Source organism: Onychostruthus taczanowskii, unplaced genomic scaffold (assembly GCF_017590055.1).
Source record: "Onychostruthus taczanowskii isolate IOZ18803 unplaced genomic scaffold, ASM1759005v1 scaffold3, whole genome shotgun sequence".
Classification (NCBI taxonomy): Eukaryota; Metazoa; Chordata; class Aves; order Passeriformes; family Passeridae; genus Onychostruthus; species Onychostruthus taczanowskii.
The window spans coordinates 22343286-22487464 of NW_024500349.1; the positions used below are offsets into that span (position 1 = coordinate 22343286).

Consider the following 144179-nt stretch of genomic DNA (forward strand, 5'->3'; position numbering starts at 1 on the left):
AGCATGGCCTGTGAATTGAGGAGAAATGCTGAGGGAAATTATTCACCCCCTTGGCTCTGTGGGGTTTAGATCTCACAGGGTCACATCCCCATGATCTGTGCAGGGGAAATGTCACACACATTTCTGGTACCCTGATACAAGGCAAATAGAAAGTTCAGGAGTTAGAAGGAGCTGGCTGTGAGCAGCCAGGGCTGTTTGTCTTTGTGCCCCAGGTCAGTGCAGTCTGTCCTGTGTGCTCATGAAACTTTATTTCCAACTACTCTCCCAGGTAAGTTACCCTCTATTCTATGGCCCTGTGTATATTCAGAGGTCTGACTCATCTGCTTCTTTCTTCTGCTTTTAACTCATTTCCCCCCCAGCTCCTCTGAACGAGCTAAGGGGTGAAAAAAAAGAGACAGGCAATAGGTCAGTGCCTGGCAGCACAGAAAGTCTGGAATTCTCAGCAGCCAGGGTTCCAACACAAGGTGATCAGTCAATTTTCTTGTTCATCACCACAAATACCAGCCAATTCCTTTCCTGTACAAGTCAGCCACTCTCCAACCCCACTATTTATAAAAATGCCTTTTGTTCACAACAAGTTGACGGATTTGACATTTAAATTTCTTTTAATGCATTTCACTTTCTGCTGTTACATACAATGAAATGTTCTGCATTTCCACAAAAACCCACAGGAACATTAACAAGACATTAAATAGAGTAGGAACATTAACCAACCTTAAACAGAGCACAAAACATCAAGCTTAAGTGCAATTATGTCCTCCAAAGCACAGAGCAGAGAACAAAGGAGCCGACAAACTGCAGCACGCACCTAGCTGTGTACACTTACACAAGCTATACATAATTACTTTTGTTCTAATTGCTTTGCATTAGTAACAGGCTTTATTGTATTCTAAATTCTCTACCAAAAAGTTGTCAGCCAGCTACAGGTGTCTCTTAAAAGCCAGAGCTGTTATACTCATTGAGTGTTACCCACTTTGGAAAATAATGGTATTTACAGATACCACAATGCTCAGAGAAAACTTTATTAAGAGTCTTTCCAGACCTCCCATTTGCTGGATTGCTGGAACTCTTAAATCACTGGAAGTACCTCCCTTAGCCCCTAACCAGAAGAATGTTTTTAGACTGCATATGATCAGCAGCTGATGATGTTGAACCAGCCAAATTGTCCTGCAGCTGCAGCTGCTGAGTGGCAGGAGGTGACCCCACGTGCCTGCCATGACTGCCACCCACCCTGGAGCAGGGACAGGGACACTTGTGAGCTCCAGGACTGATTAAATCCAGAAACCCACAAGGCAGCCCCAGTTCCTGTTGATTAACAGACCTGCACAGACAGCAGTGCCACGTCCCCAGAGTGTGGCTGCTGTGCCCTTTGCTCAGAACAGAGATTAGGGAAATGTGGGAAATGTGCCTCAGGAATCCCTCTGCAGCAGCTGGGAAACTGGAGCAGGTGGGATGCAGCTGGTGGGTTAAGAAAAAAGTGATTTTCTTCTCAGTGAAACCATTGCAAGCTGGTTTCTTGTCTGTGGATTACAGAGCATCGTGCTGCCAAACTGGGCTTGCTGTCGCTGACATGAAGGAGAATAATCAAATTTTAGCACCACGGTGATGAGGTGGGCAGGCACCTCTGTGCCTCAAGAGCATCACACCTCAGCAGACGCTGCTACCCAATGCAACCAAAAATCATTCCGAAGGCCTTGGAGAAAGGGAATCTCAGAGAATGGGAATCTCATCTCCAAAAAGTCATGCAGGTGGTTAACACCAAGCCTGGAGTTCACCACAGCAGCTCTGCAGAAAACTGAACGCCTCAGACTCAGCTTAACTTGGCAGAAGACTCAGATTTGATGACAGTCTGCACAACCTGGCCTCCAGGAGGTCTTTCCCAGGGCAGGGATGCAGCTTGCAGGGTTGGAGGCTGGAAGAAGCAGAGTGCCACAGCCCTGAGAGAAATGAAACAACACTGGGAACACCCACTGTATTCCAAAATTTAAGTCAGAGATATAACTGAGCTTAACAACACACCTGGAATGATTTGGGGAGCTCTGAAGGGACACAGCAAGCCAGGTCAGGTACACTGCAGTGAGAGCCTGCGCCTGACATGATGTTGGAGCAGCAACAAGTTCAATACCTAAAACTCAGCCTGATCCTCTGTTCATCAGAGGGGTTTGGATGGAGTCTCTGCATAATTCATTGAAAAAAGTGGAATAAAAGATTTGGGAAGGCTTTATAGGCTGTGTGCAACTATTGATTGTGGGGGAAGAGTAAAACACAGAGTAAAACACTCAGATGGGAGGGCTCAGTTCAAGGGGTGAGACAGAACAGCCAGGAGCACAGCAGGAGAAATTTGAAACAGACAGGGAAAATTACCCACACAAGAAGGGCCAGATTTTGGAAGAAGTTGGCCAGGCTGTGGAATCTCAACATCCAGGGCCACAGGGTACTTTAATCAGCTCCCCTGGCCCAAAAGTGGCACCACAATCTCAGCCTTGATCACATTACATCACTGCCTGATGCAGGTATAACCTGCAAAGAAAGGCTCAGCTGATCAGTCTCCCACGCCAGACACTGCCAGTGTGAGAAATTCAGCTTTACTTAGCAGCTGCAATATTTTTTTTCCTTCTTTTTTCTTCTTTTTTTTTTTCTCCTTTTTTCTACTTTTTTTGGTGTTTTTTTTTCTGGTTTTTTAAATTTTTTTTTTGTTTTGTTTTTTTTTCTCCCTTTTTTTTTTTTTTTTTGGGTTTTTTTTTTTTGGTTTTTTTAATTTTTTTTTTTTTTTTTTTTTTTTTTTTTTTTTTTTTTTTTTTTTTGTTTTATACAGCTTTACTCAGAGTACTAAAGGCACACACACAGTTAAAAAGAGTATTTGACTACAGATAACTATGTATAGTTCATAAAAATAAAGAATGAAATCATCATAAATCCGCTCCCTATCTCAGAGTTGAACATTCCTTAATTAAATATTATTTTTATTATTATTATATTTTTCATTAATATAATGTAATATGATATGAAATAATATAATTTGTAAGAAATGCAAATTTACTATTTAAAATTTTTACAAATGTTTTTTAAGGGATAAAAGGAATAAAATCCAGTGTTGGGGTGCTTGGCTATTGGCCAAAAGCACAGGGTTAACTTAGACCATCTCCACATACTGTTACATTATATGTACATGCATATTCATAAGAGTTTATACATATTCAAACATTCTTTTGAGTTTAGATCTTCTGCTTGGTTTTCTATTTTATATTTTTAATGTTTTCATAAAATATGTATTTTATATTTTTATATTTTATGATATACTTTCATATTTTATTTCTTTTTGTGGTTCCATGCTGTTGTATTCTCACTCCCTGATAACAAGGGTCTATAAAACATGGGTTTTTTTGGTACTCTGGTTTCTGGTTTAATCAGTTTTTAATCAGTTTTTAATCAGTTTCTGTTATCTTGTCTTTTAGATAAGATAGTCCCCAAATGTGGGAAATCACCTAATTATTTTACACCATTTTCTGAGTTAGTTACATGAAAAAACATTTTAATGTTTTACACTCTTTATTATGTTACGGTCTAAAATATTACAGATTACACTACTATTTATAAAAGCTATATGGTGCATACATAAACAGATTATATTATATCGAAATGTGAAAAGCACGTTCACTCTCCTGTGAAAATGTAAAAAGTTTAACAAAGGACAATAGGAAACAAGGACCATGGAGTAAAGTTATTATGGCTGGGTGCATCTTGGCACTGAGCCAAGAGCACACTGGTATCTTTGGGGATATCTTTAATAAACAACAGAAATAAAAACTCCATAACAAAGTTACTTTAACACTACACATATAAAATCTGTTCTAATATTCACAAAAAAGCCAATATTATATGTATCTATAACAAAAAGCAATAATTACAAATTATTATTTGTAAGAATTATTTTCTATATAAATTAATAATATATATAATAACTATTTCCTATATAAATATACGAATAATTTATATTTTATTATTTGTTATAATACAAATAAAATAAAATAAAATGAAATGAAATAAAAATAAAATAAAATTCCTAACTATATTAGGATTTTGGTCATCAATAATGTGAAAATTGACCAGATAATATTGACTTTTGCATTTATGCATTAGCCTATGCATGTTGTTAGTGATTATAACTATTTAGAAGTAGTACCAATTATAACCCCTTTTAGCTGCATTTAGTATAATGGAATCTATCAGCTTAAGTCTGCACTGTATTGCTCATAGAAATAGGAGTGTAATGAGTATAATATCTATGTATCACTTATGGAAATGATGAATGTATTGTGTTACAGACCTGTGCAAAACACAAAGAAAAACAAAAAGGCTTTTGTGTAACTAAAACCTTTTGTGTAAGGCCATGCACTGACCAACCTGTCCAAGGGATGAGATAACCCTGACACAAACCAGAGAACAATTAGAGAATACCATGTTAAAATTCAGGAGGACACACCAAAATCCTGTCAGAGGATGGGAAACAGCAGGATGGAGGCACAAGAAGAAATAAAATATATTGACCTGACACACAGCATGTCATGCAGATGAACTGGAGTGTGAAGAAGTTGGACAAAGGGGCTCCAAAAACACCAGAAAGTTCCAAAGAATGTTTGAATAATGCATGAAACACATGAATATGCATGTATGTCAGAAATGTAAGAGTATAAAAATAACATTGTATATACCAGTGTGTTCTCTGGCTGTAGGCCAGGAGCACCCCAGCTGGAAATATTGTCCCTTTTTTATCCCATTGGAAACACATGAATATGCATGTATTAATTATTAAATATGTTACATGTCAGCAATGTAAGAGTATAAAAATAACATTATATACACCAGTGTGTTCTCTGGCTGTTGGCCAGGAGCACCCCAGCTGGAAATATTGTCCCTTTTTTATCCCATTACAATAATAGTAACAACAACAATAATAATCATCATCATAATAATCTATAATTATTATTTATTTGTCTATACAATGACTATAGTTAATATAGAATTATATAATAATTAATTATAATATAATTATAGAATAAGGAAATAAATAATATATAGAATTATTATAATAATTATAATCGTTCCCGATGCCGCGGTCCCCCCGGCATCGCCGCCCCGGCCAGCGCAGCATCCCCGCACCCCAAATCCCCTTCTTTGGCCTTAAAACATGGACAGCGCCTTCGTGGAAGCCGTGGCCGCATCACTGGTGAGAGAGTTTCTCAGTAGAAAGGTAAACTTGTGCGGATTCCCTGCGGGCTGAGCCCCGCCGGGCACGGCAGCGGGGAAAAGGGGGATTTTGGGATGCTCGGGGGTTTATCCCGACCCAAACCGGGAACGGGGGAGGCTTGGGGTGAGCAGCTGGACTACATCTCCCACAGTGCCCTTTTATTGCCGGCCGTGGAGCTGCTTCCTGCTGCTCGGGGGAAGCCCATCCTGACCCACGCCCGCCTGCGAGACTGGAAATTAAAACAAGAAACTTGATTTTTTGTTCGGCTTTTCTTGTTTTCTATTTTTTTTTAATTAAAATTTTCTTTCTTTTTTTTTTTTCCTTCGTTGATTTCTTGTTTTGCTGTGGCCCTTCTGTTTGCAAGAGGCATACAAAGCCTATTTTGAAAAATATTTATTTTTTTAATTAAGGCAGAAGGTAACAGTTTTAGAGAAACTGGTAACATGCATTTCCCCCCCACCCAGTTTTCAGTAACACCTCAGCAGAAACCCCATTTTTTGGCAAGGGGGAAAGGAATTGAGGTAAAGGGAGGAAAGAGGCCATTGTACCTGTCACAACTTTTAATACTATAAAGCGAATTTTGGACTACACAGGCATGTGGGGAGTGTGGGATTGAGCAGACTGGAAACCACCTTCACATTTCCGTGTAGCAGCACCTATTACTTTGTATTTATGTTCACTCCTTAGGAAGTATTGCTGATGTTGGACCCCCTGTGTCAGGAGCAAGTTATGTCAGAAATTAAGCAGCCACTGTCCCATTAAGTGTTACACAAACCTCAGTCTCGTGTTTTGCACCCTGTATCCAAATTCACATTTTCAAAACAAGGGGCGCTGATAATCCTTTGTGCTTCTGCTCCCCCCAGATCTTTCATACACATCAGAGCCTACAGGGATAATGAGTTTTCAAAACAAGGGTGTTGATTATTTCAAAAATAATCCTTTGTGCTTCTGTTCCCCCCAGATCTTTCATACACATCAGAGCCTACAGGGATAATGATCCTTTATTTACCACAACTTGCCCTGAATTTCATAAATCCTAGCCAGACACTCTGTCAGCAGGAAAAGAAATCCTTTGTTGTGACAGTAACCCTCCACAGAAGGAATCAGGGCTTTCTCTCTCAAAATAGTAGTCTGGTGCCATACCACTTAAATGATTTTGGGATCCAGCTCACAATAAATCTGTGTCTCCCCCCAGAGAGTGAGATGCCCGTGGGTTTTGTCTCTGAGGTGCTCATAGGTGCTGACTGAAAGTTGAAGTCTGAAGACCCCCAAACCAGCTGATCCTGCTGCCATGCCACTTAAATGATTTTGGGATCCAACTCACAAAATCCGTGTCTCCCCCCAGAGGGTTTTGTCTCTGAGGTGCTCATAGATGCTGACTGAAAGTTGAAGTCTGAAGACCCCAAACCAGCTGATGCCGTGGAGATCTGACTGATTTCCAGCCTGAGGCTGCCTGGAATAACTTCAGCTCAGGGCCTTTCATACAGACCATCAGCCCTAGGAGGCTGTTCAGCCGCTGAAGTCACCTGCACATAGAGGTTTTTGGCTTTTCTGTTCACCAATTTCCATCTCACGTGGCCACCTCAATTATTCTCACATCTGTGGGCTGCTTTAATTCAATTTTGTACCATTACAGCACAGGTTGTGAGGGTTACCTGCTTACAAACTGCTGCCACCCACAAGTTTCATGTCACGCCCAACAAAACCCAGAGTAAAACCTTTGGGGTCTGACACTTTTCCTTCTCAGGGTTTGAAGAAAACCATCAGCACCATGGACCGGGAGCTTCCCCGCTCTGCGCTCAGCATCAACAACAGGAATGAGCTCAGGAATGTCCTGCACCTGCACTCCCTGTACAAGCAGAACAAGGTGAGGGAATACCTGGCACCTGACATGTGGAAGTGTCCTTGCATGCCCATTTCTATTTGCAGCTTTATATGTGGCACAGCAGATGGAAATTACACTTCTAGTATTTATTATCCTTGGAAATGCAATGTAAACAGTTCACTCATAACTTGAGGCATCACAATGCTTCTGGTATCTTCATATAAAGTCTATAAATGCCACTTCAAAAAACCCTCTCCCAGTGTAGAAAAGGTGCATTCTAGCACAGTTTCCACACTTTGGAATGTTTAGCTAAAATGAGAGTCAGAAATCGCCGTGACAGTTTGCTTTTTTGTGTCCTGCTTCTTTCACTTAACACAGCAGCACCCTTGAGCTCTTGACCTTCTCTAGCTGCTGTCTTCCATTTCCCTGGATTGTTTTACAGTCACTCCTGGGATACACCCTCAGGTAACTCTAGAAACCAGTTAAAATGTTCAGTAGCTGTACACTGTAAAAATCATGTCCTGCAGCCAGACTAGCACAGTGTTTCAATAGTCACCATAACTTTATTGTTGAATTATTCCCTTTTCTGACCCAGAGCTGGGGCAACTAAGAGGTGTTTTAAACACTTTTACTCCATTTTCAGTTTCATGAGAAGGGTGAGACAATAGAGATGTTATCATTCACACCATCACAATCAGAAGCCAACTATTTCCTAATTACAATACATTATAACTGTTTCTTGGCTTATCAGCTTTAGCCACACCATGTTGTAAGTGCCTCAAAGCTAATTATCTAAAATTATCCCTCATGGGTCTAATTACAATGTATTTTTCATAGTTCTGATTCTCCAAAGTACCCAGTCTTATTTGCAAGGCCATCCTTTGAAGCTTGTTCCTGGTTCCATTCCTCTCTCAGCAATGTCTGTCCATTCCATGGCATTTCTAAGTCAGCATTTCTCATCTCAAGGTTTGCACACAGATGCACACACTGTGTGAGCCTTCTGTCAGGCTTTGAGAATTCTCTGCAAATCCATTTCCCCCACTTTCTCTTTTTGGCCAGGCAAAGGAGAACCCACTGAAAACACTGCTGGAAATTATTACTAATTACTTTCTGGAGCACCGTGGCACTTCCAGGAGCTCTGGTTCCAGCTGTGCTCTGGCAGCTCCTCAGAGCAAGAGCTCAGCATCCCACCCACCCGACCTCCTGGATGAGGAGCATGGCAATGCCAGTGCTCTGGATGAGAGCAAAACTCAGGCCTCCAGGTACAGTCTCATTTATTTCTCTTTGCCCTGTGTATTCACTTATTTTTTCTTGATGAAGGGAAAGTGTGTTAAATGTTTTATCATTTATATTTTGAGCTCAACTTTGTTTTGTTAGTTATCCTCGTAACACCAAGCTTAACTTTGCAGATTGTTAAAATTTCCTGTGCAAGCCACCCTTCAAAAATGGTCTTTTATCTTCCCTGCCAATTATGAAGACTGATAACCTCAATTGCATCTTTCAGTCACTGAAGCATGTTGAAGTAGGAGATTTCATGCCTTTTACATTGGAAGTACTCAAACTGAAACAGGTTTGGAGGTAAAACAAACCACCTGTGTTCAAACTATGAATATATTCATGCCTTACATAGGCAAAAGCAAGTTTTGCTGTCTTAAATTCAGTGTTGTTACAAATAGTGTAGGTTCAGACCTTGCAGAGTACCTGACAATAGCATGTAACCAAGTTTTTCATTTATTGGTGCCTCAAAGAGGATTAACAGTCCTGCACTTCCATAGAAAGCTTTTAAAATGGGCACAGAAGTGTAATTCAGCTTCCCAGCCTCCACCCTCAAGGAATTAATCAGGTTTTGTTCTTCCTCCTAAATGCAACATGCTCAAAGCAGCCAAGTCTGAGCATCAATGCATGAAAAAAACCTATGAAGTCATTTCTTATAGGGGAAGAAAGCCAAGATGTTTTAAGTTTAGCTCAGAAGCAACACTTGAAAAGGAGGCAGTGCAAAGACTTTTTTCCCCTTTTTTTCCTTCCTGTTTTTGTTTTTTTAATCCCTTTCTCTTTCCCTTTCATGGATCTCTCCCACAGGGGAGTCCCTGACACTGGGAGGGCACAGCAGTGCCCAGTGGTGTTAATGTTGGAAGGACCTTAAAGATCATCTCATACATCCCAGTCCTCCATCCCAGGGTGCTCCAAGCCCCATCCAGCCTGGCCTTGGGCACTTCCAGGGATCCAGGGGCAGCCACAGCTTCTCTGGGCACCTGTGCCAGGGCCTGCCCACCCTCACAGGGAAGAATTTCTTCCCAATGACCCATCTACCTCTGCCCTGAGGCTCATCCTCGCCACTGCCACCCTCTTTGGGCGAGGGAAAACCAGGGATTGCCAAGGTCAGCCAGCCAGTGCCTGAAATCAGTTTTAATTTCAAACACCTGTGTAACTTTTAACAGTGCTGTCAGGGGTGGAGATTTAACCAGACAGGACTCTGCTCTGCTTCCTGATTAATGAGTCTGCTTTGCTTTTCACTTTGCTCCTGGAGGTTGCTGTCAGTGTCTGTAACTTAAAGCAGCCTCTGAGCCAGCAGCCCTTGGCAGTGAGGGGTTGGGAGTAGCAGTCCTTACTTTTCCTGATGATTCCAGAGGCAGGTCAGGCTCCCTTCAGTTTACATACATGATGCCTCAGGTTTTAGCTTTTATATTTTTCACATTCTGTGCTGCTTTAGTGTGTGGGTCTGAGCTTCACATCAGGGCATGGTGAGCTCACGAGACACACTCTTAAAAAAAAATGGGTAAATTAAAGGAAGTTTTTGTAGTACAAGTTTCAACTTATGGAGTTGTTTTACAATGAATTAGGATAGAGGAAAACATCCCAGAGGGAAGAACAAGTTCAGGGATTTGTTTCCTTGTATTAAGGAAGGCGAGTGTTTTTGAGTTACACAGAATTTATAAATTTATAAACAGACACGGAACTGGGAACTACTCAGTAAAATAATTTCCATCACAAAACTGCTTTTTTTTGGACTAAAATAAGTATTCTACAGCTGAACAAAGAGTGAAAGGGGTCAGTGGAGTCAAAGTTACAGGAGAACAGAGGATGTGAGCAAAAGTGTTGAGAAATTTTCATACAGATGGAGACGGAACGAGAACTGCTGGGTGTAGCTTAGGACCTGTCTGATACAACAAATAAATTGTACTTTCTCTATGGTGCACAGTCATACAATGGACTGGGCTGGAAGGAAGCTAAAAACTGATCTCATTCCATCCCCTGCCATAAGCAGGGACACCTTGCACTGTCCCAGGATGCTCCAAACCAAATCCAGCCTGGCCTTGGACACTTCCAGGGATCCAGGGGCAGCCACAGCTGCTCTGGGCACCCTGTGCCAGGCCTCACCACCCTCACAGGGAACAATTTCTTCCCAGTATTGAATGTAAATTTCTCCTCTCTCAGTTTGAACCCTTTTTACATCAAATAAGTAAGCATGGGATGGTGTTACCCACATTATAACCAATTGTGACTCATAATAATGATGACATAATGTCCTGAAGTCCTACATCCAGATGTTTAGGTGAAAAGTGACTGCATTTGTTTACCATTTTGAGATAAAAATGTAACTTAACTTGACAGCAGTGCTCTAATTAGCTGGTTTTATTAATTTACTTGTGCACAACTTTGCAGTTTTAAGCTTTTCCTCTTTCTTCCCTCTAGGTATGATGCTGAGAATCCCCTGGATAAAATCCCTCCACCCAGAAAACATCAGCACAGAAGTGAAAAATGCCACACAGGGACAACCCACAGCAGTAACCTACCCTGTGCTTGGGACAAGAAGTTACAAGACAGTCGAGAGGATTTAAAAGCAGCTGTGATTTCTGAGGAGCTGAAATCCACAGGGAAGGAGAAGTCCAGGCCCAGGGCTGGTCTCATTGCCAGAGGAATGATGGCTGGACCAGTGGCAAGTCCACCAGAGGTGATTCCCAACACTTTACAAAATGTTTGACTTGCCCATGGATTTTATGTCCACCCTGCTGGGATAAAAAGTCACTTGCAAATAATGTTCAAATGGCTTCTGCATGTTAATGCATTAAATCTGCAGGCTGAAAAGAAGGGGTAAGTTAGGGAAATCCTTCTGCTTCATTCAGAATTTCAGATCTGGCCACTGCAGGCAACCACCCCCTGCACGTCTGTGATCCCAGGTCACTGAATTCCTTCATAAATCTTTCCCATTCTTGAAACCTCTTGACAGATTTGGGTTTCCATTTTCCTATGAAAATTGCTTTGTTACATTCACAGTGTCTGTTCTACTCTGGTTTTTCCAAGACCCCACATTTAATCAGTAGCAGTTTGGAACTGAAAATTGCTTTCAGTTGAAAATATGTTTGTGAATTGATCAAATCAGACAATATTCCACCAAGAAGTGCTTTCAAAGCACAGTTAAAATTTTCTTGCCTATTTTTTTTTTCCTTTATGCTTCTTTTATATAATGACAGGGACTTTTCCAGTGTAAAATTAAGCTTGTGATAATGAGAAATAAAAATATTTAACTATGACATTTAGGTAGTACTGTAGAGCATATGGAAATTCAGTGAATTAGTTGTATATTTGTAAATATCTCTGATTTAGAAGTAAAGACCAGATACCTATAGTGGTAGATACCAGTAAAATATCTTATATAGCTTGATTTTCTGAGCTGGATACAACCCCAGAATTAAGCTGTTAGGAGGTAATTTGTTGTTGTTCCTGGTAAAATAATGGAAAACATATTTTAATGGTAGGTAGCATCTTTAATACTGGTCAAATTTTAAGTGCAAGTGTTTGTCTTATTTTATTACTGATATTTTAAAAAATCTGATTTACCCTCTAAGGTGATTCCTAAAAATGAATGAATAGGTCAGCTCAGAAATCAGTGCTTGAGCTTTCCTTTGGTTTTTGTGTTTATTTAAAGATAAAGGTGAAATTTTAATCTGTGGTTTTCCTGGCTCTTTCTTCCAGGATCCCCAAAAAAGGAGGCTTTCCAAAAGATCCACGAGCATCAGCAGCCCAGCCCAGCCCAGGGGTGAGGAGCACGAAGAGCATGACTTGAGTGTGCCAAGCCCTGATTTGCAGGAAAGCAGAGCATCTCCAACAAAATCCCCCCTGGAATTTGCATCAAGGACTGTGCTAAGCTCACACAGCAGTTCTCCCTCTGAAAAACCAAGGAACAGCCCCAAAGATCCAGAGGACTTTTTTTCCAAGCTGCTGTCTGAGAGGGCCAAGACAGAAGAAAGGAAACCTCTTCCAAGCTCTGGTGCAGACAGCAGTGAAAAAAGCCTTAAAGTGAGTGCCCCTCACAGACATTCAGGGGCTGGGAGAGAAAAGAAGGAAAGATCCCTCAGGAAAACTGAGAGTCGGTTGTCAGGCCACAGGTGAGAGTATTTCTGGGGGTATTATGCTAAAACAGAGTTTTTATTATTTATCTGCACTATTTCATACTATAAAAGTTTTCAAAGTGTCTCCCTCAGAGAACTCCAAATACATATTTTTGGCTTTTCTCTCTCTTATGTTCTTAATTGATGTTTTTTTAATTTTGTTTCTTTTTCTGGATAAAATATAAGAGTGGGAGGCATAGCATTTTTTAAATTTATGCACTAACACTGATGTTTTAAAATTATTATTGCTATTTTGTTTTCCAGTTTAATTTTTTATTGAGATACCATATATTGAGACCCTATTGAGAAGGAAGCAATTATACATTAGGTATAAGTACACTTATGAGTTAGGGGCTGTGGGAATTATCAAACTGGGGATCTGCTGGAGCTGCAGATGGGCCAGGAGTGGCACTTGATTCCTATCTGGAACCAAAAATTTGCTGAAAAGAGCATTCCACAGTGGCAGCATTCCACATTAATTTAATTTGTAAAAGATTAATGTGTAATAGGCCAAAGTACCACAGTCTAAAGTCTTAAAACTCTGGTTTTATACAGCTTGACTGATCCTGTAAGGTAGTGCTGCCCCATCCTTCCCACTCTCAGGATGATTTTTTCCTCACACTCAGCTTTAATTGAGGTAGAGAAGAAGGCTTCAGTGGCCTTTGGCAGCTCCCCAGCAAAGCTGAGACTATTGAGTGTATTCCTGATAATCAATGAATGAACAGTTCATTATGGATGAGCCTCAGAGGTGAGGTGGAATTCCCTGGATGGAGTTCCCTGGGAGGACTCTTGCTAAAAACCAATGAAAAGTCTGATAGAAACCTCACTTGTCAGCAGCTGGGTCCTGCGTGGGGGTCACAACAATCCCAGCCAGCAGCACAGCTTTGGGAAGAGTGGCTGGAAAAGCTGCCCGGTGGGAAAGGGACCTGGGGGTGCTCCTGGTGAACTCAGCCAGGAGTGTCCAGGTGGGCAAGAAAGCCAATGGCACCTGGCCTGGGTCAGCAGTAGTGTGGCAGCAGGGCCAGGGCAGGGACTGTCCCCTGTACTCAGCACTGGTGAGGCCACCTCAGATTCTGGAGCCACTTTTGGGCCCCACATGACAAGAAAGACTTTGAGGTGCTGGAGCGAGTCCAGAGAAGGGAGCAGAGCTGGGGAAGGGTCTGGAGCACCAGGAGTGGCTGAGGGAGCTGGGAAAGGGGCTCAGCCTGGAGAAAATGAAGGTCTGGGGGAACTCCCTGACAGGAGGGGACAGCCGGGGGTGTCGGGCTCTGCTCCCAGAAACAGGGACAGGAGGAGAAGAAATGGGCTCAAGCTGTGTCAGGGGAGATTTAGTTTGGTTATTAGGGAAGATTTCTTCACTGAAATAGTGGTCAGGCATTGGAACAGGCTGCCCAGGGCAGTGATGGAGTCACCAGCCCTGGAAGCGCTCAGGAGCAGTGTGGATGTGGCACTTGGGGACAGGGTTTGGTGGTGGACAGGGCAGTGCTGGTTGAACTTGATGATCTGAGAGATCTTTTCCAACCTAAACAACTCTGTAACTCTGTGGTTCACTCTGATGTGTTTGGACACACTGACACTTCCCAACCTTTGGAGGGCTGGGCTGGAAGGGGGTGACCCTCAGGATGTGCTGCCATCCTGTCTGTGCTCCATCCCTGCAGGCAGGGAGGGATTGGGAGCATTTCCCTTCCCTCCCAGAGCTGCTTTGGTCTCGGCAGGAGCAGGAGAGGGAGCCCTTTCCTAAGCAGAGCCCTCTCCAGAGTTCATTCCTTCCGGGCAGTGGGAGCTGATCCAGCAGAGCATTGGGATCCCTGCTGAGCTCCGAGCTCCTGGAAGCACCCACAGCACCCAGCAGGGCTGCTGGGGCTCCTGGAGGTCAGAGGGAGGAATAGAGGCTCCAAATAAACACCCACAATATTAGACCTGGCTCTTGCAAGACTTTTATTTCTCTTCAGCCAAATCCTGCATGTTTTGGTCAAAGTGATTGAACATTTTAAAGAATGAAAAATCACAGTGGTAATACAGTGTATTACAGTGGTAATTACCAATGGATTGCAGTGGTAATACAGTGAAAAACTGCAGTGTAAATACAGCAGGTATTTGTCTGGATCCTCTTCCATTCTCTGTTACTAAATGCTAATCTCAGTATTTAAGTGAGCAGCAGAAAACCTCTATAGGATTAACCACAGCTGGCTCATTCACAGCATCTGCAATTCTGGTTTTGTTCCCCATAGAAAACTAAAGATAAATCTTACTCTTCCTTCCATTTACTTTACTTTTTGATTCTCTTTTCTCCCATGCTAATAGTGCTATAACAGCATGCAAGCTGAAGGCACCCTGTGTAAACATGAGAAAAAATTGGAAGTAAAACCACTTCCAAGCTTTAAAAGAATTCCTGGCCATAAAATATTCTAGGGAAAGGCAGATGCACGGCATTTTGACTCACACCTTTTAATGAAAGAAATTATAGGGGTCAATGGTGGTTCTTTATTGCCATGATTGTATTTTTTACCAAGCCATGAAGGGTTATTAAATAGAAAAATATCACATGCTGTAGAGGTTTTATACCTACCCAGATTCTGCAGGTGGGTTTTATATTAGAATTGTTGTTTTTAATTAATCCATGAGAAAAGCAACATATAGGTGGCAGCAAATCTTCATTTATCCTCAGCTGTAAGCAGCCAGCAGCCAGTTGAATTTCTCAGTTCACAGAGTCCCACATCACCAGGTTGGAAGGGACCTCAAGGATCACCTGGTCCAACCTTCCTTGGCAAAGGCACAGTCTAGACAAGGTGACCCAGCACCCTTTGTGCCAAATCTTAAAGGTGCCCAGGGTTTGGGAATTCAAAACTTTTCCCTGGGGGATGGTTCCAATGGCTGATTGTCCTTTTGAAAAATTTTCCTCTTGTGTCCAATTGGAATGTCCCCAGGAGTAATTTGTACCCATGGCCTCTTGTCTTTTCCATGTGATTCCTTGGAAGAAGGGAGTTTCCATCTTATTTGGAGCCAGGCTTTAAATGCTGGGATGTGGTGATGTTGTGCAAGCAGTGCACACCCATTTATACAGAAATATATCAGTAATTCCTCCTTCTCAGCAATTTTATTTAACTTAAGAAATTAAAAGTGACATTTATGTCTCAGCGCCACTTCAGTGGAGAATTTGAAACCCCTTTCTGGTCATTTTGATGCTCTTGCTTATTGTTCATTTTCAAAGGAGTATTCCCCTTTTTTTGTTGAGTCTCTGTTCCTCTCATTTGTGTGCAAGGCCAAATACAATGTGGATTTTTCACTACTTTATTTATTTTTTAAGAGATTTTTGAAGGAAATAAAAACCTAAATTTAAAAGTACCCAGTCCAAGTGACTGATCCAAGATTCCACCTAAAAATTGCTGTGTCTGTGGTTTCTTGAGATTTGTAGGAACTTGGGAGAGATGGTGTTGAGAGAACATCACTCAGGTCACAGGCAGCAAATTAATAAAGACTTTCCTGAGTCTTTTATCCTAGAGAGAGCCTGGAATGGCAGCAAGGAAAGGTTCTCTGCTTGCTTTAATATCTTGAGGTAGGGTTGGGCCAGGTGACCTCTAAATCATGCTGTGATTCTCCTTGGTGCTGAATCCCCTGCTGCAGGGGAATATTTATCATCAACCTCAGCACACAGAATAAAGAGTGAGTGGAATGGAATTCATGTTCTTTAGAAATTGTAAAGAAATAAATGGGTGTTGAAGTTGATGACTATCCTTGCATTAAAAACTTTCTGTTGCTTTTCTGGAAAAAGCCCACGATGAATAAGGACTTTTTGGGAAGGTTACATGGGGTTAGAAGGTCAAAATTTCCCCATTTCACAGCTTGAGCAAACAAAATTGGAGAAAGGAAAGAAAAACCCACTTCAGAACAGTTGAGAAACAGTTCTTTTGTCTTGACTACAGAGGCGTGCTGCAGTTGTTGCTCCTGCAGCCCCTGAAGTGTTTTCCTAATTTTCCCTTAAGTCTATCAGTGCAAAGTGGGGTGGTGCTGTGGAAACCCTCCAGTTGTCAGCTGAATAATTTTTGGATGAGTAAATCTGAGCTGGCAGTTCTGCAGTGGGGTGCAACCACCTTTGCCTGAGTTAGAGGGGCAGATTGCTCTGTGCAACTCCATTTCTCTTCTGGTAATTACAAAGAAGAGTGTGTGATGCTTGAAATTCTGGTTTTCACATAGAAAGCCAACCAACTTCCCTCCCCCATTTCCAGGAAAAACAGCATAAAATTAAAATCAGAGCACTGAAATCAGCAAAAAAGGGTAAAACTTGACCAAGGGAACAAAAGGACTTTTCAGTCGGGACCTGAAGTTAAGGATATTTCCTAGGAACTCCAAGGGAAGGGCTCAGAATCAGAAAGGCACAAAGAACTGGGAGTATCGTGACGTCAAAACAAAAATTTCCTGCTGCCATTAGTGAGCAGAGGGATGCAGCAGTGAATCCCATTGCCCAGAGGCAGAGATGTGTGCAGCTCCAGGAGCAGGGAGGATAATTGATTCTGCACTCATCCTTCCATTGTGAGCAGTCCCCTGGATTACAGTTTCCTGATTGTGCCTGGCCACCCGTGCTGGCTGCAGCCTGGCTGTGCTGCTGCTCTCCTGCCTGCATTCTGCCAGGGCAGAGGGGTATTCCAGGCACCAGGGACTGGGTTATGGCTGTGGAAGTTGGATTCAGGTGTCTTTTCTGATGCCTCAGGTTTTAGCTTTTATATTTTTGCATTCTGTGCTGTTTTAGTGTGTGGGTCTGAGTTCACATCAGGGGGGATGGTGAGCTCTCTGCACAGAGCAGGGAGACAAAATTCCTACTCCAGCTGGGCACCAAGGACAAATGATCCAAATCTCAGCCCAAGAGCACAAACCCCGTGGGCTGCAGAGAGAAAAACAAGCAGGATGGGAGTGCAGGGGCTGAGCTGGAATTGGACACTGAACTGCAATGTGCACATGGAGCAGAGCTGATCCCAGGGAGAGACCCCAGGAGCGCTCGTGCATTTTGGGACCATTTGGGTTCATCTTGGGTGCAGCCCTGGCTGGGCTCTTGTGCTGCCCAAGGTGGATCCATGGAGGCCTTTTAATAAATCCCTGCTTTATTCTTTACCCCTTTCAAGCCTCTGTTCTAGGTCAGCCTTCTCAAGGCATCATTTCCAGCCCAAAGCTGAGTCCCTCCCATGCTTTGTGGCTCCACCACCAGGAAAGTGCCAGTGAGCTCAGAGCCAAGGTTTCTCCTCCTGCCACAGTCTCTCTGCTGAGTTCACCACAGCTGGGCACTGTTCAGTGCTTCCCATTCCCAAAATATTCCTCCATGTTTGGTAAGAAGCCTTTCCCTAGCAGTGCCCTGTGTTCTAACATGGATAGGGTTGGGTCAGGGAATTGCCAGAGACACCAAGTGGAACATTGCTCATATTTCATAGTGTCTTAGAAATTATGGATGGAAAAGAACTTTTAGAGTCATTTCTTTCTATGGCAGATTAATCACTGCTATGTATATTTATATTTGCTGAAATACTTTTTCCAGGTTTTGTATGCTCCAGTCTTAAATGACTCAGGTGACACCTCTCTCCTGATAATATATTCACTTTCTAGCAGTTCCTATTATAAGGAACTTTTTTTGTTGTAGTCACCTTCCATTTGCTGTGTTTTGCCCTGTTATCCATAGCTGAAGTTGATTTTATGACTGGTGTTTCTGTTCCTTGCTACATAATCACCTCTGTTAAAATACTTTAAATATTTTTCATGTTCCTTTAGGCATTTTTTGTCTGAAGCTTGTACTGTCTGCTAAATATTTTTATATTCGCTGCTCTGAACTTTTGCTGTTGTTTTTCTCTTAGGTTTTAGTGATTTGTTTTATATTTCCCCCATGTATTTAGGGCGTCTCTAGCATTGTCACACTGTGACTCTCAGGGCAAGAACTGCCACCTTCTGCTCCTGGCCTGGTCCTCAGCATTATAGAATCACAGTACAGGTGAACCCATTGTGTTAGTGAGAATTCTGCTTTTTCTCTTTCATATATTCCAAAAAAAAAAAAAAAAAAAAAAAAAAAGGCCCTGAAAGCTTCTTTATACAAATAGGAAATCCCTAGAGGAAAAAATACAGATCTTTAAACAAATTCCTTAAATCCTTAAAAATATATTCAGGGTTGTTTAGCTGTTTTGGTTTTTTATTCTTTTAGATATCTGACACTTTCAAAATATTATTGTATAAACATTATAAGTACCATAATGCTTTCAAAATATTATTTGAAAGTGTTGTGGTCCTTAAAGGATTGATATTCATGCTCTCTGTTATTAACAGGAATAAAAAAGCTTATTTTCCATGGGAAGACTGAGCCAATACTTGTCAATTACAGATGGTTGAGTGCCTAAAACTGTAAATATCCTCTCCTATCTTTTTATCCTGCATCATCCCCAGCCACAATCTGGGCTGATCTGCATTAGGAGATTGGCAGAGAACATTGGCCATGAGTTTCTGAGCAAGTCCTGAGCAGGATTTGGTGTTCCCTCAGTCAGTGTAAGCAGCAAAGCAGAGCACAAGCAACCCAGAAGGTTTCTGGACTGCACTGATAATTTCTTGACAGTTGAATTCAATGCCTGTTGAAGGTTATTATTTCATAAGAAATACTAATTAATGTTCCAGCTTTAATGCTATTTTTAAAAAATAAAATTGAATTTCCAACTGAAAGGAAAAATAGTTCCAGCAAAGTTATGTAATGTACATTATTTACCCAGCAGATTTGCTTGGCTTCAGTCATTCCTACTGTGCATTTTGGTGTAAAAGTAGATTTTCTAGGAATATTCTGTATTGTTTGCCTGGTGGGCTGCAATATTTCAGTGTTACTCACAAAATCGGTGTGTGGGATGGGCTAGCTCTGTCTAAAATAATGCTTGGCAATTTGGTGAGTAATGAAATTTTGATCCTGGGAGGTGTTGAGCAGTTCCTAAAGATCCTCACCACCTGGCTAGCCAGTTCTGTGGAATGAGGGTGAGCTCCCACAGCCGGGTCATTTTGGGCTTGATCTCATTTAAAACCAGCCAGAAAGGCCCAGATTATTCCAGGATTCTCAGTGTGTGTGTGTGAGCAATGCCTGAGGAATCAAATCAGTTTTTCCCACTGTGAGAGGAAGAGGATGCCTTGGGCTGGGGTGGCGTTTCTAGAAAGTAGGAGCTGAGTCAGAGTTCCAGACGAAAGAGCGGAAAGGAGTGCGGGGCTGGAGCAGCCCAGGAGTAAATTACATCGGTGCTTTTCCTTCCACCTTCGTCTGGGATCTCTGCATTTTCCTTCAGCCACACTCTGCATCATCTCCAGTGCTTGGAGTGGGTTTGGAGGCAGGAAACATGGTGAGAACGGTGCTGGAGCAGCCCAGGAGTAAACTAGGGTGGCATATTTCTCTTCCACTTTTGTCTGGGGTCTCTCTGTTGTCCTTCAGTCACGCTCTGCCTCATCCCCAATGCCCTGGAATGGATTTGGAGGCAGGAGCACAGTGAGAGCAGTGCTGGAGCAGCCCAGGAGTAAATTAGGGTGGCACATTTTTCTGGAGTGGATTTGGAGGCAGGAAACACAGTGAGAGCAGTGCTGGAGCAGCCCAGGAGTAAATTAGGGTGTCACGTTTCCTTCCACCTTTGTCTGGGACCTCTGCATTGTCCTTCAGCCACACTCTGCATCATCTCCAGTGCTTGGAGTGGGTTTGGAGGCAGGAAACATGGTGAGAACAGTGCTGAAGTAGCCCAGGAGTAAACTAGGATGGCACATTTCCCTTCTGCTTTTGTCTGGGGTCTCTCTGTTGTCCTTCAGTCACACTTTGCAGCACATCCTGCAGGTCACCCCCCTTCCAGCCCAGCCCTCCAAAGGTTGGGAAGTGTCAGTGTGTCCAAACACATCAGAGTGAACCACAGAGTTACAGAGTTGTTTAGGTTGGAAAAGATCTGTCAGATCAGCAAGTTCAACCAGCACTGCCCTGTCCACCACCAAACCCTGTCCCCAAGTCACACATCATCTCCAGTGCTCTGGAATGGTCTTGGAGGCAGGAGCACAGTGAGAGCAGTGCTGGAGCAGCCCAGGAGTAAATTAGGGTGGCACATTTCTTTCTGCCTTTGTCTGGGGTCTTTGTGTTGTTCTTCAGCCATGCTTTGCATCATCTCTAGTGCTTTGGAGTGGGTTTGTAGGCAGCAAACGTTGTGAGAACAGTCCTGGAGCAGCCCAGGGGTAAATTACGTTGGCACATTTCCTTCTGCCTTTGTCTGGGGTCTCTGCATTGTCCTTCAGTCACACTCTGCATCATCTCCAGTGCTTGGAGTGGGTTTGGAGGCAGGAAACACGGTGAGAACATTGCAGCCACACCTTCCTGGAGAGAGGCACCAAACTCTCCTGGAGGGGTTCTGCTCCCTTGCTCCATGGGGTCAGCCTGGCTTTGACTCATCCAACTGGCAGCAGAGGAATGTCTGTCACACAAAACGGGCTCATCCCTGGGGAATATGGATTTAACTCACCCATGGATGAAAAGAGAGGTTGTGGTTGCCAAATCAGGAGTGAAAACCTTCAAGTGCCCGGAGTTGTGTAACACCTTTTGTAACATAATGCTTGGACCGGAAAAAAGGGCCTAAAATAAAAGTTACAAACTATTGTGACTTTTGTGTGGTGCCAATGGATTTATGGCAGCAGAGCCCATGGTGTAACATCTGTGGGGCTGCCATTTGCCCTTTTAGTATTTTTCCAGCACTCCATAGGAAGAGGCACTTTGCAATTACTGGAAATGACAAATGGCTTCTGTATAATTTCTTTATTTTTGGAAAGGAGGTAAATCTGGAGAAGTCCAGCCTATTGCCTGAAATGCAGTCATTCAGCTGAGAATTTGCATTAGAGGATCATGGAGGTGTGTTCCAACTCAAACTATTCCATGACTCTGTGGAATTACTTGCTCCTTAAAAAAAATTATTTGTGTGCAGGTAGCACAAGGAAGTTTTTTACCACTATTTACCCCTAAGATTACTTTACAAGGAGATAAAATCTCTGTGGGCTCACCAGTAACCTGTTTTTTGAATTCACCTTTTTTTATAATAAGATATAAGAGAATACCCCATCCTCAGTGTAAGCTTTTATCTCCCAGTTTAACAGCTGATATTAGTTTTCAGGAAGATCATTTATATTGTTACAATGGTTTGGACTGTTAAAAATCTGAGGTTTCTGGCAGGAAGTGGAAGACCACAAATATTCCACATCCTTAAAAATTAAATGGCCTAAGAGTTGAAGGCCCAGATGAGACAGAGTGGGTACTTTATGGATGGTGAACAGAGCAGGGGGTTGGATTCATCTCCAGTGATGTGAATTGGTTGAGTGCCAAAATCTGGGAACCTTTTCCTGTGCTTTATGTAGTGTCTTGTGGGTGCTGTGCATTTTTATTTTGTGGAATTTTATGTCCTTTTTTAAAAAAAAAAAATACTGATTCTTGTTTATTTTGCTGCCAGCAGTTTTGAGCTGCTGAACATAATGGTGAGCTCACCCTGAGCTCCTTGGAAATTCCAGTGGGAATTTCACACTCCAGAATCTCTGGTGGAGAACAGTAGGAACAAAGCAGCTCCATTTTTATTATAATTCTGATTTTGTAGCTGGAGATAAATATTTATTCACAGCCAATGGATGACATTTGTGTTCAGGTGAGCCTAACTTATCAGGCACTTCAAACCACCTTGTAGCTCAACCTGTGATTATAGTAATTCTTTTTTTATATACAAACCTTCCCAACAAAGATTTCACATTGTCACAGCTAGTAAAATTCAGCAGGACAAATGCAGACTCATGTGTGAAGGAATCTATTTCTATCAGAAGTGACCACTTCTATTAGAAATTACCCTTTCAATGTCAAGTTTCTCATTAACCTGTTTTATATCTGTCAGTGTTCACAAATCTATCTGTCATCTCTTCACCAGCTAATTTTTCATATTGTAAATGTTCAAATCAAATCCGATGCAGGTCTTCACTAAAAACGAAATTAGGGGAAATTAAGTGCATGAGTCTCTGTTACCTTTGTCAACCAGCCTTGCCAGCATGATAGAAGTTATATTAAACCCTCATGACAAGAACTTTTTCCTGTAGAAAAATATTGATTGTGATCATGTCCTTTGTATCTTTACAATTTCTTTTAATAAATCTGATGTTTTAATTGTGCCCCAAAGCAGTGACAAGCTGCACCATACAGAATGGCCTTTTTTACCCTTTTGCAAACAGCAATAGAGGCTATTTTTTGATTACCTACTCTGCAGATTTTATTCACTATTCCAAGAATATCAGATATGTCTGCCTATTCTACGTCCAGTAGAAAAGCTGTTGTGATCTGGCAGTGAAAATGGGTTTTACCACCACAGTCACCTTAAAGCCACCAATGTTTAATTTTTAGGCCCCTTTGTTTATTTGACCTCTTGTGAGTGTTGGTGTAAATAGGAAATGGTGGAATGCACATCCATTATTGTGCCAATGAGCTCCCTCCCAGTGAGTTCAGCTCTTCTCTGTAAATCCATTTTCCTGCACTGCTTGGAGGCCAGAGAGGAATGTTCAAATATTTAGAGAAAGTACTGTATAGTATGTTTAGAATGAAGCATATTTTCTTCCTGTCCCATTTTCCTGCCATGATTGATGACTTCCCCCATCCCTAAGTGTTCCAACCAATTGGTTTTACACCTACAATAAATTTTCCTGGAACAGCAGCCCTCTGCTGAAATGGAAATTGCAATAAAAGTCCTGGCTGTTTTGAGAAACACAAGCTTCCCTCAAGGAGGGGAACCTCCACCTGCAAAAATACCCCACTTAGGCAGAAAACACCCAACATTAATCTTGGATGTCAGTGCTTTCCTCAGCTTGATGGGAATTCTCAGCCTTGACAATTCCGAGCACTTTGCATCCCGGGCTTGGTTCTTCCTGGAATGGGTGTAGAACCAGCATCTCTTAGACGTTCCAGAGAGAATTAACGCTACAAAAACTGGTGCCAGGAGAGCCACGTGTGAATTGCACCATGGGTGGCCATTTTCATTTAGAAATAGAAACTGTAGTGCTGCATTAAGTGTCAGGATCGCAGAATCACAGAATGACAGAATTACAAAGTCACAGAATTCACGGAATCACAGAATGGTTTTGTTGGAAAGGACCTTAAAGATCATCCTGCCATGGGCAGGGACACCTCCCACTAGACCAGCTTGATCCAAGCCCTGTCCAACCTGGCCTTGGAAGGTGTTAAAAAGCTTTTGCAAAATTAGATAGAAATGGGTTGACTGGGAAGAAGCACTAGAAAAGTAGAGAAAATAGTTTGCAATCTCAGGCAAAACAAAAATGTGGCTTTTGGTTATGCCTGAGTGACATCACTTGGCTGAAAAATATTTTATGGTGAATTTATTGTCATTAAGACCCTTTCCGTGACCAGGAGAGAGGAAAATAGTAGCAAGCAGCTATGGGAAGGGAATCTCAGCTGAAATTCATGTCAGGAAACACCAAGGGGAGATCTGACTGTGTTGTAAAATACACCACAATCAACTCTATTCAATTCTGTATCACATAAAAATACAGTAATATTCAGTGGGAGTTCAGGGCTGCTTGTGCCACTACACAAATTTGCTCCCAGTCCTCTTGTTTTTATTGACCTGCTGGGCCTCCCATTTATTTTTACCTGAAGTTCCTAGAATGTGGGTGATTCATTTCCATTCTGCCTGGCCTGAATCAGGGCCACCCACATTTCATTGCCTCCGTCCTTTAACTTATTTATAGCTAAAAAGAGAAGTGTTTCTGTTCTTATAGTATCAAATACTATCTGTGAGAAAGCTGCCAAAATGCCTTTAAACTGGGCAAATCCTGAGTGTGATATGTCTGAGTTCTGGTTTTATTATTTCATACTCTGAAAAGGAAATTAAGCTCATGGAAAGTATGTGACATGACAGCAGTTGTTGCTGTAATATCGTGCATACAAAGAATGTTGCTGAGGAAACTATTCCATTCTATTTTTGAAAGGATTGTCAGTGCAATTCCTTTTTTTCCAAAGCAAAAGTCTATGATACAGTATTGCTTTTCTGGGAAAAAAAGAAAAAAAAAAGGTCAATTTTTGCCATTTTTAGAAGCGGTTATTCAAAAGTGTTCCTTGATTCTGAGTACGTTTTGGTGTGATTTCAACAGGAGGAATAAACCCCATTTCATTTCCAAAAATCAAATGTTTTATTTCAGCTCTGACTTCACAGCCAAGTTTAAACGCTTAGTCCTTTTAGCAGTTATTCATAAGAATGTTAAGCTATTAATTGTATAATATACAATTAAATCACAAGAGGAATTGAACAACTGATCCCTCTTAATGGATTAAAAATACACCCTGGTAAAGGAACCAGTCTAAGACCTATTACCACTTGTATTATTTGGATATTTCAAGTAGTTTAATGACTAATTTGAATCTTATCCTGATCCCTGTCAGGGATTTAAATTTTATTTTATGATCTGATCTCTCATATCACACAGATGAAATGAGATTGATGCTGGAACAGGACTGAAATCCCAGATCAAACACAGGGTATTGCTCTGTGCTGGCTCTTTTCCTGATAAACTCCTGGAGTGCAGCTTTCTTCCCCTGAAAATGACTTTTCTCCAACACCATTTCTTTCTTACTCCATATATTTATTTTATATATAAAAGCACACACACATTTAAAATTTCTATCCTTGTGTGGGAATGCACCCTATTTCTTATTTATTCAAAGACCTTTTCTCATTTAAAATGAACATTTTGTCATTAATTTCTTGATTAATTTTCATGTAGGAAGTCTCCAACATCCACTGGCTGTAAAGAAGACCAGATGAAAGAAGTCCTAGATTTGGGTAAGTTCTGTCAAGTTTCAGTTTGGCTTTTGCCAACTTTTGTATTGTTCAGAGCAGCTGTGGCCAAATAAATAAAAAGGAGTGGCTTTTTTTGTAACTCTTAGTTGATTTAAAGCAATTTAATTTGCTATAAACTTCTAAATAGACAAAGAAGTCAGTAAGAAATGATCAGACAAAGGCTGGGTCATGTATTTTTATCTGCCCTTTCTGGCTAAAACTATTTTCTTTTTTATAAAGACAATAAATGTTAATTTTCATGCTGATGAGCCCCTAGCACTGAGTGTGCTGGAGAAAACAATTCTTTCCATCCAACACTTGATTCTTTTTTTCTTTCAGTTGATGTTGAGGATGAAGAGACAGCTGGAGAAGTCAATAAAACCCCAGATCTTTCAACACTCTATATGCTTCAAATAATATCAAAGGCAATTGATATTTCTCTTGCAAAAGTAAGAGTAATTATGGTAAAAGTAAATAGATTTGTGAGGTTGTTATTTGAATTTCTTTAGCCAAAGCTGCAGTGGGTTGCTCTGTGTTGTGTTTTTGAACATGTGCTGTGTTCCTGAGTCTGTTCCTTGTCCAGGTGACAGAGTAATTTAGGGATGCCTAAATTCAGAAAAATACCCTCATGCATCAGCCCACTTGAAGCACAGATAATAGCTTTAGTTAGTTAAGCTTGTATTATTTCTTTAATGCCCCTAGTCAGTTATTCATGTGCTTATTCTCCAGTCCTTTCAACTGACCGTGGTTTCTTATTCCCCTCTCACTGTTTTTGCCTTTTTTATCTCCCCTATTTTGAGCAGAGATGAAATTATTAAATACTTTTCCTTCCCATTCAGACAGAGGAGAAAAAAACCCAGACCAAATAACGAGGGTGTCTTCCAATTTAATTTCTAGATCAATGAGCTTAGAGTAACTCTAAGTTACTGAGTAGTTTTATTTTTATTTCCTGAGCTCTGCTTTAGCTTGAATGCAATTTATTCAGTGTGGCTATTGCTGCTTGTGGTCTGCAGTTGTTCAGGGCCAAGGTCTGGATTTGCACCACCTGAAATACAGAAATCAGACATTTAATTAACATTTATCTTGTACAGGGTCCTTTTCTCCCTCAGGTCACCACTGGTTGCTCTTCCAGCTGTTAAATTTCAGGCAGTGCACTGGGATGCTTTCATGGGAAACTCTGCCCCAGACATTAGACATAAATATTTTCCAGTGCTGAGCAGCTCCCAGCATTATGAGTGGAAGGAATATGGCAGGAAAAGGAAAATATTGCTCCTTTTCATTGGGGTGTTGCTATTTACAGTATGGATAAAACAGAAGAGGATGGTTGTACAGTTAGTCATTACCCTTCCACACTCCTGCCTTCTTTTCTACAAATTATTGTGTTTTGGATTTATTTTTAAATCAAGAAATTTGTTTTCTTTCTTTGATAGGAATTAAAAAATCTTCTGTTTGGCTCCAGTCTTTGTTGCTTCAGTGAAGAATGGAAAATCCAGAGTTTTACATTTAACAATATCCCACAGCTAAAATATGGCATTGTACAGAAAAAGGTATTGTAAATTCCTTCCTGACAGTGATCTTTGCTTTTTACACTGACTTTACAAAGGCTGTGTGTTTCAGCAGTGAAAAAAAATTGCTTTTCTAAAGACTTTTGTCTTTCTTTAAACTGTGGTTACCAGTGGATGTTATCAACTTGTCAAGTCATGATGGGAGACTTGAGATGGATGGAGGAAAATGTGAAAAAACTGCAGAAAGTGTGCAAATGTGTGTGTGTGTGTGTGATAGGGAATTATTCACAGGGAGGAGGAGGAGGAGCCACTGGAGCTGAAACGCAGTGGTGGTTAAAGAATAAAAGAGCATAAACCAGGGGTGGAGTGTAAGAGAAAAATGACATGTGGGGCCAAACAAATTAAAGATGCAGCTTGATCTGACTCAAAATGAGATGTAGCAAGAGTTGCCTGGAAAATGACATGGAGATTTTTACTTGCTGAAGATACTGGGGTCAGGTGATGAGGTTCATTCCTGAAATAAAAGGAACAAACACCTTGCAGGCTCCCTGGGACACTGGCACTGCTGGTGGGCTCACCTCTCCTGCAGCCACAAGATCCCAGCTCCTCCCTACAGCGAGGTTTTAATCAATTCCCTGGCAACATCCAGCAGGTGGACACATCTGGAATGTCCAGCAGGTCCCTGTGGTGACCACAGCTGTGCCATGACTTGAGCCAGCCTGGCCAGCACGTGCCCAGTTGTGCAAGTTTGGCATCACAGAACATTAAGAAGAAAGACTTCTCTCCCTAAGTGAACTAAAGAAAGACTATTCTAGAGGTGGCAAACTGACTGAAAATTTGAAGTTTTGTCTCTTTATATTGTCAGTAAGAAAGAAGAAGTTGTAGGGGGAGGGGAAGTGTCCTGAAAGTTTTATTCTGATTCTTATTACTCTTTCTTTTAGTCACTATTTATAAATTTTTCTTTATACCCTTTCATAGTTTTGAGCCTGCTTTGCCTTTCTCCTAATCCTACCTCACAGCAGGAAATAAGTCCATTCTAGCACATTCTAGTGAGTGCACTGGTTCTTAGCCAGCACTAAACCCACCACACTCATTGGTACATTGGCCAGGAAATCTAAAATTGGCAAACCAAAACCACTGCACCAGCCCAGAGAGATTTTTTGGTGCTCTCTGATCCAGTGACTCCTCTGAGCTCTCCCTTTCAGCCCTGCCTGAGCACCTGGCTCCCAGACAGAGCTTCACCCCTCTCTGCTCTGTGTTGCTCACCTTGGTTTCACAGGCTCAGCCCAGGGATCACCCTCGTGCCACAGGGTGGTGGAGCTGCCTCCAAAATCCACCAGATCCCTTGGAAGAACAGATCCTCCCCTGCTGCTTGATGCTTTTGTGCCAGCCATGGGGCAACATCCAGCAACATCCAGCTGGGGGACACATCTGGAATGTCCATCAGGGGGACACATTTGGAATGTCCAGCAGGTTCCCGTGGTGACCACAGCTGGTAAAACCACCATGCCATGACTTGGGCCAGCCTGGCCAGCACGTGCCCGATCCAGAGAGATTTTTTGGTGCTCTCTGATCCAGTGACTCCTCTCAGCTCTCCCTTTCAGCCCTGTCTGAGTACCTGACTCCCAGACAGAGCTTCACCCCTCTCTGCTCTGTGTTGCTCACCTTGGTTTCACAGGCTCAGCCCAGGGATCACCCTCGTGCCACAGGGTTGCGGAGCTGTCCCCTCAAAATCTGTCCAAGTTGAGATGGTCATGGTTGAGATGGAGACAATACAAAACAACACTCCATTTTCAGAAGGCTTCAAACCCTTTTTATTATTGCACGCAAGCTTTTTATACATTCTTAAAAAACTCCTAAGTTTACACTTTACTCATTGGTCGGAAGAGACAAACAAAGTGTTCATTGCAGGTTTCTCTTATTTATCCTTCCCTCTTTCCTGGTTTCCATGGCAATGACCTTGGCAGGAAACTCTTTCAGGGGCAAACATGGATCCTCCCATCAAACTTCCCTCTGGCTCACAGAAGCTGCTGCAAAACCTCCTCCACAAAAATCCACCAGATCCCTTGGAAGAGTGGATCCTCCCCAGCTTCGTGATGCTTTTATGCCAGCCCTGGGGCTGTGCACCTGCTCTTGGGGTGTCCACACAAGGTCTCTCCCCTCAGGAGCAGGGATCTGAGGAATTCAGTAAACACTTGTAGGCTCCTTTTTCCAAAACACTCGTTAAAGCCTCTGTGCTGATGCAGAAAATCTTTATCTGGCCTGGGAGAAGTAGACCCTTACACAGAAATGAGAGGAAGAGAGGCTTTGAGGCAAGGACAATGGCTAATAAACATGTCATTAAGATGTTTAATTAACTTACCTCATCTAGTTAAACATTTCATTAGGTTGGTGATCTCAGAAGAAAGCTGCTTATCTCAGAAAGCCCAGTGGAAAAAGAAGATATTAAATCTTCATTTGAACTCCAAAAGGAGCCATGGCTCTGGTGGTCACTGGCCCACAGTAAATGTTATTTTGGTGTTTCCAGCCTGCAGAAGGGATATCTCATCACTTCCAGACATTAAATTCCCCACCAAGAATTCCAGTGCAGGAATGGTGTTTTGCTTAGATTGTGCCTGTTTCAGCTCATTCATATATTTCCTCCTCACTTCCAAAATTCAATTCAGCTGAACAACTGTTCATTTCTTTCTTATGTTAAGCTTTTGTGGTGCTATAAGAAGACAATCAGAATAAATCCTGTAATTTCTTTTTTGACTGGGAGGCTATCCCTGATAGACTGACACAAACCTTGCTTTTTTCCTTACTGTATTTCAGATTATTCACTCATCAGTTATTTAAATAAATCTAGAGAGGCAGAGTATGTATAATACAAATGAGAAATGAGAAGGTGTCAGTATGTAGCTATTCTAATTTCCATATTGCATTTACCTGCTGGTCCTCTTCCCTTGGTGCTGCACTTAGGACAGTCAGAGAATTAAACTGATCCTTTAATCCCATTGTGTGAAAACATCAGGGCTGGCTGCCCTTCCCCTTCTTCTGCAGGGTTTGAGAGGAGTTTGGTGGGTGGTATTGTGGTGTCTGTGATGCCTTGTGTACTGCATGTAGCCCAAAACCAGCTATGAATCCATAAAATTTAAAGTTAATATGGCATTTCTTGGTATTGCAATTTATTACCTCTGAGATTGATAATTGGAAGGATTCAGACTTTCTTGGTTTTCTTTCTCTTCCCCAGTGAGAGGGAGAGAGGGAGGATCTGAGGTGCTGTACTGAAACCTGAAACCTTTGTTTAGTGCTGCAGGTGGAACTCCAGGTTGCTGAGGGGAGGTACAAGAGCAAGGCTTGTTTTCAGTCCTTGGCAAACTCTCAGATTTGATTTCTCTCTGAAAATTAAACTGCAGCTCAGTAGGGATCAGGAGGTTTTTAGTTCATCTAGCTCAGATTTTAATAAAACCCCACATTTCTTTTGACATTATAGATGTCTTGCTCTTTTCAGGAAAAATAGGCAGGGACCACAAAAACACTTAAAAACCCTGATTTTCATTGGGTTGTACAAAACCCCAGAGCCACAGAGAACACTGTGAAGTCCTGGCTGGAGAGAGAGGGATGAAAGGATGGCTTTGGGCTGGGTGGGAGCTCCCAGGGTTTTCCCCAGCATCCAGCAGTTTTTTGCTGATGGAGTGTCCTGTTTTCCCCCAGGGTGGCCCATGTGGGGTTCTGGCTGCTGTCCAAGCCTGTGTCCTGCAGCAGCTGATCTTTGCAGACACCAACAGGAACAAAGACACCCGGTAAGGCCGTGAAACTTCAGGGATTTTGCCTACAGAAGTAAAAAAAAATATATATATAATTTAATTAGAAATAACAATTTTATTATTATTAATTTTATTTCTCTGCTGCAGCCACTCAGGAGCCTTTTGAGTTTGAACTTAGTGAACTTCTTTTTGTTTCAGAGAGACAGAGAGAAAGAAAGCAGCTTCTGATTTACTTGTGTTTGCTTCCCATGGAACTGTAGGAATGTACAAGTTGGTGTCTTATTTGTGTAATTGCTTGTGATTAACCCAAGAACCCCTAGAAAAACCAAACAGCTTGAATTGAGGCCAATGAAAATTATTTAGCCTCGAGGTCCTCATGGAAATTGGATTTCAAACAAAAAAGTAATCAAGGTTTGAAAGACCATCAAGTTCATCCAGTGTTCGGCACTAAGAATCTCAACGGGGTTGAAAAATTAAAGTTGTAGTGATTTTTTTTTTCTTGTAACGGCTTTTGATCATTCCTGTTTAGACTCCTTAATGGAATTTGAATTTATATTCTGTGTATTTTCCACTTGCTTTAAAGGAATTTTGTTAGGTGTTGCTGCTGACAAGGAAATTGCCTGGGCTGCTGTAATAATGATGTGCTTGTCATGTTGCTAAAGGAACATGGGTTACTGAATTAAATTATGGAAAATAATGCCTCAAAAATTACTTTGTTACCAGTTTTCATGTATTTTCCTCTTGTTTTCAATAAGACTTTAAGTCCTTTACAAAAGACAAATTCCACAAAGCCTGCCTGTGCCTTAAAGGAACAAAATGTTTAATAGGGAAAATTAAAAAGGGTTTATGCTGACACCACCTTCTTTTATTTGTGACTTCCATTAGTCTGATTTTGATTTAGCCTGGAGAGAAGCTTTCATGCTGAGATCCTTCATTACCTTACAATATAAAAATGTTCCTCTTGTATTAAATTTTGGCCTTAAATACCCATTTTTCTGCTTGGATGTGTGTAGGAAAATGCTGTGGTGTGTGTTGATATTCCTTAGTGCTGTCTGCCTTACCCTTAATGTAAATTCATTGTTTGGGCCATTTTTCATCAATATTGGAAAGAAACAGGTACCTGTAGAGCATCATTATTTTTCTTCAGCATCCAGGGTGGGAAGTGACAGAAGTTATCCTGCAAAACCTTTAAGATTCTCATTCAGTTTATAATGAGGGCAGATTTTTCAAGGTTCTCATCTACATAAAAGAAAAACCTCAGAAACTTTCTTGCAGGGAACTCAGTGCATACTTAGATTTTATGACCAGGAATCTCCACAGAAGAATTATTTCTGGCTGTGAAAACCAAGAATTCCTTTCAGCTTTGAGGACAGCCTTTGATCATCTGCTCCTTGGTCCCTTTGTGTCTCAGGTCATCCTTAGTGAAAACAGAGATGATAATTTCCCTCTTGCTGCATGGTTCAGAGATCATACATGAAATAAAATTATATGGCACCCAAATAAGTGGATGGAGGCCAGGTTTTTTAAACTGGGTGTCCCAACTTGTGCCATCTCCAACAAATCCTGTTTACTTGGCAGAATTTGCCTCTCCTGTTTTCCTCTTCTTATTATCCACATGGTTTTAAAAGATTTTTGGTTTTTGTCCATGAGATAAACATACTTTTCTTATGCTGTGTTTGCCATGGGCAGAAGCTTTCAGCAGGTAGAAGGAAAGGGAAGTCTCTGAGCTTCAAATGAGAGGATAAATATTCCTTTCTAACTCTAACCTGGATTTTCAAATTATCAACTGCTTCACAGGAAGTGTTTGGTTTCAGGCTTCTTCAGCACTCAAGAAATAATTGTCATGTCTCCTTCTTCCTCTGCTGCCTCTCTCAGACACAGAAATTACTTGTGATTCCCATTAATTTCTGGGTGTCTGTATTAGAACACAGGCAGAGATAACAGAAAGTTGTGATTGTAATTTTTTTTTCACTTGAAAACGCTCACCAATTATTTCCCATATCTCACATCCTTCAGAGAGGGAAACATTCTCTAAATTAGTATTATTTTCAAGGCAGACATTGAACTTGAAAGTCTGTTTAATTTTTTTGATGTTTGGTGTTTCTTGTTTAGTCTTTTGAGTTATTAGATCTTTTACTCAAACAGTGGGAACAGGTTTTGTCCTCATCTCCCATGCTGGTAACACTCAAAAACTGATAAAATCTGAATTTCAAAGACTGCCATTCTTGGAGCCACTAGAGAAAACTCCAGTTATGTTCTTCCCAGGGGCATGGGGTTTTTGGCCACTTCTTCAGTCTCATGGATATTGGGTTTATTCTCAAATCTGACTGTTCTCCACTCTGGGACTTTCAGCCTCCTGGTCCTAAAATGTTTTAGGTCTTGATTTTGGGGCACATGTTGTCTTAAAAAAAAAAATGCAAGCAGCATTTATTGCAGATAGTACTTAGGAGAAAGGTTAGTAGTGGGTAAAAACATCATGGTGTCGATTTGTTTAAAAGGGTTAAAAAGTAAAAACTTCAGAAAGAAACGAAGTATGAATGCCTTTAGAAACTAAAAATCAAGTTTAAAACGTAAAACAATCCTGTTGAAGAATACTGAAAGCTTTATTACAGACTTAGAGATGAAGTAGCTTCTCTTGTCCATTATTTGCCTATATGATATTGTTCCCTGAAGCATTTTCCTGCTTTTTTTTTTCCAAATAATTAAAAATATGTTCTGTGGAAGAGGAACTCTTTCTTTTAGAAGATCAGGGTGTGATAACAGATCTGTGCTTAGCCAGTTCCTGTTGTTGATCATACCTTATTTACTCTTCTCTTGATTTTCATCCATTGCTTTTAATGATAAAACCAGTTTTATTTTAATCATTCCTTATAAATCAGACACTGCCTTAAGTAATGACCTCCTGGAAGTGCAGACTGTGAATTTCATCACCTAAATTCACCTGTGTGACAGGAGCAGTGTCACAGAAGACAGGGACATGGCAAGTTTACAGTTATTTATAACCCTCATTAGGTGCAACATAAACTCATAGAGATCCCCCAAAAAGCAGCACAGAGCTGTTAACACTTGACTTTGGTCAATTGGTGAATTAATTTGGTCAATTTGGTGAATTAATGTCCTTCCAATGCCTGTTTTCCTTCTGACTAGACAAGAAACCCACCCATTGTGCCCAGTTTGTTCTGCAGCAATCTAAAGAGAATTCTTCTCCCTACAGCTCCCTTCGCTGGGTCTGATTATCTCCAGAAGTCCAAAGCACTTTCTTAAATGCCTGAAATGAGGTTTCTCCTCAGAGGATGGTTCCAGGAAGCCCAGTGGTGACATCTGTGGCCTCTCCCTGTGCAGGTGCTGAGCAGCCTCAGCGCAGGGTGTGCCCTGGCTGCTCTCGTGCTCTCTCCTTCCCAGGGAAAGGTGGGGTTCAGCTCTACCTTCACCCCTGCAACGTCTCCCCAGTGACAATGCCTCTTCAACTCACAGCATTTTTGGCCATCCAGGTTGTCTCTTTCTCAGCTGTAGAAGAGCTGAGGCACCTAAATAAAGATTTTATTGACGCAGCTCACCGGAGGCTTGTTATTAACCATGATAAAACTCTCTCTAAAGATGCTGGTGTTCTTTTAAGGACAAACCTGCCCTGAATCTGGTTTCCCTCACATTTTGCTGCTTTCTCTCTCCTTTATTTCCTGGACTGCAGTTGTCTCCAGCCCTCAGAAGCTCACAGGACCAAGTGCCTCTCCCTGGCTCTCGCTGACATTCTGTGGCGTGCGGGGGGCCACGAGAAAGCCCTGGTGGCACTGTGAGTAGGAGAAGCACTTTTAGTCACTGTACACTGCCCTTGCACCTCTATCTGTCCCAAATCTACCTGATTTACAATAGAAATTATTTGTAAGCTGCATTTATGCCACCTAAAGCAGCCTAAGGGGCAATGCATAATGTAATTTCTGCTGCCCCAGCAGCTGGGACAGAATAGGCAAAACACTTTGAAGCTGCTGTGAAAGATCCTGGATCTTTATTTGATTGATGGATTGGATTTATTTGATTGTAGGGATCCTCCAAAATCATCTTATTAAGAGTTATTTTTCCAGATGCAGCATTCTGCTGCTGTATTGCAGGATATTCCATTATGGCTGGAATTAAGCTCCTTTTGCTGTGTAGCCTGCTTGGTTTATGCAATGCAATTAGGCTGCTTGTACACAAACCATCCAACTTTTAGATCCTTAGCTTTGGCTGCACTGGAACCTAAAGGACATTTTTAAGTGAGTCAGATTTTGTGGTCATAATTAATTTCCTTTATTAAATCAACTAAAATAGCTGCAAAATAACAGAGAGGCCTTGGGACACAGAAATCCTTCATAAACCTGAAATAGAAGCAGCAAAATCAAAGACATTTCAAATGATATTTCACATATTTTACATCTCAAACCTGCTTCCTCTGTGATGTTTTACATATGTTCTTCTGCTTGTTTGAATGTCATTACTCTAACAATATTTTTCAATAAAAACTGTCATTAACATCTTAAACTTATATTTATCCTCTTTCTTTTTATGGAGAAACTTGTAATTCATGTTAGACTGAGAGAGCACAGCACAGATAAAGTGTTTGTTTCACTGATAGAAGTTTGATTTGCAGTGTAAACTTATTTACAAGAAATCTTTTTTTAAAAAGTCATTAAAAATAATAATAATGCAAATCTTTGGCACATCATTCAGCTGATATAACATGTTGATTTCTCTTTAATGCCATTTTCTTCCTTTTAACATGAGTTTTGTCTGAATATCCCCTTCAGGCCATCAGGAAGACAGCAGTTCACTCCCACAGGGAAATACAAGGCAGATGGAATCCTAGAAACTGTAAGGCTCTGTGTGACTCCCATGCTCCAGATCCTCTTTCTTGCTTTCCCTGTTTCAGTTCAATCAATCTGATTTCTGTTGCTCTCCTAATGTTTTAAAATCAGATTAGTTACGATCCAAAACCCAAGAGGAAATAAAATCCCATAGCCTGCCTGGCTCTGAGTTGTCCCAGTGGCTGTGGGCAGTTGGGTTTTCTGGAATCCTTTTCTTTTAATCTTTATTTACCTTCCAAACCTAAAAACTCTGCCTGCTTTTAATGACACACACTAAAAATCAAAGTGGCCCCCTCCAATTGACCATGAGCATGAAAAGGCTCTATTTTCTTCTTGTCTTACACCGAATTCTTTGCCTTTTTTCCCCACTCCAGAAGCTCCAAGTGGCAGAACACTTTCCAGTTATGCCTTGTTTCCATCTGAGGCTCTCTGATGGCTTTGCAAGCAGCGCTGCCTCCAGCTAGGCTTTAGCGGTTGCAGGAAATGTTTTTGGCCTCCTAAACGGGGGAATGGATGTCTCCAAAAATCTGAGGATGGAAAAAAAGGCAAAGAGTATTGAAGTGAGGGCCTGGATCTGTGAGCTCTCCTGGATTTGGTGTTAAATAGGAATACTCACATTCTCTGGGTGTGGTGAATGCCTCACCACAAAGGTTCAAACCCCTGAGCCTCCTGCCAATCCTGTGTCTTCTAAAGCTGCACTATTCCTCTGTCCTAGGGATTGTTTTTCATTGCACAGACATTCTTAAAATTGAATCAAAGCTTCTGTTCAAGAAATTTAAAAATCATCAAAAAGCAGCATTGAAAAATTCAGGATATATCACGTTTTGAGGTGTAATTCTATGAAAAGTGACAACAGTAAGAGTTAGATTTCATTAGGTCTTTATTTCTTTTTGTTAGTTCAGATCTTTCCAGGCAGTTTGGAAGTTTTGACTACTTCATTTCAGCTTTCAGGTTATAAAATGGAGTTACTGTTTTTGAAGTCACCATTTTTCCTTCTTGTATTTCTTCCCAGCTAATGCTTCACAGTGCCACAAGATATGAGGACCTGATTGTATTTCTACAGCAGAATATTCACCAGGTATTCTGTTTAATTATATATCAATTTAACAAATTATGGTTCAGCTGGCAGTCTTTGTATCTGTTACTCTCACACAGTGTGTTCTGAACTGTTTCTGCCACTCCATGGACATGTTTTGCATTTTAACAAACACAGCAACAAATTCAGCTTTAGCAGAAATCACAGCAATTCCTTCTGCCTTCAGTTCCATTTGCATTTCTGGAGAACTGGGCAAAAAAATTTTATACACAGCAAACAAAATAGAACCAAAATCCTAGACAAACAAACAAAATAACACCAAACTAACACCTTTTCTTTTTCAGTTTGAAATTGGTCCCTATGGCTGCATCCTCCTCACTGTGTCTGTCATCTTATCAAGATCCATCAACCTGTGAGTGCCTCTCTAGCCTTGTTTCATAAACTGCAAAGTGAGCTGGGAAAAGGAGAAAAATCCATGGTGTGCTTCAATCTCTGGCCTTTGTAATCTGTCCTGGTGTTTGCCCTGATAAATATGGGGGTGTTGTGCAGATTCACCCACCTAATCTTGGCTTTTCTTGTATACGCACACTTGTGTGTGTGTATAATTATATATATATATCTATGTTTATATGTATATGTTAGTGGTCAGTCCACCACATCTGACATCAAATGCTCCATCTAAACATTATGTATCATGTCTGAACATGTTTTTTGTTCTCTCTACCTTGACAGCTCAAGCAAGACTTATTTAAAGGGTTATTTATTTCATATAATTCTGGTGTCTTAGGTAGGGGGGAATAACCTGTGATGACTTCCCCAGTCTCTGCCAGTGATAAAAGGAAAATCCAGAATAAAATGGGTGAGGCAGCTCATTTTTAGGTAGCTGTAGGGAATGTATGACAGATCTGCTGTCAGTTTATTGCTGTCGTGAATATTCTGATTTTAACTCATGGGAAGTCCTCATAACCTCTTTAAAAACTCCCTGAGGCTTGCCCAGGCCCAGTGGCATTTAACTGAGTTTTTACACAGGCTGAAGGTGTTTCTGTGATGCTGTGAGTGTCAGTGGGTCGGGATACAAAGCCAAATTTTCACGGATGTGAAAAGCCCCAGGAGCAAGGGGAAGCTGCTCCCTGCCAGTTTGCAATAAACAAGTGACAGGGAGAGAGCAGCTGCACTTGAAAGCAGCACGAGGCTGATTTATGGAAGCTTTTATTTCTTACAGCTCTGCATTGTTTTCGGCAAAAAAAGAGCAACTTAGTCCAAATTTGAGATCCACAATCAGTTGCTCACCTGCTGGGATCCCAGCAAGGGTTTGCAGATTGAGTTTTTTTTTTCGTTTTATTGTAATTTCTTCCTTTCTTTTGCTTATAGTAACACTACAGCCCTTGGCTTGACTCCACTTTTGTACTCTAACACAAATTATGTGATAATTTCAGGGCACATGCCATTTATTCTCATTTTTCTGAGCTGGTTACAACAGAGAGGTTCAGATTAGTAAAGTCACTTGTGCAAGTAATGATCTGTAGGTTCATAATTGCTGCTGTCTGCACTGCTTTGCTTGCTATAAAATGATAAATTTTCTTTAATCATTTAAGCAAGGATATATTCTCCCTCATCACCTCCCAGTTCCTACCAGCTGGATTATGACAAGGCCAATCAATCATCTGTGTTTTTATTTGTGGGAGCTGTGTCTAAAGTGAACATGACAATTTCTTTGGGTGACTGTTTGCGTTTTAAACTATCTAAATATTTTTACAGATCTGATCCAGAATTTCAGAAGGGTTTATGAAGTGCAGTTCTGTTTTGAGGAATTGCCATGATTTTCTCACAAAACTTCTTTTTAAAGTACTGTTTCTCCTCTAGCTTGTACTGTGTAAGACACTGCATTAGTACCGCTTTTTACAAGAAATAGGAATTTTTCTGGTTTTAAACACAATGAAAAGTGGTTTTAGACCTTTGCACAATTTATTTTTAGAAGTGCAAACTGAATTTTGTTTATGTAATTTTCAGCAATCGATTTAGCTGCCTATGTTACCTTGCTTCTCTTAGGATATTAAAAATATCAAGACAAATAACTCAGTGCTGATATCCTCAAGAAATATGTACCATTCAGAGAGTGTTACCAGCATGGTAAGCAATTATTTACATAACTGGCATAGTTCTGGATGAACAGCTGAAGACAAACAAGAGTTGGTTTAGATAATGGAATTTCAGCCAGTAATAGATCTCCCTGGGATTGTTCTGCCCCAATTTTTTTTTTTTTTTTTTTTTTTTTTTTTTTTTTTTTACAGAAAAATCAGCAGGTTTTTCAACAGAAAACTCCATGGAAGTTTCAGTTGTCTGGACTTTTGTGTGCATATTGCGCTGAAAAGAAAAAAAGATTATTTCATTTTAGTTGAGGAGCTGACAGCAGTTAGATTTTTCCAAATTTGAGTGTAATTATCTGTCTTAATGATCTTTATTGCCCAGAGAGGTTGTGGACTCCTCATCCCTGGAAGTGTCCAAGGCCAGGCTGGAGCACCCTGGGACAGTGGAAGGTGTCCCTGCCCATGGCAGAGGTGGCACTTTGGGCTTTAAGGTCCCTCCCAGCCCAAACCACTCCAGGATTCAATGAATTATTTACTTTCTATGTAAATATTTGCATTTAGGCCTTTAAACTCCAAAAAAGAGAAAAAACCCCATGATTAACTTGACTTATTTTGGATGTCTAATTTAAAATGACATAAATAATCTCAGGAAGTGCTTGGTTATCTCCCCCATAAAGTGAGAAAATCTAAATAACCTATTCATAAAGACATTTTACACTGTAAATATCAAGTTGTGAAATGAAATCTGCTTTTTAGTGATAGGTCAATGAAAAATGGGAGATTAAATGTTAATAATGGAGAGCATTATACATGACAAAAACACTCTTACAACTGTACTCACCTAGTGATGGGCTTTAAATAGGCTGTTACCAAAAAAGGAGAGAAATTCTAGCACCACCACTAAAAATTGAATTATCTGAACACATCAGTTTAATTTTCTGTGATAGACAAGAGATAAATCATGTGTTGAGAGTTGAGAACAGAATAAAAACACATTAATGGATTCATATAAATATATGATCTTCCATATTTTACCTTGCTTGTAGTCCTGTCTCTCCAGGCCAATAAAGTCACATTAGTACTAGAATAAAGTGGAAGACAAAAACAACAAAAACAAAGTTTCCCTTTAATTTGCACAGATTAAAAAAAAATCTTTTTTCTTCACCAATAAAGAGGAATAAGTTGGAAGTAGTAAAAATTCAGGCACTCATGACAAGGTTAAATACATTATTCCTCAGAGTCCAAAATCTTGGGTGCTCTCAGGGTAGAGCTCAGGCTTTGATGTAAAACAAGCATAATTCTAATTTTTTTCCACAGCATAAATTACTTTCAGTACTGGGAGATGAGGAGGCCAAAAGTATCAAGAGGTTCAAATAAATTTAGAGCAATTAATGGAAGGTGCAAGCTCCAGCATCCCTAAACCCCTGGCCTTGATGCTATCCCCATGTCCCCCATTTTTGTGTTCTGCCTTGATGTTTCCAGCTGCTTTTGCTGCTTTTTTGGTCCAGCTCCATAATTTTTACATTGTTGCAGATCTTCCCCTGCAAATGGAAATTCCAGCTTTCAGCCAGGTCTGCTGGGCAGTTGTTCTAAGATCACTGGCAATCTGAAGCATTTTTATTTCAGGGGGACGCATGCCAGGAAATGCAGGAGTTTGTGCTGCTTTGTAGATTTTGGGTAATGAGTTTTTCATGCTCTGAGCACTAATGATCATCACTGCCTGAGCTGATAACAAATGGCCAGAGAGAAGTGAGAATTCCTGAGGAAGTTGCTGAGAACGCGTTGTTGCTTCTGGTACAGGAAGGAATTCTGGTTCCTAACAATTGTTACCTGTTTTTTTTTTAATTTTAATTTGTTGTTTTGTTTTTTTTTTTTTAACAACTAGCAAAAAATTTTTTGAAAAAGTCATATTATAGCTGCTCAAGGGACTAATCTTTCTGAGTGTGCAAGGTGTGTGCTGGGATCTTCATGCTTATAACAGTTACAGGATATTTTCCATGCATGGGAGAGGGAATGAGCTCAAAAGTTGGGCTGGAAGCCCCCACTGAGCCTCATCACTGAGTGCAGGGAAGTTGTGAATATTCAGGAGTGTTTTTAATGCCAACTCAAGTGATCCCTACAGTCTGACTGTGTGGATTCATGATCACAAAAATGTTTTGTTATAAGCTCTTTTAAGACTAAGCTATCTAATTAAGAAATGACACAGATTATTTCCTTTTTTAACCCAATAACTGATCCCTCGAAGCCTGCAATGTGGACTTTTCTGCCCAATTACAAAACATCACTCAAACCTATGAAGAAGAAGGAAGAAGAAGGTAAAGAGGAACAACTTGCCTCTGCCCTAAAATTTCTATCTTGCTTCGTATTTATTTCTATATTCTAAAACCCCAAACTCTAAGTTTTCCACCCTGTGATATTACACACTTCTAACCAACCACACACCCATAATCCCAGTGCTGTCAATCAATTTTGGAAGCCTTCTCCACAGCCTCAGGTCAAATGCAGTGTTCTCTTGTGGGTCAGTGCCTTTAAGCACAGAAAGTTTAAACTTCTCAGCATCCATGGTTCCAGCATGACTGAATTTCCAGCCTGCAGTGGGACTGCAGCACTGCTTTCTCTGCTGGATGCTGCCTCATCCTCCCCAACCCCTGGTCCCTTCCTTGCTGTGCTTACTCGTGCAAAGCCATTCCTGGAGTGGGATGTGGCTCCTTTGGATGCACTCACAGGATCCTCAGCTTTCTTTAAATTCCAACTCCTGACCAGCCCTGTTCCCACATTTTTCCTCATCACTGCAATAACTTGTTGTTATTTTTAAGACAATACAAAACAACACACTCCATTTCTAGAAGGCTTCAAAGTTTTTATTCTAGCATGCATGCTTTTTATGCATTCTTAAAAAACTCCTAAGTTTATGCTTTATACTTTTGGTCACGAGAGACAAAGTGCTCATTGGAACAGGCAGTTGCAGGTTTCTCTTAGCTTTATACTTTTGGTCATGAGAGACAAACAAAGTGCTCATTGGAACAGGCAGTTGCAGGTTTCTCTTATTTATTTATCCTCCTTTCTTTCTTGGTTTCTGTGTCAACGACCTTGGTAGAAAATTCTTTCAGGGGTTAACATGGATCCTCTTACCCAGCTTCTCTCTGGCTCACAGAAGTCACTGTAAAACCTCCTCCACAATAACTTAACTGCATAAAATCATCATTACTGGAACCCAGGAGAGCAAAGAACACGTGGAACAAGAAAATTCCTTGGGTGGAAAACCATTTTCAGGCTACCTGGAGACAATGCACAGAGCCTGATCTGAAGCACAGGCTCGTTGTGCTGCTCACAAATCAAAATTCCTCTGTTTGCATCATTTTTGTGGACCTGGGGATTCTTTATCAATTACTGGTAGCAGGTCATGTGTCACTCTCCAGTCAGGATTGGCCACTGGGTGTCTTTTTTTTCATGTTTTCTCTGAGGTGTTGCTGTGAGAATAAGTAAAACAATGGCTTTAGTTGTGGGAAAAATAAAAAAGGAGACTGATTTTGCAAGTCAGGAGGAGGCTGTGTACTTCATTAAGGTTGGCTGCTCATAAACCTTGGAAAATACACGTCAACATCTTCTTCCTTGCTGTGATCCCACAGCTCTATTAATTGCATTTCTGTAGCCCTTACTGCTCCAGAGGAGGGTGTTCAGACCTGTTTCAGAGTTATTTGAGCTGTTCCCATTTTGGTGTTGGGGAATTTTGGTTGTTTGGAGTTGGTGTTTTTGTGCATTTCATTATTTGATTTATTTATTTCAATAGCCAGTGTGCATTTCAAAAGCCAGTTGTTATTGTCACATTATGACTCCTTATCAGTGTAGGATTTCTCACACCCAATAACTCTGTCCTTGATTATTACCAATTTATCTCCTTCTCTGAAATCTCTTAATGAGCAGTTGTTCACTTGAGGGAATCAAATTATTAAAATTATGTTATTCTGTGCACTTATTCTTCATTCCTGTCGTACTATTTTACCTAACTGGAGAAGTTAAATCTCTTTAATCTGCCATTCTGCTCCATCTTTGAAATAAAAACATACAGAAGCACCAAATCAGGTTAAATGTTGCCCATTATTATGCCCTTTGCCATGGTTAAATATATCTGTTTATCATCTTGGGTTTCCCTCTGTAATCATTTATCTGGTTGCAAGCAATCCTACAAGAATCTTCCTCTTCTGGCCCATTGGCAAACTATATATTTTTTTATATATATAATTTTAACAGTTCTGTCTGCCTTACTCATCAAGAGAAGTTTTTATTTTATTAGTTTTTATTCTATTTCTATTCTAGTTATTATTTTTAGTAGCAGGAAATGATCATTACTGCAGTAATAATTTTTTTTTTTCTGTATCCTTTCCTATATCCTTTCTGTATCATTTACTGTAAAATAACCTCAATTCTGACACATTACTGGACTTTAAATCTCTTTCAGGACTTCGAAAAGGAAAGTGATGGCTCATGAGCTGTGGGTGGAACAAAGGGTCCCCCACCCTCAATCCACTTTCCTTTGCTGACACCTTTTCCTGTGCCAGAGCCAGTCTCTAATTTGGAGTTCCCCTGAGACTCACCTTCTCTCCTGATGCTGAAGAAAAGCTCTCTGTGAAATATCCTCTTGGCTGGGCCAGGGGAAAAATTCCAATTCCAGCTTCTCATGAGGGTTCCCATCACTTGGGGCACTCTCAGCTCTTGATGGAAGTAGGTTTTCCTGTGAGCCAGTTTTCTGGGAAAACCTTTTTAAAGGTAGTTTCCCCTCCACTTGAGGGTGCCTGGGAGAGCAGCAGCAGGGGGAAGTTGTATCTGGGAGCAGTTTGCACTCAGGGCTTGCAGTTATGTAACATAAATAGATGTCATCGTGGTTTTTTACAGCTTTTGGTGTTTGAAAAACACAGGGAAGCTGCTGGTTTTGAGGGGAAACAGCTGCCAATTATGTTACAGTGCTAAAAAAACAAGGAGCTGGACACAAAAAAAATATTTAAAAAATGTATTTGAGAAATCTCATAGCTCCCCAAGAGCCATTTGTGATGTTTCAGCATGAGAAAGTCAGGTTAGATTTACCAGGAGCAGGGGGAGGAGCAAATAGGAGAGAATTTGTGGGATCCAGACCTTGGTGGGGAAAAATTGATTTTTTTTTTTTTTTGGGGTGAATGAACTTCTGTGCCTCCTGCTCAATGGGTTGCATGCAATTCCTAATTTTAAGGATCTTCCCTTCCTTTGAGGTTCTGTTGTGGGAATTGGGCAGAGGCCCTTGTAGCCAAAATGTTCACTGGGCGAGAGCTGCTGGTAACATGAATCAATTAATAAATGCAGAATAATGAATGCAGCTGCTGAAGGTAATAAAGAAGAGAGTTTGCTTGAAGGAATTTAATGTTTTTCCTTCAAAAAAAAAAAAAAGGCAAGAGTACAGGGATGATCAGTGACAGCCTTAGCAATATTTGTGGGAGGATGTGAGAGCAAGATTTGAAACTTTGTGCTTTCAAAAAGGGAATAGATTGATGTGTGAAATGTCACTTCCTAATAATGCTTGAGAGAGAGGGGACCCAGGGACAAAAGGTGGTGGGAAAAGGGGGTTTGGAAGACACAGGAAAGGAGAGTAGGGTCTCACTCTAGAGAAACGTGTAGGATTTGCCAAATAAAATGTGAATATAAGGAAGCTATTTAACACTGTAAATAAGGAATGTGACCCAAGTGGAAATGTGACCACAAAGGCAAAGAAGAGGAAAGGTTGGATTAGGTTTGAGGGTGTTTGCTGCACTGGAGGACAGGGAACAAAGGTTAGTGGTAAAGAAAAATGAGTAAATGAGACTCAGCTGAGAAAAAAAGGGGCAGAATGAAGAAGACAAAGATGTTTTTATGCTGGTTTTGTTCGTTATCTTGATAGGTGAGGGATTGGGGAACTGGGAAACAATGCCAAAAATAATAAATGGGGGAAACTGTGGAGTTTGCCCACTAATTGAGACATGTGACTCCTGTTTCCCTGGTCAGGAAATTCAGGAATTTCAGCTGTGTCACCAGCTGGGTTCACAGAACAGAAGTGGAGAACTAGAGACTGAGTGACAGCAAGTTTGGTGTGGATGTGCAGCAGGAAGGTCACTTGTGGGAATAAAAACAGATTGCTCCCCTGAAACATCCAGCCAGCCCCCTGTGGAACTGGTCAGGATAAATCAAAAAGCTGAGGGACTGAAGAAAGAGAAGATTACTAGCTCATTCTCTGGGGAGTTTCCTGACTTCTTGAAATAGTGCAGAGGAATGAGAAAAGTGTGGTGAGCAACAACCTTCTCTGTCATCAGTGGTCTGAGTCCTGGTGTTGGAAAATGGAGAAAAAATGTGGTTCAGATGAGGTCAGACGTGAGGAAATGAAACAACAAATTATTTCCTTATCTTATTAATACAAAGATATCAGGAAAAGATGTGAGGTTTCTGTGAAGAGTGGAGGTGGCTGATACCAGGAATAATGTAAAGAATGCTCCAGGTCTAAAATGTTATTCTGCCTTTCAGTAAGGAGAGCAGCAGGTGCAAAGCCAGCATGGCTGGTTGGAGTTCATGCATAATAACTGCATCAAATTTGTGGCAGGTGGAATTTAACCTGAAAAAGTGATGATGGCTACACAATGGGAAGGAAAAAATACACCGAATTCCTAAATTTATTCAGCACTTTCAAGCTTTCTCTTGCTGTGCCAGACTTTATGAATGGACCCGATCCTAAAAGCTTACCTTTGTCATGTCTTATTTAAATATAGAGTAACTTGACTTGCAGTTATAGAAGCAAATGGAGAATTGGTAGTTAAACTAAAAAAACCCCAAAAAATAAAAAAAAGAGAATAAAATTAGTTAATGGGGACCTAATAAGAGCTTTTTATTTGATATGTCAAATGAAAAATCATTTATTAATGTGAAAATAACACATCTTTTAAGAATTCTAAAGGTGATGAAGAAAGGGACTCAGAAAAGTGTTGTTAGCATGGGCAAGGTGACTGATGGAGTTTGTCAATGATCAGTCTGGGATTAAAATGTTTTATTCCCCACATTAATATCAGTGATGAAGAGGGAGGTGGGGACTCATGTGATGGTCAGAGAATCTGATTTTATTGTGGACTACAAATGCTTATATACTGTTCTAGGAAGGCTAGTGATGTTTACTACATGATTTAAAACATGATTGGGTTAAAGGTCACATAAACAAACTTAGACATTTTAAACATCTCCTGCTTGCAGAAGTCTTGATGTAATTTTCTTTTTTCCAGTAAATCCGTCTGATTTGATTTCTTACAATCTTGATTTAGTCCTCAAAGTTCTGTTTGCTCTTGCCAAAGCATCCTGTTACCAAATCTCTTATGCTTATAAAGTCTAAAGTACTCTCTGCTTTGTGTACCCCAACATCTCCCCCTTCTTTTTTCCACCAAAACCACTCTTATAATGGCCTTACTAATTAATCTCTGCACACATTGAAAGGTATCATGATTAATACAACTATTATCAAAAATTATCACATACCTATCTTAAAAAGAATCTTTTAGTTCAAAAACTACAGCCATTAAAAGCCTCAGACTTGATCTTTAAAAATTAAAAACATTCCTGATGGCAGATGCAGGGGGGCATCACTGGATTTAGAAAGGCTACCAGAATTAAAACTGCATCAGAAGGTTTGATTCTTATACACAGGGCTGATGGGGAAAAACTTTTTAAAAGTTTTAGACTGATTCCTTCCTGTGTATTTAAAAAAAAAAATCCAATTTCACAGAACCCAGGAGCTCTAATTCTTGGGCTTCCAAGGGTGTTTCAGGAAGGTAAGGGGCCAAATTTGGTTTGATTTGATTGCAAAATTTTTAATGCAAATATTAGTGCAAAATTCTGGAGGAGCTGTATTTCCCCCCCCCCCCCCCCCCCTTTTTTTTTTTTTTTTTTTTTTTTTTTTTTTTTTTTTTTTTTTTTTTCTTAAACATTTGGGATACTGAGATGGAAGAAGGGAGTGGTGTGCTGCTGAAGTGACCTGATGACTGAAAAGCTGAAAGGCCCTGTCAATACAGAGGACAAATCGTGCTGTAAAAGAGTTGGCTCAGCCTCCTGATGAGGGCAATAAAAAAGGAATTTATTTTCACTACAGAAAGTGCAAGGTTTTGTAAACAGAGCCCTGCTCACTACTGTCCTGGGGGGTTCATCAGCTGTGAATGGCAGGATGAGGAGCAGCAGAGCACACAGTGCCTCTGAGCCAGCAGTAAAAAATAGCCTTGGATCTGCTCTGAGGGTGTATCAGAATAGTTTTAGGAGGTGTAGAAATGTTAATGGATTGTGCAAGGCACTGATGTGTCCTTAGAGAAACACCATGGCAGGCTGGGTTCACACAGTAAATCTGAGGGAAGTGTAGGAAAAGCACAGACCAGGGAAGAAGGACTTTGTTTCATCAATTGTTCTAAAAGAACAAAAGTTTTTATGTTTTCTAGCCTTAAAAAAAGCAAATTTTGAGGTGGGATGTAACTGTTTCCTAAAAACTGGGATGGTGGTGGTTGTAAATAAACAAGGAAGGCAGGGAAAGTGATTTAATTTAAAGATCAGTGTTAGTAGAGAGAGAAAGTGCATCTGTAAACCTCATCAGAGTGTGACCAGATTCCAGGGGCCTGAGCTACCACTGAGAAGAGCATGGAAAGCTGAGAAAACAACCAAGAAATGTGAATTTCTGTGAAAGAGAGTAACTGGGATGGCTGGGTTTTACCTGCCACAGGCAGAGAACATCATCTTCTCTTCTCCCTCTCCACAATTCTGCTTTATCCCAGTGTGGTGTGTGGCTGTAATCCATGCCAGGGCTGATATAAACATGGAATATTCTTCTGGGGACAACCTAGATTTGTGGGTTTAGCTGCCCCTTGGTTCCATAGGACTGCTCCTGTAGGATCAAGGAAAGGTTCTGCAAGCCTTGATAGGGAAAAGACAGGAAACTCTCTTAACAAATGCAGTGAAGGATCATTCTGCTGGAATATTCTCCATGTTTCCAGCAGTAATCCCAGGATTTCCCAAGCTGCCAGGTCACTGAGTTTATTAGCCCTTGATGAAACCTGCCCTCCGCGAATTTCTCTAAACCCTTTAATCCATTTGGCCTCCACAACGCCTGTGGCAATGCAGAAATGTGTTTTGTGAAAGAATTTTTCCTTTTTTTCTTTTTACGAATTTCTCTAAACTCTTTAATCCGTTTGGCCTCCACAACCCCTGTGGCAATGCAGAAATGTGTTTTGTGAAAGAATTTTTCCTTTTTTTCTTTTTTTTTCCCTTGAATTTCCCATTAAGTTTAAGGAGTGGTGCTGAATTCAAGTTTTGAAAAGTAGTGAGGAAATTTTCCTTAATCATCTCCTTGCCTTGGAGTCCAGCAGTTGTGTCCTGATGGAGTGAAATGATCCTGGTCTCTGCAGCCTCTTCCCACAGGAAAACTGCTCCAGTTCTTTAAATCTCCTTCCTTCTGACCATCAGAAATTCCTCTGACCCTACAATATCTAAATGCTCAGATTCCATTGAGCTAAAATCTGTAGTAAGCTAACTTAGAGAAATTGAACTTTTAATTGGTTTGTCCAGTTGAGGAGTCTTCTTCAAAGAATGGCTTCAGGGTGTTTTTATTTCTCTATCAACCTTATTTCTCACTTCCCAGCTTTTCATGTAAAAAAATTAAAAATTAGACTCAGTCTGTCTTCAGTGCCAGAATATTTGTGATTTATCCCTCCAGTCCTTGGTATTTAGAAGTTTGATGGCTGTGGCCAGGTTGTGGCAGGCTCCTTTTACTGTGTTCATCAGATGGAGAAAAGGAATTTTCCTGAAGTTTCTTCCTCTACTTTGCAAATTACCTGAGCAAGGTCATCTAAATTTCCTTCAGGATGTACCAGTTTCTCTCCATGTACACAAATTAAAAAAATTCCAGAGGGAATTTTCATCTTTAGATGTGTGTTCATCTTTAGATATAAAAAATCAGTGATATGAACCCTGCCCTGCAGTGATTGATCAGCTTTTTCATCTTTCCAACCATGTTTTTTCCCTTTTTCCTTTCCTTTAGAGAATCAAAGCATTTCAGAAAGTATTTTTTTTAAATTTTATTTTAGGGAAATAAAGGATATTGATTAAAAGACTGCAGAGGTGTGGAAGAATTAAGTATGATTCTACTACAAAATGGAGCAGTAACAAATAAATTGTCAGATTTTGGCCAAATTTTAGCAGGTTACTTTCACACATTCAGATTATTCAGGGTCAATATAGTGAGACAGATACAGTTTTAATATCTTTGCTTGTTCTGTCTCACTCAGGAGGATGTTGCATTCAGTCAGAAAGATAATTTCTTTAAAAAAATGAAATAGTGGGTTGAACATGCCAATAGATTAATCATTTTTCCCAGCAGATCTATCCCTGTGAAATATAAATACTTCCCATATTCTGTCAGCACTGCGGAGCAGCAGAGCTGATGAATTAACCTGCAGACCATTTTAAGAACTTTGTGAAATTAGCAGGTATGTGGCAAAAGTGATAAATAAAGAATGAAGCCACTTCCTTGCTTCCCCTGGTCTGAATCCCAAACAATATTTTATTTTTGCGTTTTTAGGGAGGCTCTTCCCTTCTTGTTTGGACATTCATTTGAAACCTTTGCCATGTGCCAGTATTAAAAAAAAAAAAAGAAGAAATATTCTGGAACATTTACACAATAAAGCAGTCACCCATCCTGTCATTTTCCATATCCCCATTGTAATTATTTGAAATCCTTATGCTTGAAGATGAGTTTTTTCTCCCTTCCAGCCCCAAATCTATTTTGGGAGTAGACTTGTAATTGTGTGTTTGTTAATGTGACTGTCTGTTGCCATGAACAAAGTGAGGTCACCAATTTTCTGTGGCAGCTTTGCCTCAGAGTTCAGGACTGTGAACCAGCCAGCACTTACTGAAATGCACTCTTTTTTCTTTTATACTATTTTATTATTTTATATTATTTCTCTTTTATATTATTTTATTTTGTTATCAAGCCACATGATATCTATGGCATGAACTGACTCACATTGTGATAGTCTGGGATTATTCCTATTACAGTTTGTATGGGACATTTGTATTCAATATATAATTATTTTCCATTGAAGACTTGTCAAGAATTTTTCTGGAAGTAAATTGAGAGTAAATATATGTCAAGCATTTGAAAAACATTTATTTCACTTAGTTTTTGCTAAGAAAAAGTTCATCTGATTACAGGTTATGTTATATTGGAGATTCCAGTGCTGAAAAATTTATATTTTGGATTTGTATTTATGCACTTTTAAAACTTTATTGAATCCATGCTGATCACTGAAGTGTATTTTATCAATGCGCCATCAGTACTAAGGTTTATAATGACATTAAAGTTTCTTCTTTCAAATGGTTGTTTTGTCCATCTGGCTTTAGCTTTTAGATTTTTTTTTTTCTATTTTTATATCCCAGAATGGATTGATTTCTAGGCAGATTTCTAATAACTGTCTGGAAGTCAGCAAATGGTGTCAGTATGGCTGTGACAATTCAGAGCAGTCAAAGGTTGGCTCAGAACATCTGTCCACATTTAGTACTTAACATCCTCTATAAACACATTAATTATAACTTGAAACCAACAGTTACAACCAGGCTGAAGATAAACACAGATTCACCAACAGAAGCATGGAGAGGAAATTAATTTATAATATATAAAGATATTTTCTGGAAGGACTTTCAGGCATCCCTGCCTTAAACCCAGCAGCATTAAAAACCATGAAAATATAGGTATAATTCACACCAGCTGTATTTTGGTGATTTCTGTCATGAGGAGATTTCTCCAGATGCCGTAAATTAAGTTTTTACTCTGAAGCCACCTTACAGATCTTTTGGTTTCACCACATAATGTTATTCATTTTGTGTGATAATAATGTGAGAAAAATGTTTGCTTGCATGAGGACTGAAAGGACAGTGAAGCCTCAGGATAAGAGCTCACAATTACTCTTTTTTTGGGGAGAAAAAAGGGTTTAATACAAATAATTTTTAAAAGAAGAGCTCAGAGTGAATAAACCATGCGGAGCTGAGTTTTGCCATGCTGTTTAAATTCTGTGAGCATGTTAAAACACTTTAACACTTATTCACTTTCTGTACATATTTTGGAATCCAAACTGTCTTCCCTGGTTTCATGCAGGCATAAAGCACATCACACACATTACAACTAAAACTAAAAACCAAGCTGGGAGATTTACAAGTGACCTGAAATTTAGCAAATTCTCATTGTCGACCTTTGGATTTGTGTCAGCACAGGGAATAATTTCTGCTGAAAACTGCATATGCAACACATGCTTGATTTAAAATCTTTATGCAGGAGAGTCAAAAAAATCAGTATCTTGCTTTCTGCCTGGATAATTTTTTTTTTTTAAATAGATTTTATAATATTACCAGGAGAGACAAACCCCACTGTTCTGCTCGAGCAGCCAACATTCTCCTACCCATCTCTCCAGCTGGGATATGAGCTATCACAACACTGGAAAATAGTGATAATACAGCACAAGAAAGGAATATTTACCATGAACACTGTTGCTTTTTAGTGTCTGTTTACTGATCTGTGATTCTGTTACAGCAGCACGTGGCGTGTTGGGCTGTAAATTAAAAAGGAATTCAGGGAGTGAAGCCTTAAATCGTTGTATGATGGTCACTGGGATTATTAAAAGGCTCCTGGCTTCAAATTAATGGGTTTTCTTTCTGTTCTAAAGTGATTTAAAAATTACAAATGGAAAATTCCACGCTGGGGGAGTCATATATAAGTGATAATGATTTATAGATTATGTCTGCATTGACATCTGATAGCCAGCACAGCAGAACGAACGGACACTTCAGATTTGAGTGTCCCAAACGAACATCTCCGCACCGCGGCAGAAAACACCCACAGAATTGTGGCCATCTGATATATTTACAAACCACGAGGTGCACTTGCACCTGAAACACCACAAACACACCTGCAGAGAGGCCGGGGAGCCTTTGGCAGGTGGGAAGAGGAGCCCCAGGCGCGTGGAGCAGAGGTGTAAATCCCGCGTGGAGCGGAGGTGTAAATCCCGCGGCCGCGCGCCTGACGTCGGTTTCCTCAGCAGCGGGGCTGATGGCGAAGGCAGATGTTGTGCTTCTTGTGCAGGAGCTGAGATCCACCTCCAGACTCCCAGATTGTTTGTGCCTACAGATGGAATTAGAGCTTCCTGCCATTGTGTGTGGCGTATGTCCCCTCGTCCCCGACTGACGCATGTTGGACATTCTGCCCGCGGCGCTGGCGAGATGAGGCTGTTGCTAAAACTGAAAAATGGCCAAAATCCAAAGATTTTTATCATCCCATCCATGCCTTGCAGTGGTGCACGAGGGAGTTTTCCATGTCACGGGCACACTTTCCCCAGCCTTTCCTTTGATTTCACACGAGCAAGAGACGTCAGTGGCACTTTGTTATGTCTGACACTGACTTGTGAATTGTCTTTAAGATATGTATTTTTAAAAGGGATGGAATATGTTTTTACCAAAGGGATAAAATGCGTTTTTCAAAACGGGAATCGTGGTTCCGTGACTTTTTTCTTAATTATTTTAAATACTTCTAGGGCAGTAAACCTCAAAATTGTATGTTACATTCAAAGAAATCCTGTGAGAAAATAATTATCTAAAGTTTAGGAATTGTGATTCCATGACTTTGGCTTTCTTTAAATTATTTTAAATACTTTTAGGGCGGTAAACTTTGAAATTATACGTTACATTCAAGGAAATCCTATGAGAAAATAATTACCTAAAGTTTGGGAACTGTGATTCCACAACTGACTTTCTTTCAATTATTTTAAATACTTTTAGGGCTGTAAACCTCAAAATTATGTTACCTTCTGATTTTGGCATCCAAAGAAATCCTGTGAGAAAATAATTATCTAATGTGTGGGAATTGTGATTCCATGACTGTGACTTTTCCAAAATTATTTTAAATACTTTTAGGGTTGTAAACCTCAAAATTATATGTTACATTCTGATTTTGTCATTCAAAGAAAACCTATGAAAATATAGTTATCTGAAGTTTGTGATGAGGACAGGAAATGTCCTGACTTTTTACTTAATAAATAGATTTTTAATGGAGCATGTGTGTCAATGTTAAGGGGAGATTTTCAGCTAGCTTTACCCTGACCACATCAATTCAACTCCTGATTTGTCAGAAACAAAATATTTTCATTTTAAAACAAAATTAATTGTGCCAATTGTCGAAAAACATGGATATTTGTATGCATAGATTTGGCAAGTCAAATGGGAATGAGGAGCCTGGATATGTGTAGAATACCTAAATTTTAATTGATCATTATTCAGGCATTCTCTCCACCTCAGTATCAATATCAAAATAAGGATGGAGTCAAAACAATTGAGATCAACATATTGAATACTGAAGGAAAATAGCTTTTTTATGACCCATAGAATTAATCAGTTGGTTTTATTGCCACAACTCCCCCAGAACATTGATTTTCCTCAAACCTAGATTAAACATTTATTCATGTATAAAATAATGTTTGCAATTCCATTATATCTGCAGAATAAAAAATGATCACAGTTACAATCTTTATGGTTTAGGCCATCAACCAATCACTAATTCAGTAATTCCAGGAGTTATGAGATAGTGAACTTAGTTTGGGGACACATTACTCCATAATTATGGGCAATGCAGTTTCACTGACTTTTCTCTTTGGTGTCACAACATATAATTAGGGGCCACACAGCACCATTATAAACGTGTGCACCTAGAGGGTTTTGGTTTTTTTTTTTTTTTTTTTTCTTTTTTTCATGGACAATGTAGTGTGTAGATTGTATGGATATATTACAAGTATTTATGATAGGAGCAGCAAACAGCAGATCTTATCTGAGTACTGGAATGTGTTGCACAGGTACTTTGTGGAGTTTGTCTCCTTAGAGAGATTCAGAAACCACCCAGATGTGGATGGAAAAAAATTGGCTACAGGTACCAGACATGGGGTGGTCAAAGGGACCTCCAGAGGTCCCTTCCAACCTCGCCCATTCTGTGATTCTGTCACACAAACAGTGCAGCAATTCTAATTTCTAAAATTCTGATGGTGACAATGACTTATTTCCTTCTCTACAGTTGTTTCCTTCAAGCTCTATCAAACTTTGCTTCCCACAGGTTTAGTTGAGATGTTATTTTTTTTTTTTTGCCATGTAAAAAATCACCTTGTAAGGACTCAAAAAATGCAAGGCTATATTTATGGTTGGGAAACAGTTTGGTTTTGTTTTTCAGTAAGATTTAGAGATGTTAGGCCTAGTGAAAAGATGCAGTTGTATTGAAATTTAATTGATTTTACATTTGTGTTTTCCTCTTCAGGGTGCGCAATGACTTCGATGTGCTCACAAACCGCCTGATCGGCAGCCACGGCTACTGCACCCAGGTGAGCTAAAGGTCCAGTTTTGGGGATGTCCTGTGCCTCTGCTGTGAACTGACCTCTGGGAAGAGATGGATTTCTTATTTTTCAGTCATAAAGTCATGGAATCACAGAATGGTTTGGGTTAGAAGGGACCTTAAAGCTTATCTTGTTCCAACCCTTCCAACCTTCCCCTCTCCCAGCTTGCTCCAAGCCCCATCCAGCCTGTTCTTGAACATTTCCAGGGATGGGAATCCACATCCTCTCAGGTCAACTTGTGCCTGGGCCTCACCACCCTCTCAGAAAAGAATTTCTTCTTAATATCAGCTAAACCTACACTCTTTCAGCTGAAGGCCATTCCCCCTTGTCCCATCATTCCATGCCCTTGTGAAAAGTCCCTCTGCAGCTCTTTTGCAGCCCTTTTAGGTATGGGGGAAAAAATGATTTATGAAAATAAATTGGTGGACATTTATGCTATAAAATCTCCACCAATTTCCTTTTGTTTTTTTTCCCTTATTCCCATATTATCAAGCACCTTCATCCTTTTTTCTTTTTCCTCGAGTCTTGGCTCATTGTTGTCTTTGCTTTCAGAGGTTCTGCTTTGCAGGCTGGTTTTTTGGCCTGCATGTGCCTGTACCTGTGTGTCCATGTCCTCTCATCTGCCTCTTTGGGACTCCTTGGTTGATTTCAGTGCTGAGATATTGCTGTGTTCCCTCCCTGCCCTCCAGAAAGGTGCCTGAGGTTCCATGTCTGATCCTACAGCTCCTCAGTGATCCCAGGATCCCATCTCTTGCCCTTCTGGCTGCCAAAGGCAAGCTTCATGCTCCTCTCTTGTTGCTAGAGGACTTTTGTGCTGTGACCAGACAATGATTCCTCAAGAAGGTGGTGGACCATCAGTGATGGTGAATAAGAAGTGCTAAAAATATTATTAAAAGCTTATAAACTCTGGGGAATCCTTCAGGAGAAACACAGAGCTGTAATTGTGTGCAGTGTTTTTAAAACTGTCTTAAAACTGTTCTGTTCAGTTCTAAACTGGCCGTACCAGAGTTATTCATGTCTTTGGGCATGGTAATTTGCAGTATTTTTTTTTTCTGGAAACTTTCTCTTTGTAATTTCCCCTCCTGGTTTTAGCCATATGTTATTTATTAATAGCAAGCTGGTTCATTGCTGCAGCACAGTCTGCTGTTAGCTCTGCTTTCATGCACCCCAGCTGGTCCTGGTGGGATGTTAGCTGAGAAAAATATCGCATATCTCTGTTCTTGAACTTCAGGCACACTCACATGTGCAAATGCCACCCACCCTCTCACAGGTGTTTAGCCTCTGACACACCCCTGCTTCAACTGGAGAGGAAATAATAAATAACAATAATCAATAAAATAATCAAAAATAATTAATATCAGTAGGAAATATCAATATCTTGGTAATCAGGGTCCATATGGGTAAATGTCTTACTGAAGGAGACTTAATTTCATCCAGAAATAATCAGTGAGAAAGAATCATAATTTAACAAATCTTATCCTTATACAAAATACATCACTAAGCACATATAGAAATGTCATGTAGTACTGGACAGGCTTTGAGTTTATATAATTCATGCTGTACTTTTCGTTGTAGAGGAGAAGGGAAACCAAAATATTTTCATTAAAAAAACCCCAAAACAACACTTACATGAGGTGTTTGAGAGTTGGATGTGAGAGTAAATAAATTATCAGCAGTTTGCATCCAGAAGGATGAAAATTGAAAACTCCTCTAATATTTGGACTTCAGCAAAGCTTTCATTACTGTCTCTCACAGCATCCTGATGCCTTTAGAAGGCTGACCTAGAACAGAGGCTGGACAGAGTTAAAGAATAACAAAAGGTTCAACCCACAGATGGGAAAGTTTTTTCCCCCAGAGGGTGCTGGCACTGCCCAGGCTCCCAGGGAGTGGTCACAGCCCCAAGGCTGCCAGAGCTGCAGGAGGATTTAGACAAAGCTGTCAGGAACTGGGTGGGATTGTTGGGGTGTCTTGCAGGTCCAGGAGCTGGACTGGATGATACTTGTGGGTCTCTTCCAACACAGGATATTCTATGATTTTATAATTTCCTCATTTTACTTTGGGAGACTTTGACCAAAATATCTGGAATCTTCTTATAATCCATTTTAATCCTAACCATAAACCTAAAGCCAGTCCATAAACTGGGGGTCATGTACATGTGTAACTTCACATCAATTCTGAATCAGTCTTGTGCTGATCAACTACTGTTTGGTTTTTGTTTACTTTGTTTTGGTTTTTTTTTCCTTTATTTCAAACATGTCCCAAACAGGAATTGGTGAACTTGCTTTTGACTGGCAAAGCTGTGTCCAATGTTTTCAACAATGTGATTGAGCTGGACTCTGGGAATGGCAATATCACCATTTTGAAAGGCATCACAAGTCGCAGTGATATTGGTTTGCTGTCCCTGTTTGAGCACTATGATGTCTGTCAGGTATGCTTTCCATTAAAAATGTAATTAAAAAGAAAACAATTGCTTTTAAGATCAGCTTGGAGTAAGTAAAGCAGCAGAGAAATTACTGGCTTGGTTCAGTTTGTCTTTTCTGTGCTGTAGTGGTGGTTCTGTTACCAGTAAAAAAAAATTAAAGACAATTAAAATAGCTGTTAATGCAATGGAATTGTTCAATTTAATTGCTTTTGATAGTCATATTTCAATTGCAGTCATAATGAAATTTAAAAGATAGATTAAAACTTTCAAAGGGGTGACAAGTATTAATTTACTTCAGGAAAAACCTGTGTAAGGATTTCACTAGTTCTCCATCAACAGGAGGACATCTTTCCTGAAGACACATTCTGTCATAAACAGCAAATCTTGTGTTTGATCCAGGAATATTATTTGAAATTCTCTTGCTTTTGTTAGATACTTGTAGCAGCCCCACCTGCATTTGCAGCAGCAGCACCTCTGTAAATTTTGAAAGTGATTACCAAAGGATGTGTTTTTACTGATCTGATATCAATGTGTGACTGAAAACAAAGCTTGATTTTAACTCCTTCCCATGTGGCTGAAGTCAGCTACATTCTCCTGCTACTGGCAAACTACAGATTTTGTTATTTTTAATTAACACAATCATTTACATTATTCACAGGATTACAAAAGGCTTGAATTCAGTCAAGACAGCTTTTCAGTGTACCCAAATCAGATTAATTCAGAACAGAGTGGACTAAAAATAGATAAGCTTCTGTGTCTAGTTCACACTTCTTTTTCTTTTCTATAAACATTATGACATTTAAACCCTCAAAAAATGGTTATGCACCACTCCAGCATTTTTTCCATTCTCCAGTGAGGAAAATGACTTGGGAGTAGCAAAATGGTAAATGAGGTCAGGGCAGGTAAGAGCTATTTCTTACCACCTGCCCTCTAAAAATAAAATAAGTTACCCAGAGATTCAGACACCATTTTCCACTTATTCTCCAAATTATATGGTAGAGGGGATCTCTTTCCACTGCTGGGCTCTTGCATGGGAGCTGGACTCGTGAGCAAGGATCTGTTTTTCCAAGCCAGTGACTTAATCAGTTCCAGAAACTCCAGTAGACACAGTTTCCTTTTTTTATTTTTAAGAGTCTACGCTAGTTGGGCATCTGCTGCAAATGGTCCTGCTTTTTATTAAGAACATCTGGGTGTTCTCTGTCTTTCACTTCAGAGGCAATGTCTGCTTAGGACTGGGACAAAAGTCAGATTCTGGTGGATTTTGGCCCAAAACTGGGGAGTCTCCACTGTGGCTTCAGCATGAGGGGCCAGATTCTGCTTCCTGTTATAAAATTTAGAGCAGTTAAGGAAAAAGAAATGTCAGTGGCAGTTTGCAGAGGTGGAACTGAGAATAGAGTTTGTCTTTCAAAGTGACTCTTTTATTCCTCTCAACATCCAATTACAGTGTGGCTCTGAGCTGGTAACTGAAGCCAGCCATGGAAAAGGACTGTCAATTTTGGTTGAGTTTATTTTTTGTTTCCAGCAGTAAGAAAATCCTGAGCGTGCTATATGGTGAATCATAGACACTGGAGTCAGAAAACTCCCTTTAGGTCACATCCAGCCAATCTCTCAGGGGATAACTCAGGATATTTTTGTGTCCTGTTATATAGCAGAGTTTCTTTTAAAAATCTGTATCCATGAAGTTCCTGCCTTTTTATTCAGATAGCCATTTTTTAATTGATTTTAGTGCATATAACTGTGATCTTACAGTTCTGCTCATCCATCTCTACTCTAAAACATGAATAAATGCAAATACAGATTTACAGGTTCTTGTGAATTTGGAGATTTTCATATCTACTACACAGCCTGTGTTTGGAAATACTATTAATAAATCAGACTCTTCATTTACTTAGTTTCCTCTAATTATAATTTTGCTCATAATCCAACCTGCCCCCTAAACAATTGATCCCCATCCTCTGGGCATTTGCAGCTGATGTAAGAGTGCCTCCCTTTTTCATCAGCACATCCTGTCCAAAGCTTGTTTTTATTTCCCTGCTCCAGACTTGTTCCAACTTACCAACACATTTAGGATGGATATTCAAGATTGCAGGCTAGATGGAGTAAATCCACATGGAAGAAGACTTCTCTACCATTTTATCTCATTTTTCTACTGTGGAGCATTTGTGTGTAATCCACAACTCCCTTGGCGTGGCTTCTGACTTGCAGATACTGTAAATTAATCCTCAAACTCCAACAGTGGCAAATCCAAAGAAAATGATCCATTCCTTTTCTTCCAGCCTGGAGAATCCCTCTGTTCCCCATCCATTCATCTCCTCCAGTGGATCCTGTGTTATCTTTGCTGATGAGAAAAACGTGTGCCCCGAGTAATTTGTCTGGAATTGTTCATGTTCAGTCATCACTCTCAGTCCTGACGTATCACCAAACTCCGTGGAGTTTTTGCAGTGTAATTACTTGCTGCAAATTGTTTCACAATGACAGATGGATCCATTCCATCTGTTTCATGTGCAAACGTTTAGTTTCACAGTGAGATTCTGGATTTTAATGGGGGGAAAAAGCTAAAAGTCCAATTCTGCTACTTTTCAGCAGGCAAGTTACACATCTTGGTGTTTCTTTTCTTTGTGCTAAGCAATATCAATTCCATGTGATCTTACACATTTAACTTAGAAGCCCAGATTGAAATTATAAATTCCCTGGGATTTATTTAGAGCAGGTCAAGCAATGAAAACATTTCCAAATGGAATTGCTGGGGGTTTGCTCTGTCTACTGAGCTGCAGCATGCCGCAGTTCAGTCTCAGGGAAGCCGAGTGGTTTCTCAGCAGGGACAAGACCTTGGAGAGGGGGATGATTTGAGCACAGTTTTAGCACTCCTGGATGAGAAAATCCCTGTGTTTGGGTCAGAGCCTTTGGCCTAAATACCATATTAAAATTGCAGGTGAAAAGGCTTAGAATGATGAAATCTTCCTTTCAAAGTGTTTTAAGATGTTAAAAGTAGGAAGAGATGAAAGAAGAGGCTCCTCATGTTGATGCCAGGTCATTAAATAACAGCAAAAAAGGGAAAAATAATCTGCATTCTCAGGTAATAAATTTAACAGATTATTATCATTATTATCGTTCATAACTTGCTAATTCTTTAATAATATTAACAACCAATTAACAAACACCACAGTGCTAATTAACACGAGTAATTGTAATAATAACAATAATATATAACATTTACATGCCATTTCCTGTTAGCAGATCTGTGCTTTGCAAGAGTGGCAAGTGTCATTTCCACTTTGCACAGAGGGCTAATAAAAGTCAAAGTGCTCATCCCAATGAGTCACCCAGCAAGCTCCTGGCTGAACTGGGATGAGTACAGTCTGGATCTCTCATTTTAAAGGCAGTGTGGTGCTGGCTGATGAATTTCACCATCCTTCTGAAATGTTTTTTTTCAAACTGCTTTAGGTATGTGCTGTTGTATGTGAAAAAATGGAAATATTCAAAGTTATTTGTCACTTTTGAGCCTTCTCTCTGATTTGTCTTTGTTTTCACCAGTTCTCTCCTGCTTTAAGCTGTCCTGTCAGTTAAAACTCCTGTTGTCTGACCTCCCAAATTCACCCTACTCTGATTCCTGACTGCCCCAGCACTTCAAGGGACCTGATGCTTTTTAGTTTTTGCCTCTCTGAAAATGTGGAGGGCATTGACAAAAAAGCTGCACACATTTTCCCTATTTCCTTTCAAAAACAGAGCAAAGCAACTGAAACAAACAGAATTTATTCATTAAAATTCCACAGATGGGAAATATTATCTTTGGTCCTTTTGAAGAAACCACTGTGTGCTATGACAAGGCCTGAATGATGAAATTCAGCATACAGGCTCTGTCTCCTGGCACCTCACCTGTGCTTTTGCCCTCCTATAACCTTCTTCCCAGGGAAATGTGTCCCCTAAACAATCCCTTTTCCCCATCAGATGGGCTGGATTCAAGCCAGGCCATTGGTGGGGTTGTGGAGGGGAAAGTTTGGAAAGAGGGTTTTAACCACCTCCTCTGAGGAACCAACCACAAAAACACACAAGTGCAAAATGGAAACTGGTGGTTGGCTTCAATTTTCCATTTATTTTTCAGGAATAGGGGTAAAAGTTGTGCCCTGTAGGTGCAGCAGAGGAAGCTGCTATTTATGTAAGACTTCAGTGAGAATCACTGTGGACAAAAACATGGAGTACATTCAAATTTGACTGAAACAAGACTGACAAAGCATTGGTCTTTGAGAAAATCTGTTCTTCATTCCTTGTTTTTACATCTCCCTTTCTAGCCTGGAACTGAAATTTTCTTTAATGAAACCCTATTGTCCTCTGAGTTATGGCCACTTGTTCTCCCAGAGGCCAGTCACTGTTGCTGGGGTATTGGGATTGCTTCCCTGTCAACATCCTTCCAAATGAAATAGAATCACAGAGTTTTTATTTAAGACAATGAGGATAACAGAGCCCACATGTTTAGAAGAGCTCTGCATGCTTTGCAAACAGGTAAAGCAGAAAATGAGAAGTCAGATATTTCCCACATGTCTGTCTAGATTATAAACACCTGCATTTGGATCTGGATTTATCCCATCTCACTTTAGGTGCTTTTTAGGATGAAAATGCATCAGGTAGGAGTTCAGCCAACTCCCTGCATCACTGGTGAATGGGAGGGTCTGAATTTCTGACAATACCCATCTCTTGCTTATTTGATTTTACAGCCAAAGCCCGAGGGCTAACTTGCATTAGAGGGCCTAGAAATAAATGCAGAAGTGTTCTGTGGGCTGAATCCTGCCCTGTCCTTGTCATTGCAGTGATGTAACTCCCTGAAGTAGGCTGTAAACTTTGTGTGTAGTGAGGAAATGGCAAAATGCTGAAATCTGAGGGAGGGTCTGAATCTCCCTCAAGATTTCTTCATTTTTTTGGGACATTCCAGAAAAGCAGCTGAGTGGGACAGGGATAAAGAAGAGATTTGAGGCTGCCTGGCACCCTGAGGTCTGTTTTCCTTTCCACACCTGCTGCCTTTCACACCATGGCAGTATAAGGGAACTTTAATCAGAAGCCAGTGCTTTCCAGGAGTCTCTTCGCTTTGGGAATCCTAGGATTTAACCCACATCTCTTTCTGTTCTTCTTCAGTCATGTCTTTTTTTTTTCCCTGTTCATTATCAGAAAGATTTCCTTTTCTAAAAAAAAAAAAAAAAAAAAAAAAAAAAAAAAAAAAAAAGAAGAAGAAAAAAAAAGGATCCAAAGCTGCAGAGAAATTACCTAAAATTCCAGTGTAGCAGTAGTGTTGGCTATTATTTTATAAATCTATGGCTAAAAACTCTTGAATTTCTGTCTCATCTGGCATAATGCATATTCTGAATGTCACATCTCATAAACAATAATTTTAGTTTTCTCAATCTGATGGAAAATCCAGTATTTGGCAATGGCAATAACTTCACCCTCACCCATAATTAAGTGTCCCTTAATTATCTGCAGCGACAGCAGTGATGTGGCTGAGCTGGTGTTTGAGGGGTGACCTAGGTCAGTGGGGTCACTGCTCCCCAAGGGCTGCTGAAAATGTGGCTGATTTTACACCACTGACACTTCACTCTGAGCACCCCTGGAACACTGTTCAATATTCATTCAGAAAAGGTCACTGCAGCTGTGGGGAATAAAACACTGACAGGACAAACAATGGGCTATTGCCTGTAACTCTGAAAGCTTGGTGTAATTATCTTTTTGCCTGTCAATCCTACCAGAAATTCCTCAGTTTGGCAGAACCCAGCCCTCTGTGGAACCATTACACACTGTGATTGCTTCTCAAATAAACATCTCTAGCAGCTGCACTCAGGGAAAGAAACATAAAGCAAGGAGTGATTTATTATAACTAGAAAATGAATAGTAAAGTCCTACATGCAAGGAGGTTAAATTATGTTAAGTGATAAAACTCCTAAATGCCATCAGATCATAACCAGTAGCCCTGCTTGGTTTTGCCATCACATTCTCTTGTTGGTTTGTTTTGGTTTTTTGGGGTTTTTTTTTGGTTGTTTGGTTTGTTTTTTTTAATACATATGGCAAAAGTTGGCCTTGTTCAAGGGACAAATTAGGGCACTCCAGAATGAGTGGAGGTACCATCCACTCATTCTGGCAGATCTGTTGGGATAATTCTCCAGCAATAAATACTTGTCTGTAGGCTGAATTTCACCATTGTGTGAATACACAGAGATATCAGATGGAGAATGAGCCCTTTGAAGGTGCTTGCTTTTGAAAAGTTGATGTTTCCCAAAGCTCAGAATGGTGTTTCTGAAATTTGTGAGCATTCTTGAGGGTTTTGTAAGGGAGAGGATCAGGGTTAGGGAAGTCTCTCTAGGAATTGAAGAAATGCAGCATGAACGGACACCTCATTCATTCTCCTCTTACTTTCCTTTTGCCTGAAAATGAGTAATGAGGCTGCTGGAAAACCAACACTTGAATAGTGATAAAAGGACAGCCAGTGAGCTGTTATTAAAAAAAAATATTTCCCAAAAAGAGTTCAAGTCACATATGCCTGATTTGTCTTTGGAATTCAGCCCTGCAGATGTAGGGATAACACTGGAAGGAAGGGGTCTCAGTCAGCTCTGTTCTCTGCCAGGCTCTTGTTGGATGACACAGCCACTGCTGAGTTTGAGGGGTTTCCTGAGGAGTCAGAACACTGGGTGTTCTTCCCTGTCCCGTTTCCAGGATTTATTCCAGGTTTTATCCACTATTACTGCCACCAAGGAGGCTGGTCGTGCAGCTGAGGAAGCCCTCAGGCCTCACCAGCTGGAGCAATCTAATGAGGGCATAATTCTGTGTATGGGAAGGGTCTGGGGAGTCAGTCCTGTGAGGAGCTGCTGAGGGAGCTGGGGGTGGTGATCCTGGAGAAAAGGAGGCTCAGGGATGACCTTATTGCTCCCTGAACTCCCTGACAGGAGGTGTGGTGAGGTGAGGGTCAGCCTCTTCTGCCAGGCAACAAGGGACAGGACAAGAGGAAACGGCCTCAAGCTGCACCAGGGGAGGGTCAGGCAGGACACCAGCAGTAATTTCTTCACTGGAAGTGTGGTCAGATGTTGGAATGTGCTGCCCAGGGAGGTGGTGGAGTCCTCATTCCTGGGAGTATTGAAGAAACCACTGGATGTGGCACTCAGTGCTCTGCTCCGGTTGTCGAGGTGACGTTCAGTCAGAGGCTGGGCTCGATGGGCCTGGAGGTCTTTTCCAACCCAAATGACTCAGTGATTCTGCTCCACATGACAGCTGAGGCTTGAAGAAGCAGCCAAAGGAATCCTCACAGCGAGGGTTGTCCTTACCTTGTCAGCAGCATGGTTCCATGTTATATTTTGTACAATATTTTCTGCATCTTGGTGTCAAAGGCAGCATCAAATCCTCAGCTGGTTCAATTGATGTGACCAAAACAAAGACTTTTCCCTTCTTCTGGGAGAGGAGGATTTGAGCTACAGTATTTTTAGACTCTCTGAGTTGTCTCAAAGTTCATACCCTTGCTGCTTTCAGCAAAGATTGTAATTGAAAACTGCACATTTTTGGAGAATGTTCCTGCAGCCCTCAATCATCTGAACAGCTTGTCCTGGCTTTGGGGGGATGGTTCATGTGAGTGAGAGCTGGAGTCGATGTGGCTTTGAAAGTTCTGCATCTCTCTAATCTTTCTCAAATGTTCTTTGATGAAGCTGGGAAGTTCCTTTTGCAGACAAACGTAGGAAGAACACATTTTTAGGAGGAGACTGGCTGTTCTTTTTGGCGTTGACTTATCTGCATATTAAAATATGCATGTTTGTGAGACTGAATCTTTTCATCTGTGTCCCTCTAATTTGCCATCTTTTGTTGAGAATGCGTATTTTCTTTTTTGATAACTCCTGTTACGAGTGTTATTGGAAGCTTATAAAAAATTCTTTGCTTCTAAGCCAAGAATTTACATAAAAAGCAAAACTGTTGTATAAAAGGCTGTTTTAAATAGATATTAGCAAAGTAATGAGTCAGGGAACAGTTACTTAATTAGCTGGAGACTTGTTATCTAACATCAGAAGAAATTCTTGTTGTGGAAGGCAGCTGAATTTGCACTTGCAACACTTCAGATATAAATTCTAAATGTCCATCAAGATGAAAACACAAACTGCTTATCACTGAGGGCGCTGGTTAGGGTTTTGATTACAACAGAAATAATGTTGGCTTCTGCCTTTTGGCTTTTGCCCTTTGCCCCTGTGCCCAGGGTGAAGAACTGAGGGCTGCACTATAGGAGCTGCATGCACAAATCTATAGCTAGAAATCATGTATGAGAATTTTTCTGTTTCATTTTTCTGTTAATTTTTTTCGGTGAAAAGCAAAATGACTGAAAGCAAAATGATTCCACTGAAAGCAAAATGTTTCATTTCAGATTTCAGTTTCCCTAAGCAATTTCTCAAAGGTACAAAACCCAGCTGCAGTGCTGCTGGTATCCCCTTCCTCCATCTGTTATAGATTAAATCTCTTGAGCTGCATATGAATTAATAGATGTACATATTACATATGTACAGATATACATATGCAATATTCTCTAAGAAAATACATAAGTTTTTATGTACTTTCTTAGAGAATATTCAGGTTATTTATAAATACACTTTCAAAAGAAGGACTAAGGCTTAGAAAAGGCTTTGGTTAAAGTTTTATTTTCCCATGAGCATATTTCATTTTTAAGAATAACGAAGCACAAAAATGCTTCTGTTATTGCTTTCTTCTGTAGCTGAAAATACATGTTTGGACTGTGAACTAGGAGGTGATAAAGGGAAGGGAATACATTGCTTTCTTTACTCAACACAAGATTTTGGGCTCAGTTGAGTTGCCCAGGCAGGGATGTCTCAGGGCACCTGAGATCCTGTGAGTCTCTTACCTGTTTTCCAGTTACTGTGGAATGACAGCACAGCCTCCCTGTGTTGTATTCCTGTGGTTTTACAGCTGTTGCAGAGGACATGATTCCTGTTGGTTCAGCTCATCTGGATTCTGATCTTTTAACTGTAAGAGCACTACAACTGCATTTTATTACCTGTCACAACTCAAGGCCTAATATTTCCTTAATATGCTCCATGATTCACCAGAGCTGCACTGGTCTGCTTCATCAACAGCCTCTAATGAGCCTTCATTAGTGTTTGTAGACTAGAATAAATAAATGATCTTCCAAGTTTTATGTTTTCCACAATGAATTGTTTCTCCCCCCAACCCCAGTGACCTTCTGCTATTTTGTATTTTTCCTCCAGGTTGGTTGTTACTTGAAGACGCCCAAGTACCCAATTTGGCTGGTCTGCAGTGAAAGCCACTTCAGTGTGCTTTTCTGTTTGGAGAAGGATTTGCTCAGCGACTGGAAAACGGGACGGAGGTTTGATCTCTATTACTACGATGGCTTGGCCAACCAGGATGAAGAGATTCGCTTGACAGTGGGTATGAGCAGCTCCCTGACTCTGCATTTCACCTCTGGGGGGGCAGAAATTATGCTCCAATAATACAAACAGTGATGGTTGCAGGCAGTGAATGTTAATTTATGTGCTGTTGCCTAATTTACATAATTAGTTTTGGTGATTCATTGTATTTCACAAGGAAGTTTTGAGGGTAAGTTCCTGGAAGGGTTAACAGTGAGCATGTGTCACTTCATACACACTGGCAAAAATTCCAGTGGCACTGATTCCCAAGGAACAGGTTGTGGTCTCTGGCTTATTCATACTCCCAGTATTACAAAATATATTTCTCTGCTCCCATTCTCCTTCACATCATCTCACAGCAGCAGAAAGTGCAGGTCTCCAGTTCCTCACCCTAAATGCCTGTAGGAAAATGAGCAGAGAGGGTGAGGAAACATGAAATCCCTGCCTCCAAGGCAAGAAGATGCCAGTAATCTGCTAAAAAAGTTTAGCCTCTTACCTGCCTGGGAGCACAAGCATCTTCCAACTTGTTACACTCCTTCTGTCAGGAAACCATGCCAAATTACACAGCTGCTTTTACAGTAAATACTTGTTCAACTGGAAGGCATTTGGATGAGTATTCTGATCCTTAGAAAGCACCTACTTCAACACATTCTCCACCACTAAATCCCTGTTTGCTAATAATATCCTACTCACCTTCTGTTTTCTTTCCTTTGGTACATTTATACAATCTTGCCTGTGATTCTTTGATAGCCAAATTCCTTCTCAATCTTAAGTAGCCACTCTACTGCAGTCTACTCTTTAGAAATAAGTTTTCCCTCTTCCTTATTTGCACGAACATTCAGGTTTTTGCACAGAGTGCTTGAGCCCACGTGGCAAAGTTGTTTCTGTGCTGGGAGTGCTGGGGGTTTGAGCCCTTCACAAGATTTGCTAGTGAGTTCAATCATCTTCCTGCCTGTTGTTTATTCTCTTACTTTAAAGAGAATCCCTGTCATTCTATCTGCAGGGGTCACATGATATATTAGCTCCAAAAATGATCAATTTTCACAGGACTGTGGTTGCCAGCTGGTTCCCACATCCCAGATAAAAGTGACATGGATGAAACGGCTCAGCACAGGACTAGAGACACGTTTTTTCTATTGTGTTGTACCACATAACATCTGGTCCAAAACAGGTATCCTAATGTGTCATTCCATCACCAGGAATGTTTTCAAAATCAAGACCTGCCAAGCCCTCTAAGATCCCTGGATGATAAATTTCCCAGAGTGCGTATAAATTTTTCCCTTTGCCGTCCAACCTGTCATGGCATTCCTTTGTGCTTCTCCTCAAAGCCAAAACGTGCATGGAGTTGTAGATATCTCTTTGTTGAGGCCATAGCCCCTTCCAGGGATGTGTCCCAGTAAATCCTTTGTTATCTGTGAAATTCTGCAAAAGGCAGTAAAAATGCAAATACTTTCATCATTCCACAAAAGTGCTGCCCTGGTTCTGGCTGTGCAGTAATCCCTTGCTAGGTCTGGAGAAAACTGTAATTACTTTACATCCAAAAAGGTAACACTGGCCAAACATCTAAACCCAGCACACAGGAGCAGATGGAAATATCAGAATGCTAAATATTGCTGGTATTTCCCTTGTGGAAATCCCAGCAAGAGGTGATGTTTAGGCAGAATCACCTGGAGATGCAGCATGAGGAGCTGGGTATGACTCCCTGCTGCTGGCTAGCAAAGTTGTTTGCCTTATTTGAGCAAAAAGTTGAATTCCTTAAAATGGGAATCTTGATTATAATTAGGAAAAATTAACATCAAAGTCACATTTCAGGAAATACTGAAGAAATTGTGCTGGGCAAGAAAGGCAAAAAAGAAAAATAGGATTACATTTTGGGAGTAGCAGCAGTTGCTACTTTATATTGAGAATTTGCTCTGCTTCTCATACTTAACCATTTGTCAGAATGTAAACAAGAAACATAAAGTTCCTTCATAAAAGCAGGTTAATGACATCAACATACCATCATAAAGAGAGGGAAATAATAATAAACCTTTCCATTGGGGTAGAAATTTTGGATAGACAGAGAAGAGCTGTAACAGTGCTGGCACTCAGTTTCTCACTAATTAAGGGTAGAATATGCATATTCCTTTTCTTTTACTCTTAGGTACACCTTCATGATGCTTTTTTTCCTGTTTCTTTGTAGAGAAACACTATATTCAAACCTTTTCATTGGAAGAATTCAAGTCTAAAAGTGACAAAATTCATCAAAGTTGGCCTGAGTGGGAAAGGCAGCCACACCAAGTGCCTGTCCTGCTAGCAGGGCTATGGTCAGTGGCTTAGGTTGCACCTGGAGAGGTTTAGAGAAAAATTTCTTCACAGAAGGGGTTGTCAAGCACTGGAACTGCTTGCCCAGGGAAGTGGTGGAGTCACCATTCCTGGAAGTGTTCAAAAAACCTGTAGTTGTGGCACTTGAGACTTGGTTTAATAGTGAACATGGTGGTGGTGCTGGATTTACGGTTAGACTTGATGATCTTAATGGTTTCAGCTCTTATTATTATAAAATTCTATGTTACAAACTCTTCAAAATTATTATAAAAAAGGCTCTTTTAAACTTAAAAGATTCCTGTGTGCCTCTAAGTCCCTGAGGATCTAGATGAAAACCACCAGTACTTTATGTACTTTTAAATATTGCCTGTTCCTCTCCGCTCCAACCCTTGCAGTCATCCAGAGTTTTCTGCATGTGTTTGTACCCATCAGATCAACACACAGGGGAGAGCCAGGTCCTCTCTGGGACATGAGAGAGCCAGATAGATCTGAGACTGGCAGCTGTGAATGGTCAGGACAATCCCCTCCCATCCTGTCTCCATCAGTCTCACTGAAGCAGACCCAAATCCTGCACCCTGCCTTGGCATCGTGCGCCATTGGCTGGGCGACAGAAAAGGAGAAAGAAAGAAAGAAAAAAAAAAAAAAAACCTGGTCTGCTGCAGTTTAAATGTCTGCCTCCAAAACAGGAAGCAGCTGAGCAGACTGACATCCAAGCTGGTGGCAGGATGTTTTGTCCCTGGGAAGTTCAGCTCTACTTTCACTGTTGACAGATGCCGTGGCTCAGACAGTGACCTCTCTGTTTTCCCCGGAGCACTGCGATGGCCTCTCCATCCCTAGGGAATGCTCCCAGCCTGGGGAGGCTCCCTGGTGTCCCACACAGCATCTTCTTCTCCTGTCTGTGCATTGCTTGCTGGGCAGTAAAGGGACAACCTTCTTTTCCAGGGTGGAATAGTCCTAAGCCAATTCAAACTGTACTTGGAGTTTCCTGTTCAAGTGTAGCACCACAACTGTCCTTAGCGTTTGAGTAACAAAATTACTCAGTAATTACAACATCAATTGCAAAATAAAAGCCTCGTGAGAGCCCTGCAGCACATTATTTCATTTTCTGATCTGTGGTTTTTCTTGAAAGCATCTCTGTATGAGCAATCCAACCTGACTCAGGCACGGTGGTCAGTGGTGGATGTGGCAGTGGTTGGACTCAAACCATCTGAGAGGTCTTTTCTGTGGGGTTCTGTAGGAAGAAAAGGTTCCCCAGGCACTAACAATGTCTGTTTTGTCTCTGCAGACACAACTCAGGTGTGCCCTGAAAATAAAGAAAATGATCTTACTCCTCCACTTGAGCACTGTATTAGGACAAAGTAAGTGAAATTGCAGTTTTTCATACAGATACGTTCAGTTATTGACACAAGTAATATATGTGAGGAATGTAAAAAAAAAATATTTCAGCAAGTAAAGCTGAAAAATTAATACTTAAAAATCAGAAAGGAACTGAATGGGCCAGGCTGTGATAATGTATTTTACACATTTAATTGTGTGCTATTGTAATTAACATTGAACTGTCCAAGGTGTTCATTCTTAGAGGAACCTTCACTTCCATCACCAAGAACTGAGTGATCCAAATTCAATCTGAGAGCACAGCTTGGTTGCAACTAAATCTAAATCTAAATCTAAATCTAAATCTAAATCTGAATCTAATCTTAATCTAAATCTAATTGCCAAAAGTGCTTGATTGCAGAGGTATAATGAGAAAAGGAGACAATTTATTCCATTTTCATCAGTCTTTTCTAAGAACAAAAGGGGGGACCTGGGTGTTATTTTCAATGCATGAAGCCCCACTGAACAGTCTCAGTTTTCTTTGGAGAGCACAGGATTTGTCAGGTTTTGTGCAGTCATTCCTGACAGGCCTTACCTCATGTTTTCTCCTTACAGACAAGGGTAATTCCTCTCATGCTGGGATTTTCATGGCCATTTTGAGGCCTGTATAAGCAATTCATCCAAATCATACTGAAGTTAATGGGAACATTTTCAGCTTAGTGAGACATGAAAGAAGCAAAATGGAGAAATTTAACTGGGCAGGAAAATTCAGCTTTATATCAATTCCGGCACGGCTTTGGAAGTTACTATCGGAATATCTCTGGAGCAAGAAGTGAAAGCCTCATTGTCAGAGACCATAACATTTGTTAAATCAGCAAGCTTCAGGTTTCTCATGCAGTTTCCCTCCTGACCTTGCTACATTTTGCTCTGGAAAAAAAAAAAAAAAAAAAAAAAAAAAAAAAAAAAAAAAAGGCAGAAAATAAATAAATAAGAACAATGTCTGCCAATGTGTTGATCAGAAAATCACTGAAAGGTAGAAGAGGCATCCTGCAAGGTGACAGCAATGACATCAGTCCAGCCTTCCTGCACATACAGATTTTATTGATTCCTCATTTCCAGTGACACATCAGCATGAGTGCAAACTAAAATAAATAATGTATAAGCTCAGAAAGCTCCACAGGGAGAATAATGCATGCAACTACTTCAAGTCTTAGAGTATCTTCCATTCCTGGCATTGTGTCAGAGTTATACAGTGTTGGTAGTGCTGCTGTTTGTTTGTTTTAAGTTCCCTGCTTTCATCTGCTTGAGAGGTAAATTACCAGCAAATTCCAGTGTCAATTTATTTTGTTTGTAGCATTTTCAGCACTGTCTGATTTACCCTGGGCAGGCTGGCTCCTTGTTTTCAATGTTTTCCTTTTACTTTGAGGGTATTTATTTAAGCATGGCCTTTTTGCAAAAGGTTTTTCATGTTAAATTTTTTCCTTTTTAAGAACTTTTTCTTTCAACTAAAGAACAGCATATAAGGAAAAGTAAGAACCAACCCAAATAACCAAATTTTTAGCAATGTAGGGAATAAAAAAAATGAATGTTTTTTTTATGACACAACTGTGGAAAACTCCCCTAAACTAATTTTTAGTAAATCAAAGAACTGTTGCTTATTTTGATGAAGAATTCATGATGAAGACTTCTCTCTTCAAAAAATGCAGGATAATTTCTCAGGCAGAGTAGAGAATTCCACAGTCTGGACAATCAAAGCTGAGACAATAAGCTATCATTAATGGGTTTTATTGTTAATTGAGAGTTTTGCTTCTATTCACATCCCTCAGTTCTGGTTTAATCCATGACAATGGATTCAATTAAATTGATTAATTAAATTAATTAAATTAAGGCCATTGCTTACCCCAATACCTGAGCACCACCATCCTGTAACACATCCTGATCTTTGCTCTCTTACTCTCTTCTAAAGGGAAAACTGCACTGGGAATAGACTGGTTTTGCATTTAGTTAATAATAATAATAACCATTATTATTAATAATATTATTATTATTATCAGAAGAGAAGGGTTGTTTTCCTTCTGCAGGAGGAGGAGGCTCCTGTTTTCAGTCTCTGTTGTATAAAACATCACAAGAGTTCAGCTCTGAGTTTAGAGCAGGGAACCCTTCAGCTGTCTCTGGAAGGACCAGTCACCAGAAGGTACCAGTGTAACCTGCAGCCCCCCAAAACAAGGACAAGTAAAAGGGCTTTTCTTGTGGCTCTCAGCCCCAGACATCTGTGGCAGCAGTCGGATTCTGCCCAGGGATGTCTGGAATGTGCATCCCTGGCTTGTTTTGGAGATGCCGTGCAGACAACTTATCCTGTTCTTCCCTGAGGAATACTCTTATATCACAGTCCTGATCCTCAGCACTGGAGGAAATAACATCTGTTAGCTCTGCCTGAGGGGGAGCAAACTCTCATCTGCTGTTAGAAGCTGAATTTAGCAGGATTTTTTGTTAACCCTCTGTGGTAGTGGGGCTTTGGGATCCATGAGTTCACCTGTTGGCTGCGAAGGGGAACACCCAAAGGGGATTTGGTGGATGAGAGAAGAGCAGAACCTGGGCATTTCACCCTGAATTATTGATGTGCTCCAAAACAATACCAAATTGTCAGCACAGGAGATGCTCACTGAGTGCTATTCCAGACTGAGCATTGTTCAGGGCTTGACCTGTTCCTCTTCAGTTCCCGTTAACTGCATGACCCTTGGGTGAGGTTGTACTTGAGGCAGGTGGGTCAAATGTAGTTTTCCTTTTGCTAATCTGATAAATTATAATTGAATCAGCAGCTAGAAAATGCCTTACATTGCAATTACACTGTGGCAGGATAGTTTGGGGAAGTAATCACTTTCATTGTCCAGGAAGTTTTGTATCTGTTTGTAAATAAAATATTATTTCAGCATCTGTGAGTGAGATTCCTCACTCTTCGACACCTTTTCTTGTGCAGATGCAAGAGGGGGGAAAAATGTTTTGGACCTGTCTCATAGAAGCAAACAGCCAAAGGCTGCTTTTTGGTCTAAAAAATGGTTTGAAAATAAACCCAGGAGATGAGGCTTGTTCTGAAAGTAACCTTCAGTCCTGCTTCAAAAATTATGTTCTGTTTAAGCTCTTTATGGAAAGCCAGTTTTAAAAAAGTCTAGTTCCTCACTGCACAGTGATTAACAATTTTACCAACAGCAGAAGTGGTGTCAGCAAGGTGAGCAATCCCACAGGGCACAGTGCAGGCTCATTTGGTGTTTTCTGGCCTCTGTGGATCCCTCTCAAAGCTTTAATCACCCTGGTGAGATCGAAAGTTGCACCTTGGGAACATTGTACTCAAAGATAAGGAATGATCTGATGGCATTACCTGACAAATCCAATGGGGACAGAAGGTGGCAGCTGTTTTTTCCATTTGGTTGTTTAAGGGTGACATTCTGACAGGGACAGCTCTCACCTCTGGCAAATGCCAGACTTAGGTTGAGTAACCCCAGATGAAACAAATTCTGCTTTTAATTTAAGATGTGGGGCATCTCTGCTGTGTATTCGTGCTCTGTTTTCCTGGGATGGGGACAATCTTTCTGCAATTTTCGATTTTAATTTTCTCAGCAATGTGAAAAACAGAAGGAAAAATTTCACTACAGCCCTCAGATGGTCACTTCCTTTGAGACATTGCCCTGAAGACTGCAAGAATTCAGCTTTTGGTTTTGTTTTACACTTAATTGGCTAGCTCAGCTCAAGGGCTGAGCTGCCATACCCTTGCTGACACATCCTGTCCTCGGTGACAGAAAGAATGTGGCACTGGCAGCTCACTGTTCCCTCCACCCCCCCACCAATGCCTTACTGCTCTGAAACAGATTTTCAGAATAGATATAAATACTCAGCATTGGGAATGCAGCAGTTTAGTTCCCAGAAAATGTGGACTGTGACCTTGCAGATGAGAAAAGCCACGGCCAAGGGTGAATCCATGCCATGAGGGGTGAGCTGACTCACGTCAGGGAGGTGACTGGAGAGCACCATCCTGCTTTCACCAGGTTTTGGGTCAGATCCCTGTCTTTTGCCATGGTTTGAAGACACATTTTGTGGCAGATTCAGGATTGATGCCTCCTTTGCTTTCAGTCACATTGCTGAGGTGGGCAGCTGAGCTGTGGTAGCCAGTGCAGAGCCAGGAATGAGAAACGTGGAAGGTTCCAGAATAATTCTGTTCTCAGTGTTCATCTTCAGGATCATTCTGAAGGAGGAATAAGGGCAGAGAAGAGCAGAACCTCAGCACAGGAAAAGCAAAATATCACCATTAAAGTGAGCCGTGGAGTGCTTGGAGGAGCCAAGCTCAGGAGCAAAGGTGCTCAGTGAGGGGATCCAGGCACAGGATCTCAAAGTCAGAGTTCCTAATCAGAGCTAAACAAAAATAACAAAATAAGCAAATTGCCACTGACAGCTGAGAGTGAGTATTTTGGTTATTTAGGGTTAATTCTTGTACCCATCTTGTGTCACTGTGATATTTTCTGAAAAATCCCTTCGCTGGGATTTCTTCTCCTGGGGAGCTGAGAAGCCTCAGAGAGGAATGTAAATAATAATTATCTGATTGCTTCTCCTTGTGTTTTGCTGCTTTGGAATGTGGTAGGTGATTCTTTCATTGGTTCCATGTGAATTGTTTTAATTTAATGACCAATCATGGTCCAGCTGTGTCAAAGCTCTGAGCAGTCATGAGTTCTTATTATTCATTCTTGTTAAGCCTTCTGATGATATAGTTTTAATATAGCATTTTTTAATATAATAACATAAGATAATAAATCAGCCTTCTGAGAACATGGAGTCAGACTCATCTCTCCCCTCATCCTGAGGGCCCTCACACACACCACAATCTTTGGCATTCTCTAATTATTCTGTCCAACATGATGGTCTCTGTTGTGAATCAGCTGCTGCTCTGTTGCCCAGAAAGGCTGGAGGAAGGGTCAGGACAGAGACCTCCAACCTTGGCACCTAAAATTGGGGTACAATTCCCTCACTTCTGCTCCGTTCCCTTTGGGATGGGATTAGCCACCCCAAACAAGTGCATCCCAATCTCTCTGAGCTCCCCTGGGTGGTTCAGGGCTGTGGGTTCGCCTTTCCAGTGATGAACTGATGGATGTAAATTATTTCATTTCTAGGTGGCAAGGAGCTGTCATCGACTGGAACGGCACAGAACCCATCTTGTGACTGATCTGACCTGCACTTGATTTGGGAAGACCAAAAGGAAATGACTGAATGAGCACATTCCTATTCCCACCAATACAGGAAATAGGGCAGTTTGAGATGAGGAAGAATGACAAGGTTTGCAGGCTGGCAGAGTTTCACCTCAGTCACCTCGTGCTTCAGATACTTTGCTTTTAATATAAACAACACTGACGTAAATTCCTTGTCACTGCCCTCAGCATAAAGCTCCTGAGGGCAGGCTGGGTTCCCACCACCAAATCAAGGTTGCAGATGAAGCTCTGAAGTCATCAACGTCCCCTTGAGGTCTCCTGCTGGATCCACTCTGCATCCTGCAATTGTTTGGAAGCATCTGATGGGAGATGCTGAACCCAGATTTCTCTCACTTTACAGCCTTCTCTGTCCTGCCTTGTTCTTCCTTGAAAAAAGCTCCAGTGCCACTATAAAACATCATCCAAGGCACATATATTCACCTAGTTACCTGGTATTAGCAAGCCTAAATAGGTTGGTGACCATCTGGGCTTTTTGGGGACAGCCTGGCCTATACCAAATTCTTGTTGTGTCATCAATTTGCAGTAAGGATTGTGGTTGTGTGTTACCAAAATAATCCCATTGATAGTTCCTAGGTGCAGCTGGTGTGTAACAGTGCCTCGTGCTGATATAGCTCATTTTTCTTTCTGTTAAGAGGCAGCTGTATCAGTATCTTTACATTGATGCCTTTATTTCTACATGAGTGTTTATTCACATCCAGATCTGGGATTTCCTTCTCCATAACTACAAGAAAACAGAACAGCTGTTAGTTTTGAAATTCAAATGGTGCCTATCTGTGATAGGTATCATGGTTAAATAAAATGCATGTGCTGGAATGAGGTACTGTGGAGAGAACTACTGAGGTACTGAAACCACTTGATTCTGATTAATTCTGCTTTAGCAACACTTTACCAAAACTGGGGCAAGTTACTGTACAGAAGGTTGGAAAAAATGCCTCAGGGAAAAAGGCAGATAAATGGTGTTTCTAGAGGTGTTCCTTACTTGAGAGTGAATATTTCATGAGAGTTCAATAAAGGACTTTTACTTCCTGATGTTTATTGTAGCACCTTCTTTCTAGTCAGTGTGGAAACTCCTCTGGGTCCTAAAAATGAGTGTAAAATTTCCAACAAAAATTCAGTGTTGTTCTGGGTGTAGGGTGCAAACTGACTGTGCAAATGGAGATCTCAGAGAATTAGCACTGGAGTTAGATTTGAAAACTAACCTGAATATAAGTTACAAAGGAGTGCCAGAAAGGTTTAGATGGCCTTTGGATGAAGATCTGCCTCACCCTTTGCTTCTCATTCACATCAAACTGTCACAGAATGGCTTGGGTGGGAAAGGAAATTGTAAATCATCTTGTTCCACCCCTCTGTCATGTGCAGGGACACCTTGCACTGTCCCAGGCTGCTCCAAGCCCCATCCAACCTGGCCTTGGACACTTCCAGGGATCCAGGGGCAGCCACAGCTTCTCTGGGAACCTGTTTCAGGTTCCAGGGAAGAATTTCTTCCTAATATGCAATCTAAACCTGCCCCCTTTCAGTTTAAAGCCATTATATGCAGTAAAGCATCTCAGGGTTGCAGTTATTTTAATTTTATTTATTTCAGCGTAATAAAATCCGTTTGGTTTATTTCACATAGATGAACTTAAAACTTTGTGAGATCCAGATCTCCCAAAGAGATTCAGCACCAGATCCAGCTCATTGCTGACTGCTGGCTCTGCCATCCCCGTGTACTTAGGGATGTTTGTGCTGTCAGCTGCAGCTGGATTCAATACTGTCTTTAAGACACCTCAGCTTGAGCTTCAGTGTTTCGGGCAAGTCCCAAACAGCCAAAGATCCCAGATGTAAAACCTTTTTTCCCCTCTTTGAAATTTCTTTATTCTATAGTCCCCACATTGTTTCATGAAGAAAATAAAACCTGCCTGACAGGACATCCATAACATAACATTTTGAGGGGTGCATTTGGACAGAAAATACCATGGAGATGACAAATGTCAGAAGATATTTGCAACCAAAAATTTCCTTTCTGGTTTTTCCAGTCCAGTAAATGCACACCATTTATTTCAAAGCCTTAAACTGTGTCAGGTTGGAGATAAGGCACAGATAAGGGCTGGTCTGGGGCAGGAGGAGCTTCTGTGGGACAGGCAGATTTGGTCTGGCTGGAATCTGGATGTCTGCAGTGCAGAGATGTTCAGGGGATCTGTTCTCTGTCCAGAGGGGAGATTCCAGGGTGTGGTGGAGCTTTGTTTTAGGATGACACAGTTGTTCCTGCAAAGGGATCCCAAGAGGATTGTCTCCAGTGCATCACACCCATGAAGATGTAAAGAGTTTTAGGGCATGAGAAAGAAAATGTGTTTGGAAAATGTGGTTTTTGGGTTCTTGTGAAGGGTAAACAAAGATGAGGAGAGGCCCTGAACTCTGTCCCTCTTCCTAAAACAGACTCCAAAGAACTTTGAGGATCCTTCATCACTGCTTATGGAGAATATTTTTTGTTAAAACAGATTTTTCTTACCTATTATCTGTCATTGTGTCCTTGTATATTTGTTTGCAAAGTCCACTGCCCACCTGACAGCGAATTAACTCCAGATTCACCCAGGTCCTCACTCACTGAGGAGGAAAAAAAGAACCTGAACCACCTCCCCAAGCCCCCAGCTGGGCAGGGCACCTCAGCACTGCTGAGCTCCTTGCTCCAGCCTTGCTCCTGGACCCTGGGAGCAGCAGGATCCTTCTTCTCAATGTCCTTACCAGGCACAAAGGAATGGCTCCCTGGAAGGAATCTGCAACCAGAACACTCATTTAGATCTAAATACTCTCAAAAAGTAATGCCAGAGCATTGCCTGGTCGCTGCCTGCATCAAGATTTGCATGTTTTTATTCCATGTAAAGCACCAGAAATTATGTCCCTTAAGACATGACAGGGCTTTTTGTTTCAAGCACACCAGGCAATGCAAAATGTTGTGTGGCAGTGCAAAAACCTCTGCACAGATCTGTGTAAAAACACATCCTGTGCACAACATGCATCCAATTTTTAAAATTATATTTTCCTCTTCATTGTTACTCTCTTTCCTTTATTTTTTTTTAATTTCCCAAATAATGTGTCTCCCTGAACTGAACAAAGCAGGGATCATTTGGTAATTGAGCTTTAAAAGGCACCAGTGATGTTGGCACTTAGGTCTGCATGGTGTCTTCATTTCATTCCCTTTTCTTCTGTGAAATAAAAAAGTGCACCCTGTGCTGAAAATTGACCCCTTAACTAATAACAAACATGGCTTATTGTGTATGGAGATGAATATGGAAGCAGAGTTACTATTTAGGCAGGGTGTCATACCTACCACCTTTTTAAACATTTTAAAATGTTTATTTAGCTTTGTCTTGTACAGGGTGTCTCATACAAACAAAACGTTTAAAGCAATGGTCAGGCAAAAGCCCAGATTTCCTCCTCATTTTTTAACAATTGATTTGCTGTGGAAATTAATCTGAGAGATTGAGTTGTGAATGTTTCATGGGCCTCATCAGCTCAGTGGAAAAATAATGGCAGGAGTGAAAAATGATGGTTGTGGATAAAAAATACACAATTTTATAGACCTTCTGATGTTTGTTTTTTACATGGCTGTCCTTATTCTGGTTAAATCTGGGAGAAGTTGAAGATATGATGACTGATCCCATGAATGAATCCCTGCAGTCACTGTGGGTTTGGTTCCCAGGTAAAGTAAAAATGACAATTTGACTATCTTCCTTTCAAGTTTTCATTTTCCTGGGGCAGATTTCTATTTGTTTGTGTTTGCAATGTATCTAATGGGCTAATTTAATTGGCAGGAAATGGTCACTTCAGTAATCAAGGAAAGCTGAAGAGCTTGGAAGAATGACACCACCATAAGCCAAGTTTTCCATCAGGGAGAAGTGATTTAGGGGCTCTGAGGATTCAGTTGCTGAAAGTGAAGTACTGGGAGAAGACAGGATTTTTTTCTGGTGCTGGTTGAGAGCTGCATTAAAAAACCAAAGACATCAAACCACTGTTTTTTCCTGAAAATACTTGCAACAATCTTTTGAAGCAGTAAAATAGTAATTTTTCAGAAGGCCTACGTGATTTGGGGTATGATTGCAATAACATAATGTAGTAAAAAATATGGATTTCAATTCTTTTGGTAACTGCTTCATATTCCTATCCCAGGGTAAGTTTACTTTGAAGGGAAATGCCCTGAATTTCACATTGTCAATACGTGAGGTATGCACAATTATGTTTTAGATGACAAAAATTTAACCTTCACCAAAGTTTGTCCTGTGATAATTTCTCTCTTCAGTTTGTGTTTTCAGAAATGTCAAAATTAAGAATCAAGCATCAAAGCCTTAATGTGCATAGCTTTATTTTATTTTTTCATCAAAAAGATCATGTTGGAAACAGATTTTTTTATGGAATGGTCAAAGCCTTAATGTGCATAGTTTTATTTTTTTCATCAAAAAGATCATGTTGGAAACAGATTTTTTTATGGAATGAAAATGGTTGCTCCTGCATCTTTGCATGATTCCATCTGCTGCACCTCCTAAGGAAAAGTCCCTCCATGAAGGACACTTTGTGTACACTCACACTCTTCATTGATTTTTTTTCACTGGCTATAAAATAATAAATTCAACACCAGCTCTGAAATAAGGAAGCACTTCCTCCTTAGCAGCCTTGTTTATAAAACTAGAAAAGGAAAAAGGGCTTAATCAGGTATTTTATTTGCCATTTCAAAGAGGGTGAGGAGGGATTGTTGGTGCAGTGCAGTGGAAAACAATCAGATTTTGTGACATCCCTCACCAGTAGTGACTGGCTGTATCAGCATAATCAAGGAATCAAGCACAGATTTTACAAGGAAAACACTGGAATTTTTCTAAGATAAATAATTCAGTCTTTTTTGTTTCATCTGCTGTGAGGTTTTTTTTTTTTTGTTTTTTTTTTTTTTTTTTTTTTTTTTTTTTTTTTTTTTTTTTTTTTTTTTTTTTTTTTTTTTTTTTTTCAAGGAAAACACTGGGATTTTTCTAAGATAAATAAGTCAATATTGTTTGTTTCATCTACTGTGAGGTTTTTTCTTACAATTTTTTTTTTTTTTTCCTGAAGGGGTGATGGGTAACTCCAGCTGTTGATCCTTCAGGAAGTTGTACTTAAAGGCACAACTCAAATATCCATGCAATGATGGCCCTGAGACTCTTCCAGACCCTCACATTGTAACACTTCCTCTGATCTCTGCCTCTTGGCCCCAGAGTGAGTTTCAGGTGGTGTTTCAGTGTTTTCCATGGCACTGTGCACATCCCATGCATTCCACATCCTTGCTCTACACTGATTAAAATGTCCTATAGCAACCCTGGATCTGGATGCCTCGATTTTCAAGGGCAATTTGTGAAAAAATAGAGCACAATGAGTTGGGTGTGGACAGCCTGAGCTGAGGTGGAGCCTTGCAGAGATACTCAGAGGTGATAAATCTGCAGGGTGACTTTGATATGGCTCTGAAGCTGAATTCCAGCTGAGCTGGAGTGAGTCCAGAGCAGGTCCATGAGGATGGTTAGAGGAATAAAACACTTCTCCTTTGAGGAAAAGCAGAAAGATTTGGGGTTTTTCAGTCTGGAGAAGAAAAGGCAAGAAGAAAGGGAGACCTCAAAGCCCCTTCCAGTGCCTGAAAGGGCTCCAGGAGAGCTGGAGAGGGATTTTGGACAAGGGCATGGAATGACAGGACAGAGATAATGGCTTCCCATCGCCAGAGGGCAGGGATGGATGGGATATTGGGAAGAAATTCTTCTCTGTGAGGGTGGTGAGGCCCTGGCACAGGTTATCCAGAGAAGCTGTGGCTGCCCCTGGATCCCTGGAAATGTCATCATCATCATCATCAAAATATCTCCTCACAGGTGTTTACAGGGTGGACATCTCCATCTAAACCAGAGACCCAGGAATATCTTGAAAGCCACTGGTGAGAAACAGGCACTGGAATTCGTGGAGTTCAGCCTCCTGGCCTGGTTTAGGTGCTACAGAAGGAATTGCATTTTTCTCTTCCCTGCCTGCTGCTCTCTGGATCTCCACAGGTTATACTGATTATTAGAGGAGCACAGGACGACTGATTGAAATGAACCCCACTGTGTGTGAATGATAAAGCCTGAAAAGAAGGAAGTTGTGTTTATGGAGCTTGGCAGAACAAGTGAATGAGATGATGGCTCAGAGACTCCTCCTGCCTCCTGCACCACCCTCACCTCTGGCTTCCACTTCACAGCTTTTCACCTGTGAGACAGAGAATCACCTCTGTGGAAGAAAACACGGGGCTGAGTAGCAGGAATTTGCCAGCTTTTGGAAAAGGAGTTGCTGATAAATCAGGTTACCCACGTGGGCACACAGGAGCCATCTCAGAGGTGGGACCTGGAAGGTGTCCTGGACGTGAGAATTTGTAAGCACAGATTTCTTGTAGAACAGCACTGGGGCTGTGTCACAACCCGAAATCCTGATAAAACACCCAAGATAGCTGTACCTTGTGTGGGTGTTCTGCTTACTTCCTTATCATCATCTTATCTTTTGGCAAGGCCTTCCGAATTAACCTAAGAAATATTCTGGGCATTTGTAAAAAATACTCCGTGCACTGGAATTCAGCAAATATTTATTAATTGACAGAACACCGGCAAAGAATGTGTAACCAAAAAAAGAATAAAAGTGCTCAGCTCCTCTCTGTAAAATACACAAAGGATAGGAGGTTAAAAGTTACATTCCACAAACATACCTTTTGCTGAGCTGTACTTGGTTTGGTGAGTGGTGTGGATGGGAGCCAAGGTCTCCAGACCCTGAGTTCTGAATCATTGCTGCAGGAAGAGTGGAAAAATGTCCCTTGTGGCTGAGGGAAGGGAGCAGTCCAGGATCCATCTGTGAAGGTCTGTGGGGGCAGTTTCCCTGAGGATGGATGGGTTTCTGCAAGGCTGTTTCCCAAGAGATGTGAAAATGCGAGGTGAAGATCACAGGTAGGGAGCAGCCATAGGTTGTGGATGAGCTGTGAACGTCATGGGTCACATTAGTGGAGTTTTGGTAGGTATTAAATCCCAAACATTATAAAAGCATTGTCATGGGGTGGGGGGTGGAAGGTGTAACAGTAAATTAATTTTAGTATCTCAAGTAAGAAATGAAATTCCACCTTAAACATTGAGCATGGAAGATGATACAAATTGTTTTACTCTGAGGTACAGGACATCACCAATCACTTATTTCTGTGTTACTCAGATTATTTTTAATTTGTGATTCAGTTTTAGGCCTGTGCTTCATTTGCCTTATAGACCATTAAAGTCAGGAGAAAAACATATCGAGGGCCAAGCTCATTCCAAATGTAGATCTGGAGATGTTCCAGCACTATCTGGACACAATCCTGTGCCATGAGCTCTGGCGTGACCCTGCTGGAGCAGGAGGTTGGACTCACTGTGCTCCCTTCCAATCTGACCCATTTCTTTTGAAATCAGCTAAACACTGCATTCAGTGGGCTCCACATTTTTCTCTTTCTGATGGAAGATGACTCCCTTGCATGCTGTGCCATCTTGGCTGAGGAAAACCTTCATGGTCCATGCCTTTAAGTTTTATTGTCAGTAGTGACACATGGCGTATTCCTGTTTTGAAGTGGCTGCAGCACGCTGTTGATGCCATCTCAGATCTGCTGTCAAGGATTGTTTACATTTGGTCAATGGAAGCAAAAGGGGAAGACTATCACAATGGCAAATTGCAGCTGGTAAATGTCACTCCCAGGCAGGGTGACAAATGAGTGCTGTGCCATGGCGTGTGAAGAAAGCCGGTCTTTTACGAGCACTTCAATGCAGAGCAGTTTTATTATGACTGACATCCTTCTCAGGGCTGAATTCCTATCACCATATCCTTCCTGAGTCTCGCTTGCTCAGGTCAGTCCTGTGAAACAATCCAGCATTTCTCAAATTGTTATTCCAGTTTGCAAACCTGGCAAACACAGCACGAGTGGCAGAATCTGCTCTGAGTTCCTTGGGGTTGGTTCTCTGTCAGTAGCACAGGAATATAATAAGTGAAAATCTGAAAACTAGGCTTTTGGAATTCTTTTTCACTATGAAATATAGCTCTGGATATGCAGCTGTTGAGTCACATCTGAGAGAGAAAATAGGTTTTTAATAGGTGCATTTAAGAAATGCATAAAATCACAGAATCACAGAATTTCCTGAGCTAAAAGGGACCCACAAGGATCAAGTCCACCTCCTGGCCCTGAAAAGGACACTCAAAAAATCACACCACGCGTCTGTGTGCATGAGTAGCAGGGGCCACAAAAAGAGCAATTTGAACTATAATTATCATAATTTTTAAATTTTGAGTAGAATCTATAAAACATTCAATAAAGCAATAGTGCTAAGGCACACACAAATTAATTTTTAACAGAACAGTGAGTGAAAACATAGGGAAATATCATGATGAGTGAGAGGCTATATTGAGAGCTATGAGGAAAAGCTAAAAGAATTGGGATTATTCAGCCTGGAGAAGTGACTTACTTGCAGCCTTCCAGTAGTACCTGAAGGGAGCCTGCAAGAAGGAAGGAGAGAGAGGATTTACAAAGGTGTAGAGTGACAGGACAAGGGAGAATCTCTTCACCCTGAAAGAAATCAGGTTTCAACTGAATATTAGGAGGAAATTCTTCCCTGTGAGGGTGAGGAGACCCTGGCACAGGTGCCCAGAGAAGCTGTGGCTGCCCCTGGATCCCTGGCAGTGCCCAAGGCCAGGTTGGACAGGGCTTGGAGCAGCCTGGGATAGTGGAAGGTGTCCCTGCCCATGGCAAAGGGTTGAAACTGAATAATCTTGAAGGTTCCTTCAAAGCCAAACCATTCTATGATTCTGTAAGAGCCTCCTCTAACAGCACCAGGCTGGGTTTAAATTCTTGTAACAACTGGTGCTCTCTAAATATACATTGCCCTTGTGCCTCCTCCTTTCAAGTCCTCTCAGCTGCTAAGAGCAAAGAAAGGCACTTTGTAACTTGAAGTTTAAAAACAGCATAATTTTTACTCTCTCCTTGTTTTTTTTTTTTTTTTCCACTTCACATATTCTATGTTTAATGTGTAACTGAAATAAAAACCTTCTTTATTTTGTGGACAGCAAAATGTAAGCATGGTGTGCAAGGAGAAAGGTGATTTATGAGGTTTCCAGGATGCAGGGAACAGGTGACTTTTGCTTATAGGAAAAAAAAAAAAATCATGTTCCTAGCTTAAAAAAATAATCAAGTAAAAGTAAAGCCATAGAGAGAATATATGTTATCTACAATCGTTCCAGAAAACATTTCCTACAGAACAACAATTACAAGTCATTGTGAGTCCCTTGGGAACAGCAGTCAAAAACATCAGCAGTTAATTACTAGAGCTTCCTAAATCAACCTTCTTTGGCATGACATGAAGTGAATGAGAGCAATAAAAGCAAGGAAGTGCATTGTGCTTTGTCCTGTCCAACTCCTGTTCGGACAGGCGTAGGTCACAAGCACTAATGTAACCAGGCATGAATTGTTGTGGGTTTTTTTGGGTTTTTTTTTAATATTTTAATTCTTGGCCTTGGGTTAAATTAAACCTTGGAAAGGCCAAGGTAAAATGCAGGGCCAGGTCTTGAGGCTGCGTAAATCCTCTTAGTTGTGCCATGGCCACACCTTCAGAGCAGAGCCCCTGCTCCAGTAAAGCATCAAAGAGTATGGGAAAAATGTGTCCTGGAGTGGCTGGTGAAGTAAAGGGAAAATGGAACAATCTGTTCTTATTGGGGCTCTCAAGGCTGTATATTGGGGTGCTGCTAAATTTTCTGATATGCAACTCGGGCAGGTGGAACTTTTTTGCCCCAAGTGCAGGTTCTGTGGCTGCTGGGGTGAGTCTGGAAGGGATACCCTTAGCTATGGAAAAGCAAAAATATTTCATGTGGACCCTGCTTCAAAATCAATTTTTTTTGCTTTAAAACTAGCCTGAAAGATCTAGAATATTTCTCTTTATCAGAGAAAAATAATATTTCTCTGCTGGTTTTCATCAATCTCCTCATTCCTGCCCTTCTATCTCACAGTGGGCTGGAGAAAACGTTTCACCAGCTGATTTGGTGAGTCTTCCCAGGAAAAGGAGCTTTGAGTAGGGATGTGAATGGGGCACAGCTGTCAGCATCACATGTCTTTGGCTCAGAGTGAATGAGAAGGAAACTCAGAAATAAAACTCGTGGCTTAATTGGAGGGAGGGAGCTGCAGGGAAAGGCACACACCAACAAATGGAGCAGAAGCTGTTTATCAGGAAGAGGTTTATAGGATCTCAAATCTTCACAGATGTGGGTAAGGAGAAGCTGCTGATTGATATAGGGTGGCTGAAAGGAAGAGAGCACAAGATGTTCACCAGACAGGGCTCCCCAGACCTTGGGAAATTATTTTTTTTTTGATTAGCAGTTGTGCAAGTCGTGCTTGGTGCCATGGAAGGGCTGGCAAGAAAGAGCAATAAACCAGGCAGAATGTTTCCCTAAGCCATTAGCATTGGTGATTAACAGCTAATCACCATAAACCCAAAGGCTCATCAAGGAGCTGAGGAACTACAATTAGGTGGAGGAAACCCCAATATTGGTGCCAGTGGGATTTTCTGTCTCAGTCACACTGGGGCTGGTGAGCAGCTGAGCCCCACTGAGATGTCTTGGCTTGGCCAAAGGAATGCTCCCCGAGGGGATCCTGAGAGCTGTGGTGTTTACTGCCCTCACAGGACAGGGATGCAAGGGAGGAGCATTTGAAGATTACATAAAACTCACAGTGAGATGATTTTACAGGAGCTGTGAGAGTGTGTGAAAGTTATTATAGGATATTTAGAGAAGGACCAACCAATGTGGCTTGGGGAGGAGCAAGTGTGGGAAAACAGAGAGATAAGTGGATAAAAGCTGTAGAACATGCAAAAAACCCTGGGCTGGCCTCTGCTCTTGCTCAATCTGCCCTGTCTCCTTTTTAAACTCCATTTCCAGGTATTTTCCTGGGCAAGAGGCCCCCACAGGTTTGTGTGGGGTCTTAGGGCCAGCAGCTGGAGAAGGGGCCGTGGCTCACGGGGCTGGTGTGGCCCAGGAACTGGGGAGAGCAGGCTGTGAGGGTTCCCTGAGGAGCTGCACTCCTGCACATGTGGATGTGCCTGGTTTGTTCAGAGAACTTCAGCCCAGCTGGAGACAAGGGGAGAGGTCTGTGAGCTGGGCCTGGCAGACTGCAGCCCTGGGATAGATGCTGGAGGGGCCAGAGGGTGGCAAGTTGGCTGCTGGAAGGTCTGAAGGCCTCACAAGCTCCTGGGGAGGTTGTGGGGTGTGTGCACAGCTGTGGGGACACACACATGACCTCACAGCAAGCAGGGCTGAGGGATGTGGAGCCGTGGCCACCTCACATCCACTGGGATCCCAAATGCCTCTGACATCCGTCATCCTGACCCATGGTCCCCCATCATCATCCCTCTGATCCTCACTGAACCTTGGTGCTTGTGGTGATTGGCGTTCAGTCATGCTGTGAGTCCCCAAGGGAGAGACCAAGCTTCTGGGTACCTACTTCAAAATATGTTTAAAAGGGGAAATAAATTTCATGTTAATGCTTTTGTAAGGTTTTAACAGCACTAATGGACAGCTGCCACCCTCCGAGGACTCCTTGTGCTCTGAATCTCTGGGATGGCAACTTTTTGCTGCATCAACAAGCATTCCTGAAAGGACTTTGGATGTTCCTTTGTGCTGACTTCAGCAACTCAGGGAAATCTCCTTTTCTCCTTCATTCCACTGCGGACATATATCAAAGTCACATCACCACCACTCTTGGTCTGGGGGAGCTTCAAATTTCCTCTTCCAGGAAATCATCTCTATCTTTTTGCTTACCAAACAATCCAGATGATTTTTTTCTCCTGTGCTTCTACAGATCTGGAAGTGTTTCAGGCCAGGCTGGAGAGGGCTTGGAGCAACCTGCTCTGGTGGAAGGTGTCCCAGCCATGACGGAGGTTGGAACTGGTGATCTTTAAGGTCCCTTCCAACCCAGCTGTTCTGGGATTATGTGGGATTCCATTCTAATTTAATATTTCCTCTCATCTTTTCCATTGTAAAGGTGAACAGTTATGGAATGCCAAACCAGTGTGTTGTGCCTCACATCCAACCCAATCACATCACATCCAATCACAAATCCAAGATTAAATGCCAGGTGTTTGAACCAGTTTTGTTACTGATTTCTAACTCCATGGCACCCCAGTGAAACCCTAACACCAGCTTCTTCTTTGCTGTGAGTTTTAATGGCAATTGGTATAAAAATATTCTCATTATCAAAAAATATCCAACATCTAGACAGATACAAGCAAAGAGAATTCATGTTATGGATAACTTTGATCTGTGATGAAAATCCAAAGGCAAACCACGGCCAGAACATTACAGAAAATGCAGATCCACTCTATTCTTCTGTTCTTTATCTTCAGAAATATTTCATGCTTAGGTGTGCTTACCTGCTCTTCACCAGTGCATGACCTTTATTTTCATCTGTGGTTTGCGCTTTTCAGTTTATTGCTATGGATTTTAAAAAATAAAGGACTTTTTTTAATGAACAAGCTCATTAACTTAATCAGGGTTTCCTGGGAAAACTCATGGCTAATTGTGCCTTTTGTGTTATTAAAGTCTGCAAATCATACACAAATTTTAAGTGTGAAAACAGAACTGGAGAAAAAAACTATTCAGATCAGGAAAGTGATGATTAGCCAGGAGATTTTATCTGGGTTTAAGTAAAAATCATAGCTTACCTATTTCTTGTAATCACTTTTATGTTCAAAAACAAGTGTCCCAGCTGAAGCAAAGCTGCATTTTGTTTACTGCAGCATGGGTCTGCTTTCCATTTTATACAAAAAATGGGGCAAAATAAGGGAAAGAGCTTTAATTTTCCATCCCCTCTGACAAACATAAAGTTCTCTTGGGCTGTGAGAATGTGTTTGAAGAGCTGCTCTGGTCTGAGCACCCCTGACACAGATTGATACTGGAATATCAGACACTGATTGGTACCTGAATATCAGAATTGTGTGAAATGCTGCTTTCCTATTGAGGTAAAACCTGTCCATTTTAGTTTTATCCTTGAAAGGTTTATTGGAGCTCATCCCCTGCCACAACTTTTAGGGCCAGATGAATTGATGGCCCGTCCTGACCCAGCTTTAGAGTTGCCTTGGGAATACACAAAAGCAGAGCCCAGCACACATGATGAATCATAACTTCAGAGGCATTTTCTCTGTGCTCTTTCTGAGTTTGCAGAGTCTTTAACTGCTTGTTTCAGCATCAGGGTCGGTGTCATTTACGCACGAGGAGCCCTTTATGATCTCAGGGCTCAGCAGGCTCTTTTCCAGTGGGGATTTTTGAGCAATCCCAAGGCTGTGTGTAGGAAACGGCCTCTGGTGACATTTCTCTGCTTTTGGTGCCAGTGCCAACCTGTGCCAAGATGTTTGCTGCTATAAAAAATAAACTCAGCCACAGTGCAGTTGTCCTTTGTGTAAATTAGAAATGAGAAGGGTGAATGCTCCAACATCCTCCAGAACTGGAGTTTAGAACTGATGCTTTATCCAAAATGAGCAGCACTTGGCAGCCCCAATTCAGTCTGCACATTCTTCTGAAAACACTCATGTTGTAAATGACATCAAGTTATTATTAAATTCAAAGTGACTACTTAAAATGTCCTGTCTTCCCTTCTCTAATTTGAAATTGAAATAAAGAATATAATGACAACAGCAATACATGATTGCAGTAAGAGGAAGGGAAGTTGGGAGAGGAAAGAAAAAACTTCAAAATTTCTAACAAATTCAAATAAAATGCCTTTATCCAGTTGTCTTTTGTTTACTTCTGTCCTAATATGATTAACGATATTCAGGGAAATCTTTATTGACTGAGTTTCATTTTTCAATTCCTATTTCTTAACAGCATGGAGTTTGAGAACGAAACTGGCATCTTTGTACTCTAACATGTAAAAATAAAAAGCAAAATTCCCCTGTGATTTTGAGTGGATGCTGTAAAATTAGAAATTAAATAGTTCAAAACCAGGTTGGACAGGGCTTGGAGCAACCTGGAATAGTGGAAGGTGTCCCTGCCCATGGCAGGGGATTGGAACTGGGTGATCTTCAAGATCTCTTCCAACCCAAAACATTTTGGGATTCTCTCGGAATTAATCAGGGAACTTCTGTCTTGCCTTTAGTACTTTTCAGCATCCATCAGTATCGTGTCTTAAGGGCCTTCTGTCCTTACTGGCGCAAGATGTTTAGAGTAATTCATAGCAGGCCCTTACAGGCCCAGACATTCACAGAATTCACAGAATCACAAAGTTGGAAGGGACCTTCAAGGCCATCGAGTCCAACCCATCCCCAATAGCTCAACTCAACCCTGGCCCCCAGTGCCACATCCAGGCTTTGTTAAACACCCCCAGGGATGGTGACTGCACCCCCTCCCCGGGCAGCCATTCCACAACTTTATCACCCTTTCTGGGAAAAACTTTTTCCTGCTATCCAGCCTGTATTTCCCTGGGTGCAGCTGCAGGCTGTGTGCTCTGGCTGTGTCAGTGCTGCTGGAGAAAGAGCCCAGCCCCAGCTGAGCACAGGCGCCTTTCAGGAGCTGTGCAGAGTGAGGAGGGCACCCCTGAGTCTCCTTTTCTCCAGGTGAGCACCCCCAGCTCCCTTAGGGGTTCCTCTCAGGGTTTGTGTTCCCAGCCCCTCTCCAGCCTTGTTCCCCTCCTAATTTCTAATTCCCAGCTAAGGAGTCTGACTGATCTCCACCCATCACTTCTTTGAAGAGAAAAGTTTTAGCATTGGATTGAAGGAAACTCAGTGGGAAAGATAATGTATCCCTTCAAAATGATTTAAAAGCGAAACTCCACTCCTGTTGAAATCAATATGATGTGATTTCAAAATGAAGAGCATGTCACTAAAAGTCAGCTTTGAGGTATCTGGAATCAAATACAAATCCATAACTGAGAATAGCTTCTTGATTTGGTAGTTTCCAAAGCACAAAATAAATAAATATAATAGTCTTACACCAACTGCCTGTGTTATTCCATTGGGCTGGCCTATTTCAGCTGGAGTTTTATGGCTGTGGTGCACTTTCAGTGCTAAGTCAGTGATGGATGGTTCCTCACAAAAATAATCATATGGTCTTTTTCACATTAATTAACTAGGTGAGCAATTACAGATTCCCAGACAAAACATAGCCTTGACTTAAACAGAAAAATTCTGTTCACTTAATATTAAAACAAAACAAAACAAAACAAAAGAAAACAAAACAAAACCCAACAACAAAAAAAAAGTACAACCATGAAGCTGCACAAAGATCTTGTTTTTTATCTGTTAATTTGGGTTCCCTATCACGGAATAAATGTCTATACCCATGAAGTTTTTACCAAAGAAGGAAAAATGCAGAGTCTTTAGCCAGGTGAAGATAATCAGTCAGGACCTGACAACTGAAGGACTGTTTACCAAGGTTAGCAGGGGAAAAAAAAAATTAAGAAAACTTGGAACTGAAAGAACCGAATCACTGATTCAACAGAAAGCAGGGATATGAAAAAGCAGTGGTGCTACCAAGGAAAATGAGCTGAGAAACCAGCCTGAGCTGGGGAAATGGGACCCAGGAGGGTCATTAGTGCCTAATCACTCCCTCAACATTCCCTGGGAAGCACTTCTTGCAGTGCATGCTCCTCATCTCCTTTTTAGGGAAACGGTGTGGAGTGGATGATCCCAGAGCCTTCTCTTGCCAAGGAGCCAAAAGAATAATTTCTCTGTATTTAATCAGCCTCCCTGGCCTTATTCTGTAAGAGTAAGAACTGAGAAGAGGCAGGAATTCATTGCACGTGGAACGCTTTAATACTGGAATCTCCAAGACATCCCAGCTTCCTGCTTTTAAAAGATATTTCTGAAAGCTTAATCACATTTTTAATTGGTTTTTACAATTTTAGAGCTGTCAAGGTAAGGGGAGCTTTAGGGACTGTTGGTATAATGACAGAACTCCCCTGCTTTGTGACTTTGTGCTTGGAAACAGCAGACCAGGTTGAACCCATTTCCATTTTAACCTCTATTGGAGATGTCTCAGTTATGATATAGCTGCCTTAAGCTTTCAGTAATGTCCAGAGACATTTCATTTTCAAAAAATGATGCAGAATTCACATTCCCCTCTAATGACTGAATCATTATGATGAGCCAACCATACCCTGGGCAGTGTGGGCAGCAGATTGAGGGAGGGGATTCTCCCCTTTTGTCCCCTCAGGTGAGACCCCACCTGCAGAGCTGCTCCAGCCCTGGGACCAGCACAGGAAGGATGTGGACGTGCTGGACAGAGTCCAGAGGATGATCAGAGAGATGGAGCAGCTCTGCTGTGAGCAAAGGCTGGGAAAATTGGGATTATTCAGCCTGAAAAAGATAAGGTGTCAGGGCGACCTCATGGTGCCCTTGCAGTGCCTGAAGGAAGCTACAGAAAAGATGGAAAGAGCCTGGAGTGACAGGACAAGGGGGAATGGCTTCAAACTGACAGAGAGCAGGTTTAAGTGGGATATTAGAAATAAATTCTAATGAAGGTGGTGAGACCCTGGAATACGTTACCCAGAGAAGCTGTGGCTGCCCCTGGATCCCTGGAAGTGTCCGAGGCCAGGCTGGATGGGGCTTGGAGCAGCCTGGGACAGTGGGAGCTGTCCCTGCCCATGGCAGGGGATGGAATGAGATGATCTTTTATATTGCTTCTGACCCAAACTCTTCTGTGATTCTGTAAAAGCAGCAAGATCTTGTTCACAGATAGCAGGCTCTGAGTGTTTGGCTTCCATATTTTGAATCCCAGTGTCCCAGATTTTTCTTTTCTAAAAACTTAGATGCGAGTAGGTAAATAATGTTCAAATTCATACCAAATACAAAAAAAAAAAAAATGTACTGGAAACTAATGGTACAGCAAGCCCAGAAGAAGCCTTAAAATTCTTCCTTTTCCATGTCTCTCTGCTGATATTATGTCATAACCAAAACTCAGTAACCGCAATCTAAACTACACCATAGTATCCAGCACAGATTATTCTTATTCATTACTGGCTCCACAACAGTTTGGAAATTAAAAAAAAAAATAAATAAATCCCTTTTTCTTCCCATAAATCAGTGGTAACTTCTCATTAGGTTTCATTTTACATGTCAGAATAAAACTTGAATGAGGCTCCAGGGTGCAGTCCCAGGCAACACTTTAGTTTTATTAAAATTATTTGCATCTGTTAAGATGCATATGAAGATTACTTGATTCTTTTTTTTTTTCCTCTTTCCAAAATACTTGGCACTCAACCTAAGTGATGGAATTTAGAGTTCTGACCCTTAAGACTCCTGTCAGCAAGCTGAGGATGCAATTTGCTTTGGGGTTATCATATCTCTGGAAAGACTGAGCTAGATTTAGCTTGGCATTTAAATCAGTTTGCAATCAAATAGAAAAGCAAAAAAAGTATAATGGCTTATATTTTTTAATGTAGGCATCTGAGATTTTTGGTGGTTTTTTTTTTCATCTTATAGATCAGTGCTGTTGGAACATTGGAGGGCTTTATAGAGTATTTTCTTTTTCATTTACCCAACAGGTTTGGTCAGAGATGTTGAAGACTTTTGCTAGATATTTCTGGAGAGATATGGTTTGGCAGTTACAGAAGATCTTAGAGGGAGGCCTGAAGCTGAACAGAACTCTGTGTGCAGAGAAGATCTGTCTGTTCCAACAGGTAGCTCTTGTCAAGGACCTGCAGGTTCAGCTCAGGTGATCCCTCAGAAGTTGATTATTCGGGTTTGAAACTTAAATGTCCTGGAAATCAGCCCAGAATCTGAGTTTAAGGACAAAACAAAATAAATCAAAACAAATCCAAACTTTCTGGAAGTTACTTCTGAGGTGATCGCCGTGTTCTGTGAATTTAAAATAGAACAAAGCTGGCTTAATTGTGTTGACTGGGTCTGAAATACCATGAATCCTACGCCTTCCGCATAATCCTGGCAGGTTGGTGCTCTGTCCTGGCCAAATCTCAGTTGTACCAAAGAAGGAAAACATGTAAGAAAATGTTATTTCACGGAATTAGTCAATTTTTCACATGTCAGGAAAGCTACAGATGAAGACTGAAGTGAGTTTTCATTTGTTCAAAAGTGGATTATCATCAAAAGAACAGAGCAGAAAGAAAAGTCTATTTTTCTCTAGAGCTGATTTTATAACTTGTGAATAAACCTTTGACAACATTTCAGTTTATGTTGAGCTGGTTTAAATTATGTGCTCAAATTTTATGCAATATTTGGCTTCCAGAAAAAGAGAGAGCATAAAAGTGGGAGATAAATTGACAGACAAACCACAGACTCTGCCTAGAAGTGCAGAATGTGCCTTGTGATTTCTGTCAAAGGTGTTTATGAGACCATGTTATGTGCAGGTAATTGCAAGAATCTGTCACTAAATTCACAAAATGACTAAATTAAAAATTCTGAGCATTCCATCTGGGTTTGGGGAAAATTGCTCTTTTAGATAGAGTAGAAATAATACTTAAAGAAAAACGAAGCAGCAAAAGCAGAACAGATTGTAAATGAGAACTATATCCCAACAGAACTCCACAAAGAGTGCTACAAGCAAACCTTCAGCCAGACTGCATCTCACAAAACACTTTCCCAACTGCTCCCAACTATGTGCTTCTCTGCCAAGGCACATGAAGCAGTTCATTAGGAAGAAATGCCTTTATCTATTGGCCCAGAGTTGGGAATGTAGGTGGGGTTACACCACTGTGTCCCACAGAAGGGGCCAAGCTCCCACAAGAGGTGAGGTTCGTCGTGTGGTTGCCCCTTCTTGTTCCCTGTTGTCTTTTTTTGGTCAAACCTGCCACCTCATCCTCTCCTTGTCCTTTTCCTTTGGAAGTCACCAGCTATCTCTCTCCTGCAACCCAGTCTGCTTTCCTGGTTCCACGCCTCACACTACACAACAACATTTCATCAAAACCCATTTCTAATTAATATGTGCTGGATTTGCTCCCGCCTCGGAGAGAAAGTCCAACTGATTTGGGTGGGAGGAGGATCAATCTTTGTTGTGTTCTTTTCGGTTAGGAATGTACCAAGATCCTGTGAAGCCTAATCAAATAAAGGGATTTGCCTCTGACAGTCTCTCTGTCTCTCCTGAGTCTTTAGGAGGCTGTTCAGTTCATTAAAAGCACCTTGGAAAATGTTGCTCTTGGAGACGGCGAAAGGCGCAAACATGATTAGCTGCAGATGAGCAATTTCTTTTTAAAGATCAGGAAATTAGAATCCAGGCTTTGGAAATCTTTTCTGCTCTGTGGCACCAGCGGTTCCTTCTCGCTGCACTTGGGAAGGATTATCTGAGAGGTGATTCTTTTCTTGCTGTGTGTTTGGAAGTGCACCACAGCCAAGCCAAGCAATGCACACCAGCACTTCTCTGTCAAGAGAGTCACGCTCTTTAATGGCATTTCCACCTCATGAACTGGTGTAAAATATTCTGCTGGAAACACATATTTCCAGGGCTGGAAAATCAAGTAAAGAATGGCTGTGAGTGTACCAGAACATGTGCTGGATTGTGTAGGGGCTGCCTGCTGCCTTTGAATCAGTATTTTCCTGCTGGGAGGCACTCATGACCATGATTTGAGTTAACAGAAGCCAAACCAAAAACAAAATTGGAAAAATCCTATTTTTCTTTCTTTCTTTTCTTGTAATACCTACAGGTCCAAATCAACCTTGTGTCTTTTTCTCTTGGGCATTGTACCTTAAGCTGGGTTTAAGCTGTTAAAGATGACCAGGGCTGGGCCTGCAATCTTCCATAGTGATCTACTCCCTGAAACATTTTCACTCCATGCCATTTTTCTCCTTCCCAGAAAATGCTCAGAGATGGTTCAAATACTACCACGGGTCAGAGCCTGTTCCCAGGAGGAGGTGTGGGTGAGGCCACTCATTTTTTTTCACATGGACAAAAGTTTAGCCATATGTCCATAAGATGAATCACACCACTTGCTGTCAGGGCCAAGGAACAGGTCCTGGACTGTTTGTCCTGCTTGTGTTGGTGTATCCTTTTGTAATCAGATAAAGGGCTTGCCTTTTAATACTTGCAATCTCAACAGAAAAGAAAATCAAAAGGGAAAAATAAAAGAAATATTATTTTCCAGATGGTACAGAGAGATTAAAGACATGTTTGCCTAGTGCAATGGAGCATTGTGCAGATGTCCTCGAGCTAGTGCTGACCTGTGGTTGATACATGCTCACCACAATGATGAATAGAATATCTTTGCTGGCCTGTCCAACTTTAGAAGTTGGCTCAAATTCCATATAAACCAAAGACCACTGAGAAGACAGTCAATAAAGTAGCAAAAAAGATGGTTGAAAGGAGACATAAAAGGAGGAGATTTTATTACAATCCTTGTATTTCATCTGGAGTGTGACTCCAGCACATTTGGTTCCATGCAAAACCTCAACTGCTGAGCAGTTGCCAGTGTCATTTTCTGGTGGCATTTCCCTGCCTCAGAGTTGCAAGTCCCTTCAGCTTTTCATGGAAGGATCATCAGACCACAGCAGTGCCGGTGATGTCCATTAATCACCTCCCTTTTTTATCTCCTAGAATTGTAAGTTTTTTCACCCTTTTAGAGTTCTGAAAGAGTCTGAATCCTGACAGAACAGCAACATGAGCTCTTTAATATGAAAATTGTGTATTTATGCTCATCATGGGTCATTCCACCCTTTTTACAGAAGGACACTTCTAATCAAAGCATACTGAAACATCCCAGCTCAGTTTCCCTTTGCTGTGGGTGGGTGAACTGGGATATTATGACCCCATCCTACAGTAGTTTTAATGCTGACCATATTTCCTTGATTTTTGCCCCTTTGCCTTAACCACTGGTAACTTTCCCTAAAAACTTTCTGGTTGAAGACTTGTTCTGTATCTTGACTGTCCACCCAGTGAAATACTTGTGACTAAATTTATCTGCCTTTTAAGTTGTTTTTAAATTGCCTTTAGCGTGTGATGTTTCCTTATCTTGGACAAGAGAGAGGAAAAAGGAAGGAGGCTATTTCTGCCATCTCTTTCCTCCCGCAAGAAACCCTCCTCCCCCTTCCCTTCTCCCTGCCTTCCAAAGCTTTTGTTCATTTAAAATTAGCCCTTTGAGGTGTTCTTGGGAAAATCAGGCTGCGCACAGCGAGCAACTCCCTGTGGGGAGGTTTGCTGCAGTAAACATGGGGCAGAACCTCAGTGAGTCACCTGGCTGGCGTCCCCCCAGTGCAGGAGGGACAGGGCAGTAGGAAACCCATAAAGAAACATGCCACCACCACCAGGGATACCTCAGTAAAACCATTTCCCATCCCATCCAGGCATCCTACCAGCAATTCCCTGCAAGCGTCAGTCCACTTAGTAATTAGCGGGCACTGGATGCCTGGCTCTGATCTCATTGCCATTGTTTAACCAAAGGAAGGATTCAAAACAAGGCTTGGGGCCAAAAGTAAGGTCTGGAATGCTTTTAGAATTCAGGTTATCTTGCCCCCATGATTTTTTTTTTCTAATTTCCCTTGCAGCTTAATTTTAGTGACACCCACTGGCCAAGGCTCAGCTGTAATGAATCCCTGGTAGTCCTTGTTGGCTGGGAGAGAAGGTGTTGTTGGCCTGCAGTGCATCAGAAGTCTGATCTATCTGTCTCAGCTCAGCCACCCAGAAATGCTTGGGAGCACTGTTGAACTCAAAAATGCCTCTGCTGCAGCTTTTCCCAATAAAGGCTTTGCAGGAGGGATGCAGCAAAACAAATTATCCTTTGTCAGCCTTTGAGGAAAAAAAGAAAGCACGTGGGATGTTTTATTCAAACCACCTGTCAGGATCTTCCACAGAAGCTGTGTGAAACGGGAAGGAGAAGAAATACACAAAATGACCTTTTTTGGCATCTCCATTATCTGTTTTTTTGCTCTGCAGTGGAACACATGGATGGAGGGTTTGTTTTGCAGGAGAGGGAGGATGACAAATGCTAACAGCCTGTTTCAGGGGCTTTGCCGGGTGGAAGGTTTATAGCAGCTCCTGACAGCTTTGAGGACAAAGGGAAAGGGCTTTATTTGATATTTATTTGGTACCTGGGCAGCTTGGATGATGAACTTCTTTCCCATTCTCTTGGTTTTCTCTACATGTAGGTCAAACTTCAGGTTCTAGGAATTCCAAACCTCACCTTTCTAATGCTGCAGTTATGTAGATCTTCAGTGCTTGCCTTAAAACGCTGATGACTTAAAGCTTCCTTACATTAATAAAACCTTGTTTTCAACAAGTAAATAGGAATTTTTCCAAAGTCTTGCCCTGCACTGTAAATGAGACACATCTGGTGTCATGGCATGAATTTATCACCTATTTTCAGCTGGTACCTTCAGCCAAGCCAGCTCTTGTTGTGGAGATGGAGCAGCCAGGGCAGCAGAGATCTCAGCATGGGGGAATTGTTCTGCCAAGGGGTGTTTTGGTCTGGCCCATCAGACACTGACCCCACAGGGATGGCATTCACTGCTCGCAGCAAACACGGGCTGGGAACAGGGCATGGCTTTGAGAGGCTGCATAAATGGATGGACTGTTCCCAAGCAAGTGCCCATTCCTGTGACACTGGAAATTTACAGCTCGTGGTGGAGATGGTTATGTGTTTGCTGCCCCACCAAACAGAAAGCCTTTCTTCAGCTGGATATTTTACTAATCTGTTAAAATTTTGTGGTTTTATGGCATGGACATGCTTATCACGAAGGAAAAAAACACAGAATCAGTGGTAGGTCTGATATTTCATCCAGAATGGAGCAGTGACACAGAACCAGGACATTTCATATTACATTTTCATCTTCTGTTTTAATAGACAGCTTTAAAATTTACATTTTAAAACCATCTATAAATTCATTTTCAAAAAAACACCCTCAAATACAAAGCAAGCACATATCACCTGTCAGAACTATAATAATGAATGGTGTTTTCAAAGCAAAGATTTTATAAAAATTAATAAATACCAGAGCTAAGAATTCATGCATATGTACACCATCAGGAAAGTATTTCCTGATTTAATTTTTTTTAATAATTCCTTCATTTCTAAAGAATTTTTAATTAAAAATAAATTTAGCAAATTTAGCATTTCCAAAAATTGATCAAATATGATAAAGAGAAACAAATAGAAAGCCATGCCTGAGCAAAAGAATAACAAAGAAATAAAGGACAGCAAATTGTTGTCTTGAAGTAAAACAAACACCACACAGGGGAATGAACATAAAGAAGAAAACCATAAAGAGTAAAGAAATTCAGAGCTCAACTGTCTATGGGTGAATTTCACCAGATTTCCATTGTGGTGACTAATAGAAGGTAGACTTCTATCCAAAAGAAAATTTCATCTACCTTAAAAGAATTCTGCTTCTCCTTCCCATATCTGATGGGAGGACAAGTTATAATGTCAGTGTTTCTTCTGCCTAAAAGGTTTTACATAGAAGAGTTGTTTGTGGCTCTTATTCTGATGATCTTGATATTGTGCATGGTAACTGTTAAGACTGTTTAGGAATTTTTAAAGGGAAGTTTTCTCAGCTTTTGGAACGTTTGCCTTCCTGAGCACTGAAATTTGATGTAATCTGATTTTGCTGCCCAGAACTGTGCAGCCCTGTATAAGGCAATGAGGAATTCTCTCCCTTTAACATTTGGAAACAAACAAAAAAGCAAAAAAAAAAAGTTTTCCCTCTTCCCACATTTTGCTGAGGATACAGTTTCTATAACCTTTTCCTTTCAGGAACAGACCAGCAGATAAAACTTTTTCCTTAATAGCCTTAATATCCCTGATTTCCTGTTGTATTCTGGTCCCTCTTGAGTCAGGCCCTCTACTGACTAATTGAACAGGATGAACATTGTGACATTGAGCTTCAGGACAACACACAGACAGGTTCTGTTGTTATCTACATGGGAAAGATGAAGTTGAGGGCTGTCTTTGGATTCCTAGTGGCATCACCAAACACTGGCATCAGTCCTAGGAGGGATTGGCAGCTGCTGTTCATAGCTGGTCTCTGATGGGACCTTGTTGACCTCAATGTGAGCTCCTTTCTCAGCTCACTCTCTTTCCTGGGCCCTGACCAGCTCTTCTGAGCTCCTTGTTACCTCCTTGCTCCATCCTGCCTCGCTGGTCTGTGTATCTTGGAAATATTTCCAGGCTAAGCAGTGGATGTGTGATAGTTCACTGAACTGTAAACCACCCACTTAGATCACCTTCTGTATGCCCTGAAATGTCTTTAACAATTTCAGAGTTTTTTTTCTGAGGAGAGTAAAGAACTTAACCAGGTTGTAGAGGATGGCACTTTATCCAGCAATGTCCAGCACAGACTTCATTTTGAAGTTAAGTAAATACAGGTGCATGTGGAGCTGGTTGCAAAAATACATTATCACAGAAATATAAAATATGCTGTGTTGGAAGGAACCCACCAGGATCATGGAATCCAGCTCCTGGCCTTGCACAGGACACCCAAAAAATCCCACCCTGGGCCTGAGAGTGTTTTCCAAATGCTTCCTGAAACCACGCAGACTTGGAGCTGTGCCCCTTTCCAAGTTCAGTGCCCCACTACCCTCTGGGGGATGAACTTTTTCCTGATTTCAACCTAAACCCAAAAATTCTATTTGTCTCCACACAAAAAGGACACTCAGACAAGAGGAACTCAGTGTTTTAGGGGGGCCCTAGGTCTGCCATCCCCATGCAAACCTGGAACACTGGGAACAATGTCTTTGTTCATGGGAACAAGCAAGTGATGCCCCCATTCCCTTTATTATGAATCCCCAGGACTCTTTGCTATGTATGAGGGAAGGAGTGGGGGAAATAAAATAAAACATAAAAAAGTCCAGGAGCATCTTGAGAACTGTCAGGAAAATCAGGTGGGCCATGAACTGAAGCTCTGCAGTTGCAAGAAAATACTTGTTGCTTTCTTTTTGGAAAATTGCTGCAGATGTTCAAGCAAATTGAAGAAAACTTAGTAAGAGCCTGTGAAATGAAATCATGTCTTCCGTTACGAAGCTTGTTTGCTTTTTTTTCTGAGCCCCAGAGAGGATTTTAAGATGCTTTAAATTGTTTGTTTTGACTTAAGTCAAGATTAATTAAGTTTTCCTTGGATATAGCTGGGCATGTCCAGAAACAATTGGATGAGTATGAAATAAAAGTGTACATGGTAGGTGAGAACTCTAACTTTTCATGTAATTTATAAATCCTGAGGCAGATAACTCCCAATTTCAATATTGACTTGAAAATTATTAAAAGAATAGGGAAACTTTTGCTCTCTTGATGCTGTTTGAGCCTTTCTTTGCAAATAATTTTCTGAAAAAAACAGTAGAAACTGATATTGTCCCATGAATTCCAGAGAAGTTAGCAAGTTCAATAGCTGCAAGGATAGGTGGATTTTAAAGCTAAATGAGATCATTTTAATTATGTGGCTTGAGCACTTCCTAACCCAGGCCAGCATATCTAAGCCAGTAATTCCTGTGGTGAGTTTCATAACATCTGGTTGAGATAACCCAAGTGTTTCTTAACTGGGTTTCATAAGGCACCTCTTCATCTCAGCCCTCACCTCTTATCAGTCTATGCTGTTCTATGAAATATTCCTGTTTTATCAGTAGAATAATGGAAGGAATTTTCAGGGGTGTCTCAGAGAGCAAAGGCCTTGAATTTCAGCTGACAGAGACTTGAGCAACATGAACGACTTCAATGCAGGTTTAAACAGGGCATCTCCACAATTACGGGCGTGAGGAGGTGGATAATGAGGAAGATCTCCTTTTAAGCCTTTCGAATTTGCCCAGAGTGCTCATTTCCCATCCCTTGGAAAGCCTGAAGAATATCCTGCAAAGCCGGAACGATTCGTTCCGAGCTGTTCAACACTTTTCTCCCTCTGTTTTCTCCACGCTGTCAGCACACTGGCTTTGGTTTCAAACCCAAATTAATCACTTTGCAGGCAAACAGGCTGGCTCTAGAGGTTTGCAGTGTTTTCTTCAGAGGGTGGGTTTATTTTGGAGGTCAAGGGAAGAGTTGCCAAGCAGCTGCCAGAGCTGATGGATAGAAGGCAATTGCAGGAATGTCCAGAAATGTTTCATTGTTCTTTAGTTGTTTAAACAAATGGATGCAGGATGAACTCCAGGTTGTTCTGGGTGTGGGCATTGGCCAAAAGAGCGGACTTTGCAAATGTATGTATATTATTTTTTTAATGGAATTTTGTTGTTATTTCCACTGTTTCTACAAATGTATGTATATTATTTTTTTTTTTAATGGAATTTTGTTGTTATTTCCACTGTTTCTGCAAGCTGGAGAATTCCAGGAATATAATAAGTTTATGTTGCTGTTGTTGTAGTTGTTGTTGTTGTTGAAACAAATGATTCGAACTCAGAACATGGTTTGAGAAAGGATTTGTAAGAAGTTGGGACCTAATGGGCCTAAATCACTTCACTGTGTTATAGTGATTGCTGAAAGTGCTGTTAATACCTCCAAAAAACCTGACTATTTTTATCAGAAAACAGTAACTCCACATACAGTGGTGTCTTTATATTAGAAGATTACATGGGCCAACATATGAGCATGCACCATGAGAGAATTTCATATTCTGGGCTGAAGTTTCATACCCAACTGGTTCCTGAAAAAAACACCCCTCCAGGAGTTGGGTTGAACTGGAAAAGAATTGAAAGCACAGCTTGTAAACCTGAAATTTCTCACATGCATAAACTGCATGTGAAACACAAGTAGTTTATCCCTCCATTGTGCCCTAGGATTAATTAATTCTGGAGTATTCATTTACAGAATGAAGGTAAATAATGATGACTGAGGACCACTGAAGTGCCTGGCATTTAAACAATACTTATACTACAAAAAAACCACTGAAATGAACCCTGAAATTAGGCTTCAAAATCTGTCTAGAAACCAACTGCTGCTGCTGGAAAGAATGGTGTTGCACATCTGGAATGTCAGAGAGTGTTCAAGTGTTTAAAAATGGCAATTGGGTTATGATTTAGCTCTAAATAAATGGTAAAAAATTCCTTTGCCCCACTGAGGCAGCACCAGGCCTTTATGCAGGTTAATTAAATGTTGACATTGGTAATGGCAGATTAAGGGATAATTTGCCTATAGAGGATTTGCTGTTAATAATGGAAGCTGTTACCAGTTACTAGGTTTTATAGGCTGAATATTGCCTAAGTAGGAGAGTGAGGTCCTCTGTAAGTAGACTCATTCCCTGCTATCTTCAAAGGTATTTTCAAACTTTCTCATGTGGTTTTGGAGTTGTTGAAAAGGAATGCAATGACTCTGCAACCTGCAGTATGAAATATTATTCATCATTTTGACCTTTTGAGAACGTTTTGGGTTTTGGGATGGTGTTTTTTGATGGTTGGATTTTTTGTTTTTGGTCTGGCTTATTCCGTGGAAAAAGAGGAGATTAAAAAATCACAGAAGAAAACAGTGGAATGAAAAATGATGTTTTCTGAAATACTTGCTGTGTTAGAGACAGGAGTTTCTTCTCCACCTCATACTTTGTTATTTGGGGCCGCCCTGTTTTCTTGCATTGACTTGTTCTGAAGATTTTTTGGTCACATTAAGCAGGCATGAAAAAAATCAACAAAATAAGTCTGAATCAAGTCTTATCATGGGGAATATGGCCCGTGGAGTGCCTTGGTTTTCAGTTATCATGTTTCCAGAACCATGTGCATCTCTCTGTAGGCTTCATAATTCAGGGGTCGGACATTGTGGGGAGGGAGGTGTTGCTGTCACCTCATTTTGAAAACCAAAGTTTGACACAAAGGTCAGCAGTTTGGGACCCTTGCACTTATTCAAAGGAGAGGGATGTGTTTGTGAGAGCCTCTGGAGAAGCTTCTCTTTCAGTTCAGGAGACAAATCACATAACTGTGATCCTCTTCCCATGATGATCAGTCCTGAGGGACCACAGTGTGGGGATTTGCAGCCCAGAAAAGGCAAAACCTGAAGAAAAAGATTAGTCTTTGGAAAGATGACAACTTCTCAGTTTGTCCTGCTGGCATTGGCTTGGACCCAGTCTCTCTGAAGCAAAATTTAAGCCTTGAGTCAGAGATGTTAATTCTTGCAAGGGCTGAGTAAAGAAATGCTGTGTCTGGAGTAAATCCTCGTGGGTGATACACCAGGGCTGGTTGTGGAACTTGTGTGCACTGTGAAACCTGGATATTGGGTTATATTAAGTGAAAGAAGCTTTAGTGAGGAAAACTTTCCTTCCCCTGGTGTGTTCTTAATGCAACTGGTCCTCTGATATCCCAAGAGCCTCAGGATTTTCCCTTCTTTCTACTTCCTCTGGCAAAAATATTTTGTCTCTCAAACAACTCGCCTGTCTTTAGTTAGCAAGAAGGAGTGGTTTCCTTTGAGATTTACTCCCCTGCTTTGAGGCTGATCCCCTCCATATCTGCATCAGTGACCACTGCATTCCCACCTGGTCAGGGGACTGTTCTGACTTCCAGTGAAGCCAAAAGGATCCATTTTGTGGCCTTCAGTGGCCAGCTTTGATTATCCTCTGAAGGCCAAAAGACAAACATAAATAAAAATGTTGATCTATCACATCATCTGCAACACAGAGCGAAGCATCAGGAATGCATTTATTTCACATTAGGATAAAACTGTCAGAGAAGCCAGAATCATTAAATCTGACAGGACATTAACAGGCAGGAATGATTTGGAAGAGGCTGTTAGGGAAATCCCAAGACTGAAATATAAATTATGTTGAAACAGTGCCTATTCAGTGATAAGTTAATGCTCAGAAATTCTACATTAACATCTGCACAGTTTCCTCAGATCCATAAATCCTGAAGCAATTCCATATTAAATTAGAGCTTCTTCTATCAAGGCACCTTTCATCTCCTATCCATCCCACTGTTGGAATGGTTTTAATACAGGCACAGAAGATATCTGGAATGACACCAGGAGGTGATTCATAGGCAAAACCCACGTGCAGATGGTACACAAGTCTGTTTTCTTGGGCAAAGACCCTGCCCTTGGCTCTCTGGTCTGGAGATAGGTGGGTCAGCAGGCATGCACTGGAAAGAAATTGGAAAAGAAGAAAAAATGTTGTTCCTCTGCCTCATCAATTTTGATTATCTTCCTCCTTGTTTTTCTGAATTTTCCTCATGAAATGATTAAGGAATCACAATAATAAGGAAATTAGAATGTCCCTGTTAATGACAGGGCATGGGTCTTTAGAGCAGACCAGATGTTCCTTGGCATTCCGTGCTTCCACTCTTGGCTCCATCATGTTCCAAGGTGACAGGATGATTGGAGTGATCTGGTTTGGGAGATTGCATGAGCTGCCCTAGGAGCTCTCCAGCTGTTTCCTCCCTTTGGACTGATAGCAAACTACTACAAAACATTTCTTGTGGCTCCTTTAATCCCCAAAGGTCTTCACAAACCAGAGATGTGTTTCTGAGGCCTGTTTTCACAGCTTTCTGAAATTCTTCTTACCTTTACTATGTTTCCCGGAGGAGAGGTCTATTAAATGCTCCCATTCCTTGCCAGCACAGGTTTTCTGTTCAGTGCACACTTGTTGGTTTGGAAAAAAACTCATGTTTAGTATTTCAAGAAATTTTGTGCTCATCACTTCCTCAAGGGAGTTATTATACAATAGGTCTTGTTGGGAAAGTTTCTCCTCCACCTTGATAATTCATCCTAGATTTTCTCTTCCTAGGGGTGTATATAAAAATATATATATGTGATATATGATTACTGTATATAATAATATATGTAACTATATGTAATTCAAAGAAGTTCCTTATTCCATTCTTTTAACACATCATTAAATCGTATGATACCCCAGAGCCCTTCCTATGCTACAGCCTGGATAAACTACCCACTCTCATGAGCCTTTTGTTAATATTCATTATTTTTCCAGCTTGCTTCTAGGAAGTCAGCACAGCCCCATGGCTGCAGGTCTGGGAATTCAAACCTAAATTCAGTATTCATCGTTAGTTCTCTTCATTCCTTGTTAAGTGCAAATATTTTGCTTGCTTTTCTTTTTCTTAGCTTCTTCTTGATCTGCCATGTTCTTTCCTTCAGACTCTGAGTATTCATTGTTAGTTCTCTTCATTCCTTGTAAGTGTAAATATTTTGCTTGCTTTTCTTTTTCTTAGCTTCATCAAGATTGAATCTCACTTTGCTATTTTCCTGTCTCTTCTTGTCTTCTTGTCCCTATTTACAGTGGGATCTTCTTCAATTTCCTTTTTTTTTTTTTTTTTTTTTTTTTTTTTTTTTTCAGTGGGTTCTTCTTTTATTTTTTTTTTTAATGGCCTTCCCCAAATTAATCTCTCCTATACCTGCAATGGCATTTAAAGGCTCCTATTTTTACCTTGTTTTATTTTTTTAACCTCCCTGTCTCTCTGGGACGTAAAAAAATTTTTTGCTCAGAAACATTGATGGTTCTGGCCGAGAAGTACTGCTCTAGAGAGGAGCAAAACTTTTTTGTCTTTATTTGTGGCATGTTTTTTGTACAGGAAATACCCCACTCCCTCACTTCTCATCTGATTCATCCAGTGATTTCAAAGAAAATAACAGCAGATAATTTGAAAGGAGTTACAGCAATTTATGCCTGGTGGGCTTGAGAAATTTTGCGGTATCTTTCCTCTACTTTTGATGAAAACTCGAAAGGTTTCTGTGTGGGGAGAGATTGGCAGGTTGTTTTTGTTGTTAAGCTGAGACAGCAATGTGTGGGTGGAAGAAGGTTTTGTTTGATTCAGTGCTGGGAAATGGGGGGACTTAATCTTGCCTCCAATATCCTGCTTCTCTCTGTTCAGTGGAAAACACTGGAATGGGCAGCTAAAAGTCTCTGGGAGCAGCAAAGTGCTGCACAGCCTTGGTGAGCAGCCAAGGACAATGCCCAGAGCACATCTGAAATTGTGTTCTGTGTCTGAAAGCCAAGGAGAAGAGAGGTCAGAAGGCAGCAGCTGCAGCAGCAAGATTTGCATTGCCACGGTTAAGATGTAAATTGGGATATTTTAACAAGGGGAGCCTTAATAGGTCACCACCTTCTTCTTTATCCTGCCTGGACTGTGCAGGTCCCAAAACCTAAATGAGCCAGGGGAATCTGCTCCATGAGTTGCACATACTGCACACATGGAAATAAATGGAGTTCTTCATCTCAATCTTCATCTTAGGTCTAAAACAGGTTACCTGATTTTCTTAGTTAGGGGCCAGAAAAGACATTGGTAAAAATTTAATTCAGGTCCTTAAAAAACAAGAGAAATAAACACTTTTTGAATCTGTTAGCAAAGAAGGGTTGGCTGGACAGGGTGCCCACCTAGTGTGGGCAGGGGTATGGGCAGCAGGAGGAAAAAAGGAAGAAAATGCTTCCTGGGAAGAACATTAACCAAAGAAAGAATTGTATTTTTTCCCCAAAACATGATTTTATTTCACAAAAAGTACCATTCATACTGCAGGAGGACTTTATCAGGCTCTTCACCCAATACCAAAGGATGCTCCATGTGGAAGTAGACTGGATTAGCCTGAAAAACAAGGCTGGCTGCTTCAGTCCAGTGCTGGAATCCTTGATAACTCTGAGACTTCTAGAACATTCAGACAGTTTAAAAGTGTATCTTAAGAGACAGCATGAACTTGAGCAGAAATACAATTTAATTTGATCCAAAGCTGAACTTCATAAACGTTTTTAAATCTTGCATGTATAGAGGTCTCCTCTCTGGCATTGTTCTGTATCTGTTTTAAATTGGTCATCTTGGCTGCAAAGCAGAAAATATAAAAACTTGGCTAAAAGCAGTGACTGAGAAAAGCTTTGGCTGTTTATTTTGTAGTAACTTTGCAGAAAGATGGAGGAATGAAAAAGAATTGTTTAAGGTAAAGTGTGGCACAGGGATAGTGGGAATTATCTGAAGAGTAATATATATGTATTTTGAAATGAAATGTTCCTGGCCATGCTTGCACTGAAGTTTGGAAACAGCTTTGTAATGGGAGAAACAGAAGAAAGAGAGGAAGAGGTAACTGTGAGATGGAGCTTTATGCATTTATTGAAGTCAGAATATGATATGGATTCTTTTTAACAGCAGTGAATTGAATTTAATTAAGGAAGAGGTCATGCACCTCACTTCTAACTTCCAAGAAACAGATGCTGGCAAAACCAAACGGGCCAGTGAAGAGATTGTGAATGTCATTCACATCCATGCAGAGGAAGCACACGGAATGAAAATGTATCTCCCTGTTTTTCTCTAATATTTGTGCTCCAGGGTTGAGACAGTTTAAGAGATTAAGGACAGGATATAGAAGATTTCAGCAGAGGAAAGCTTTTGAAATCAGGCTGTGGTTCTCAGCAAACGAAGAGGCTGCAGTGTGTTCAATAAAACTGTGTGGTTATCTCAATCTAATTTATGGGGATGCACATGTAAGGCTACTCCTTCATGGCCCAATTCATTGCATTCAGCAAGATCAGAGCAAATTTCTCCATCAGCTCATGAATTTGAAATAGTGGAGTCAGAACTCGAACCAGGCTATAATTTATGCCACTGGAAAATCACTTTACTCATCCTTGTACTGGAGACTACTGGGAAGTGCCAATTATGGTGACTTTTAAGTCAAATTTAATCCAGCTGTTCCTCTTTGGGTGCTTTGTTTGGTGTGCCTGAGGGATTTCAAGCTGCGTTAGACTTTGTTGGCTTTCATGGTCAGAAAAGACTCCAAATTCCTTTATTCCTTCCTCCTGTTCTGTATAAACCAATTCCTGCCATCATAGGAATTTTTCTATTCTTCCTGATTATATTTCTACTGTTTACTAGTAACTACTCCTAGTACTCTGCTTGTAAACTACCACTGCTTTATTGGTCCAGTGTGAAGGAAAAGTCAAAAGTAGAGAAAAGTAGAGAAACTTTGTCTGCATTTTGCAGACTCTGCATTTGTTGCTTTTGAACTCTGGACACAATAGGAACAGAAAGAATCTGGAAATCATCTCTCATGCCCATCCTACCCCTCTCTCTGCCCATCTCCCTCTAATGTCCCACAGTGGCTCTGTGAGTTATTCAACCCAGGTGATGCATCAGCCAGACATTGAAGCACTTGATCTTTAGTACCTGATATTCATGTTACATAAAAGGAAAAGAAAAAAATGCAAAAGCCCTGTGGCCAAGCCAGCTAGAGGAAATGGAAAACCACAGCAGCCTGCTAGGAAGGAGGAGAGATTATTACAGTTCAGTGGGGCAGAGCTTCTCCCCTGGAATAGTTAGGAACAAGCCTTTGGGGCAGGAGCTGTGTCATCTGCCCTCCACTACAGGAGTAACAGGAATCCTCCAAATCAAATGTCTGCCCTGAAGATTCCCACCCATAATTTCTTTTGCTGCCGATGCCAGCTTGATATTGCTGTGGCACAGCTGGATGAATGGGAAATACTTCCATGTCATCATCCTAATGCCTGCCCAGGAGAACTGAAAGCAGTCCTGCTGAAAGTCCACAGAGGAGATCCAGCTGCAGATCCCACCACCTCATCCTCCTGTCACACTGTCTTGGTTTGAAAAGCCAGGTGTCTGCTAAGGAAGGAAGGAGCCTCCCTTGAAATGGAAAATGTAAACCCCTTCCCCCCAAATTATTATAGTTTTAAAATTAAGGGGCTCTCAGGCAAAGATATGGGAGTAGGAATGCCTGTGTTTGTACAATAAAACTGAACAGGTCCAGGCCCTGGGCTTTGTCTCCTGCAGAAAACCATTTGTGTCATAAAGTTTCTACCATCCATCATCTCTAACATGGTGTGGCTTTCTCCACAAATTTTTCTCTGGAAAAGGTAGGCTGATTACTTTTCTGAAACACCAGAGAAGGATTTAAACCCACTAAACTTCTTGGCTGAAGCACTGAAGCTGAGAACCTGGTTGTTACAGGCTGGGATGCTGGAGTTCACTGGTTTCTCACCTGAACTATTTGGAAGGCATCCAGCTACATTTCTCCTGATATTTTGGTCTTAGTTTCCCCACTGGATTTGTACAGAAGCTGAGCCTACGTGGTGTGATTCACATATTATTCCTTCGAATACCACACGCTCTGAAAGTGCTGTGGATACTTTTACAGGCACTTGATTTTAGCAGGGCTCTGTAGTCTCAGAGTCACTCCTGAATATGGAAGGGAATGCAGAAAGGTTTGAAACAAAACGTTAAAAATATGTTTTGTGTCATCATTTGGGGTCATGCTCAGGTGAACACTTGCTACTTCTGGTGTATAGCCCAGCCCCAATGATCCTTATTTTCCATCAGCACTGGTTGAAAAGAACAGAAAATAGCAATAGATTATTGATCATGTTTTTCTCTGCATGTTGACAATCAGTGTATTTAAAGCTGATCTCTGTGATTATTACCGTGAGTCAGTGAGTGCCATCTGTCTCTTTGCACTGATAGCTCAGCCAAGATCAATATCTGCATCATCCTACCTTCGTGTCTTTCTTTTAAAAATTGTTTTAAATTGCTCTGAGTGATCTTCTTTTTAAGGACTTTTCAGGCTTTTAGTCTCTCTATGGAATAAGTGTATTTATAAATCCTAGAAAACAGCATTGGAATTCTTACCCATTAAAGAATATCTGCCTTATACATTAGCAACCTACCATGCTGGAAATACAAACAGAATTTCTGAATGTTTTTGCAGAAACAGAGGTTGTGCAGAGCAGTGGACACTGAGCCAGGACTCTTGGATCACCCAGGAAAGGCTCTGAGGGCTCTGTGGGGCCCCCCAGGTTTGTTTTTACAAGAAATCCTTGACCCCAGCCAAGGACTGGTGCACTCTAACATCCTATCCAGATGAGAGTCAGGAACGTGCCTCCGCCAGCCCCTCCCCACCTCGTTCCCCTGGCTGCACAAATTCCCAATGGTTTGTCAAGCCCTTTGTATTTTATTTTCAAGCACAAGGCTCAAGCACTCTGTGACTACTGGAAGTCTTCCAAATACCAGTTAAACCCCAGCCTGAAATAAGCTATTTTCTCCTTATTTGAAACCTTCAAAACAATGCAAGCAATCTGCTTTCACTCTGTATCATCCACAAGGCCATGGATCACTGATTAATTTCTGTTTCTCATCTTCTAGGACTCTGTTTTGTCTCATATCTCATGTTTTATTTCCGTGCATTGTTATCGTGGAAGTTGCTATCGAGACTATTTTGCTGTAACTTAAATTTTAAAGATAGTTTTCAAGAAGTGCAGCAAAATTAGAGTGTTTTCCACCCTGTGCCAGTCCTAGTAAAAATTTAAAAAAGAAAAATGGAGTGGCCCCTGAAAATCAAAGGTTTTCTTCTTAAGCCTGTTTTTTTGTGCCCCTGCAGAAGAGATCTGCTGTCCCAATGTGGATTTGCCACATAGCAAGGAAGGCCTATGGTATATTTTGCATGGTGTGTTGTTGCTCTAAAGAAGTTGTAGATGGCATTTAACCTCTCTGAATACAGGTTTTGCTTCAGGCCACGGCCTGTTGTGGTCAGTGGCAGAAAAACCAACCATGAATCTGCAATTTCAGTCCGTGGCAGAGCTGCCCTGAGAAGGAGCATCGTTGGAGAGCAATTTTAGGTTTGAATCAAAGGCCCAGGGCCAAAATCTTCACAACACGGGCAGGGTGAAACTGACAATCCCTTGGAATAAATTGCTGTGTAATGCCCCATTCATCATTATTCTGATTTCTAGAGAACTGGTTACAGCATCACAAATGTCCCATGAGAAGGGAAGTCTCACAGCCCCAGCTCTTTTCACCACCAAAAATGCTTTTTCTCCATTATTCCTTCACAGTGCACCACCATTGTTTTCTTCTCCTGGAACATTTCCATTTATTGTCCTGGGAAAATCTGTGCTGGCAAATAATATCATGAAAGTGTCCTGAATTATTATCCCCACATTCTGTAAGTTCTCATTGTCCACAGGATTCTTGCTTATTCACATGTGGGTAAAAAGGTTCAGAACTAGGCCCAGGACAGTTAAACATCACATTTTCAGGTGGTGAAGGAAAAATGCAGCTGGAAACTGTAAGTTCACCAAGTTTATATCTAGCCGATTATTTTATTCTAATTTTAACATGTGGTAAGAAGCGGGGGGGAAAAAAGTGGATATTTTGAGTTCACTGTGTTTTTGTTCTCATGAATAGCTGGCATATTGCTTTGCCAAATGGCACTGTGGATCCATGATGGAAAAGGTTATGCAGAACCCCTCATTTCTCTTCAGAATAGATGCAGCTCCTGACAGAAGAGAGCTGGATTTAAAGGTGATGCAAGGCAGAACTTAGGCACTGACGTTTATCATGTTTGTCCAATTATGAAAGTTGCCAAGTGTGCAGGAAATATCATAATCCTAAAATATGGGCAGGCAACCCACAGAACAATGTTTTTGAGTGCTTAATAATTAAATCTGACATGCCATGGCTGGAAAAAATTGTTGTGAACTACAGTATTCTAGATGTAAAGCTTCTCTACATAGAGACAGGAGTGAATCCAGAGAAACAGCAAAGGCATTGAAAAGGCTAAAACTGATGAAGAAAAAAGTTTTTATAAATAACCTATTGCAGCAGTGGTGGAGGGACCTAAGAATAATCTTAAAATAATGAGGCAACAGAGAAAAATGGACCCAGTGCTATTAATGCAGAGGAGTTGGAGCTGAATGATCTTTAATGTCCCTTCCAACCTAAACCATTCTAGGATTCTGTGAACATCACCTAGGAGGATAAAGCAACGCAAAAAAAAAAAAAAAAAGTATTTTAAGCTTAATGCAATAAACATCTTAATAATCATGAGACCTGTCAGATCCTGGACCAGTTTTCCAAGGGTAGTAAATAACTCTCCACAATGTACAGATCTAAATTCAAGATGGAAAGAGAAATATAAAAATACTCTAATAAAAAGTAGTATAAAGATAAGCAAATGTACAATTGATATATAAATGTTATAACTGAAAGACAATCAATACATAAACACTGATATAAAAGACACCCATAATGGTTTGAACTGAATGTATTTCCATTTTCAGTGTTTGCATCCATGTATTATTTTGGAGAAGTTTCTTGGAACAAGAAGTAAACTGGACCTTTCCATATGACTCTTCAGTTTCATTTATAATTGGAATTGTCCACAGCATTTGGCTGTTGAACAAATCCTAATATATACTGATTTCACTTTCCCTGGAAGATCTCCAAACTTTCTGCTTAAATAACTATGACCAACAACTCTCAAAATATTTGGTATTTTTCTTCTACGTGTGTTTTTTCCCAGCTGTTACTTGAAACTCTGACTTGTCAAGGAATATATTGGGTTGGAGACAGTGAAATTGGAACCAGGCTGTCTAGAAATATGTGACGTGTTTCACCTGAGAGATTAAGACATTTATATATTTAGGTGTTTACATGGAATTGTGTCCCATTTCTCACTGCAATTTGTGGATGTAATCAGAGGAGTCTAGAGAACAATTAAACTGATCAAATGTGTTCATTTTCCTCAGTGCAGTCTTCAAAATTCCCTGAGCTCCATCAGTTTTACCCCTTGATTCAGTTGTCTAAAGATAGGGTCTAGTGCCATTTGGGGTAAACCTAGATGGAAAAGGTGGGCATTATACAGGATCTAAAAAATTATGGGCTAGCAACTGATTATCAGATGGAAAATGGACTAGAATAGAATAGAATAAAATAAAATAGAATAAAATAAAATAAAATTAATAAAATAAAATAAAATAAATTCCCCTTGATGCAAAAAAATATGTTGCCTTGGTACCTATATTAAGGTAACTGAATTAAATCCCAGATCTCAACATATAAGGATTATAGGCACTTAGTTTACATGTAGATGTGAACACTGAGACTTCTGATATTTTGAGCTGAATGTCACCAGAAATCATCATTATTTAAAAAAAATAAAACTATAAACCGTGGTGTTCCTCACAGATTCATGCACTTTCACACTGGTAATGAGTCTGTCAGAATGTAGGTTTGTTTATTTTGGCAGAATTCATGGATTGTTCAGCTTAAGATGTGAACATTTTATCATCTCCTAGCTGGTTTTGGAAGAGAAATTATAGAAACTTCTAATAAAGGAAAATAAAATACTTCAGAAAAAAAAATAACATGGAGAATACCATATTTCAATCATAATACTGCACTGTTAGGTTTTACCCCCAGGTTTTATCTCGTGTGGAATCTGAGGGTGCATGAAATGAGGCTGTGAGAAAACAAATTACCTGGGCTTCTGGAATTTACCGACCATTTGAAATGTGTAACCAAAGAAAACACTGAGATTTGTCTTGTTAATCTTATTGTCACAGAGATTTGAACCATCATCCCTTGTGGAGCAGGGATGGACCAGATCCCCTCCAGAGGCCTCTTCCAGCATCACCCACTCTGACATTCTGTGAACAAGTAGAGTGTAGAAAAATAAAATTGTTCAGAACATTTTAAAAAATAAAATTTTTGGTGTATTAAACACAACTTGGGAAAAAGTCTGAGGTCAGACCACAAGGAAATGGAACAAATAGATGAAGATGTTTGTCCTCACTGCCTGCTCAGATTTTTCTTTCAGCTTGTAAATACTGATTGAAAAGAAGATAATGAAAGTCCCTGAGAATGAAAATGGTTTTTCAATCATTTGAATCATTCAAATGATTGAATGATTTTTCATGTGATAGGAAAGTAACGAGATGAGGGATCAGAGGGGGAAAACAACAGATCAATAACTTCCAGTTAAGACTCATGGAGGATTTTGGATTTGGTTGTTCTCAAGGCAAGGTAACCGAGATAACAAGGCAAGGGTGTGTAGCTTGAGATCTGAGATAAAGGAGAAGAGATGATAAGAGCCCAAATGAGATCTGCCCTTCAGTGGATGGACAGGAAAAGTAATATTAAATAAAATATTACGTGGAATAAAGTGGGATGACTTATGACATGAAAGTCTTTCCTAGTAACACAGAAACCTTGCAAACTATGGAATTTTGCAGCTGATCTCTAGTTCCTCCAAAGGAGGTGAAGAGAAGAAGCCACACTGAGCAGGGTGACAGCCCTGAGTGCACAGGTCTGTGTGCCACCTGCACAGGGGCAGGAGCTGGAAAATGAGGCAGAGTTGAGAGGTAGAAGGTGAAACATGAGGTAAGGGATGCCGTGAGTCATTCTGACACACCATTAATTATGTTTCCAAGCTTGGAGTGAGACTGTGTCAGTCCTGCATGTTTGTCAAGGTGGAAAGTGCTGGCATGAGCCTGTGTGTGTGAAAGAGGCTTCCAAAGGGATTTAGGTGAGGCTGAAGTGATTCCTTATGGATGAGTTACACTCCATCCTCTCCCAGGAAGACAAAACAGTACTGGAAAAATGTGCACTGAGCTTGGTGTAAAGCTCAGGATGCATATCAGCTTTAGCCATCTGAAGATGAAGGAGCAGCTCCTTAGGGAGAAGTTGGTACTTCCAGGGAATGGTTTGCATCACTTGTCTTGGATGCTGTGCTGGGACAGGGTGCATTCCCTTCTTGCAGTACATTCAGGCCAGAGAAATGTCCTCCTTCCACTTCTCCAGGCTGAACAACCCAAATTCTCTCAGCCTCAGCCCCCAGAGGGATTCTTTATTTTATTTTATTTTATTTATTTTATTTTATTTTATTTTATTTTATTTTATTTTATTTTATTTTATTTTATTTTATTTTATTTTATTTTATTTTATTTTATTTTATTTTATTTTATTTTATTTTATTTTATTTTATTTATTTATTTTGTAACACTATTACAATTATAATTGTGTTTAATATTCTGCTTCACCCCTAACCTGCAGAATTATCATGGAGATCTCAATTGTGGGAAATGGTGCTGAAACATCCAAAGTCTTGCCCAGGCTTCATGTCCTTTAACACATGCACAGATGTAAAGAAACATGGGGCAGATAGAAAATTTTCAAACCAGACCCTAAGATGGTGTTAGAAACCTCTCAGTTTTCTCCTTTTCACCTCTGTAAATTGGATATACAAGTGCTCTTGGGTAAGACTTCCCTGTCTGCAACTAATAGGAAGCATATGTGCAGAGAATACACTGGAGAAACAGTTCAAGAACATGTTATTCTAGGAGAAACATTATTTATGTGATCCTGCCAAAGACATCAAGACTTTTGGTTACTGGCAATGTATGTGCTCACTGGACAATTCAGTACCCACCCCTGTGCAAGTAAAAGTTCCTACAAAATATCTTTATCATTTAGGACTCTGCCTTAGGACTTATTGCCCCCTTCTTTCACAGATTGTGTGGTTATAGTGAGGCACTCAAAGTGTTTATTCTGGAAAAATAATGCAAATGAGCCTTTAGAAGACCAAAATCTGAGGCTCAGCTACACTGTGGGACCCTGAGCTCCAGCCCCTCAAGAGCTTGGATTCCTGTCCTTAGTGTGAGTGAGAGCAGTAGCTGCAGAGTTTTGGAGTTTTGCTGAGCATGTGGAAGGACAGAAGTGTGAGCCTTGGACCCCAGGCAGTCCTCACCCTCTCCAGACCATGCAGACACAGAGCAGCAAGTCACAGAAGTAATTTCACCATTGCTTGCTATTTAACTTTGGTTTGTAACTATAGCTTTTGGCATAAAGATTCAGAAAGAAAACTTTGCAAAGTCTTGTGTGAGTTAAAAGTGTTTCTCTTCTTGTTGATAATCCTTCAGGAACCAAAGAATCCAGCTGTCCATGAACTGTTGGCCACCTTGGAAAGGGTATGAAGGATTGAGGTGGAGTTCTTTTGGTTTTCCCAGTGTGGCTGCAGATTGCACCTGAGTGCAAAAGGGTCAAGAGACAAGGGCAGACAGGGAGCATGAAAACATTGGGAACCCCATGGCTGGAAAAACAAAGTGTATCTTCAAAACCCAAAGCAATAAATATAATAGCAGTCTGCAGCAATCTTCCACAGAAAAAGTTGTAGGCATGGACACATGGAATTGAGAAATTGTTTATTTTAAATGCAGTAGATATTAGACAGAATTGAAAAGGCCTCCGGAACTGTGTGAAGTGGATAAACCAAGAAGCCAGGTTAGTCTTGTGCTGAAACAATAGGGATTATATGTTACAAATTGGAAAGACTGGACAGAATTTTTCAATCAGCCAACAGCAGTGCAGTTGTCTGTTCTCTTGATGAGAAAATGAAAGACCCTTCATCAAGAATGGGTAATATTGTGTGGTCAGCAGAAGAGATCCTTTTGGAAGTGGCTTGTCCTGACAGCCAATGATTTTTTGCTATCAAGGGTTCCAGAGATCTTGCAAGTTCCTTGGGCTTCAGGAAAGCACTGAAGAGAGGAAAAACTAAAGTTAATTTTGCTTCAGTGCTGTCTAATGATTAGGAACCACCCCATGAGAAAACTCTGTGAGTTCAATTTTCTGGTATCACAAGAAAGACAAGTTAGTAAATAATCAATAGGAAAGGAAGGATTAATTATTCACAGTCCAATCAAAGTTGTTTTAATAAAGTCAAACTGAGGCTAAAATGTCTGGGAGACAAGACTGCAAGTTCTGTGTGTGGGAGGAGATTAATTTATCTGGCAAGTGGCAAATGAGGCACTGATAACTTTCTCAATGGGAACTATTGCAAAATAAAAACCAGTGGAACTTTTGGATGTACATGGAGAACATTCAGTAGAAGTTGGGAAGTGACCTTGCCTTTATAAACTGCTCCATTTAAAACTTTTTAAATGATGTGTCCAGCTCTGGAGCACATTTCAGAAAAGTCATCTAAGCAATGGAGAGAGTTCAAAGGAGAATCCAGGGCAGGAAAGCAAATCTTTCACTATGAAGCCTAAGAGGCTTAAATTTCTCATCAAGAAAGGCCAAGGAACAACATCCCATGAAAAGAACTGCTGGTTCACCACCTTAATGGCTCTACCTGGAACTGCCATCCCCATCTCTTTGAGAAGGCTGGAAAATGTTGTAGCATGCTTTATATGTGGCTTTCCAGCAGGTTAAAATAGAAAATGAAAACAAGCACTGCCGCGTTAACACCTTGAAGAATTGGAACTCAACTATATTTTGGGGTAGGATGAGGCATCAGAAGTTTCCATCCAAATCTTGTATGGTATTAGACATCTGCATGGCAGGAGATATTCTAGAGATATTCTAACCACCCACCTTACTTCTTCCTGTGACCACAATATAGCCCTGACATCGCTGCATTTTAGGAGTAGGAGATATCAAATGTAAACAAAATATTTCAAACTGTCAGTTCACTGGAAGATCTGAAATAAACCTGATTTAATTGGTGGAATTTTATTCAGTATGCATATTTACTCCTCATCTCAGTCCCATTTTCAGATTACTCACATTGCACAGAGAGAGTGTTAAAAAGACTGGGGGTTACATTTGGTAAAACTATTATTTGAAATAACCTAATACACAGTGCCAGTTCTGTCACCTGGGTGAAGGGGAATGCTCTTTTCAGCCATTGCAATTCCTTGGCCATGAAAGCCAAAATTTGCAACAATTGATGACTCTACATGATTTCAGAGTGATGGAGACCCAAGCCATGGTTGGTCTTTCACCTCTGTGGCACTGGAGCCTGGAAGGTGGTTTGGTATTCCCAGAGGGCCAGTCCCTGATTTTGAAAGCATCTATTTAGGAAGCCCAGCTGAGCTCAGTTATTGTTCAAGTCTCAGACAATTTGTGCAACAAAGTCAGCCAAAACTCCTGCATGTGCAGAGAACAATGTCCAGCTGTTCCTTTTTTATTTCCCTTGAGCTTCCCTCTCTCAGATAAATTGACATTTTTCTTTCCACCATAATCCAAGCATAATTCTCATCTGAAACATACACATTTGAGCCAAACTTGGCAATAATAATTTGTTCAGTTATTAGCTTTCCGCTCCTTACTCTTTGCTACTCTGGATCAGTGGTGGTGGATAATCAAAGGAAACAGGATTACACCCTAATCCAAATCTGCAGCTGCTTTGCTAATAGCAATGTCACTCCTCTGTGGCAGTGGCAACTGTCCCTGATTTTAAGGATTTTAAGAGCTGTGCCTCAAGAAGCTTGGGAGTCTCTGAATTCCAGGACAGCTGGAGACCCCATTGATGCTCTTTACATTCATCCTGTAAATGTCCTTGCTCAAACCTGCAAATCTGTTATTTTTCTTGTCTTCCAGACCAGAGAAAATCATCCAGACTCCCTCTTCTTCTCCTCCCACCTCCAGTTATCCGGTCCTTATGGAAAAGTGAATTAATTGCTGAGACAGACTTAATTTATGGAACACACTTGAGCCCCTATTGCTCTCCAGCTGAGCAGAGACATCCTTCCAGTACTCACACCTTTCCCAGTGCAAATTCCAAAATCCCTGCTCATTATACTTTTTTTCATCATAGATGTCCCATTCACCCACAAGTTGGAGCAGTTCAGGGGACAAAAGTCTAAAGGTTTGCCTTGGAAGTCCCTTGAAAGCTGAACCCTAGGAGTTCTGCTGGATGCCATCACACTAAGGGGCTTCTCCCCTCACTTTCAGGCCAGCTGAAGGGTCTGGGGAGGAGATTCCCACCTCCTCTCCTGCCCTGCAAAGGCAAAAAAAGAGATGTAGGGCCACCACAATTGAAGAAAGTCATCCACCATCTAATTCCATGGTTTTGGGATCCAGCTGTCATGTGAGTGAACTCTTCCTCTCTTACAGGGATGGGAAATGAATGCTGACATGATTTTTGACCTTTTCTCCTTGCCCTAGGGCTGGTGGGTACACTATCCCACATTATGGGAGAAATCTTGTTGGGGTGAGAGCTGTGGGAGGGAAATGACTGCTGTTTGAGTCAAACCAGGCAACTGACTGTTTTTTCCTGTTTCTTCCTTGTTTAGATTGTCTTTGCCATTGAGTGCCATCCTGCCTTCCATTTTTTCCACCCTTCCTGAAGACGCACAAGTCCACCTACCATGTCATCCATGGGATAAAGTGGGAATGCAGAGCACGATGTCTCTAAAGCCCACAAACTCCTGCAAGTCTCTCAAAAGCAGCCAGTTGAAGCAGTTCTTCCTCTTCACTTGTATTCAGAGTTCAAATTCCTCTGCCTAGGCTGAGTTGATTGTCCTTAGGCTTTGCCTTGTGAACCTTGTTTCTCAGAATCTCTTCCTTTTTTTTTAAACCAATCTTATGGCAAATGACAACATTTTTCTTTAGAATTTTAATTCTTTTTCTGGGAGTTGGACAGATCACTGCAATCCTTACGTGAGTCTGTGCTGTTAACAATAATGAGCACAGGCAAAGCATTTGAACTACTCACGGATATCCTGAGAGCCTCACTGGAAGAATAAGCTTGGAAAACTGTGTCATATGAAAACATACACGCATTTCTACAGCAGAATATAAATACTGAGTCTGGAATTACTGAGAGCTCTGCAAACCCTGGTGGGGGGTGTAATTATCCCAGCCTTCAGTGGCTGAAGGGAATGAATGCACAAATTGAGGGTGTGACCCAGCTCTCTCCATGCCACATTAGCCATCATGGGCTCCTCTCCGACTGGCTGGTCCCATTTGCTAAAGAAAAGTTTCTTCCCAGTTGGCTGAGACACACCACCACACCACATGCACATCCAAAATCTATTTCTGTCTCCGCCAAAGGGTTTATTTTAAGTTGCTGCCTTGTGGGTACTTCTGAGTTTCCCCTGGACACGGACCCTGATCCCAATTTACCCATGGGATGGGGACTGCAGTGCAGGGATGGCACAAACAGGTCTTAAACCTCCACAGAAAGCTCTACAAGAGCTCATTTTATGGCAGCACCACTGGTTTATGCCCTGCTGCAGCATCAGTGTGAACTGATGGGAGGTGCTACCTCACCCTTACAGAGCACAAATCCATAAGCACTTAACAGTGGAGTCTTATTTCCTTATGACATCAGGAAGGGATGGAAAAATAGGAGGGAATTTAATAGTGATAATTTGCTACTGCTCAGATGAGAACAGTCACACAACCATAAAACTGAGAGATGACTTTGAAAAGGCCAAAAATTTTAAAGTTTATTGGATCTCAGCTTTGCTTCTCTTATGGAAAGCTGGGACCCAGTATAACTTATAGACTTTTTTATTTTTGTTTTTTTAAGTTGTGCATCTCTGTTTTTTGGCAAACTTTCTATACCCCATGGTGCTGCACATTGATGCTTTTCTGCAAGGAAGGAAAATGGTGCTTCCTATAAATATACACATAATTTTTGTGAATTTATTAGAATTCATTTAGAATTACTTCTGCAAGGAATAATTAATCCATTCCAAGTTGTAGCTGAAGGAATAATTAATCCATTCCCCACTTGTTCTTGAAGGAATGGGGTAGGCCTTGCTAATAACTGGTGTCACAAACAAGCACTGTACTTTTGTGCATCAGAGTTCACTTTGAGGTAAAAATCTGGTCAATGTGGTTGATGGTGTCTCTGAGCATCCAAAGTGGATTTATAAATAGAGTCACGTGCCAAAAGTGCCTGTTTCTTTCCACTGACTGCCAGGGAGACAAGTAAAACTAATAGAATAGGAGTGTCATGCTAGATGGGGTGAATGCTACTATTTCTAAGGACTTTCTCTTTTTTTAAAGTGATTTTCAATAGTTATCCCTTGGTCTTAGTCAAGCTTTGAGTTTTCTGCTCATGTAAGCAAAGGAGGATGAAACCACCAGGATTCTGAATTTGCAGTAAGCTGGAAAAATACAGCTAAGGGATAATTATCAATCATTCATGATCAAAACTGAGGAAGTGATGGAGGTACAGGCTGTGCTGGGATCTTGTTCTGGTGTGGTATTTCCCATTCATTTATGCCTGAGGTGATGGAGCAGTGAGCAGGAGTAAAAGTCACAAGCATTGTTGAGTTAAAAGGGGCAGCTGTACTCTGGAGGCACAAGGTTAGAATTAAGATGGACCCTGAGGATTATAAAACTGGTCTGAAGTACAAAGGAGGTCCTCTATAGAGAAAATTCACTGTATTATAATCATAAAACATCAGATAAAGAATTACATTAACAGAAGACAAGAGAACCAAAAGAGGAAAGTTTGCAAGAAAATTAGTTGATCAGTCTATAAAATATAATAAATAATAACAAAATCTTCAAATTTTCACAATATCACGTGTGGTTTGGCTTTTATTACAAGGGAGATTTGAAAAAAATGGTTGTAAACACTGGAATCAAACATCTAAAGGAGTGCAGGAATCCCCCTCCTGGAAGAAGGTCTTTGAGACAGCCCAGAGGAGCTGCTGTCAGGGGGATTAAGTATAATGAAAATGCAGGGAAGACTCAGGAGCTCCCCAGGATGACCCATTCACTACAATTTTCTGGCACAGCTTTCGGTAAGAGACACAAGTGCTCTGCCTATGGTGACTTTGTTTGATTGCCTCATTTCTGCAGCCTGTGTCAAATGCTGAATTCCTTTTCTGCTGCAATGTGATCTCCCAGATTTGACAATTCCAGCTGACACTTCCCAGGCTGTGGCTGTGTGATAAACCTGACAAAGTTCACCTCGAGGCTTTTTTCTGCTTGGGAAATAGGTCACAAGTTTCACCTCGAGGTCTCCCTTTTATTTTCCCTATCAGTTCAACATCCAGTGCCCTATAACACTTGGCAGTTAAAAGAAATTCATTATTCTGAAGAAGTCTCTGATGTTGAATCAGCACCTCGGACTGTGCCAAAGACAAACTGTGAGCCTGAGCAGGGAAGCCACGGGGAAACAGAGCACAGAGCACACACAGTGATCAAATCTGGTGACAAAACTCATGGAAATCACATAAAAAACCTCTCTGGAAACAACAAAATCATCAGCATTGTTTTTGTGGAGCTTAGCAGCTTAGGGCAGCAGCAGCTTGGTCTGTGCTTTAAAAAACCGGACAAACTCTGATCTAGACTGAAAATATTCCTACAGCAATAACAATGGTTTATTCACCTCCTGTGTTTGTGGTGAACTACCAAGGCTTTCATTAGCACAGTCACTGATGTGTCATGCCTTGTATTCCTGGCAGACTTATTAATTTATGTAACACAATGTGCGGGGCAAAAAATAGGAAAAAAAAAAATTGGTCAACCTCCCAGCGATGAACTGGGCACAGGAAATTCAAAAGGACAATTGTTGCTAAATATGTACACTAAGAAAAATGAATAATATTTGCAGTTCAGCCCTCAGTGTGGTGGCATTTTCTGAGATTGAGAAACAAAATATTTCACAAGACAGCTGGGTAATTAAAAGTATTTGAAATGGTTTGTTTGGAGAAAGACATAAGATTTTCTTCTATTTTGTGGTAAGGGTTCATACCCTGTTTGTCACAAAAATGGCTTTCCCCTCAGAGTGCATTGATGTTTGTTTGGTTAATATCTATTACTGATATGAGAAGGGCAATTATTAATATATTTATGCTGCTGGAAGTTTGCTGCTGCTATCAGAAGAGGGTGTGGCTTCTCTCTCCAGCATAAGCTTGGGGAGAAAAATGCCCAGTTTGGAAGAATTTGTCTGAATTTTGCCTTCTGACAGAAGATATGCGTGCTGAGAGACAACATTTCTGTTCCTGGCACTCCATGCTGTGTGTCAGAGAACAGGCAGTGGTGAAGACTTCATGGTCCACAATACTGCATCCTCTGGAGAGATAATGCTGTCAAACTTGGTGGCACAAGGAAATCAAAAGGATAACAAACTCTGCTTCCTGATGCAGGCTGGTTTAGCAGTTGTCTGAGAAATTCCCTTTTGTGTCTGGGTTGGAAGATAGTCATCTTTTTATGTTTCACGTCCCAGAAGTGTCAAAAAAAAGGTACCAACTGTCCTGTCACTGTTTGGCAGCTGTGCAGCTCTCATGGCCAGAGAATCAGGATTTCCAGAGAAGTGAAAATGCTGACTCTGGAGCTGGGCAGCCCAGGCAGCCTAAAAAGATGATTAAATGGAGACAGTGCAGTGTAAATGTCTGAAATCAAGGGCTGGATCATGCTCTGAAAATTCTCATAATGAGCATTCATTGAGGGGCAGGCAAAGGACATGAGAGCAGCTTCAGCCATGTTCATGGTAGGCACCTACAACTGGGGACATATGCCACCCATGTGGCTTTGCTGTTTTTGTGATGAAAACCTCTGCTGTGCTGACAAATTTCTCACTGCATTATAGCTGTTTTCAGGAAGTCCAGTCTTCTCTTCTCAGAGAACAACTTAAAAGTGGAAGGAAACACTCTGAGAACATTCAGGAGTTATTTTCTCTTCAGATGCTTTCAAAATTTCCTTCAAGATAAAACAAATCTTAAATCATCTTTTCTGTCAATCTGGGCTAAATGCTCAGTGATGTCAGAATCAGCCTCTGCTGATACTGATTTAATTGTACAAACACAGATATTGTCCATTTTAAATCTACTAATAAGTTTTCTCTTCTATTGTTTCATTATGGGTTGGAGGGAAAAAAACAAAACAAAAAAAAAAAACAAGAAAGGAAAATGAGGGTCAGAAACAGGGAATTGCTGTAGCAAGGAGGATCAATATGTAGTGAAAAGTTTTTAGAAAATCCATCAAGAGGATTATGTTATCTAGGTGAATGTGGAGGAATGTACAGACACTTTTTCTTTATAAGAAATGAAAAAAAAAAAAACCTGATCAGTCTTCAAAACCCGCTTTGATTTCACTGAATCATAAAGTACCTGAATGAAAATTCATCATGAGAACTTTATGCCTTTGAATTTTGCTTGTTAGAGGGTGACAGCCCATCTTGCCTCCCAAAAGAGCAGTTGACTCCTGTGCTGGATAAATAACTTCTGATCCCCCCTAGAGGAGTTTGTGAGAATCCAGGTCCAGCTCCACAAAGGGATTTCAGTGTCCAGCTCCATGGGGGTACTGCAGGCTCTGAGTTTTGTACACAGGGCGTGGCATTCCACTGTGGAGTTCTCTTAAAAACGGGTGGCTGGGAATGAAATGAAGCCAAACCAGGGATGAAATAAAGCCAGTGCTGTATCTGAGAACTGCTTATTGGTAATGGAAACAAGAAGGAAAAGGAGTCACTCAAACAAAAGAGGGCTAGAAGAGACAGAAAAGAAGGAAATGGAATGGAAAAGGAAAGGAGGAGGAGATGTTGCAGTCTGGCTCTCTGTGACCCCAAGTCTGGTCCAGCTGGGGGGAATGTGACAAAAATAGAGGGAGGGGAATGATGGAATTGCCTGAAAAATAAAGAATTTTATCAGCAAAATAACAAATGCAGAAACTGCATCATCTGAGGGCCAAGACCCAAAGATGAGGGGTGTGGTGAACATAACAATTTATACGGGTATTCGAACTCGGAACGTGGTCTTACATGTGACAGGTCATGAAACAACTGAGAACAAGGACCAGAAACACGACCTATTCTAGAATAATTCCATTAACATACCATTAACATACCAACTCCCATGGGCACACTCTTCTCACCATGACCTGGCCAGATATTTCCCTTTCAGTATCCCGCTTCCCATGGTCTCAGGTTGATGCCTCCTGTATAATGCAACCGAGGCTAAACCGCTGTTCATCCAAGATGGTTGGGTTCCCACAAGGAGAGAGGGAGAAGACAGAGAGGAAAAGAGGGTGTTCCCACTGGATGATCAGGGAAAAGCTGTCGGTGTCCGGTGGCCTGTGTGGCTCCATGGGCACGGCTCCCGCGGTGACGGCCGCACACGCGGTCAGTGGCGCTCGGACAGCAGGTCCAGGACCCTGGACAGAGTCGTGGTGAGGATGGCAGCCATGGGCTGGGTAGGGGAGAAAGACTGGGAGACCAGGCGAGGACGTGGGGGAGTAGTGGCAGGGTGTGGAATCCTCTGACTCTTCCCCCCTCAGGGAAATCCCCAGAGCCTTGCCTTGGAGAGACTTACCATAGAGTCTCTCCCCACCTGGGCAGACAGAAAGGACTTTGTCATGGTGGTCTGCAACCCTATTGCCAATCTACATCAGATTGCTTTTCCCATTGGCCAGTTGATCCTGCCCACCCCAATTATTCATCCCCCCTGCAGATTGCTGCAGATTGCTGCCCTTTGTACCACCCGTGTGCCCTCCCATCCTTAAGCTTGTGCACAGTACATGGCCTTTGTCTTTTGTTCCCCTTTGCATACTGAAATAAACCTCTCTGGAACTGACCATATAAAAGCCCTTCTGCCTCTCTTTGCTGAGCTAGCCATGGTGAGTGTGGTGTGTATGGACTTTTCTAGAATTTTGCTTTGCCTGAATGCTTACCCAAGCAGCTTTCCCACAGGAGATGCTTTTTGGGAAATAAGATACAGGTAGCAGCAGGGCGTTGGTCAGGGATACAAAGAGGCAGGACACGCATGAGGGTGAGAAAGAATCAGCCATGGCAGGAGAGTCAGAAGGACAGGACAAAGGAGGGAGTAAATGGGACAAAAAACAGCAGCAAGCCCCAGTGACAGCAGAGACCATTGGCCCAGTCCCACCTTTTTTTGCCACCCATTGATGGAGTCCTTTTCATGACCTGGTTGGAGAAGCCCCTCCACAGTGTCTCCTTCTGACTGCCTCATGTGAGGTGCTCCAGGCTGAGCCTCCCCAGAGATGAAGCTTCCCCCACTCCTGGCTGCCCCCTGCAAGTGTCACCTGTACACTCCCTCCCTCCCCTCTCATGTCTCTGACACCCCTGACAGTTAGGGTTGAGACTAAATCAAAACCAAATTGGATCATCACTCAGGGAGCAAATCCAGCTGAGCATCTCACGAGAGAATTTTCATCAGCTGGCAGATGGAGCACGCGTGGGTGCTGAGACTGGCTGGTAGTGAATTCCCTGGAGAGGGGGAAGTGTGTGAAATATTCCATCTTCCCCCCATTTAGGAGTGTTAAATCAGGGATTCAATCTAAAGCCCCTCCCAGTTTGCTCACACTGACAGGTGTTGGTTGTGATCAGGCAGCTCCTGCAGAGAAATCTCCAAGCATCTTTACCTTGTCTTAGTTTTCACCCTCTACTTTTTACATCAGCAGCCTGGAGAGGTTCTGCTTCTATCCAGAAAGTTATTTGAAACCAGGAGGCAGCTCCTGAGTGTTGGTGCAAATCTGTTGAAGTTTGTATGTGTTATTCTTACAGGAGACTCCACCTGTGAACAACAACTTTCTGTATGTTTTCATTCTACCCATCAGTGCCCAAATCCTCCCAATTTCTGAGATGTTTTAGGCAGGATACATGGATCTCCTGGCTCTTCCCTGATCCATGGCTTTGCTGTCCTCAGTGGTGGTGAGTGGTGATGGCTCAGAGGGGTGAAAGTCCATGGGCAGAAGTGGGAATTTCTGTTGTCTCTGAAACTGGAGGTAAAAAAGCTTCCTAGAACTGCTGCTTGCCTGCTAAAAGACTCATCTGGCAGGGTGGCAGTGTAACTAATCTTCTCAAGAGAGGAGTAATTGTATTTTGATGAACTTCCCCTGGATCTTTCAATCATTTGACTGCTGGACTTATGTACATTCCTTCTGCCCTTAGACTTTGAGTGTTCCTTCACCTAAGAGGGAAATTCCCAGAGATTTCATGTTAGCCAAGACCAAATTTGAAGTCTCTGACATTTGTTTCTTGTTCAAAAAGCAGAGATCCTGAGCAATCTGATGGGTGGGATCCCAGAACAAAGCCTACCACTTCAATAAATACATTTGTTTTCTGAATGAAATCTTAAGGGACATTTGTGCTATATCCCTCCAAAATCTGATTTGTTTCATGCAAAAAAGGAGTCAGCCCTGAGATCTTGGCAATGAAAAACCCATTACTGTGAGCTTGATTTTTCATTCAGCTGTCTCTAGTGTAACAGAATCAAAGAGAGGTTGGGAGTACTCTGGTCTAAGTAATCTGTGAAGAAACACCCCTCAGATAAAAAGCTCCTTTTTCTTTCTTGTTTCCAACAGATCTGTTCTTAATTGCTTGTCCTAAACACTGACTTAAGTTTGGCAATCATCTCTATTTCTGGAAAAATCCAAACTTCACCTTCAAGTGTGGTGGATAATCTAAAACCATGCCCAGAAAAGCTGTCTGCACAAACCCCAGCTTAACTGATATGCAGGAAATTGGATTTTTGCCCCTTTTTGAGGGCTTCTGGTGGTTGTGGGGTCTGAGTGTGCTTTAGTTTCTTTACCAAGCACCGGGGTCTTTGCCATCAGCCTGAGTAACATGGGATGGAGCTTGGTTTTTGGAAAAGTGACGTAGTGCGTTGGGCACCAGTTAGATTTGTGTTGTGGTGGCCATTTCCGAAGAAGTCCAACTGATGTGTGCTTTCTCTACTCACATTTTCTCTCCCCTTTTTCCTTATTACACTCACACTGTTGTATAATTTAATTTGTCCACAATTCTCTCTATTTATGCAGAGTATTTGTTTTGTTGCCATCCCTTTCTGTTTCCTCACTTGGCGGTTTTTCTATGTACAGGAAAAGTCTCTCCTCTCTTTTATTTGTGCATATTCCCTGTGGTTGTCTTTAATTTATTTCAGATTTTTTTTTTTCCTTTTCTATCTGAATGACCGTTTTGTTGATTTACTGTGGCACCAAGTTCCAAAATACAACAAGAGAGGTTGGTAACATTTATGAAGAGACAAATGGAGAGTCCCAGGATGAAAATGCAAGTGTGAGATGACCAACGGGTTCAACACCAAGGTGGGGCCCAACCTTCTCCTCCTGAGGTACATTTAATGTTTGTGTTCTTCACATGAAGGTCTGGCTTTCCTGGGGTCCTGTCTGTGGCACAGGCCAGTCAGGGAGACCGTGAGGAGACTGCAGAAATCAGGGGAGCATTTTGCAATACTTCCCCAGTCTGTTTTCCCACCTCCTGAAAGTTTTCCTTGGAGGGGTTCTTCCTCACCTTATCAGTACTGATACAGAGGTGGCTTGGTCATCCAGTTCCTAATTGTAGGAAGAGGTGAGTAAAGAGGGAGTTTCCTGTGGACACGGGTGACTATCTGGGCAGCTCCATCCCACAGAGGCCAGTTTGGGACACATGGAAACTTTTGCAAACTATTCACGGAGCTCTGCTGTCTCACTTCCCTGGGGTGTGTGATGCATGTTCTGCCTGGGTCTTGGGCACCCTCTTGGAAGGACCAGGGAAGCTGATCACTGGGGATCTTTGTCTCAGATAGTGTTTGAAGTAAATAAAAAGTTCCACTGGACAGGATACAACTACAATCAACTGTATCTTATGTTAAAATTCCACTATTTGGCTAAATTTGATTTTTGATTTGTCTGTCACATTGTTCCTCATTGAAGTCCCACTCTTTATTTTTTCCTTTTTCACTGGTACAGTCCTGTTGTGTAAGTTTATCATAAAACAAAAAGGAAATAAAATTGGCTATGTGAAAAATCAAGAACATCTGATGCCTAGAAAGAATAAGAACTTGGGTATGTCAAGCTGCAGACATCTGGGCTTTTATTTAAACTATTTTCAGCTTTGTCACTGAATCATCTTTTGAAAACCAAATATATTTTAAAACCCCCCTTATTGGCTGTCTGATTCTAGCCAGGTGTGTGTTCAATTTTTTCCTTCTTCCTGGCATATTGTCCACATGAAAAAGCCTTGAATTAATTTAAGAACAATTCAGAAGATGTTACCAGTGCATTAAAGAAAGAAGAGAAAAAAAGAGGAGGCAGAGAAGTAGGCTGCTTTTAAACACCCATCTTTCAAGAGTTGTGCCTGGGGAATTACCTCCTGCCTCTGGAACAGCTTTCCCTTAGTTTGAAGTCAGAGCAGACCCCGGGATTTACTGGAGACACCCGCAGCTGTGGAGCGGGCAGGGACCTGAGAGCTCAGGGGTTAATCTGAGCCGTGTGTCCCAGCCCCGCGGAGGTAAAGCCAGGCACTGAGACCTTTTGCTCCGAGAGGCTCTGGCACTGCCGGGAGGTTCATTTTGTCTGCAAAACCAAGCATGTAATTTCCCTTCTCCCTTGCTGTCCCCTCTGTCTGTCTGTCTGTCCAGTCCTGTGGCTCAGCGGCAGCAGAGTCTCCCTGGTGACAGCCAGGACAGCTGAGCTGACCTTCAGCAGGCTGGTGAGAGATGGGCTTCCACTGTGGGACCCGGACTAGGAAGCCCCCAGATTGGCTTTTTTCCTGCCAGTCAGAAGGGGAAGGCTGGGGAAACCCCGAGACGCCTCCGTGCTTGGAAGCAGAAAAGTGAAGAAACGACATAAATTAAAAAAAAAAAAAAGTCATCCTTGGCATCCAAATTACATGCATTTAAAGCTTCCAGCTTACCACAGTGTTATGGCAGATTTACACAGAGATTAAAAATGATCCCTCACGAGTGAACACCAGCTCGTGTGAGCTGTGTAAATCCAAGAGTGTCCGTACAGCCGCCAGACTTGGCATCCAAATCATCTCCGAGTCCACAGAGCCAGCAAAAGGGACATTTCTACCTTTTTTTTTTTTTTAAACAAAACAGAGCTACTGAAGCCTCTGGAGTGTGGATTTAGCTGTCAGTCTTATTTACTACTTTCAGCTGTTATCTGCTGCCACTGAAGCTGAGCGTGAATAACTTACCAGCCTGCACTGATAACTTTGCTTTCTGTTTCAGCTCCAGACAGAAATCCCATCAAAGCTTTCATCTCCATCCACGCGCTGAAAGATGACACAGGAGTTAAAGAAGTGAGGCTGAAATTCCTTAGGCTCTCCTAAAGATTTTTCCAAGAATTTTAAAAAGCCTCTTAAAAACGGCGGCAGAGATCGAATGCCGTTAAGGGAGGGGAAAAGAAAAAAAAAAAAAAAAAAGGAAGAAAAAAACTTTGGCAGGCAAACAGTGTCTTACATCAATCTAGCAGTCAGCATCTATGTAGATGTTCTTTCCTCCTTTTGTGCAACACCCCTTCCCTCCTACAGACCACCCAAAGCCCTATAAATAATCCAAGGACTGTATTTTTCCTCCAGATTTCTCTTCAGACCTCAAAGGGAAAATATCAGGCAAAGGAAGGGAGAGAGGGAGAAGGGAAAGTGAGGAGGGGAGAGAGAGAGAAAGAAAGAGTAAAGATGGCTAGTGAATTCAGAAAGAAAATATTCTGGAGGGCAGTGGTGGCTGAGTTCCTGGCCATGAGCCTTTTCATTTTTATCAGCATTGGCTCGGCTCTGGGCTTCAACTTCCCCGTGGTGGCCAACAAAACGTCAACGAGGTCTCAGGACAACGTGAAGGTTTCTCTGGCTTTTGGGTTATCCATCGCTACCATGGCACAGAGCGTGGGCCACATCAGTGGGGCGCACCTGAACCCAGCTGTCACCCTGGGGCTGCTGCTCAGCTGCCAGATCAGCATCTTCAAGGCGCTCATGTACATCCTCGCCCAGTGCCTGGGGGCAGTGGTGGCCACGGCCATTCTCTCAGGAGTCACCTCCTCTCTCCCAGGAAACTCCCTGGGGCTTAATGCTGTAAGTAGAAACTTTGAATTCCTCCTTTCTTTTCTTTTTTTTTTTTTTAGACTAGAAATGTAGCAGCTGTAATTTACTAAAAATGTAGGGGTTCTGTCGGTGCTGGTAACCTCGGAGAGCTCGACTGTTTATTGTAGGAGAGAATCCAGTCCTGACTGATAACCAGAATGTCATAGGGATGGTCCTTCCTCCCCACCCTCATTTAGGAGCTTTAGGACATTCTGGTCATGATCAGTTCTGCTTATGCTTAGTTTTGTACTTCCAAGTTGCTGAAAGGTGGCTTTTGATGCCAATTTAATGCTGAAATCACTGGCAGTTTTATGATCTTTAGTGGTTCTGAGGGTCTCTAAGGTGACATGTTGATTAATGTGCATACATCAGTGTTGTTTTGGCTTCTGTGAGTGTTGTTAATTTTCATTACTTAACTGATGGTTTGTGTATACTGGTGATGGCTGCACTGAAAACTCATGGGAGCAGAGAGGTGGCAGCAGGAGAAATCCCCAAATGTGTGAGCAGTACCTGTTGCGTTAGGTAGAGTGCTCAGATCCTGCCTGGCAGAATCCCAACTGCCCTTTCTGTGCATTTCTGGGAAAAAATTGGACAAATCCTGAATTCTCACGTCTAAACTGGAGGAAAATGTGAGGCAGCTACAGGTAACTGGGGTGCAGGTTCCAGTTCTCTCCTGACCAGATGCTCACATCACGCTGCCTAAAAACTGCCTGGCCACAACTCCTCCTCCTCCTCAAAATGTCATTTTGCTGTTTTTGTTGCAGAATAATAGGAGAGAAAAAAGATAAATACACTTCTAAACTTGAAATCATCCCACTGTCAGTGGGGACAGTGCTACAGCCACTGCAGGACACACAGTGCTATAAATGGAAATTCCTTCTGGTCACTTACTTGACCTGATCTCCTAAGAACAAATATTTCACTTATTTTCCTTGGCCCTTTCTTTCAGGATATTCCTGACTGCAGTTTGTAAATTGAGTTAATTTGAAGTCTTCTGCCTGTTTGAAGTCACAAGGGTATTTGGGGCATAAAACTGCAAATGCAACATCTCTTCTAAAATAACTTAGGCAAAACAGCAATATGGTTTTGCATACTGTAATTTGACATTACAGTTAATTCAGAACATGAGTCAAGTTTTTAAAAGAGAATAAAACTGGATATTAAAGTGATTCCTGGGCAGCTCAGTATCATTCACCCTCGTGTTACTCTGTGAGTTTGCTGCTCACCTCCCTCTCTCCTGGTGCGTGCAGCTATCCCATCCTGCCAGTGCTTTGGAAATTTTGATGGGTTAACTCAAAACATTCTGGGGAAGAAGAGCAAATAATTTTATTGACTCCAGAAGGCTCTGTCTGCAAGTGTGATATGTGATCTTTTCCTCTGAAACCACTGACAGAGGGAACAGCTCAACCACATGGGACAGGGTGTCTGCCCAAGTGGTTTCCTCGAGAGGTCCAACTGCCATTAAACACGGGAGGTCTGGTTTTGGTAGCACTTAAGCTTGGTTTTTCCCTTTTGCTTCCATAAAATCCTGATGACTGGTTCCTTCCTCTAACCAAGGCTTTAAACCTGGCCATTTGTGAAGGGGGATGTAGCTCTCCTTGTCCATCAGTCAGTAACTCCGCAAGCTACAAAAGCAAAACCAGGCAGGGTCAAGTCTCTATCATATAAATTTTACAAATCAATCAGAAATTTCTGTGCAATGGAATAACAGAGACTATAGTTTCTAAATGCTCTGATTTCACTGTTTGTCATTGGAAAATATTCAGAATTTTGTTTCTTTTTTCTTTCACATCCACCTACAAATGTTCTGGCTGGAGGAGCAGTGGGGAGACCCCCCTGGGGATAGAGAGGGCAGCAGCTGTTCTGCCTTGTGAGAGAGAACTAGAGAGGAAAGGAAAGCAAATCCATTCATTTCCCAGTGACTAGCATGGAGTGCCTGGGGAGGGAGGGCTGAGGGGGAACTGAGTCTGAGCCCAAGGCTGGGGGGAGCAGCAGCAGAGGGGCTGTGCGCATGCAGAGCTGATCTCAACGGGGCACATCCTGAATCCACAGCACCGAGGTGCCTCCTCCAGCAAAGAGCTGGCAAAGACAAACCACAGAATTGCTTTTATTATGTTTTTTAACTCTTTCTGAGGATAAGAAGGGGAGGCTCAGAGCTGCCAGCTGCTCTCTCTCCCGGCTGTTCTTCTGGATAACAAGGTGTGGATTCCCTGCTCAGAAAAAAAAAATTGAAAGAGAGTGCTGCTTGTTTGATAAGGTTGTGAAGAGGGTCTGGATGTTTGTGACTTTGTGCTGACCCTGCCGTGCTCTTGGAGATAAGAAGGGGAGGCTCAGAGCTGGCGTCCCTGCCAGCTGCTCTCTCTCCTGGCTGTTCTTCTGGATAACAAGGTGTGGATTCCCTGCTCAGAAAAAAAAAATTGAAAGAGAGTGCTGCTTGTTTGATAAGGTTGTGAAGAGGGTCTGGATGTTTGTGACTTTGTGCTGACCCTGCCGTGCTCTTGGAGAGGTGTTTTCACAGGAAAAATGTGGTGGGGGCAGTGTGTGATGGAGTCAGTGGCCATCCAGTGTTCCCAGTGGATACTGGGTGGGGCTGCATGCCTGAACTTGGATTTCTCCTGCCTGGCTGCAGGTCCTGCACTGAGGGACCAAGCTGAGAACCCATTTCCACTGGCTGCTCTCTAGTCCACAGAGAACGAGGGACAAAGAGAGGCACTTCAACCTCTAGATCTGTTGAGTTGCTTCCAGAGACACCCAGCTGTTCTTTGCCATGCTGAGGCTCCAGGCTTGGAAGCCTCTGCTAAGTATCCAAAATTAAGTGGGATAAATCCCTGTCTTTCTCATTGCACAAAGGGAAGAAAGGCAACACAATCAAATGAAGCACAAAGCCCAGCCATGGATAGTACAAGGCTGAGGAGGAAGAAGGGAGGATGAAAATGCAGGATGTCCCTTTAACATGTTCAGTATTAAGTCTGGTTTACACTAAGACAAGCAAACCAGTCACACATTAGGATTTTCATCCAAACTTTGCTTAAGTCAACAGCCATATTTTTAGTTACTTTGGCTGGTCCCAAGTAAGACATTTTGGAAAACACTCAGAGGTGTATTTAGATTACTGAATCCTTTTAACACACTTAACTTCCAATATATTTTACTAGTGGAGTGTGTTCCAAAGTAAAAACTTTGAGAATTGGAGAAGCTGCAAGAGAATTATTCAGTGTGTTTACTCTCCTAAAAATTTAAATATTTTTCCTTACATCATCTTGTATTTTTTTTTAAAGTTGGATTACTACACGTTACAAATTTCCATTAGGTAAAGCTGTAAGAATAGAGAATACCAGATCCAAAATGCACTCATCTGCCAGCAGAGCTGGCTATTGTCTGGTGAGGACAGATCTGGAGTTTGGATAATGGAACAAACTACTCAGCACAGGCAGTTAATGAACAACAAAGAGCTCAAGCAGGAAAGAGGGGAGAGAAGAGACTTCTGTGCTGTGAAGCAACACAATATTTGCTGTTAAACAATGTTCATCTGGAGAACTTTTAGCAAACTTTTAAAAACACGGTCAGAAAATTTCTTTAGCTCAGGCTATTTTATATATTTTATCTATCTGTAGAGATATATATATAAAATAAGCTGAGCTAAATATATAGGTATATATAAATAATTAGAATTTTGTGACAAATGCAGACACTGCTTCACAATTTTCACAATTTCATAGTTTTTTGTATTTTGGCATAATGATGAGAATGCCAGGAAATGTGTCCCCAAACTCTATAATTTGGGCTATAATTTGGAGACTATTTGAAAACTCTTTCTTCGAGTTTATGATGAAAGATATTATTTTAAAAGTTATAAGTGGATCAAAAATTGTGGGCAAGAAAAACAGACCTGAAGGTAATGTTGCTCGGGTAGATAAAGGGAAAAGAAAAACAACCAAGAATAACAAATAGGAGGGCTTGGGTTTAGAAAACACCCAGTGGACTGATAAATGTTGTTTGTGTAACTAAGAAGCTCTCTGGAAAAGCCAGAGGAGATCTGTGGTCAGTGGATTCAGAGGTCATTTTAAGACAGGTGAATATTCATATGGATGCTATTCCCGGAGCATGGAGAGTCACTTGCTGCTGGAACACCCTTTGAATTTCTGCTGTGACTGGCTGTGTCTCTGCTGCTCCCTGCGGCTGCCCCAGTCAGGATCAGCCGTGGCAGAGCTGGTGCACACAAGGGTGCCATGTCCTTTGGGGATAAACACCCCGTGTCCAGCTCTAGATTTCTCAAGGGCGGGGAAAAAGGAGGTCTTGGCTGTCTTTGACTCCTCATACCAGGCCAGCATCTGCTGCTTTGACCTTTCAGGCTCACCAAAGGCACCCCACAGAACCACAGAATCATGGAATAGTTTGGGTTGGAAGAGACCTTAAAGATCCAAGCCCCTGCCATGGGCAGGGACACCTCCCATGAGACCAGGTTGCTCCAAGCCCCTTCCAACCTGGCCTTGGACACTGCCAGGGATGGGACTGAGTCCTCTTTCCATAACCACTCCCACTTAGCTGGATTGTGATCCAGCAGCATCAGAGCAATTTGGAACCTCAAAGCTGGAGATTTTTAGGTTTTCTTTCCTTTACTGTCTACATGCTCCAGTCTTATTCTGCCACTTGGGGAAGATGAACAATCTTTTATCTCCAGGAGAGTGGAGCACAGGATGTGATAAGATATGTGGATCCTCATCATCTGCAGATGATCTTATCTCTAGAGCATCCATGCTGGTGAATTTTTTCCCAGAAAATTCCCAATTTGCATTTCCAGTGCAAACATAATTTTGCACCAGCACTGGGAATTCCCTTTCATAGTTGAGATCTGCCACACCTTTTACTGTTGTTTGTGGATCAGCACTGAAGAGTTTATCCTGCTATTCCCCACTGGATACTTCTCTTCCTTTAGAAACTTGTCTTAAAGGGGATTCCCCATGGGAATCACCACACTCCCCACATTTGGTCCACACCAGTGGCCTTCTCACCATGGGGAGCAGGACTTGCCTGGTTGCCCTGGATGACTCAGTGTTTGCCTTGTGATTTCCCTGTCTCCTCGTGCCCGCGCCCTACGAGCCCATTCTCCAACCTCCAATTAAACAAAGCCGGCTCGAGTTGGAAGAACATCCAAAATAAACTGAGAGCTTGACAGTGTGAGGGGACAATTGAGTAAGTGATGCTGCTTTTCCTCTGAGTCACTGTGGAAAATTGCAGCTCCAGAGGTGCTGCTGGATGGACAAGACACGCAGCTGAGATCCTGACCTTTAGTGCTTATTGAAAAATTCTTGGATGCCTTTTTTTTTTAATGCAGATAATATTTTGTGTCTTTCTCAAGGCTAGGATGGTGAGGAGCTTCATTCTCCCTGTCTCTGCCCTCTGCCCTGCCTATTTTTGATCCAGGTTAGGCTTCTCCTGCCAGCTTTGCCTCTGCTGGCACATCTGCATGCTTGAGGACTCAAACATTCACAAGGGACAAAAAGCTGCTGCCTTTTTAAAACGAGCAAAATGGTTCCGGTACATGACATTGATCTGGGATTTTTATTTCTTAACAAAGGCTGTTACAACAATAGCTCATTGTTCACTGTCAGTTTTTGCAGCAGAGGGCTTTTAAGGCTTGCCAGCATTGTACTGAGAGGCCCCAGGCAGGGCAGGTGGGACACAGGAAAGGCACCTGCTCAAAACTGGCCACGGTCTCGGCCTCTTTTTAATGAGTTCACACAGTGACAGCAGAAACATCTGGGCTGAGATGTAAACCTGATGGTTATCACCCATCCCCCAGAGAATTTGGGGTTATGGCTCTAATCCTTATCTCAGATCTCAGAGCTTTTTATCTGATTTCCATTTCCATGAAGATTTGCTTAGCGCCTCTCCACTAATAGAGCCATATCCCGGGATTTTGGCAGGGAGCAAGGAGGGATGCAGCAGCACAGCCTTTTCTGGGGCAAGGAGAGGCCCTTGGTGCTCATCCTCCTGCAGCCCTGACCTTTTGTGCTAGAACAGAGGAGATCAAAGTGGTTTTATGCCACTGGATCCAAAGATGTCCATTTGGAAATTGCTCTACAGGTCCCAAACTAAAGGTTTTCTTCATTTATTTCTACTTAGAAATGGTAGAAATTCCTGAAAAGGGTGCACAGGGGTGTTTAAAACAGCGAGTTGTCATAGATCTAAAAACATTATTAATTTTGTAGGTTAGTTAATATTGTAACACAAGTGGAGTGGGATTTTCAGAGAATGAATTTTTTTTTTTGTGTTAGATAACTGTCAAATAAATAAGATTAAAGTAGAACTCATTTTGCCACCAGCCTTCCTGAATGGTCAACAAACCATTAATATTGGTTTCCTTTCCACAGAGTTCTCTGATTACACCAAATATATTTGGGTGTTCTGTGTATATTTGTGTGTTATGTGTTTGCTCACCCCCAAACACACTCACACACCAGAGACAGATGGGCAGAAAGAGTCTTCAGATGAGATAAACCCAAATTTCAATTTTTAATTTAAATTAATTGAAAAATTAAAAAATATATCTAGGAATAGGTGTGGGTTCTGAACCAAGATCTGACATTGCAAGGACCACAGCCTGAGAATAAATGGAAATGTCCACAGCAAGAGAATTAATATTATGGATCAAATCTGGTTAAACTGGTGCAATGGTAAGAAAAAAATTAAAAATCTGGGTTTTTATATCAGGGCTCATGAGTTCTAGCAGTTAATGTGAACATTTAGGGAGCTGAGAATAACATTTCTTTAACCAGAGAATCCTAAAAACTTTTACTATCTACATAGATATTTTTAAGTGAAGCATTTTTAAAGTGAGGATACCAAACCACATCACAAGTACTAAAGGAAGAAAAGATAGCCCCTGAAAAATTTCCTGTTTGTCTCCAGAGGAAATTGCCTGTTTTCTTTAGGGCAGTAGGACATTTTTGCTTATTTGTCCATTCTCCAGCTGAATGGAGAGAATTCAATAACAGAGGGGTTTTTACCTGGTACCACAATTGTCTCCTGGAGGTTTTTCTGGCCTGGCTGGGAACATTCTGAGCCCTGAGTATTTATTAATGTGTGATTGGTGGGAAAATGCTGATCTTCCTGGCATCCAGAGCTGGAGCTGGTATTTGACTGCTGCAGCTCCATTGAACTGAGGAGATCTGAGGCTGAGGCACAACGTCAACCTGTTAAATCAAATATACAGGGCCTGACAGGCATCCTGGAGGAAATTATACACAGCAGGAGGGCGAAAATGTGGCCTGAGAGCTCTGCAAGGCACAACTCCTGGACTAGAAAGGAGTAAAGAAATCCTCTGTGCACTTCCCCGGATGAGTCCTGCGCAACCCCTCTCTAGGAACCGCTGGGAGTGTCACAGAAAACTCAACTTTTCCAGGCTCTCGATGCTAATTCTGTGCCAAGTGGAGTCAATGAAGGCTTTCAGAGCAGAAATGTGGCACGTTTCCTTACCCATTTACACACACAACTCCTCCTGTGGGCACTGTGCTTGGAATGGGTAAGGTCAGGTTTGGCCCCTTTTCCTTCCTTTGTTGGGACTTCTTGCTTGATGAACAAGGTGGAGAAATGGAGGAGCTGGAATTGTCCCCCCAATTCCTGAAATGCATTGCACAGCCTCAGAGATGGTTTTTAACCCCATGGAAATGCCAAGTCTTCAATGCTTATTTATGGTTCATAAATTTTGAGAACTTCACATATTTTCTGGAGTTTGTCTAGAAAAATCAAATGAATATTATTTTTGTGAAAATGCCAACAACCATACTGTTAGGTTTGTACAAATCCAAGTGTTATTCCGGCAACAATATAGAAAGGACGTTCCTATTTGGCTCAAAATTCAGATATGCCCAAAATTCCCCACTGAAATACTACTCCTTCTGGCTGGCAACAGAGGAGATAATAAACAGCTCTGTGGTATAAATGAGTGCTTCAACTATTACAGAAAATTAACAATTTGCTTGGGTTTGTCTGGGTAAAGAAAAAAAAATACAAAACCTCACAATTCCTCATCCTCTGAATAGAAGTTGTTTATTTCTCAGCAACAACATTGAACCAAAAAAAAAAAGTTTCTCCCAAGCAACTTTCCCAGAGGCACATTAAAAAAGTAAAAGTGTAAATAAAAAAAAAATTGCCTTTATCTGACCAGCTGTGCTAAAAACAAGTCCTGTAGAGGAACTTTTACTGCCTGTCTTGTTCTGACATACAAATTTTATGTGCTCTGGTTTCATATAGTGATCATTCTCCCCTCTTTCTCTCCATGGCACTAAAACAGCAAGCCCTGGATAATTTCTCCACGGCCTGCAGAGGGTGGGAGGAGGGAGCTTAGCCTCGTTCCTGGAGGGTGTCTGCTGCCTAAGGAATGGAAAATTTGATTTCTGCTTTGGGAATTGAATGAGTCCCCTTTAGAGCTCTTAAGGCTGTATTTATAGGAAGGATAATCTAGCAGAGGACAATGTGTTTTGTCCCCAGGTTCTGCTGAATGCTTCCATTGTTGATGTAGGATACAATCCAAAGCTAATTTATAAGCAGCTTCTGAGTTCTCCTGTCGTATAATTTTAAGTAAAACTCTTTGCCTGTGTCTCCTTACTAAAGAAATGAGACTTTTGTACTCCCTGAATCCCTAATACTCAATTAATGGGTACAGAAACATCCATTTCAGAGTGATACTGTTAAACAGCAAGGGTAGAAGTGAATAACTGTAGTTAAACAGCCAGGGATGAATATTTGAATCAATTCTGACTATCACTCAAGGTTTATAGCTATGGAGATGTGGGATAGACTTCCAGGAGAATAAAGGTATGTTATCAATATGGAAATCATCAAGTTCTTTTCATGACAGAGCTGGAGCTGAAAGAGTGAGAAAAGTCAAACAAAATGACAGGCAAGACAGTGGGATGTGGTTTGGAGGGAAGTAGGGAGACGAATTTCTGAGATTACATTTGTATAACATCCCATTAAAGAACTTTGCCAGCGAAACAAATGATAGCTAGTTGGCATAAAAAAAAGAATGATTAATATTTCAAAAGAGTGGGGGATGAAGAGAGAATGAACCACCTAAACTATTGTGAAGAGTTTTCCTTATTCAGTAAAAGAAGGAAAGTCAAAGAATGGAAATTTTACGCTATAAGAAGAAAATGCTGTAAAACGACAAGACTTTACTTAAATAAAATGCTAAATTTAAGAAAAATGTCTGCCAAAGCAGAGAAAAGGTAATAATTTAGGTAGGATGGTGAGGATATGCAAGGAAGAGAAGTCCTAGCCATTAAAATTGCTGTGGCTTAAATTTTCTCCCTCAAAACCACACCAGCAGACTGGGCTTGCTCTGGTGTTTCATAAGAATTGGGAAAGCTGGCATTCCCCCTGCTAAAAAATAGACTTTTGCAATACCAGAGGCCTCTTTTCTTTTCAATTTTTTCTTTTCTGGAACCATGAGAAACTAATCCCTGTTATATGAAAGGAAGCTGGGCCCTGGAAGCTCCAATCCAGGGCTAAGGGTTTGCTGGATGAGACGGAGCTCAGCCCCACGTGATGGAACCACCTTGCATAACAAAGTGTCTTATCCATATAACGGGAAACAAGTTTGAACTTGATATACTTTCACTGGTAATGAGAAAAATATGAAGCCACTAGAGAAGTACACAGTGGGGTTTACCTTGGGCCAGTTTAATTTCCTGTCCCTGTTTCTCTTCTGAAGGCAGACAACTCATAAATATCCTGTCCTAAAAAAAAAAAAAAAAATTAAAAAAAAAATCAAAAGGAAAGAAAACATACTATTAATTTGCCCAAATGATTGCTGTGGGAGTCAGTCAGCTAAACATGGCAGTTAAGGGCACTTCTGGGAAACAAATTCTGTGGTTCCCATCTCCTGTGTGATGTTATGGAGAGTTGGAAGCGATGTGGCCACTGCCCATTTCCTAAGACATAAATCAGGTGTTCTTCTCATGTTCATGTCTAGATAATGTTTTTTTGGGGGTTTAACACTCCTCATTTGTATGTCTCTTGAGCCACTGTGCCTTCTTAGTTTCCAGTCAGTTGCATCTCAGGAGTTTTCAGAATAAGATGTGACTTCTGTACACTTACTGAATTCTGGTAGATTTTTATTCCACAACCTTGTCCAGATTCACAGTGAATTGAGGGGGAAAAATATTAATCATGGGATTGTTAAGGCTGGAAATTGTGGAATTCAGCCCACAGGAGGATGCACCTCCCTTGGGGTGTCTACATGCTCTGCTTCTTGTCTGGGAGCTGTGAGGTTGAGGGGGAATTACTCACTGCAATCTGATGCAGCCAAGATTGATTCAGCTGATCAGATAAATGTGTCCACAGACAACTCTCCCATCTTGCCAATGATTCAGCCCATTTCTTATGTGTGTTTCTGGTGCTGCTTCTGTCAAAACACTGACATTTGAAATGAAGTTTAGTGGAATTATTCATGTGAACAAAAAAGGAAAAGAAGTCTGTGTAGACTCTCTTGGAGATGAATATGGGCTTGTGTGTTTCATTTAACCCCTTAGAGCATGTTTGGTTCCTTAAAGCTCTGAGTCCATTCCTCAAGTGTCCCAGGTCTGAAGCCTGAAAAGCTCAGGGAGTTGCCATGCTGTTCTCTGCCCTCTGACAATTTTTCTGTTACCTTAATGAGGATTATTGGACTGCAAAGAGAAGATGTCAGAGATTTCCCAGCAGATGCCTCAAGGACCGATGCAGTGCCAGCCCACATACCCTATGACCACTGGTAAGAGGTACCAGTGCAGGGAAAAAGGCTTTGCAGAGTGGGTACAGGTCACTGGAAAGGGTCCTCTTCATGCCAACACTGCACTAGAAGTGGCTGTGTCTCATTTCAGAGCATTATTTTGTCTATATAGGAACCAGAGACATTGGACACCTTCTATCTTGGATATTTTCAGCAACAGAATAGCAGATGTTAAGAACAACTGTTGATTTTTAATCAGGTCTCTAATGTGTGGTACTGCTTCCTACTAAATTCAGATGAAGCTTCTGGAGTCTGATATTCTACAAAATCTTCCACAAAAGTTCAAAGTTTCCTTAAAAAACTGAATAACATAAAGAAAATGCAAGGAAAGGATGACAAACTCATGTTGGTTGTGTCTCCCTTGTTCTGTCAAGAGCTTATACCATCAGATTTAAAAGGTGCAAAATGTTATCTGGGTAAGACTTGCAAACCCTCCATGAATGAGGATGATAAATATAAATATAAATATAAATATAAATATAAATATAAATATAAATATAAATATAAATATGCACATGTACATTTCAACTTGACAGAAGGGAATGTACCTTCCTATTTTCCCTTTATAAAGCTTTTCTGGGGTGTGCTTGGGATGGTGAACACTGGTGCTGTTCCATGTGTACTATGGATGGCCCAGGCTGCTGCTGCAGGGGTAATTTACCTCTGATCAGGAGGCAAATAAATATTCTGTTATCCTACACTTGCACACTGCAGATCCACAGGCCCCAGCAAAGCAGGACATTCAAGGTTTGCTTGGGTTTGTCCCATTTTGGAGCAGAGCCCGGGGTCCTTGCTCTCACAGTAGAATATTAATGTTTCTGGCAGGCTGTGTAACATTACATGGCTGGAGGAAAGCAAAAGGTTTCCTATGATATTTCCAGGCTTTCTTTGATCCCACACAGCCCATCAATAAGTGTTGATTAGCAGGGAGAATGACCTCAAGTCACGTCAGCTGTAGGATGTGTTTTTCCTGGAGGGAAAGGAAGAATATGATTTCCACCTCTCAAAGATAAGGATTATGACAGGTTTTTAAAGGATAATTTTGCTCTTATTGTCTTTTATAGAAGCCCTTCAAGAGAAGGGAAAGCCCAGTGGTTGGGCAATGTTTAATCTTTTAAAATGTCAAGGCTTTGTCAAATGCTAACACTGATGTGTCAGACCTCAGCTCTGGGTTCCCTGGGGTTGCATTATGATGGAAAAGAATTTGGTTTTTTATCTGCTTTTGGGCATGTGCACATCAATCACTTATTTCCTAAGGCACCTGGCTTTTGGGTTTGGCCATTTGGCCTTCCAAATGTGAGATTTGGGGTTGCATTATGATGGAAAATAATTTTTTTTTTATCTGCTTTTGGGCATATGCACATCAGTCACTTATTTCCTAAGACACCTGGCTTTTGGGTTTGGCCATTTGGCCTTCCAAATGTGAGATAAGATTTTCCAGAGGGTTTATAGTCCAGGTTCTTAAATTGGTTTTGATACAAGGAAACACATTGGAAACCTAAATTGTTGAGAGACAAGAATCCCACTGTCTCTAGAGTGAAAAAAAAAAGTGTTTATTTTTAAAATTTACAAAACCAATAGAATATTAATTCAGAAATATCAAGCATGAATTTCTAGATCCTGCAATTTTCAGTGCATCTTGTATGGATGCATTTATGTCAGACTCATACTTCTCACGTGGATTTCAGTTTCTACTCTGTGGATGCTGAAGGGACCAAAATACCCATCCTTTCAACCAAAATTCCCTTCTATTTATGGACAAACTACTTCTAACTCAGAGGATATTGCTCCTGCATGTTAAAGAACAAGCTATAAGAATACATTATTAGTATCACAGAATAGCAGGATTTAAAAATCAGATTTATGCTACGGAAAGACTAAAATTACTTTTTTCCATTGCTTAGGAATTTGATAGTAAACTTTGGTACAGAGAAGAAGCAAGAAATGTGAACAGCACCTGTGGAAAGTGAAGCAGTTCAGTTAACCATCCTTAAGTTTTAAGGTTTTCAAAAAATTAGCTTTGGGGAAATTGGGGCATATACCACAAAATCAGACTAATAGCAGGATTTCCCGTGGTTTCATTGTTCTGGACAGGTCACAATAACATATAATTATGTTTTTTTGCCACGAATGACCCAGCAGTTTTTAATGCAGGGGCTCTGACTGATGTGATAACCCACTGATAGCACAAATTAATATAAGTTTTGCAGAGCTTGCTTCCTACTCTGGGTCACATTCTCAGTTCCCTGGCCTGTGGCCAAGCTCATGTTTCATCCCATCCATGCAAGTGAATTATTTCTGCATAACATCAAGGTATTCAGCTCAGTTACAGACTTGCCTTGACTTAATGGAGACACCACTGAATACAGCAATTAAAAGCAGAACTCAAAACTTGTTATAACCTAAAATTGTTTACCTCCATGGTTTTGTGTTAGGCACAAGTTTTTAGCAGTATTATATGACAGCATTTCCTGAAATATGACAGCATTTCTGCTCTGTAATGTCCATTTAAGTGAATCCCCATGGTTTCAATATGCTCTACAACACTTACAAGAAACTGCTGATTTCATGACTAATAATGCCATTGGAATATTTACCCCTGACAGTTTCAGTTTTTCTAGATCATCTACTTCAAGAGGAAATTGAAGCACTCCCTTCAGCCCCTTGGGATTCCTTAAATGGGGATTTTTTAAATGTATCCCAAAGAAGTGAAATGAGCTTCATTTTGAGTCTAAGGCACCAAAATGTAGTTCATCTGTGAGTTAGGTGTCTAAACTCTTTGTAGTCAAATGAGATTTGTTTAAAAAAAAAAGGCAGAGCTTTCAAATTGTCTCCTTCATTTCATCAGGTGAATGGATCTTATATCCATCGACTGCATCCTTATCTGTGCAGTTAGAGATACATTGATTAATATTAATATCTAGAGATGTTTTACGTACTTTTGGTCTTCTGTCACATCTACAAGTCTCCCATGAACTCCGTGGAAATCTCAGGGTATTTCCTGTGGCATTACAGGCATATTTTCAGGCAATTAATTCACAGTATAGGTGAAACATTAATATCTTAATATTAATGTGGAAGTCCCTGAAGCAGTGAGTGACTGTCCTGAGGCACCACAGTTCACTTCTGAAAGGTAAACTCTGTTGGAGGTGTCTCTGGCTGATTTGTTTCTCACACGTAGGTCAGTTCCACTCTCACTGTGCCCAGTGGCTGAGTGTTCACTTTGGCTGGAAGCAGCAACGACTCAAAAAAAAGAGTCGTTGTGCCTAGGCTTGAGTACAGCAGGGAGTGTTTCAAAACTAACTTCTCTTAATTTTTTTTCTATTTCTTCCTGTTTTTTCCCCCTGTTAAGCAAAAGGAAACCCCAGGAGAGAAATGGATGTGCAGGTTCATATTGACGAATTAGATGCCTCAGAACTTTGTTACACTGCTTGAAGTCATGCAGGAATGCACGAAATAACCTTTTCCTTCTTGCCTCCATGCAGCTTTCAGAGGGAATCAATGCAGGCCAAGGGCTGGGAATTGAAATCATTGCCACCTTCCAGCTGGTGCTGTGTGTCCTGGCCACCACAGACCGGAGAAGGAACGACGTCTCGGGA

The 144179-nt window shown here is 41.2% G+C and overlaps 2 protein-coding genes and 1 long non-coding RNA gene across 4 annotated transcripts in view; 2 read left to right on the forward strand and 1 right to left on the reverse strand.

The window, feature by feature from the left end:
• Positions 1 to 5100: 5100 nt before the first annotated feature.
• MINDY4 (MINDY lysine 48 deubiquitinase 4) lies at positions 5101 to 75571 on the forward strand. 2 transcript variants are annotated; one of them, XM_041408912.1, is made up of 18 exons: positions 5101 to 5227; positions 6996 to 7115; positions 8133 to 8335; positions 10767 to 11025; positions 12048 to 12460; positions 25250 to 25308; positions 25645 to 25754; positions 26736 to 26852; positions 30507 to 30595; positions 34248 to 34349; positions 35341 to 35404; positions 36410 to 36475; positions 36778 to 36845; positions 53882 to 53945; positions 56224 to 56385; positions 65616 to 65796; positions 69364 to 69436; positions 74549 to 75571. In XM_041408912.1, exons 1-18 carry the CDS (start codon positions 5189 to 5191, stop codon positions 74595 to 74597), a joined length of 2238 nt encoding a protein of 745 aa, XP_041264846.1. In that variant the 5' UTR covers positions 5101 to 5188; the 3' UTR covers positions 74598 to 75571. The 2 variants fall into 2 exon arrangements, with proteins under 2 accessions (XP_041264846.1, XP_041264845.1); XM_041408911.1 differs by having other exon boundaries at positions 5146 to 5251.
• On the reverse strand, positions 38686 to 43464 carry LOC121338195. The gene is made up of 3 exons (XR_005952995.1): positions 43116 to 43464; positions 39556 to 39601; positions 38686 to 38797 (listed from the first exon to the last, which is right to left on the reverse strand). It is a non-coding gene; the product is annotated as an uncharacterized LOC121338195 (long non-coding RNA).
• Positions 75572 to 129300: 53729 nt separating the features above from the next.
• The window catches only part of AQP1 (aquaporin 1 (Colton blood group)), an 18496-nt gene continuing 3617 nt past the window's right edge, over positions 129301 to 144179 (forward strand). Inside the window, exons 1-2 of the mRNA XM_041408412.1 lie at positions 129301 to 129797; positions 144066 to 144179. The exon at positions 144066 to 144179 is cut by the window's right edge and continues 51 nt beyond it. Coding sequence (XP_041264346.1) covers positions 129408 to 129797; positions 144066 to 144179 — 504 coding nt within the window. The 5' untranslated portion in view covers positions 129301 to 129407. The remainder of the gene's footprint in view (positions 129798 to 144065) is intronic.

Bases quoted from the DNA above. Each gene is read 5' to 3' on its own strand.
- MINDY4 (XM_041408911.1), top strand. From the start codon at position 5,189: ATGGACAGCGCCTTCGTGGAAGCCGTGGCCGCATCACTGGTGAGAGAG. The intron at 7,116-8,132 runs GTGAGGGAATAC...CTTTTTGGCCAG, and splicing joins CCCTGTACAAGCAGAACAAG to GCAAAGGAGAACCCACTGAA. The intron at 36,476-36,777 runs GTATTCTGTTTA...TTTCTTTTTCAG, and splicing joins TACAGCAGAATATTCACCAG to TTTGAAATTGGTCCCTATGG.